At 35.6% G+C, this 139,507-nt stretch overlaps 17 protein-coding genes, 1 long non-coding RNA gene, 1 other non-coding gene and 1 pseudogene across 38 annotated transcripts; 9 read left to right on the top strand and 11 right to left on the bottom strand.

Moving 5' to 3' along the window:
- Positions 1–20,136: 20,136 nt before the first annotated feature.
- Positions 20,137–23,203, bottom strand: LOC105156153 (U-box domain-containing protein 35). 3 transcript variants are annotated; one of them, XM_011072212.3, is made up of 7 exons: positions 22,801–23,203; positions 22,611–22,693; positions 22,362–22,483; positions 21,803–22,289; positions 21,597–21,692; positions 21,045–21,476; positions 20,137–20,970 (listed from the first exon to the last, which is right to left on the bottom strand). In XM_011072212.3, the coding sequence occupies exons 1-7, from the start codon at positions 22,955–22,957 to the stop codon at positions 20,224–20,226; spliced, it is 2,124 nt and encodes a 707-aa protein (XP_011070514.2). In that variant the 5' UTR covers positions 22,958–23,203; the 3' UTR covers positions 20,137–20,223. The 3 variants fall into 3 exon arrangements, with proteins under 3 accessions (XP_011070514.2, XP_020547531.1, XP_020547536.1); XM_020691872.2 differs by having other exon boundaries at positions 21,597–21,689; positions 22,801–23,202; XM_020691877.2 differs by having other exon boundaries at positions 22,797–23,202.
- An 8,452-nt stretch (positions 23,204–31,655) lies between these two features.
- On the bottom strand, positions 31,656–34,745 carry LOC105178580 (RNA-binding protein 1). 4 transcript variants are annotated; one of them, XM_088879475.1, is made up of 7 exons: positions 34,509–34,742; positions 33,649–33,743; positions 33,518–33,562; positions 33,134–33,431; positions 32,909–32,970; positions 32,250–32,331; positions 31,656–32,061 (listed from the first exon to the last, which is right to left on the bottom strand). In XM_088879475.1, exons 1-7 carry the CDS (start codon positions 34,573–34,575, stop codon positions 31,946–31,948), a joined length of 765 nt encoding a protein of 254 aa, XP_088735601.1. In that variant the 5' UTR covers positions 34,576–34,742; the 3' UTR covers positions 31,656–31,945. The 4 variants fall into 4 exon arrangements, with proteins under 4 accessions (XP_088735601.1, XP_088735599.1, XP_088735605.1 ...); XM_088879473.1 differs by having other exon boundaries at positions 33,649–33,770; positions 34,509–34,739; XM_088879479.1 differs by lacking the exon at positions 33,518–33,562 and having other exon boundaries at positions 34,509–34,745.
- Positions 34,746–37,322: 2,577 nt separating this feature from the next.
- On the top strand, positions 37,323–46,397 carry LOC105178710 (uncharacterized). Of its 2 annotated transcripts, none has more exons than XM_011102276.3 (13): positions 37,323–37,581; positions 39,302–39,476; positions 39,747–39,830; positions 41,311–41,552; positions 41,658–41,901; positions 42,757–42,836; positions 43,206–43,290; positions 44,111–44,242; positions 44,315–44,428; positions 45,065–45,112; positions 45,313–45,397; positions 45,757–45,807; positions 45,883–46,397. In XM_011102276.3, exons 1-13 carry the CDS (start codon positions 37,442–37,444, stop codon positions 45,972–45,974), a joined length of 1,572 nt encoding a protein of 523 aa, XP_011100578.1. In that variant the 5' UTR covers positions 37,323–37,441; the 3' UTR covers positions 45,975–46,397. The 2 variants fall into 2 exon arrangements, with proteins under 2 accessions (XP_011100578.1, XP_088735595.1); XM_088879469.1 differs by lacking the exon at positions 37,323–37,581 and adding an exon at positions 37,670–37,819.
- Positions 46,398–48,635: 2,238 nt separating this feature from the next.
- On the bottom strand, positions 48,636–51,999 carry LOC105178787 (ran-binding protein 1 homolog b). The gene is made up of 4 exons (XM_011102350.3): positions 51,696–51,999; positions 51,009–51,160; positions 50,684–50,809; positions 48,636–49,139 (listed from the first exon to the last, which is right to left on the bottom strand). The coding sequence occupies exons 1-4, from the start codon at positions 51,863–51,865 to the stop codon at positions 48,937–48,939; spliced, it is 651 nt and encodes a 216-aa protein (XP_011100652.1). The 5' UTR covers positions 51,866–51,999; the 3' UTR covers positions 48,636–48,936.
- Positions 52,000–58,318: 6,319 nt separating this feature from the next.
- Positions 58,319–60,455, bottom strand: LOC105178856 (thioredoxin-like protein YLS8). Its single transcript, XM_011102455.3, has 2 exons — positions 60,171–60,455; positions 58,319–58,839 (listed from the first exon to the last, which is right to left on the bottom strand). Exons 1-2 carry the CDS (start codon positions 60,288–60,290, stop codon positions 58,531–58,533), a joined length of 429 nt encoding a protein of 142 aa, XP_011100757.1. The 5' UTR covers positions 60,291–60,455; the 3' UTR covers positions 58,319–58,530.
- On the bottom strand, positions 59,178–60,164 carry LOC148789311 (uncharacterized). Its single transcript, XR_016063942.1, has 2 exons — positions 59,658–60,164; positions 59,178–59,575 (listed from the first exon to the last, which is right to left on the bottom strand). It is a non-coding gene; the product is annotated as an uncharacterized LOC148789311 (long non-coding RNA).
- A 995-nt stretch (positions 60,456–61,450) lies between the features above and the next one.
- On the top strand, positions 61,451–65,244 carry LOC105178942 (protein phosphatase 2C 50). The gene is made up of 5 exons (XM_011102554.3): positions 61,451–61,667; positions 62,438–63,376; positions 63,487–63,804; positions 63,883–63,988; positions 64,600–65,244. Exons 2-5 carry the CDS (start codon positions 62,495–62,497, stop codon positions 64,932–64,934), a joined length of 1,641 nt encoding a protein of 546 aa, XP_011100856.1. The 5' UTR covers positions 61,451–61,667; positions 62,438–62,494; the 3' UTR covers positions 64,935–65,244.
- Positions 65,245–65,794: 550 nt separating this feature from the next.
- LOC105179099 (protein PLASTID MOVEMENT IMPAIRED 1-RELATED 1) lies at positions 65,795–71,432 on the top strand. 3 transcript variants are annotated; one of them, XM_011102774.3, is made up of 4 exons: positions 65,795–66,006; positions 66,674–69,023; positions 69,163–70,186; positions 71,252–71,432. In XM_011102774.3, exons 2-4 carry the CDS (start codon positions 66,757–66,759, stop codon positions 71,270–71,272), a joined length of 3,312 nt encoding a protein of 1,103 aa, XP_011101076.1. In that variant the 5' UTR covers positions 65,795–66,006; positions 66,674–66,756; the 3' UTR covers positions 71,273–71,432. The 3 variants fall into 3 exon arrangements, with proteins under 3 accessions (XP_011101076.1, XP_011101027.1, XP_020548075.1); XM_011102725.3 differs by having other exon boundaries at positions 69,163–71,432; XM_020692416.2 differs by lacking the exon at positions 65,795–66,006 and adding an exon at positions 66,051–66,191 and having other exon boundaries at positions 69,163–71,432.
- Positions 70,544–72,016, bottom strand: LOC105179013 (putative WRKY transcription factor 51). The gene is made up of 3 exons (XM_011102635.3): positions 71,731–72,016; positions 71,434–71,575; positions 70,544–70,861 (listed from the first exon to the last, which is right to left on the bottom strand). The coding sequence occupies exons 1-3, from the start codon at positions 72,014–72,016 to the stop codon at positions 70,735–70,737; spliced, it is 555 nt and encodes a 184-aa protein (XP_011100937.1). The 3' UTR covers positions 70,544–70,734.
- A 4,080-nt stretch (positions 72,017–76,096) lies between these two features.
- Positions 76,097–76,866, bottom strand: LOC105179237 (17.3 kDa class II heat shock protein). The gene has a single exon (XM_011102879.3). The coding sequence runs from the start codon at positions 76,775–76,777 to the stop codon at positions 76,310–76,312; it is 468 nt and encodes a 155-aa protein (XP_011101181.1). The 5' UTR covers positions 76,778–76,866; the 3' UTR covers positions 76,097–76,309.
- A 4,843-nt stretch (positions 76,867–81,709) lies between these two features.
- Positions 81,710–83,646, top strand: LOC105179315 (uncharacterized). 2 transcript variants are annotated; one of them, XM_088881384.1, is made up of 2 exons: positions 81,710–82,052; positions 82,475–83,646. In XM_088881384.1, exon 2 carries the CDS (start codon positions 82,483–82,485, stop codon positions 83,473–83,475), a length of 993 nt encoding a protein of 330 aa, XP_088737510.1. In that variant the 5' UTR covers positions 81,710–82,052; positions 82,475–82,482; the 3' UTR covers positions 83,476–83,646. The 2 variants fall into 2 exon arrangements, with proteins under 2 accessions (XP_088737510.1, XP_011101237.2); XM_011102935.3 differs by having other exon boundaries at positions 81,710–83,646.
- Positions 83,647–84,520: 874 nt separating this feature from the next.
- Positions 84,521–88,562, bottom strand: LOC105179439 (nuclear transcription factor Y subunit A-3). 2 transcript variants are annotated; one of them, XM_011103163.3, is made up of 7 exons: positions 88,403–88,562; positions 88,166–88,263; positions 86,481–86,861; positions 85,851–85,963; positions 85,631–85,702; positions 85,314–85,481; positions 84,521–85,224 (listed from the first exon to the last, which is right to left on the bottom strand). In XM_011103163.3, the coding sequence occupies exons 3-7, from the start codon at positions 86,770–86,772 to the stop codon at positions 84,829–84,831; spliced, it is 1,041 nt and encodes a 346-aa protein (XP_011101465.2). In that variant the 5' UTR covers positions 86,773–86,861; positions 88,166–88,263; positions 88,403–88,562; the 3' UTR covers positions 84,521–84,828. The 2 variants fall into 2 exon arrangements, with proteins under 2 accessions (XP_011101465.2, XP_011101386.2); XM_011103084.3 differs by having other exon boundaries at positions 88,166–88,557.
- Positions 88,563–90,551: 1,989 nt separating this feature from the next.
- On the top strand, positions 90,552–94,782 carry LOC105179571 (Nitrilase/cyanide hydratase and apolipoprotein N-acyltransferase family protein). 2 transcript variants are annotated; one of them, XM_011103231.3, is made up of 10 exons: positions 90,580–90,996; positions 91,307–91,423; positions 92,058–92,282; positions 92,561–92,654; positions 93,318–93,392; positions 93,602–93,680; positions 93,811–93,826; positions 93,991–94,071; positions 94,253–94,335; positions 94,424–94,782. In XM_011103231.3, the coding sequence occupies exons 1-10, from the start codon at positions 90,721–90,723 to the stop codon at positions 94,500–94,502; spliced, it is 1,125 nt and encodes a 374-aa protein (XP_011101533.1). In that variant the 5' UTR covers positions 90,580–90,720; the 3' UTR covers positions 94,503–94,782. The 2 variants fall into 2 exon arrangements, with proteins under 2 accessions (XP_088736301.1, XP_011101533.1); XM_088880175.1 differs by lacking the exon at positions 93,318–93,392 and having other exon boundaries at positions 90,552–90,996.
- Positions 94,783–99,093: 4,311 nt separating this feature from the next.
- LOC105179645 (protein BIG GRAIN 1-like B) lies at positions 99,094–100,529 on the top strand. The gene has a single exon (XM_011103319.3). The coding sequence runs from the start codon at positions 99,222–99,224 to the stop codon at positions 100,458–100,460; it is 1,239 nt and encodes a 412-aa protein (XP_011101621.2). The 5' UTR covers positions 99,094–99,221; the 3' UTR covers positions 100,461–100,529.
- A 2,692-nt stretch (positions 100,530–103,221) lies between these two features.
- On the top strand, positions 103,222–108,463 carry LOC105179728 (mechanosensitive ion channel protein 10). Of its 6 annotated transcripts, XM_088885295.1 has the most exons (7): positions 103,222–103,631; positions 103,737–103,780; positions 104,011–105,499; positions 105,590–105,710; positions 106,072–106,365; positions 106,445–106,647; positions 107,018–107,806. In XM_088885295.1, the coding sequence occupies exons 3-7, from the start codon at positions 104,022–104,024 to the stop codon at positions 107,280–107,282; spliced, it is 2,361 nt and encodes a 786-aa protein (XP_088741421.1). In that variant the 5' UTR covers positions 103,222–103,631; positions 103,737–103,780; positions 104,011–104,021; the 3' UTR covers positions 107,283–107,806. The 6 variants fall into 6 exon arrangements, with proteins under 6 accessions (XP_088741421.1, XP_011101699.2, XP_088741418.1 ...); XM_011103397.3 differs by lacking the exon at positions 103,737–103,780 and having other exon boundaries at positions 103,224–103,631; XM_088885292.1 differs by lacking the exons at positions 103,222–103,631; positions 103,737–103,780 and adding an exon at positions 108,194–108,463 and having other exon boundaries at positions 107,018–107,323.
- Positions 108,464–108,666: 203 nt separating this feature from the next.
- LOC110011752 (thermospermine synthase ACL5-like) lies at positions 108,667–109,961 on the bottom strand (annotated as a pseudogene).
- Positions 109,962–111,078: 1,117 nt separating this feature from the next.
- TRNAD-GUC (transfer RNA aspartic acid (anticodon GUC)) lies at positions 111,079–111,150 on the bottom strand. Its single transcript has one exon. It is a non-coding gene; the product is annotated as a tRNA-Asp (tRNA).
- A 2,862-nt stretch (positions 111,151–114,012) lies between these two features.
- LOC148789312 (uncharacterized) lies at positions 114,013–115,957 on the bottom strand. The gene is made up of 2 exons (XM_088878013.1): positions 115,325–115,957; positions 114,013–115,101 (listed from the first exon to the last, which is right to left on the bottom strand). Exons 1-2 carry the CDS (start codon positions 115,732–115,734, stop codon positions 114,513–114,515), a joined length of 999 nt encoding a protein of 332 aa, XP_088734139.1. The 5' UTR covers positions 115,735–115,957; the 3' UTR covers positions 114,013–114,512.
- Positions 115,958–125,513: 9,556 nt separating this feature from the next.
- LOC105180056 (cytokinin dehydrogenase 7) lies at positions 125,514–128,700 on the top strand. 3 transcript variants are annotated; one of them, XM_088877663.1, is made up of 5 exons: positions 125,514–126,355; positions 126,538–126,813; positions 127,687–127,949; positions 128,026–128,121; positions 128,234–128,375. In XM_088877663.1, exons 1-4 carry the CDS (start codon positions 125,663–125,665, stop codon positions 128,096–128,098), a joined length of 1,305 nt encoding a protein of 434 aa, XP_088733789.1. In that variant the 5' UTR covers positions 125,514–125,662; the 3' UTR covers positions 128,099–128,121; positions 128,234–128,375. The 3 variants fall into 3 exon arrangements, with proteins under 3 accessions (XP_088733789.1, XP_088733786.1, XP_011102038.2); XM_088877660.1 differs by lacking the exon at positions 128,026–128,121 and having other exon boundaries at positions 125,516–126,355; positions 127,687–127,953; positions 128,234–128,484; XM_011103736.3 differs by lacking the exon at positions 128,026–128,121 and having other exon boundaries at positions 125,522–126,355; positions 128,234–128,700.
- Positions 128,701–132,712: 4,012 nt separating this feature from the next.
- Positions 132,713–136,435, top strand: LOC105180135 (uncharacterized). Of its 2 annotated transcripts, none has more exons than XM_011103824.2 (3): positions 132,713–133,703; positions 135,147–135,506; positions 135,595–136,435. In XM_011103824.2, the coding sequence occupies exons 1-3, from the start codon at positions 133,557–133,559 to the stop codon at positions 136,366–136,368; spliced, it is 1,281 nt and encodes a 426-aa protein (XP_011102126.2). In that variant the 5' UTR covers positions 132,713–133,556; the 3' UTR covers positions 136,369–136,435. The 2 variants fall into 2 exon arrangements, with proteins under 2 accessions (XP_011102126.2, XP_011102179.2); XM_011103877.2 differs by having other exon boundaries at positions 132,713–133,036.
- Positions 136,436–139,507: the final 3,072 nt, after the last annotated feature.

Genomic DNA, 139,507 nt, shown 5'->3' on the forward strand with positions numbered 1-139,507 from the left:
CCACAAAATTCTGTTGGTGGAAAGACTCTAGATAACGAACAACAAAGCAGATTAACTGGTTCGGTGACAGACAGGTCCTTTCACCATCTTCCTATTCCTGCACCACCACAACGCCCAAAAAATGCACAAGAAAAATTCAAACTCACACCTAGCCAGACTGGACATCACAGCACTCATCCAGGATACAACTCCCCTAGCCAACTGAAAAAAATGATATCCGAGCTAAGATTTGGCATTCCCCAAACCTGCGTGCAAAGGAACAAAACACTAAGAGATGCATGATTTCTTCTCTATCTTCCAAACAAAAGGGGCAGGCAAAGCAAGAGCTCAGGAGGCGACGAGTGAGGTTTCAGCCTGTCGTTGAAGCATTCAAACATGCACGCCAAATAAACACCTTCACTTTCTTTGTGAGTTTGCCTGCCAAAGCCTCCGCCACCACCTATGTTCGGTCGAACAGGGTCTTTCCTCCAGAGAGCAAGCGAGGTGGTTAGCCGACCGTACGGAGAAGAGACCATTACTGGGGTAATGCCAAATTAAGAGATCCTCTATTCTTGTGTGAGAGAGCGGGATTGTAAGGATGTCTCACTGTCCTCAGGCAAGAAAATATTATGAATTACTGTCGTGTTCCAATCCCCAGTCTTCAGATTAATCAGGTCTGAGACCCGCAGCTCCTCCATGTTTTCTCCCGGAGGGTAATAGTTGGAAAACTATGGATTGGTCCACACATTGATCTTCTCGCTCGAGCTGATGCGCCAACGGTACCCTGTGCAGAAAAGTTTATGTGCAGTCATATTGCTTCGCCAAGTGACAGAGGGACGACACCCGATAGTCGCTGTAAAAACTTAGTATATATCATGTTTAATTTTTCTAAAATATTAATAGAAAACATAAAATTTTAATTTAATAATGCTTCCACTAAGTAATGTAATTGTTGATTCGTACACAATAATTAAACTTGCATGAAGAAAAAATAGTTTATTAATTAATCATAGCCATTTATTTATATTTTTTATGATAATAATGAATAATATAATTAGACAATATAGGAAATAAAATATAAAAAATATAAAGTATCTAATATGTGAAAGTGAAAATTTGATTATTGTTAAATTAGTTGAATTATCTAAAAATTTCAATATCAACTGTAAATATGAAAATTTTAAAATAAATAAAAAAAACAGTAAAGTTGAATTAAAATTATTATAATGAGGGTAAAATATAGTAAAAATTGAAGTTAAATTTATTTACAAAAAAAAAATAAATTAGCTAGAAATAAAAGTTGGCGCCTCAAAAGTACCTTTTTAGAGTTAGAAGCTGAAAATTGCTTTTTTGAAACTCGCGTAAATACTTTTTAAAAAAGTGTTGGTGAAAACTTCTACGTATAAAGAAATAGTTTTCTTTTTTTTTTTATAGAGAAATTTGAAAAAAAACTCTCATTTTTTTTTTCTAGTTTTTTTGTTGACTAGAAAAACTCAATGCTTAATGAAATAATACTCTCATTCAGTAATTTCATTGGCAAACAGTAAGTAATTTTGCATGATTGAAAAAACAAATCTCGTTAAAACTTAATTTATATATATGTAAATAATATCAGATAATGTAGCAAATAAAATATAAATTTTCTAAAATATTAAATATGTGAAAGCATAAATCTTAAAAGTGTTAAATCATTTTAATTATTTTAAAACTCAAACATCAACATAAAAGGTTCAAAATTTAAATTAAGATTATTACAATGCGAATAAAATAGTTTTAAATTAAATTTATTTATTTAAAAAAACAACTAAAATCAGCTAAAACTTAGCAACTCTCAAGTAAAAAATAGGGATAATTACAATTTATTCTCTGATAATTATATGTAAATTTTTTCTAGTTTAAAAAAATTATATTTACCTAATAAATAAATCCATCGGTTAGTTAAAATTTATTCAATTTGTTGATATTTAATAATAAGCTGAATGAAAATAAATTTTCACTTTCGATTGACTTATTACATACTTATGGGATGTTAAATAAATCTTTTGTGGTTAAACTATCTTATAACTGTACCAGCTTACACGCATTAACTTATGAAGATGTATGAGTAATTTGATCATAAAAAAGTCTATTTGATCCGTAATAAATCAATAATAAGTCAATTTGGGCTAAGTATGAATTTTTATCCATTTTTTTTATTAATATAATTAAATTTTATAAATTTTAACTAATGATAAACTTATTTATTGGAAAAAATGCATAACACCCCATGTGATATTCGAAATGAACAAATTTCCCCTATGAAAAAATAAATACCAGATTACCTCCATGTACCTCAAAATAAATACCAAATAAATACCAGATTACCTCAAAATTGAGCAAATTACCCCTTTAGAAGACGTGGTGTATTACACGCTCCTTTCGTGCGAGTTTGATTGATTTTCTATAAAATATTATTTCTATATAATAATATTATATTACTTATAAAAAATATATATTTTTATTTAAAAAGAAAACTTACCCTCGTTGTTGCCGCTTGAAACCCTCTCCTTCCCCATCATCGCAGCTTGAAACCCTCCCCCACCACCGCCGTCCACATTGCCTGAAACCCTCCCCCTCCCATCACCGTACCATCATCAAAGGTATTAAAAATAATTTTTAAAATGACAAAGAAAATTATGCATAATTACATAAAAAATATGTACTTATTCATAATAATAATAATATCTGAACAAATCAAAAGTAGTTGTAATCGGGCGTGGTAGGGAAGAGGAGGGCATTAGTTAAGGGTGTAGGGATGAACCTAATGTAAGTCAAAGTGGTGGAATACTTAATTGAGTGGCATATGATGAGGCAGGCAGAAGAAAGGATGGCATGGGACACACACACACACACAGAGACTAGTACTAAAATGGGTGCTGAGCAAAAAAGTTAAAGAAATGTATGGCGCCAGCCACGCTGTGAGTGATGTATGAGTGCGTCCACGTTCGGACAACCTTCCCAGTAGCCGAAAGTGCAAGAACTGCAGAGATCCATACCACATACCAAACCCTCTCAATTCTTTTTAACCAAATCACTACTACATTAATCTTATCAAAATCCCCAAAATTAAGAAAACAACTGCCTCTTTCTATTTTTAATTTTTTTTTTAAAAAAAAGAATAAGAATAGAAAGAAAAGAAAAATGGTATAGAAATTAGGGGGGAATAAGAAAAAGTAAAAGTGGTGGATGATAGTAGAAGAGGAAAGTGGTGGGGGGAGACAATGGCATGTCAACTAACTGTACAACTTCCATAATGGGAAAGTTGCGAATAATCCCATGCCATGTACCCTATTGGATCATCAGCAACCCAATTGGTCTTAATTTACAAGTACACCTATTTATTTATTGGGTAAATATAACTACTCTTCATCATGCCAACCACACTTCTTACACTCATTGGACAACCTTTGATGTGAGATCAATCTTCATCATACTCATCCTCCTCCTATTACACCCTACCTCACATGCATTTATTAATATTCATTTAACATATCTATTCTTAATTTTTTAATTTATGTTTCTCTTTTCTTTATGTCTACCAGATCTATTTGGATATATATAAACTCTTGTTATTTGAGAAATTATAAATAATTCCCTGATTTTAAAATCTATCTAATAACAAGGGGCCGTTCTGTGGGATTTTTATTCGATTTTTGTGATGGGCTGATTAAAATACTATTTCAAATTTTGAATTATAATTCTATATATTTTTTAAAATATTTTAACGGACTATATGTATGTATATATATGACATAATAACTAGGAATATAAATAAGGAATTATGGATAGAAAGATATCAGATAGTAGTGTGAATATGATGAGTGTGACAGTCCCGCAAACTACGGCGTTGCACCCATTACTTGGAACATTAATTAATTATGAATTGATTCTGGAGTAATTTTATATTAGTATATACATAAAGCGTGTATCCTTTATGCTGCTTTGGGCGGCGGGGGAGAGATGTGTGGTCGTCTACGCGTGGGCTCATCACTCCCCATTCTTCTGTTCACATTTCATTGGTTCCTCAATTCATCACATACAGCCGTACCTTTATCTTTTCGTAAAAGATACCCCCAACCCATCCCCACCCTTGGTTTATTGTTTATTTTAAAGGAATAATTACACTATTTTAGAGTTTAATATAATTATACATAATTTTTTTTATAATTTGGTTATATTTAATATTTTTAAAATTGATTTTTGTTTAATAAATAAATCACTTATTAATAAAGATTCACCAAAAAAAAAATTAAATAAAAATTTATATTTATCTCACTTGACTTGCAAGTCAAACAAAAATAAAAATTCCTGATAAAACTACCTTTATGCAACTTCACACATTAATGCATGTTAGGAGGAGTATTGTTTGGTTAGAAAAAATTTATTTGACCTGTAATAAAGTAGTAATAAGTTAATAAAAGGTGAATTTTGATTAAAGGATGTATCTGTATGTTAGATGGAAAACAGACATCATAAGTACTAGATGTAATTAATTTCTTAAACTATAAGACATTTATATGTAATTACACTCAATCTCAGGAAAAAAAAGGGTGTAATTATCGCTATTTTGACTCAACCCTTTGGATTAGTAAATTATTATTGTCTAATTTCTTTGTTTATGATGTACCCTAGCCCAGACGATGTTAAGGGTAGAATAGTCATCTAGTGATCCTTCGATGTCTTTGCATGAATTGAAATCAACCAAGCTCCTTGTTTTATTCCGGCTAAGAGGCACGTGATTTATTTCGATAACTTTTATAAAACTTGACATCCGAAGAATCAAACTTATTAAATATTAAAAAAATTATAGAATCAAAAGTATATTTAAGGCAGATATGGATATATGGTTGAATTAAGACAAATATATATATTTGTTGGAAACAATAATACATCAACGTTGCGTTTTGAAAATCGGAACCCTCCTCGATCAACAACTCAATCACCAGCTTTTGTGCAAAACAAAATCCTGAAACCAGTAAGAGACAGATTAAGAGTTAATTTCAAGTCTCACAGCTCACCTCTTTATATACTTTTCGAAGCTCGATTAATTCAATCCCTCAATCTTACGATGTGGGATAATAATATTTTATCATTTACCATCTAATCTATGCATTAATATCCAACTTATTAAATTAAAATTGTTTCGAATTGAATTGATATCTAATTATAACAACATATTCATTTTGTAATAAGTACCGCATTGCAATTATTCATATACTATCTGATTGTATTAATTTAATTAATTTTGATGGATGCCTTCATCATACAATGATGTGAGTTCATGTTAAATAAAAAATAAATAAAGAAAGAAAGAATCCAGCATTATTCAAATACTTTTAATAATTAGATAAATTATATATAGTGTCGAATAAATTAAAACAAATTATATAAATATATATTAATTGCCCCGTCGTCATTTTGTATGTAATCCATTTTGTAAATATATATATATATATATATATATATATTACTTTATTAAATAACTATAAATCATTATTATTAAATAATTTTCTAATATGGGTTCAATATGATTTTGTTTAAATAAATTAAAATAGGTTATGGGTCCTATATGGGTTCTAATGGGTCTTAAATTGGTTCTTTATGTTTAATTTTCTATTAGTTTACTAAAAGTAATTTTTGTAATATAATTGAATTGATGAAAGATACTAGTATAAATTATAATTATAAATTCATAATGAGTCCTATATGGATTGGTGATGGTATCTATATGAGTTGGTGATGATTTTTAAGTAGATTGGTGATGTGTATGGGTTGGTGATTGATTTTCAGTTTATTAAAATTGATTTAATTATATATACTATATATTATTAACTAACTTTCACATTTTTATGAGAAACAAAATTTTCAAAATTTATTTAGTAAAATATTATATTTTAAATTGATGAGAAACAAATTAAAGAAAAGTGAAGAATTTTATAATATAGTCAAAACTTACAATTCATATGTCACCATTTAATTTTTTTTAATAAACTGACAATATACAATTATATTATAAATTTCAATGCACATATACGATTATATTATAAATTTATAATGAACTAATATGTACTATTATATTGTGACTGAAAATTCACAATTCAATTTTAGAAAAAATCATGAAAAAATTGATTGCACAACTATTCATATCATGATTTATTTTAAAAATATGATATTTTTTAATACTTTACAAACTTTTTATTTTATATTTAACAAATAAATTTTTAACATAATCTCATCACTTTTCATAAACAACAAATAATACAAATTTAATCGTTTATATTATTTGAATTCTGTATTAAAAATATTGTCATTTTAAATTTGTCACCTTATTTTTATTATCTGAAATTTTAAATTTTATAAGTATTAAAAATAAAAAAATAGGTATCATTAACCCAATCCGACTCATTTTCGGCCCGTTAATTCAAATTCATTTCAAACCCAACCCGTTTGGACCCAATCCAAACTTGACCTAACACGTCCATTTGTCACCCCGACTTAAAACCTTCAAAACCTCCCCCTAACATTTACTTTTTAAGTTTGAAAAGTTCATTTTACCCTTACAAAAATTACTTTGTGAAAAAAAAAATAAAGAGATTTTTAAAATATCAAAATCATCATTTGTCTAATTTTAGTTTCACTTGTTCATCGAACTTTTTTTATTTTGTAATTCTAAAATACTTGTAGCTCATTTTATTTTAGTTTTACTTGTTTGCCAAACCAAGTTGAAAATAAATTTATACATGCATATATATTGATATTAAAGAAATTTCTAGAATGCCAAAATCACCCTTTGTCAAAGTTTCACTTATTCATCAAGCTCTTTTTACTTTCGTAATCCTAAAATACTTGGAGCTCATTTTTTTTAGTTACACTTGCTTGTAAAGCCAAATTAAAAATAAACCTATACATATATATATATATATATATATATTTAAATGATTAAATAATTAATAAAATCAAAATGGCTGATGAACCAATAAAAAATATAGAATTAATATATTTTGTAATTATATAAATGTGATTGATATTACACAATTTGTCATGATTTTATCTTTCTTTTCGAGTTAAAATATTTCTAATCATATGAATATATTGCATTTCCAGCTCAAAAGATTTGATAACGTATAAAGATGGTGAAATTTAGCTAAAAACGGAAATCGAAGGCACCCTAAGTTGACTCAACGTGCCCAAACTTAGTGCTCCAGTCAACGCTGAAGAAAAAAGGGAAAGATCAGATTTGCATGGACAAAGTCAAGTATTCATCCAAAAATTTTGCAAATAAAGTGAATAGATCATTCCTTTTAAACTCTACGACAGAAAAAGTACTGAGTTTGCAGAAAACTTATTTGAAAAGAAGAGGATATTGATTTGGAAAAATAAACTATTGGTGACCGAAGCAACAAGGATGAAGACGTGCAACATGCTGCATGTCGGGCAACGACATAACTATGTATGCCCTCGCTGCTAGAAATAAGAAAAGCCCCTGTTCAACTTCGGATCACCCAAAAGAAACCTGAACCTAATCAAGACAACTGTAAAAGAAAGATTTTTTTACAAAACGAAGTAAAAGTTTAAGAATGTAAAAATTCAAGAAGATGATTATTGGCAGAAAACAACAAAGGCCAGCAGTAAAAAAAAATTAGAAAAACCAGCTAGCAATTACATGGTCGAAAGGCCATCATGACCACCAGTTGGAAGGATGAAGGATGAGAATGCAATGACGTCATTAAGAAAGGAAAAAAATGATGACGACACAATGGCATCATAAAAAATAAGTTTGAAGTCTGGGTTTCAAGTCCGCGGACGGTTATAAATAAGTAAGCAGCGATGCTAATGGGGATCATTAGAAATTTTCTCCAACTCTTCAAAGTATTAGATTTAAAAGTTTTCAAAAGCTTTGTAGTTTTAAATTCTCAGTTTTTATGGGGCTTCCCAACAAGTATAGTTCTCTATATGAGAGGCTAAACAGTTGTCTCCTCCTATAAAGGAAGAAGTATCTATGTAATATTTCAAATTCTTAAATAAAGAGAGGCTTATGTTCCACTTGTTTATCCAAAATTTTATTAAATCTTTATTTTTGAGCATCTTCTACGCCCTAAGGTAGGAAACAAAATAAGGTTGTGTTGTTTTGTTGCTGAAGGAGCCAAGTACCTGCGAACCATCAACTGCGGTTGTGTGGTTGAAGAAAGTCCACAAAATTGAGGACTTGAAATACTTGGGAGCAAGACCGTCAAAACAAGGTATGAAGTTATGGAGACTTAATTTTATTTCGGAAGCATATTAAACGATTTTAGAGCATTAAGATAGATTATTAAGCTATTTCCTTTGAAAGGGCAAAACGATCATAAATTAAGTTGAAGGACCAAATTTACGCGAAATTAAAAGATAATGGACTAAAATATTAATTGCCAAAATTAGTAGAACAAAATTAAATCGAGACAAAGTTAGTGTACTAAAATATTCATTTACCCTTCCCCTTTTAATTACTTAATCAATTTGAGTATTTTTCACATCAAATTTTGCAATATATATCCCAATCTTTTGCAATAAAGATGACACACCCCATTAATTAATTAAGTTCCAAAAAATCAATTGAAATAAATATAGTTACATAGTAATTATACATATATATTCATTATTCAATTATCATCATAAAAACTCCAGCTAATTATCCATTGTTAAATATTTGTAAAAATATCAAACCAACGGTTATAGATATACCATCATATTATTATATTTATTTTTAAAATTTAATTCAAGTGACACAGAATCAAATATTATGAATCCAGAGATACTTGAGTATTAATTATTAATTTCTTCAAAGAGGCTCCATCAAAGTTTGCACTATTATGCTATCAAATCAATTTCAAACGAATTCAACCACGTCTCTTAAAAGATGCTCTGATTAAGTCAACCCTCTAATTAGAATCATAATTAGACTTCCTCAAAAAGCGAATTAACCACTTAATTTGAAACACAAAACCCTCACTAAGCATAAATTAATGATTGATATATTAATAAGCTCAAAAAATATGTCCCTAGCTGTCTGACCTGATGACTGACATTGCCCTTTCCCACTATATATGAATTCCTACTTTGAAAAGGTAAGCAAATTAAATTAATTAAAATTTAAAAAAATTAATAATTTGTCATAAAGCCCACAAAAACATTCAATGGGTTGACCATTAATGTCAGTACTGTATATATAATTTATAATAATAATGAGATATCATCATCTGAGTGTGATAATTCCGATAACAGAGAAACAATAGCCATTGGCTACAAAATAAAAGATTTAGAATTACAAGATGCATCGGTAGGTGTACTTGAATTTATGATTCTGATCGTCTTTTTCTTTTTCTTTTTCTTTAAAAAAGAAAATTATATCTGGATGTTGTAAACATGTTAATGTATGTTTGGGGAAGGGATGATGACATTCATGATCACAAGAAGATGACACACAAGGAATGTGTGTGTGTGAGTGAGATATATATATATATATATGTATATGTATATATTCTTGGGAGTTGTAATAAAATAAAATAAAGTGAGTGCAGTGGTTAGAGAGGCCATAAAGAGATAAACTCAAATTTATTCCACCGTTAAAACTTTTTTCCATTTCCAATTGCTATAAAAAGGGCACATCCAACCTCATTTCTCCTCGCACACTCACACACACACACACACACATCAAATCAAAAGCTGTACTGACTACTCTTCCTTTCCTAAGTAATGGAACAGTAGCCCTTCTCACCCACGAATTCACACTGTTTGAGGGGTTTAAGGTTTCTACCAGCTCCTTAGTTTGAGTGTGTGTAATATTGTACATACATTCACACATATGTGAATCTTCTCCATGATGAAAATGGGAAATCGCGTGGTCGTTTTCGATTGATGTGATCAGGGTAAGGGAGGTGACAGAAGAGAGTGAGCACACATGGTGTTTTCTTGCATCAACAATTCTACATGCTTGAAGCTATGGGTGCTCACTCTCTCTCTGTCACCTCGGCAGCCACTCTCTCTCTCTCTCACGCACACACACAAACACACAGATCTGTCTATCTGTTCGCAGTTTTTCTTATGATTTCCTGTTGTATTAATGGTGCTATGAATTGTTCATATATATATATATATATGTATATGTATCTGTATATATATTCAAACACGTATCTGCTGTAGACTTAATCTTTGAATCCCTTTTTCATTGTATTTTTTTGCAGCTTGGGTATGATTAATTATCTTGTCCTGTATCTATGTAATTCCAAGATTTTCATCGTCAAGATTGACAATATATATATATATATATATGTATATAATATATATATTCAATTAATTGTATATGAGTACAAGTCCCTTTCTTTTATAGTGGGGTGGGGCATCACTCATCAGTTGTTGCCAATTGGAGGAAAAAGTCAAAGTATTAGGGTTTCTGCAGGAGCACTCAGCAGAAGATTGAAGATCTCGATCTATAGCCCTATCCATTATATATATAAGTTGTGTTAAGGTTGTAATAGATCCAAAGATCCAACTCCCTTGTATTCAATTTTTTTTCTCTTGCTGATGACATATATTATAGTCTAGCCCACATCTAGATATTATCCAAATCAGACACCGAAGCTGAACAGGGTTTGCCATTTCTTGCAGCAGAAAATGTTGACTTAATTAGTGGCGTCGTGGGGGTTATCATTCTGTTGCTGTAATGGGGGCCTCTGGAGATTTCCTAGATCACATATATATAGTTTTCTACTCTAATTTCTCAACATAGAATTGAAGAGAAGTTGGGCAAGTAGCGAGCAGTGTAATTAATTTGGTTTACGAGGAAAGTGTTGGTATATATGATGATGAGGTTATGGAGCTAATTTTTGCTCTTTTTCTGTCTGAAAAATTACCATACACTAATATTAGTTAGTCATATGTTTTTTTTCAAGTTCTTGAAACTCATCATTTTGCTATTAATGCTGTATCATGATCTCTCTTTATCACTACTCTCCCTCCACTATTAGTGGAGATGAAGTGTTAGTGTTGTATGTATTTGATTGTCCATTTCATATATACTCTCTCTCTCTCTCTCTCTCTCTCTCTTTCTCTCTCTCTCACTCACTTTTTTTCAATTTTGTTTGAGTAATTTCTTAATAATTTGTGGTTTTCATTCATCCAATGGAAAAGATCAGAAATGTATTCCTTCAACATTAATTGATGTGTATGCTCTTATCTATTTCTTTTCTTCTTTTTAATAAACTATATATGCCTGATTAACTTAATTAATGAAGGTTACATGAGTATATGTTTCTTTGTTGTCATACCAATTAATGAGTCTGTTTACATGTAATTAATTTCGATATACGAGTAATGTGCGAAGGTATAGTGATGGAAAGCACACACATGCAAACAAGTGTTAATTTCATGGGTGCATGCTTGCATATTCTTCCTAATTAATAAATATTTCATTTACATGGATCTGTTGACTGCTGCAGTTTCTATCTTAGCCATATGGGTTGCATTACTTAAGAAATTATTAAGGACTATATATATGTATATGTCAACCTTATGATCATGATTATGAACTTATTATTAATGCAACTACTGCATGTACAATACAACTATATATATATATATATATATATGATGCGTGCAAAAAATGCATGTATTGGAATAAGTAATAGGACAAAAATATGGTGCTCGACTCATTTGGAACGGGAAGTGGTGGAACAAGCGCTAGATGATGAAAACATATAAACGAGTGAAGAAGAGAGTGTTATTGCTTGATTTATTGATAAGTGGTCAAGGCTCTAAGTACGAAACTACAATATTTTTTTAAACTAACATGGTAAAAAAGGGTAAAAAGTATAGTACGTGGATTCAGAGAGTGTAAAACATATGGAGGGATGTGTGTGTCCTTGGACCATGTCCTTCCGATGACGTCCTTCTCATCCTCCCCTGTCTCTCACTGAGGAGCTCTCTATTTATGTCCAACAACAAGGTTGATGGAGAAGGTCACGAATTTGGGGGATCATGGCTCAAAGTTGTTGAATGATGCTAATCCCCCTTGAATTTAGGGGTAGCTCGAGGATCTCTCCCAGATTTGGGGGAATGTTGAGTCTGCTGGGGATAAGGTTGTTGTCTTCTTGGATTTAAAGGGAGGTGGTTGAGGAATTTTCTCCCAATTGGACTTCAAGTCTATTAGAGTTTAGAATACTTCTCTCTGGGGGCATCGGGTGTTCTTAAGGCCTGGTCCTCTATTTTCAAGGGGACTTTTGTTTGGGCTTGCTTGTGGGACTGTGAGACCTTTTGGATTAGAGCCCTCTCAACTTGGACTGATTGGACTTATGTTTTCTAGGGGAAGTCTGCCTGGGCCTTGATCTCCCAAGCTAGACCCCTTAGGGTACCATGGATCTTGCATTTTTTGTTGCTGGATTGTTTGAGTTTCTTTGGGCTAACCAATTTTTATGTATTTCAATACATATTGCTGGCTAGTAATCAATTAATATAATAAGTTTAGTATGTGTTTGTGTCTGTGGAATAAGAACAGATCAAGAAGCCCTTTTAATATGGTGATGAGGATCATCAGTTAATTAATAGGGTTTGTTTTGAGGAGAAAAAAGGCGGTACAAATTAACATTAAATGACAGTGGTAATCATGTTGCAGTGATGAGTTGGACCACTTTTTATGCCTATGGTTTATTCTAGTTTTGAATTTGTGCGTCTCCATAATTAGCATGATCAAACTCTGAGTTGATTTAATAACGTGTTTTCCCAAAGATTTGGGTTCCTTGGAAACCAAGTTGTTTCTTGTTCAATCACCCAAAAACAAGAGACATCAATTGACAAAAGTTGGCGACCTTAATTAAGGCTTTGATTTGCTCCATGGAGATATATATATATATTTGTTATTCAATCTAAATTTTAGGGTTAGATCTGTAGATATGTAGCAAACGGTATGGTGTTAGTTGTAAGTAGGAACTAATGGTTTGTGAATTGCATGGCCCTGGAGACGAACGAATATTAATGTATCTGCTCAAGTTCAACTCATGATGATCATTAAGATAATACATTGGTAGCTAGTTTTATATCATCTCTTTTCTTTCTCTACATATATAGTGTCTCTCCTTTTTTGAAGAGAGAAATTATGAAAATGCTCATAGGTAAGATGTAACAGCAGAGAACAACAAGTTATATACTTGAAAAGAATGGAGAATATATATACCTGATTATAAGGCAATCGCGAAAAAAGAATATCATATATACTGTGTACGTATGTACTATTCAACTCCAGTTAAACACTACTGATTATGAAATCATCGACTCAAGAACATCTCCTCTTTCATCTGATATTAAACAATGAAACAAGGAATAAAAAGAACAAGTGTTTTTTGGCACTATTATTACAATATAGCTCTGGGACAACACAACAAGCAATCGGCATACTGATATGAAGCTAAAAACCAAAGGGAAAACTTGTATTACAGATGCATCTATTGTACTATGAAGATATTCAGTTAATCTCAGGCACATATGCACAAGCCATGTCAAAGAGTTTTTGGTGACAATTTACCATCCATTTCAAATATTCATAAGGATTTCTCTGGTCTAAGTCATCAAGTATTCCAGTAAGCCAGGCTTCATGGTATCTTAGAAACTGGAAACCAGATAAAGATCCTTGATCAGAAAGTTATCTAGACAGGGATAATGGAAATCCAAGACAATCATGATACCTGTAGACGCATGTCATACCCATTGAAAACTCCTATCGAGATAAATACTCAATCAACATCCTTCATTGAAATAAGAAATAGTACCTGAGTGTTGGATCTAAGTTTCTGGAGAAGCTGATGTAGAAGATACTAAGTGGTCTACCCAACTTCTGAAGCTAGAGCCTGAATCACAGGAATTCTTGTTCCTTGTCTAAGAAGAAAAGAAAATACTGCCTCGATATATCTGACAAAAGAAACAGACTTTTTGCTGCTGATAGCAGATTCTCACTTCAGATTCTGTATCAATATGATATCCAATCATTATTTGAAAATAAAAAATGATTTAACAGCAATATCATAGATAACCATAAGTCCACAAATAAGACAAGGAAATACGTGTCATGAGCTGAGGACTTTCAAGTAAATCAAGCAAAGTAGTATGATTTGCCAGCAATGTGTAATTCATCCCCCTTTTTGTCAAGATGTGTTCTGCTGAATCAACAAATTCAGAGCAGCCAGATGTTAGCTTGGGAATTTCTGCAAAACATTATGAATATCCCCTAAGTTTACATGTATGGTACCAATTTAAGATTCCGGCCTCAAATCTATACCTCATAATTCATCCAATTATTATATAGTCAGTTACCAAATCACCCAATATTTTTCACTTGAAGAATAAAAACGTATTTACCCCGCCTTCTTCTGTCTCTGTATTTCTATTTTACCCCACAAGAAAACAAAAGAAGATAAGATCCACCCTGAAGTATGTGCGCAGCTTTTTAAAAATGAATCTCTCCATCAACATGCAGCATGCAAAAGCTTTCATCTTTAGTGTTTAAATGTCCATAAGTATCTACGTTCGAAGCTTTCACCTCACTTAATTAATTAGATTGCAACACAAGAAATTTGCCTTGATATACTCCAAGACAATTGATTAGCAGTCAATGAAATCCACACATTCAAACCTCTTTAAGCGAAATGCTTAGTGATAAAGATAATTGTCACCTCCCAAACTTATTAACAACTCCAATTATTCTTTTGCGTCAAAAACAGAGCCAAATGAACTTCAGATTAACAATTATACATAATTTTCCGATCAATTCTTCTACCGGCACTACCTCCGAGGAGGTGGATGAGAGTTAATGGATGAGTGCTCAAGAGAGTTAGTGGGATCATTGGAAGCTCCAACAGTAACTATAGGAAGAGGGCAAGAAACAGATTCTGTGGAGTGATTTTGAGCAAAAGTAAATACTTCCTCTGGAAGATCACATCTCTTGAAGTAAAGAGTATGTGGTCTTCCATGTCATAAACTTTATAGCCTTTTTGGGTCATAGAGTAACCAAGAAAAATACACCTATGAGCTCGTTTGTGGAATTTGGACTTATGAGGATTGAGGTTAGTAGCGAAACAAAGACAACCAATTGTTTTGAGGTGGGAATATGTGGGTGGATGGCCATACAGTTTGTGGAATGGAGTACGCCATTCCAAGAATTTTGTAGGTGTTCTATTGATGATATAGGTAGCTGCAAGAATACAATCTCCCCAAAACTTCAAAGGTAGAGAGGCTTGAAATAAAAGGGCCCTTGCTACATCAAGGAGATGCCTATGCTTCCATTCTACCCGCCCATTTTGTTGAGGGGTGTAAACACAAGATGTTTGATGTAAAATTCCTAGTTTTTGGCAGAGTTTTTGACAATCCAGATTGATAAATTCAGAACCATTGTCAGAGCCAAGTGTTTTTATTTTGGTCTCAAACTGTGTTTCAACCATGGCTGAAAAGGTTTGTAAAATTGAAGGTACTTGGTCCTTGTGTTTGATAAGGTAAGTACACAAAGATCTGCTATAGTCATCAAGTATGGTCAAAACATAATTGCAACCTGAAATACTAGGAGTTTTGTATGGCCCCCAGAGGTCTAGATGGATCAAAGAAAAAGGTGAAACCGTGTGTGAATTACTAGGCTCAAAAGAAACTCTAGATTATTTAGCTTTAGGACATATGTCGCATTTTGTCTCAAAAGAGTCATCAACAAATTTACAATCTGGAATATGTTTAATAGCTATCATTGAGGCGTGCCCCATTCTTTTATGCCACAATGAGTTGTTACAGTCAGTAATAGCAGAACAGGAAATGGGAGTGGGTACAATGGAATGAGCATGAGCTTTACAAATAAGGGATTGCACAATGTAAAGATTTTTAGTTAGTATCTCCTTTGCCACGACCTCCTTAGAGACCTGGTCCTGCAAGATGCAGCTTGAGTAGGTGAAAGAAAAAGAGTAGGAACTATTTCTGCAAAGCTGGCTAACAGATATGAGATTAACCGAAAAATCTGGTATGTAAAGAACCGAACTAAGAACAAGCTTATCAGTAATTTTCACTATACCAATGTAAGTAACAGTCTTGATTGTGCCATCAGGTAGATGAATGACTTGTGTATGTGATGGAACAGAGTAGGAAACAAAGTAAGATAAATGAGCACACACATGATTCGTAGTTCCTGTGTCAATTATCCATTCACCCAAATTCAAAGCAGAAGAACAAGAAGCATTACCTGCGAACTGTTCTTCATAGTTAACATAGTTCGCGTAGTTCGAAATAGGATCTGAAGGTGGTTCCTTACTCCTCATTAGCTTCAATAATTCTGCTACCAAATCAGCAACTTTAGCTTTAGGTTCAGAATTTGATGTTGAAACCTCTCCAGTGCCTGCTCTCTTTGTTTCTATGTTTGCAACAAGGTTGTAATTTGTCCCATACTGCTTTTTCTTGTCATTCAACGCCTTGTACCATTCTGGCGTACCGTGGAGTTGAAAACACGTATCCCTCAAGTGCCCAGACTTGTGACAATGGGTACACATCATACTGCGCTTATCCAAAAAAGGCCTTCGCTTCTGCGACTGTTTGTTTGAGGAGTCTTTCTTATTTTCTTTCAAAGAAAACTGATACGCTGCATTATTCGTGCAATCAGCAAGTTGAACCTGCACGCTACATTGCTGTTCTACAGCAAAAAGCATAGAAAATGCCCTCTCGATATCAGGCAAAGGATCCATCATTAGAAGCTGACTCTTCTCTTTGTCAAAGTTCTCATGGAGACCCATGAGGAACTGCATCAGTTGCGTTGCTGTGTGCCTCTCACCAACAGCCTTGTTGATCCCACACGTACAGCCTCCACAAGTACATTTAGGTGAGGGAGCTAGACAAAATAGCTCGTTCCACAGCTTTTTCACCCTTGTTAGGTAGCAAGTTAATGTCATATCCCCCTGTGAGATTGTGGAGATTTCTCTCTGTATCTGATAAATCATAGGTTCGCTACTACGTCCGTATCTGGGTTCAATTTCAAGCCATAATTCTCGTGAAGAGGTCACATACATAAATCCTTCGACTATCTCCTTTGAAATCGAATTCCATAGCCACGAAGTGACCATAAGATCCGCTCGTCGCCACTGCTCAAACAAGGGAGAGCCTACTGTCGGTCGAGGAAATGATCCGTCTATGAAACAAAGTTTCATCTTGCATCCTAGAGCAACATATAGTGCTCTACTCCAAGTCAAATAATTAGATCCGTTCAGCGGTGAAGATGCCAGCACAAAGCTGGAATTATCTGAAGGATGCAAATAAAGCACCTCCTTCTCGTATTGATCCGCTTCCATCGAAGCCGAATCCGTCATGTTCAAGTGTTAGATTGCAGCGACAACGTAATTGATCAGGCGAAGATAAAGTATCCAGAGACCTTCAATATGAAGGCTCTGATACCATGTGAAGAATTGAGTCAAACATGGTGAAAATCGTGCAAATTGATCACAGAATTTGATAGAGAGTATATATGAAGAAGAAGGTTGTTGTTTTAAATAACAAACTCCCGCCTGACTCAACTAACTCAACCGCCTAGTCAGACCTTGTGGCCCAATCACAAGATGAATAATTGACGGGGACGCTGACTGTACAATGTAAACAACTAATGAGAAGAAAACGCTAAAGTAGAAGTAACGATTTCTCCAAACTCCATCTTTTATCCTGCATCCAGAAGATCAACTGCATCACCAGCACCTGTATCACTCTGAGTATGATTCATGGAAGCAAGATCTGTAGTGACGAGGCATACTCCAACAAGCTCTACTCCTAGTAAAGAAGCTTAAAATGACTTCTATCAATCAATTCAGAATCTTTGACTCATAAAGCAAATTCAATAATTCACAGAACACCTCTACAAGGACAATCCTACCTCCTGCATTCGCCGTATTCTCTCAACAATTTCGGCTCCTTAAACAACACAAACACAAACAACATTCAAACCACCAGAACGTGTAATTAAGCAATCTGAGAGTGTGCAAATACCCTGTGGAGGCGATCGAGAGTGTATGAGAGAATTCCGAGACATCCCTCCCGACACGTCATCATTTGCCGGAGTCTCTGGCAAAGCCATAGCCGTCATTTTCGATAGCTCAGAGTAGAATCGATCTTTGTTAGATATCTAATACCACTGGGATTTGAATAAGAATTTTCGTGATTTTCTACTTTTGCTTAATTAAATTCTGCATAAAATATTTTTTTTTGAATATATAAATAGAGAATACAATGTGTATTAAATAAAATATATGACATAATATTATTCTAAAGTAAAAAATTTCATACTGCATTCCAATATGTTAAGTTCATCAAACAATTCGCCTAGATTAGTACAAAACTTGTAAGAATATGAAGAGCATCAAAAGAATCAAACCCTGATCAAGAAGAGGAAGAGAAGAAACAGCTTTAGAAGCATAGAAATAATAGTAAGGATAGGAGTAATTCCGCTGCCCCATGCCTGGTGGCATTATGGTGCCGGGATTGTACACGTAAACTGAAGGAGGTGGAGGAGCGCCGCCGCCCTTCGTTGTGTTCGACGGTGGTGGAGGTGGAGGTGGAGGGTTGGCGCTGCCGCCCCATGAAACATACGAGGGTGGTGGAGGCAGAGGATGGGGCGGCGGAGGAGAGGATGGCGCGGGAGAATCAAAGTAGTATGGTAGCGGCGGGGAGGGGTGGTGCACCGGTGGTGTTGGGGGCGACTTTGGAGTAGGTGGTGGTGGAGGTGAGCATATGACGGGGCAGGTCTCGCAGTCGCTAATACAAAGCAAACCTGCTGGTGGGAGGCCTGTTTGTGTTTGGCCTTCAGATCTTGAAGATGCGAACAGGATAAAGAGGAATAGCATCCATGTTCTTGGCATGAGTGCAAGAATTCGTGAATTTTTCATTTGGTTTTCTTTAAAAAGTGCATGAAAATTTTGACTCATTGGGTAGTGATTGATGTTTATGTGCAGTATGTATTTATAGAGACTCATGCTAGAGTAGTAGGAACTAGGGAGGCTTTTATATGTATAGCATGTAACGACACGAAGCCTGGTAAATGGAGATACAAGTGTATTAGTTTTACAGTGAACTGGTTGCCCTTTTTGAATTATATATTTATCATATAATGTAATAAATGCGATTAGTCGAATTCAATCCTTTCAAGAATTTGTCTCGATTGTGATTTATTTTAAATAAGAGTTGGAATTCTTATGTTATGTGTCTGAAAAGCAGTATCCTTTTCTGTAGAAAATTGGGACACTTGGAAACCAGTCTTTGTCAGAAGGGGAAACAATAATTTTGCTTGGCCTACTATGAGAAAGTGTGTGTGTAAAGTCACACTCAGGAAATCAAGTGATTAGCATGTAGTCCTTGCCTTTTGACTTAAGTGCGTGCAACGACTGTTGTTTGTTGTGTGTTGAATGAAGAAGACAGTTTTCTATCTACTAACTGTTGTTATCCATTTGGGCATCCTAAGTAAAATGCAATTGGGACTTGCATTTCCCGTGCTTTTCTGCAGACAAAATCCATTTCCGAACTTTGGATTATGCTTTTCTCTTGACACAATCTACCTTTGCAGGCGGGCACCAATTACGCAAAGTTTGTTCTACACTGTGACACTTTGTGCTTTGCATAAGGTACCTTTCTTATGGGGGAGGGCTTTGGAATCCTCCCCTTCAGTCTCTAATCCCAAGCAAAGGATTTCATCTGTGCCACTGCTGATTCCGATTGAGAGGGAGCTCTTTTTCTTGAAGAGAAGTGGACATGATTCTTGAACATAATGATTCAACGGTACCGGATTGATAACAAGAAGTTGACATGTAGATACCAAATGAGCATATTGGAGTTCAGAAACATGTTACAATTGAGTTTCAAGATGTTATTTTTGTTTCATGGCCAACTTTTTCCAGTTTATTTTGAGGATATATATAGTTTCCGTCCACGTTTTTATTCTGCAATCACAAACTTCAGCCTCTGCATCTTCGGGGAATGCTGCTTTATTTTTGAAATTCACGTATTCATTGAGTCATTATGATATCCAAGAATCCTGGAATTTTTTGTAATGAAATGAAATTTCACGAGGAAAAAAGAGCAAAGCATGACTGATAAAGATGAAAACAAGGAACTAATTTAATTCAACTTCATGCTTTTGGGGCCAGCAAAGAAAAGATTGAAAAAGTAAAATTTCAACACCTAGCCGAAACTTGGATGAGGACTTGATCTACGAGAAGACTTCTTATGGCTTAATACATGTTCGGTACCGAGTTTTTTAAGCCTGTTAAGCTGTGGAAGTATGTCTTTAGCGAGATCCGGCCTGTCTTTCTTTCTCAACTCAGCACATTTCAGGGCCATGTTCGCGTAGCCAAGGGTCTCTTCAATGGGCCAATCGGGCACACTTGGATCAAGAAAATCCACAAACGTCCCTTTCTCTATGGCCTTCTCGACTTGGTGAGTAAGTCCCATTGGTGGCCTAGCTGTAATAATTTGTAGCAACATCACCCCCAACGAGTATATATCAGATTTAGTCCCTAACTTGCCCGTTTGCTGATACTCCGGATCTATGTAACAGAACGTGCCTGCAGCAGACGTCATGTGATACTGAGTGACACTATCTGCAACTGAGGGTGGAACTAATCGAGCTAAGCCAACATCACTTATCTTGCACGTGTAGTTACGGTCTAACAGGATGTTGGCAGGCTTTAGGTCCCGGTGCACAAGTGGTTCAGGCTTGGCCTGGTGGAGAAACAAGAGTCCCGTTGCTATATCAGCCGCAATCTTGAAACGGATGCTCCATGGGATTGGAGGGGTGTTCCCTTTTCGAAACAAACGATCTTCAAGGCTCCCGTTGTTCATGTATTCATAAACCAAGATCCCATACTCGGGACAGGCTCCCATGAGGAGGACCATGTTTGGATGTCTCATGAAGCTTAGGACTTCAACCTGCACATGTGCAAATGATCACGCACACATTGCAACACCAGTTACAAATCTTTCACAGCAAATGATCTAAATACCTCTTGTTGGAACTGTTTTCTCCCTTGTGTAGCATCAGGTCTGAGAACTTTTACAGCTACTCTTGTGTGATCAAGTTTTCCTTTGAAAACAGGGCCGTAACCACCTTCACCGATTTTGAAGGACCTCGAGAATTTATTCGTTGCAGCTTCAATCTCCTCAATAGTGTATCTCCTGTAACGGACATCGTTGTTTGACAAGATAGTAAGAGCTCGACTCTTTTCTTTGGCCTCGCGCTTGGCTCTCAGCTCTGCTTGCTTTCTTCTCTGTGTTTCCCTCTTTGCAAGTTCCTGTGCTTTCTCTGCTGCTTCAATGGCAGCCCTGCATTTCGCTTTCTCCACTTCTAAAAGTGCAAGGGCTGCCTCTTCAGCAGTCCGCGCCTGCTGTAATCCATGTATATCGTCCAGCTTATTCATCTCATGAAGTTCATCAGCCTATAAGTTCAGCAAAGACGACTTAATTAGAAAAGCTGCTAAATTCCTCTCTAAACTCTTATCTACATTAAAAGCATCAAATATGCAGTGTTGTAAAAACAGAGATCCTCAAATTCTTACCTGATGTTTTAATGAAACTGCTTCTTTGCAAGCTGTATTGTACATATTCATGGTTTGCCTCACCTCTAGCTTTAGCTTTTCAAGTTCATTAATCTGCTATTACCAGATATATAACAGAGTAGTAGTAGCAGTAAAATTCTCTTGTACTTGTAAAACTGCATCAAAAACAAAATTGAACCATATTTGCAATATTTGATCATACTTACTGGAGGCGATGAGTTCTCCTCATGATCAGCTGTTTCTCCCGTGGACTTACCTAACATCTGCCCATTTGCAATACCCGTTGATCCATGACTGATTTCATCAGGTTCTGCTACATCATTGTCCCTGGATTTCCAACTGGATGAATGCAGTATAGATCCTCTACTGGAAACCTCGAGACTAGATGAATTTCTTGATGACCACCAACTGGGATTAGCTGATGGTTTTTTAGACAAACTACTAGAAATCTCATGATGATGGCGCATCGATCCATTGCTTAAAGTCCTCTCGGGCTTGATCGCCTCAGAACTGCATTTGACAGGCGTCCTCGGGGACCCAAGTGGAGACTGCGGCCTAGGAGGAGTTGAACCTGCTGCTGGCTGGGCTGCCGGTCGCACAGATTGTGTCTTTCCCCTTGAAATTACATAAACGCTACAGAAATCGGGTGCGGCCTTGTTTATCATGGTTGGGACATCATGAGTCCAGAACATCCTGCAAGTTTAGGACATCATATTACGAGTTTAAGGCATCAAGAGGGAGAGACAGATAGTTCAGGTTACATACCGAGTAATGGGACTTCTTGATGAGGCTCCAAGAACTATATTACTGATATGGTGGCTGCTGATGTAGTCTATAAGTGTGCTATGAACATCTGTCCCTTCTAGGACAACAGGCTGCATTATTATCTGCATGATCATCAACATTTTGGCCAATCATTTGGAAATCTTTTCAAGATTAAAGCATCGTGATTAAAACAAAAAAAAAAAAACCCACAATGTTGAATATGTAATTACAAAGAACTCGACTTATTACCCCTTTACGTGCACCGTAAGCACGAAACTGCGTGAAAAGATCCTCAAACGATTCATTATTTGCCTCCGGGGCACCACCATTGTCTGCATCGAACATCATTATTGGAAATTAAACGAGAGACATTTCACATCGTACAGGCTACCACATGATGCAACGTAATTAGACAACAGAAAAAAGAGAGGGTACCTACGATTATGCAAGTTTCTGGTCTTGACATGGAGCAAATTGAGAGTCGTATTGGTCACAAGCAGATTATCGATCGCCCATCTAACGGCCGTTGCGCTGTGCTTGTCCCTATCGACAGCCACGGCTGTGGCGCTGCCTTCGTGTGGCATATGGGATTCCATAATATATATATATATATATATATATATATATAAATATATATATATATATGTTGCGTTATCGTCCCATGAAATTGATATGAATCGTTAGGAAGAGGTGGTGCAATGGGGTTGATGCCGGCGGTGTAGTAGCACCACGTCCGCCACCATTGCCACCGCGATCACCACCTTCTGTCCATAACCTTAATTTCCTATGGAAAGAGGAAAGGAGAAGGGACGAGGGACGTCCCCAAACTCCTGAATTTGGATTTGATTTAGAATTTTCTTTTCGAGTATTTAAGTAAATCGTAGAGCACGCCTTGAAATTTACTATTTATATCCTTCTCTTATCCATCCATTTCTTTTTCGCCTATTTTGATTCATTTGTGACACAAATTTCTCACTTTTTAAAATAACCTAAATTTTATGACATAGGAAATTTTAATTTGAGATTAAATGAATTATATTTCGCGAAAAATAAGTCCACGTACAATAAAGGTAGATGCTAATAGTAATTAAGTTGAGTCATATCCCGACAAATTTTGGCAAAAATTAGATAGGAATAATTGCACTTTTTTTCCCTAACATTTGGTATAATTACACGTAAATTTTTTGTGGTTTGATAAATTATATCTAATACCTCTGGAGTTTCTTTCCATTTAACAAATAAGTTCATTCTTTAGTCAAAATTTACCAAATTTGCTGATATTAACAAAAAAAAAAAAAAATTAATTGAACAATGAATATATAACTAACTTTTTATTGACAGGAGAGGAGACACTAAAATCAGGTGTGGGCACAAAATTGAAGTTGGATCCCACATTTGTTGACTTTTACCCCCACTGTTGCCCTAGTGATGATAGACATCGTCACTCAAATTACCCAACAAATTCAAAAATTTCCACATAATATTTGGGGACATATCTTCCTTGAAACTATAATGTAATAATGTCCAATATCTTATGTTTGATTTATATTACAAGATTTAAACAGTCAAGAAATAGGGGCAAATTCATTTGACATTTTCAATATTATTATATTACTTGGCAAAATACAATTTATTCTATTTTTAATTATTAATAATCAATATAAGAAAAAATGTGAGTAATTCCTTTGTGATATTATAAATGAGCAAATTATCTCATTATGAAAAAATAAATAGTGATTTACCTCCCTATATTTTTTGAAATACAATAATTTACCCTTTTTGGTGTTAGAAATACAAAATTTTGGATGAAGAATAAGTGATTATTAGAGAAAATTCGAGTTCACTTGTCATAAATCTTAAATAATTTTAATATATCAAATAAAAGAGAATAAAAGTTTTGGCATGAGCTATTATGTTAGTTTTCTTTAGATTTTCATTCAATTTTTGTGGTGAACTGATTAAAATACATTTTTGGAATATAAATTATAGTGTTATATATTTTTATAAATTATTATGTTACTCATCCTCAATTTTTTATATACCTTTTCAACTATTTTTTTTTTAAAGAAATAGTAATATTCTGCTCATTATTAAAAGACTTTTTTTACTTAAAAAATATTTATATTATATTTTAAATAATAAATAAGTATATGGAGGTAGGTAGTTGTAATTTAACGAAAAGAAAAAAGTATGAAAGGCGGTTACGAATATGTAAGGAGAAACGCGTAGTGAGTTGGTCTTATTCTCAGCTCGGTCGTCACCGTCTTCAACCAACCACCTTCTCTATCGTCTTCCCTCCAAACTTCCTCAATTCACACCCCTATCTCTCTCTCTCTCTATATATATATATATATGTATATATATATTTGTATGCAGAGGTAGCACAGTTTTCAAACTGCAATTGTACAGGTTGACATTCGCCATGCGTTCACACGTTCTATCAATCACTCACCTGGGTTTCATTTGTTTATGTATATGAGGCTTCCGTTTTCCACAGAAATTCCTGATTGCTCCTCTCTTTTTGGTGCTTTAGGCTTTTTTTCAGGAAGCCCGTTTGGAGATGAATGAGAACAAGCAGCAGCAGAGGAAGCGAATACGAAAAGAAAATACAATTGATAGTGTTAAAATGGATGAAAAGCAAGTGAAGGTTAAAGGGTTGAACGAGAGCATAACTACTTTAGTTTTGCTGGAGGATCAAGAAAAGAACGATCTTGAAGAGCTGGAGAAGGAGAATCAAGAAGAAATGATTCAATTTGAAGAAAATCACAGCAACAGAAAGCGCGAGATGATGGATTATTACTCCAAGCTTCAGGGTTTTCATAAAGATGGGGAAAGGGCTGAAGGCACTCGGAGAAGAAAAGCAAAGTCGAATGCTTTTGCTGCCACAGAAGCTGCTGCGATGGCCATTGGTGCTGCAACCGCGGAGGATTCTATTTCTGATGATAAAATCGCCGGTGGCATGAATGATAAAGCTCCGGCTGCAGCAGGGCCTCAAAGGCGACTGTGGGTTAAGAATAGGTCCAAAGATTGGTGGGATCAATGTAATAGTCCTGATTTTCCGGAGGAAGAATTCAAGAAGGCGTTTAGAATGGGGAAGGATACATTTGACTTGATTTGTATTGAGTTGAGCTCTGTTGTTGCTAAGGAAAATACTATGTTGAGGGATGCAGTCCCTGTTAGACAACGCGTTGCGGTGTGCATATGGCGGTTGGCCACCGGAGAGCCACTTAGGCTTGTATCGAAGAAGTTTGGTTTGGGAATATCAACATGTCATAAGCTCGTACTCGAGGTTTGCTCAGCAATAAGGAATGTTTTGATGCCAAAATATCTTAGATGGCCAGATGAGGAGTCTTTGAAAAGAATTAAGGATGAATTCAAGTCGATTTCTGGGATACCTAACGTGGTTGGATCAATGTACACGACGCATATACCGATCATCGCTCCAAAGAATAGTGTGGCAGCTTATTTTAATAGGCGGCATACTGAGAGGAATCAGAAGACGTCATATTCGATCACTGTTCAGGGTGTTGTTGATCCAAGGGGAGTTTTTACTGATGTATGCATTGGCTACCCTGGTTCAATGCCCGACGATCAGGTGTTGGAGAAGTCCACGCTTTTCCAACGGGCAAATGCAGGTTTCTACAACGGTGTTTGGATCGTTGGGAGTTCTGGATACCCTTTGATGGATTGGGTATTAGTCCCTTACACACACCAACATTTGACTTGGACTCAGCATGCTTTTAATGAGAAAATTGGGGAAATTCAGGGAGCTGCTAAAGAGTCATTTGCAAGATTGAAAACGAGGTGGGGTTGTTTGCAGAGAAGGACTGAAGTGAAGCTTCAAGATTTGCCTATGGTGCTCGGGGCTTGCTGTGTGTTGCATAACATATGTGAAACGAGGAATGAGGATTTGGATGCATCAATGAAGTTTGAGCTCATTGATGATGAAATGGTTCCTGAGGTTGGATTGAGGTCAGCTAACGCGATGAAGGCCAGAGATACAATCGCGCACAATCTTTTGCATCATAACCACGCCGGCACCTCATTTCTCACATAGGAGAAGAAGTAAGCCAGCCTCTTCACCTCTTGTAATTCCTGAAACATTGACTTTATACATTTGTGTCGTAGATTTGTACCATAAGCAGTCACAGCGTACTCAGGGGTCTCATTTCTCCATGGAAGGTGCGAAGTGATGATTGTTGGCGTGTAGGCCGAAGTCATAAACAGAAATCACAGACCCGTGTAGTTCAGTTTGCACTACTAGAAATAATTAGGTGAATTGCATTAGTTCATTCTGATTCTTTGATTTCATTGTTATACTTCCAAAAGAAGCATGATACAATATTTCTTGTTTATGTTAAATGAAAAGAGCGAAGTTGCACTTTTAGTCCTGTATGTTTAGAAGTTTTGCACATTTAGTCTTCTAGCTTTGCACGCAACACATTTGATCCTGTATTTTTTCCACTAACACATTCGGTCCTGTATCTTTCCGAACTCAACACTTTTGGTCCTGTAGAAAAAAAATAATGACCATTCTGCTCTTCTAATGTAAAAGCTTTATAGTTTCATCCCATGCTCACAATTGACCCAACATGCTTCAGAAATAAATTAAGTCCTCACAAATTCGTACCTTCTTCTGGGTATTTTCTTGATTTTTTGCCATCTTGTTCTTGGGTATTTCTCAATTTTTTACAGATTTCTCCAACCACACTACCGCAGCAGATGGTTTGCTGAACTTGGCTCTTTCAGCAACTAACAACACAGTCTTGTTTCGTTTTCTACCTTAGGGCGTAGAAGACACTCCAATATACGGACTTAATAGAATTTTAGATAACAAATTGAACAGAAGCCTTGCTTTTATAGAAGAAATATATGAAATATTACATAGATATGATTTTCTCCATTGGAGAAGACAACTGTTTAACCTCTCATAAAAGAGGACTTGACTAGTTGGGGAAACCCCCATAGAACTGAAAATTTAAAAATACAAGAAATTTGGAAAACCTATTGAAATACTATGCCTTGAAAAGTTGGAGAAAATTTCTGATGATCCTCATCTGCTTCATTGCTTCCTTATTTATAGGCGTCCGCAGACTTCAAATTCAAACTCTAAACTTGTTTTTTTATGACGTCACTGCATTCATCATCGCCTTGTCTTTTTTTAATGACGTCATTGCGTTCGCCATCTCTGCGTCCTTTCCAGCTGATGGTCATGATGGCTTGTCGGCTATGTGATTGCTAGCTAGATTTTCTCTTTCTGACTGTTGGCTTTTGTTCTCTTCCGCCGACAGTCTTAACTTCTGATTTTGACATTCTGTGTTTTTTACTTTGCTTTGTAAAAAGTCTTCTTTTTACCCTTGTCCTGTTTTAGTTTGAGTTTATTCTGGGTGACCTGAATTTTCGTCTCGAACAAGGGCTTTTCTTGTTTTTGCAACAAGGGCATATGTAGTTTTGCCATTGCCCAACATGCCTCATGTTTCATGTCTTTATCCTTGTAGTCCCATATAAGTATTCTCTTTTTCTCGAACATGCTTTCTGTGAACTTAGTACTTTTTCCTGTCATGAATTTTAACAGGAATGATCCATTCAACTTATGTGAAAATATTTTAAATGTTTACTTGACTTTGTCCATCTTAATGAGACAGACTCATGGACCCCAAACTCTCTTGGTGGAGATATCATCCTCACTCATGGTTGACACCAGCGGAGCTTCTCCCAAGACAGTTTTGATTTTGTTGAAAACTACCATATCTGGTTTCTATAGCTTGATAAAATTGAATGTTGGATAAAACCCCTTTCCTGCTGTTTTTGAAGCTGATGATGTGAACTTCAACTCCAAGATATCTCCTCTTTTTAAGTGAGGGTTATTTTGCCATGATTCGTAAACCACCACATTAATCTACTTCGAAAGCTTTGAGATTTTCGGAAAACTTGGAGATAATATGAACTGAAGTTGGTGCCCCAAAATCATACTATTCTCGGACCTCTTCTTATTTGGATCCTTCTAACATTCAGACTCTGTTATGTTTTCGAGATTTTTTTATTGCGGTCTTGCTTGGATTGACACCTTTGCAAAAAATTAATTTTTCCCACATTTGCTGGTAAACCTACCAAGCAGAGGAAGAAGGTATTAACTCGTTAATATTAACCTCAGAGGTGTCAGTCATCGGCCTAAGGCTAATCTCCCTCTTTAATCTCAGAGGTGCTAGGTTGACTCGAATCTTTAGAGGTTTGCACTCCCTGTAACTCGATTGTCACCGTTTCACTAGAGTCTGATGATGGCCTCGTGCAAGCAGTACTTGAATCTAACGCTACAGGTCTAGAGCCCTGTACTCTAAGGTTATATTTTGGGCCATGCTCCCGCAACTTGCGAGTCATCATTGAGGGTGATACCTTTCAAATTGGTTCTAATAGGTTGTTCCATAGCGCGGTTGAGGCCACTATAGTACTCTTCATTGCAACCTGAACTGTGTAAAGATCAGCTCTTTGGAGTTGGCCAGCTACTTGGGCTTTCACCTATAGTTGTTCAAACCTTTTATCAAGCTCCTCAAGGTTCTCCCTGAGATGCAAGAGCCTCAAAATAATGGAGTTTGCTTCAGATGCCCCGATCTCTTGTTAGGAATACAAGAATATTTTCGTGAGATTTTATAATGACAATATTATAACAATAATATTGGCATTCAGCCTGCCATTTGATAATACGAGCCTTCTCAATTTGATTCTAATTTATTTTTTAAGAAAGTTGTAACAATAGTATTATCAAATTTTATGGTAAATTCTTTAGCAAGTAACAATAAATACCATTTCTTAAAAGTCTTCCAAACTGCAAAGAACTCTTTCTCGTTGACATGCCAGACTTTGGCTTGTTTTCTGATAACAACCCTCCTGTGTTTCTACAAGGTTCTTTCCCTATAGTGGTCTTTTTCATGAGCACTGTTGCCCATTGATAGTCATTGGAGTTCGTCTAGACTACCAATTCGTTCTCGTCTTGCGGAATAGCAAGCTTGGATAGGTTACTGCAAACCTGTTTCAGCTCACGAACTCTTTGAATGTGGATTTCTTCCCACTTCCATTTTGAACTTTTCATTTCTTTCAAGAGAGGTTGAAAATCCTTTGTATATCTTGCAAGATCCTTAATTAAGATACCTGTAAAATTAACAACTCTCAAGAAGTTCTATAAATGCTTTTTGTCCTTGAGTACATCCGATCTTCACAGGACCCTCTAAACTTAGCTCCACTAATTTTATGAAATTTTCCTTGTCGAGTTCTAAGGTAGTTGATGCTATCTTTATTGCTGCAACCCATTCATCTATCAATTTCTCGGTATTCTAAAAATCGATATATCCAGGTTAAGTATAGCGTCTTATGAATGCAAGGGCTGGTGATTCTCGCGCAATATGTATTTTCAAGCATTCTTCTTGAATTTCTTCCTGAATTTTTCTTAGCCTAGTCCCTACAAACGTTGGGGGTGGCGTTGGTGTGGAAATCCGCACTCTCTCTTATTTGATGATCCTGTAGAGGATCATTGGAACATTTACTTCCCTCCTGTGGTGGTAGTGCTGGAGTGATTTCATTGGTTTGGATATTGACTAAATCCACAATCCCGAGTTGAGAAAAGAATTTTGCCAATTCTTGTAAATCTGATAGATCTGACTCTCGTCACCTCCATTACTTTATAAATCTAATGGATGCAATGATCAGATCTTCTCTGGTCTTCGGCTTTGGAATCTCCGTGGCCTTCCCCTTCTGACGTAGAAGAGGTACTATTCCAAAGGCGTCCTTGATCCGTTCATATCTGTATATTGATGTCTCAGGGCTCTCCTTTTGATTTCTCTTTAGATCTGCAATTTCTGACTTCAAATTTGTAAGTTCCTTATGTAGATCGGGAAGGATATTAAGATCTTGTCCACCTTCTGGCTTAAGGTTTCTTATTTCATAGGTATATGAATTAACCTATATCCATAGTCTTGAACTATGTTTTGTATTCCTCTCTGATCTTGGAGATCTTCGAGGCATCTGGCTCGAGTTCTTTCGAGTCAGTTGTTTAATCATAATTTTTAGAACTATAACTATGCAGGAATTTACTCGTTCCGCTTCTCTTGGCTGGGATTCTACCATGGACTTTAGTGAAGTGTAAACGTCTCACTACATTTCATGGTAGTATATGTCAAACTTGAAAATTCCTCAATCATTCTTCTTCTTCTGGCCCGAGAAGATTTGGGTCAATCCTCTTGGGACCATTGTAACATTTGTCAAGAATTTTCATGAGAAAGTATCTTCTTTTGTATTTCCAGAATTTGGAAATATTCCTTGTTTTCATCGTAATTGAAACTTTTGTTCGGTTTCATTTCTCTCAAAGAGTCTCATCCATTAGGAGATAAATAATATCTAAATGCAATATAAACAAATATTTATTCAATAAAATCTAAAGCTCTTATACCATTCTAAGCGAGCATTAACAAAAAAAATGTAAAGGGAGTGAATATGCTCTTTAATAGTTGCTTAGGAATAAAATTCGCCAAAATCTGTCAGAAGACTAAAAGTAAGCAATTTGAAGGTTACTGGACCTAAATAAATATTGACATAATTATCGGACTAAAATTAATATTAAACATACTTAGAAGACTAAAATAATAATTTTTCTGTAAAATTATCTTAAATTTGGTAGCAGGACTAAATCTGTCTCTTCTTGAATGTTATAGCACTAAATCTGTTAGCCCGAAAGTTAAAAGGACTAAACGGGCCAACAAACCAAATTTAGAGGAAATTTGTCATTTTCCCAATGAAAAAGATTTCCCCTTTGTATAGAGGTAAACTTCTTACATTTTGGTTGCCCAATCAAGAAAAAGCAAGAATCATCACTGCTTAATATACAAGATTATGCCCAAGTGAAGAGCAAGGCTGTCTGACTTGATCTTGATGGCATCTGAATTTGATTGCTGTTGCTGGAATATTCGTTAATGATATATTTGTGAATTAACAACAAAAGGTTTGATTAAGATTTTGAATTTGAATCTTACAATCCAAACAAAACCCAGCTACTAATCGAAATCTTTGAATTCATTTTATATACACCAAAAAGTTTATGTATGAAATTTCGCACTCTTATATCTCATTCCTGGATAGAAATAAACAAAAGGTAAGGAAGGTGGAGAGAATAACGCCGGTTGAGTTGTACCCTCTGTGATGTATCCTTACCCAGTTATTACATGCATTTGAATCGTTTCTTAACAATACCATGTAATCAAAATCCTTTTTTAAAGAAAAAAAAATGTAATGATGTCTATATGGATATTGAAGCGAATAATTTTGATGCTTTTCTATGACATCGAAGTCCAGAATTGATATAATCCCCAAACTTAATGAACCTGTACTTTACTCGCCTTATGAAGCCAAGCAAGTACACAACCTAACCTAAAATGTTAGGAGCATTCTAATGTTGCTCCTTGCACCGTACCCGGCAACACCATACACAACAAAATGGACTGTATAGGTTTTTCTTCAGGAAAAAGCTTTATGACTAGCATCTCCACGGAGTCCTTGGAATGCAGAATACTTGTCAGCACATGGGGTTTGCCTTGTGGTCATCGCGCACCTCCAAATCGTTGCTCATCTTGGTTAGATGGTAGGCGAAAAGGAAAATGAGCAAAATGGATCCTCAGGAGAGGGGAGTTCTGTTTCTTGTCATCAAACTTGTAACCTGCAGGTTCAGAGGCTAGATCAGAATGTGAGACTGAAAAGTAACTTTGTCAAGGATCGGAGCTGCAATAGATATTCTGTTAAGGATTTCTTCATCCCACATTAATCATCCAAGTCTCATGTGATCAAACATTTGAGGATAGTAGCATACTTCCATTTAACAATATAAACTGGAGATGGAGCTCCAACCTTGGAGGGCTTCCATAGCCGTGAGAGCACACTTTGCATCAGTAAACTCCACAAAGCACAGCACCATCGCCTTGTCTCCACGCTGCATACAGAATTTTCAGTTGAAGGAAGAAGAGAAAAAATAATAATAATAAAACAAGCAAGAGGTAATACTGATGTCAATTCAAAGTAAAGCACCACATTTGTGCGAGACACATCTTCAAGGCCTGTAATACACTCCCATATTTCCTTTTGCGTTTCTTTCAGGATGTAACTTATTCCGCATTTCACCATAGATAAATCAAATTTATGCTTCCAGGCTATAAATATTGTTATGCACAGATGGATGTTCTCAACCTAACACTCCATCTAATGATCAAGAAGCATATAGTGAAAAACTACGGAACAGGCAAAAAATCTATCCTGGGGGAGTTTCTCATCAAGATAACTACAGGAAATCATGCAAGTAGCAACTTGAAAATCCAGTAGAACATTCGGAAAAATTTAATGCTACTGTTGATGATCTCATAGTTAGCAATTGTATATCTGTAATATCGAGCCAAAGTTTGTGCAATGTGTACTAAAAACAGGTAGATGCCAATTTGATGTGTCTTACCAGGTGTAGCATAAAGTAGACTCATCATGAAAGAACAAGACTAAAAAATCAAAAGCAAACTTACACGTCTGGGCTCCTTATGAACAACTCTAATCTCTCTAAACCCAATAAATGGCCGAAAAAGATCTATTTGCAAGTTAAGGGCATTGTAAGTAAATGGCTGAAAAAGCAAATTTAGGGACAATGTAAGCATCTCAAAGACACCAATATTAGAGCAGACTAAATTTGAACTTTTAGGGAAAAAATTAAAGGAGTCAACGCATCAAGATTACTGAAGTAGGAAGGATACGTCCTATTTCTCTTCTCGTACAGTCAGTTGGAAGCCCATCAACAAACAAAATATTTGACTCTCCAGCTGGAACAGGAGGACCATCGGCCCTTCTCATTGAGTTTTCATAAGTCGCATCAGGGATGCCAGGGCTAGTGCCTGGAGCAACATCTCGCTGGCGGACTAGCAGGCTTGGATCCTCGAAAGAAGATGGGTAGCCTTTAAAGCTAGTTCCGGCAGTCAATCCACTAATACCAGGTTCAGAACGAATACCAGCAAAATCGTCGACGCCATAAGCCCCAGCACGTGATGGTAAGATCTAAACCACAAAACAAAAATGAAACCGTTTGTTCATCACATGCATCAAGACTTTCAAGCGTGCCTGAAAGATAGGAAAATACTCACATCTTTTTGTGGAAAATCTGAGGAAGCAGCACGTAATGGTAAGATCTAAACCACAAAACAAAAATGAAACCGTTTGTTCATCACATGCATCAAGACTTTCAAGCGTGCCTGAAAGATAGGAAAATACTCACATCTTTTTGTGGAAAATCTGAGGAAGCAGCACGTAAATCTCTGGAACTATAAGGATAATAATTGGTCAAGGTTGACACTTCAGATGGTAAATAACCTGGAAAGCTTGGTTTAGGTATGCTTCCTGGTATAACAGGACTATGTAACTATGAGTTCCCAATATATAAGGAGACACAGAAGAAAAACATGAAATTAGAACAAACTTCATGCAGTAAGAACAGAGCACATTAACACAGTTCAAAATTTTGTTGAATGACACAGAGACATTCTTTTAAGCAACATGACAGCAACTGATTGTTGGAACCAGTTCAAGTGCTGAAAAAAACGGTTATAACAGATGATGCACAAGTGAAAAATGCCAAATTTCTCTAACCCTCCTACTCTGAATTGTTTGTTTGCCTTCTGTAAATGAACAAAATGCAGTTGAAAAGTTTTCAATCTAATTTTCCTTCCATAATCCTTTTTTACTCCGAAGGTTCGTCTCCTGTTGAAAATTAAACTGAACATGACCAAACCCACTTCAGAATTATCAAATTCTAGTCGGAAACTGGTACGATATTAATGCCTCCTCATCCATTTTCATATTTCCTACATTAACAAAAGAAAAAACAAAGTAGTCAAAACTCTCACAACACCTACCACCTAATCAAACACGCCATCTTCTACAACTAAAATTAGTATCAGCAGGAGTTAAAACAATCAAATATGCGAACAGTTAAAGTTATAACACCGCATCAAATAACTGAAGTTTCAGGTAATGATATGCATATGTAAGAATTGTTGCATCTAATATAAGTTAATCAACAAATACAAAGTTACATATAATATAAGTTTCGGGCACAGACGAAAACGACAGACAAACCTCTGTCGGAGGACGACGGCGGAGCGGCGGGGGCAGCAGCGCTGTATCTCCAGTAAGGATCGCCCATGAAAACACAAAATTTGTGCTGGAGATGTATATTTCTTTTACAGATATAGGGTTTTTATTTTGCAAACATCATTGACTAGAAAACATAAAAAGGAAAAAGAAGCATATAATATGAAATCGCTTTCCGCTTTTGACATCTCACACGATTTTTCAAATTCATTGATTATTATGGTAAATGGTTATCGTAATTATATCTTTGCTTAAATTTGTGTTCTTATTGAATATTCAAAATTACAAATAATAAATATATACTTACGTTTTTTACTCTTATTTACATTCATTAAAAACGAAAGCCATTTTCCACTTAAAATATAATTATTTATTTCCTTTAAATAGTTTATCTCATCTTTTAACCGTCAGTATACTATCATATTTATATTTTAATTTCATTCGTATGTTAACCACTTTACTTTGTTTTTATCATATGTTAAGTTTTATTTTTAAAATTTTTATCGTAACTATATATCGTATTATATGTGTGCAAGTCTTTTATGCCACTACGAGTAATAATATTAAAAAAGTTACACACCACAAATGAACATTTATTTGTTATAATATTACACTCTATTTTTGTAATAATAATTCTTATAATAAGTTGATACATTTTTATAAGATGTTGTAAAAAAATGTTAGTGATAAATAATTTTATAATTAAAAATTTTTGTTAAAATCTTAAAAATAAGTTGGGAATATAATATTTTTTATTTAAAAAAAATTAAACGTTCATAATGTCTTGTTTTTAACGGTGAATTACATTTTGTCATTTAAACTATGGCACTTGTTTTTAACGGTGAATTACATTTAGAGTATGTGAGGCCTAAGTATTGAGGTGAGCAATTGTTGTGGATAAACCCCTCAAAATTCAAATTCAAGAAGAAAGGAATTTGAGTTGGATAAGGGTTCTGGTGAATAAACTCCCCATTTCCCTAGGGATCCATCTTATCTTCAAACATCATCATCAATTACGTGGCCGCTCCCTCTCTGTTGTGTACCAATATTTCCTGCCATTTTGTGGCTTAAAGGCTTGTCTCCTCATGGGCTCTACTGGGCTCTTAATCCCATCCACCATCCTTTAAACCTCTTTCGTTTATTGGGCTGACCCTTTATTTTTGGGCATTGTCCATCTTTACATTTCATTATTTTTTTTATTTTTTTTTATCAACTTATCATTTCAACTTCGTGAATTTTATAATGTCAAGTGGTTTATCTATATATTGCCACTAAATATCATATGTACAGTGTATGTGATACATTGATCAAAACAAATATGGCAAAGTGTAAAATTTATAAAGTTAAGATTGTACATTGATACAATTTTATATATATATATTTAAATAATAAAATATAAAAACGAATATAATTCAAATAACAAAATCTCATTTATCTTACGTTTTTTCATCTTATAAACCCCTCCTCTTAATTTTTTACTCAATATTTTCAAACACTCAGCCTAACATCCGAGAAAGTGTATAACTTAACTCCAGCATGCCAACCTGTGAATTATTATTATTATTATTATTTTTATATACATATACTTGACAGTGTCATTAGTTTTATTAAGATCCTAGGATTAATTAAATTAATTAGTATGGTGATGGTTGGTATTATTATATTTGTAAAAAGTGGGTCGGGTCTTTAGAATCCAACCCAGATTTTAAATTGTGAGTTGGCAATGCCATTCATACTTACTATTATGATGATTATTATTATAATTAAATACAAAAACTCAAGATTTTGTCATTACTCCAAGTGGATTTGGATTTTGGACCCACCATCTTATGTTGTCCAATTTTGTCCCATCACCCACCCAATTCACATCATGTTTCTTCATCTATAATTACAAAAGTTATATTTAAATTATAAAAAAAAATTAAAGTAATAGTAATAATTATTAATCTGTCATTTGCACCAGATCCATACCTTTATGAGCTGGTTTCAATTCCCTATAACCATTCTACCTGCACTCTCTCCTTTTTAACTTTCTACTTTTTCACATTTTTTTATTACGAAAAATGAAATTCATTGCTGATTCGAGTATTGAAAGATTATTTATTCAAAATTTTTAATACGTGTTGGTATTATTATTGAGGAGAAAGTGATTTTATTATTCTTGAAATTATTTATGGACTATTCAAATGGATTAATTTATATAAGATAAATAGTTATGTAAATAAATAAAAGAAATACACGTACGGGTTTGTAGTTTACTTTATAAATGCTTTTGCAAGTATTGAATAGTCGGGAAAATAACTCCCTTCACTAGAAATGGATGCACCAGTACGATTGAAACCTTCCTTTATTGTGTTACACCAGTACAACGATTAGAGCTAAAAGATGGTAGCAGAGCCAAATTCTGATCAGAATAATTTTCTTTCGATCAGATCGTCCCAATCAGAACGACTATATTTGTATAAAAAAAATTGTATATAATTAAGGGTATGATGAATAGAATAAAATAAAATGCAATATTTAGGTGATGGCACAACCAAATCAAAATTGTGATGGTTCATGCATTTGAAGGTTTTGCACAAAAATGGGGAAACATTCTCTAAGGAGGTGATATATCTTAAAATGGAGAGAGGAATTAAACAAGTGGTGATGTGCAGTGAGTTTGAGGAATGTGATGCACCAACTTACAGAAGAATGACAAGTAGGAGATCCGGTCCAAAAAGACGAGCAAATTAAGTGAAACGACGCCGGAAAGGGAGGAGTATATATAAGTACACTACACACAATGCACATTACTACATTACTAAAGACTCCACTCACTCACATATATAACGTATATTACTACACACACACACACACACGCGTTTAGAGAGAGGAAACAGAATTTTAGCGGAAATCTAGAGAGAGAGGAGGCAAGAATGGAGGGAGGGAACGATAACAACGGCGAAGACGAAATCCTAGGTTCGAGTTTGACGATGGAAAAAGTCGCCGCTGCCAAACAGTTCATCGAGAATCACTATAAGAATCAGATGAAAAGCATACAGGAACGAAAAGAAAGGTATATTTGGATGTATATAGATATATAAATGATAACCCATGTGCTTGTATTATTGGCAACCTTTTTTTTTTTTAAAAAAAAAAATAGAAATGTAGTATAGTAGTGGTGAATTAGTCTAGTTTGAGTAGCGATTTAGCTTCGTGGTTGACAAGATCTGGTGCTAACTGTGGTGTTTCGGTTGTTTTTTTGGCGTATTTACGCTCTGGGTTTTAGGTTTTCAAAGTCAATTTAGATTGTGGTATGTTGCTTAGAGTTAAAGTGTCAGATAGGTGTAGATGGTGATTTTGCATTCTGGTTTGTGATTATTTCTGTTTAATTGGAAGGATTTCAATTCTTGTGACGATGCACGCAACTCAACCAATTTGTAGAACTTTACATTTAATTGAGTTAATTTCAAATAAGATAATTGCGATAAAAAGACTTGGTTTGGCCGTGGTTTAAGAGTGCTGTAAACAAATCTAATCAATTTTCTGTGCATGAGTGTGCGTCCTTGAGTTGGACGTACGGAAATCTTGCCAGGCGAAACAAATCTAGTTTAATCTGTTCAAATTTCCTGTTAACTGAAAGTTGAATCTTCATGAATTGTTACAATGCTAGTATCATTTCGCATAGTTACAACATATGTGTATCTATATACGTCTGTGTTTGTGTATTTTGATGTATATGTATTTAAGGCTATATGTTGTGATTTATAATGTCAGCAAGCTAACTAAAGATGATCCGGTTAGTAGCTGTAGTTGCGATTTTTGCTGCAGCACGGGTCATGCAAGTTAACCTTTTTTCCTCCCCCTCCCCCCCCCCCCCACCCCCAAAAAAAAAAAAAAAAAAGAAAGAAACATGTTTACTTTAAATAATGAGTTACGTGGTTGAGGATGGTTTGCTCACTCCATCCAGGAGAGACTTATATTATAGGGAACTCATGGTTGTTTTTTCCCCTTTCTCCAACTCCTATTTTCTCTCTCATTCTTTTTGTATTTTCTTTCCAACTATTAACTATTTAATTATCTAGTATCTCATAAATATTTATCTTCCCTTCGAACTACTTATTTTAAACAATTCATTACTATATCTTAAAATCCTTGTCTTCATTTTATGAATAAAGATATTCATGAATACACAATGATTGGGCTACTCACCCTAGTTTTGATTAATTATAAGAAGCAACAGATTTTTGAGAGACGATTCATGTGTACAAAGATGAGGGTGTCGATCAGGACATTGTGTTTAGTCTCTCCATTTAATATATTATCTTTATAAATATTGTCTTTTAAGTCCTTACCAAGTTTGTGATATTTTGTCGTATCACATGACTGAACATATTTAAAAAGGAAAGCTTATTGATCTTAGTTACATAAATGCTACTAGAATAGACGTTGTTGGGTTGGCTGGCTGGGTGGTTCTTGTTTTATGATGCTTTTTGATTTGGAGAAGTATTCAAGTATTTGTTGATAGGTTAACTATGAAAAGAAGAAAACGAGAGTAATGGCAGTTCTAGGTCTTACAGCATCATGACCAAGAGACATCTATAAACACATTTAACACATCATGGGAAAGATACTCGTATATTCTCTTTTAAATGGTCATAAGTCGCATAATAAGTAATACTAATCCAACTTCATAATGACGCCTTCAAGCTAACACTTACTTCTGCCTGTCTAGATCTTCACTGATGTTGCAGACTTTTTAGCTCAAATCTGAAATTTCAATGTTTATTCTCCAGGCGATGGATACTCGAAAGAAAGTTAGCGTCTTCAGATGTGCCCAAAGAGGAACAGATGAATCTAATTAAAGATCTAGAACGAAAGGAGACCGAGTTTATGAGACTAAGAAGGAACAAGATATGTGTTGATGATTTTGAGCTTCTTACCATCATTGGGCGTGGAGCCTTTGGTGAGGTTGGTGGCACGCTTGCAAATCTTCCTCTTCCCTTGCAGTTAATATGGGTTGCTGTGTATTCTCAGTCGTGAAAATGCAGTTTTTCATGCCATATTCTAATATGAGAATACACATATCAAAGCACGAGTTAGCATCAATTAATTGTGGGCTCTTTTTAGTTTTTCCTCCCCCCAAAGCAGCACTTGTTCACAAAACCCAACAATTATCACAAATATGTGGTGATATTTTTCCATTGATTTCTCTGTTGCTGATTAAGTATGACACTGCAGGTCCGATTATGTCGAGAGAGAAAATCAGGGAATATTTATGCCATGAAGAAGTTAAAGAAATCTGAAATGCTTTCAAGAGGACAGGTAAGCATATTAATCAAGCATGCAGATTTTCCTCCAAGCTGCATTTTATTCTTAAAAGCTAAAAGCTGCCTATGTGTTGGGGCGGGGTTGGGCCCTCTAGCAGTTCGGTAAACCTGGATAATGAATACAAGTAGGAGCATGAGGTGCCTCGGTGTGACCTTCTGTCCGAAAATACCAGTAACCTGAGCATAGGTCATTAAGGAGTACTATCTGTGACAAATCTATGAAAACTGACGTAGAATACCGCCATGAAACTCATTTTAGTAGTCATGCACTTATCTATTTACTGATCTTCATATGCCTAGGTTTTCAATTTATGGTTGGGCATAAAATATATTTTCCTATCCATATAAGTCCTATTGAATGATCTTGTCGATAGTTGTCATATATTATGCCTGATACACTATATTTTCCTATCCATATAAGTCCTATTGAATGATCTTGTCGATAGTTGTCAATATATTATGTCTGATACACCTGATCAACGGACTCATTCTACTTCATTAATTACGTGTGTTTAGCTTATCATGGATGATATGATAGTATTGAGAGCATATCTACTTTTCCATTGTACACATTCTTTTCTGATTGTCTTTTGTTGGATCTACCTTATTCTTTACAAGTAGAGAATTTTTAAACCACCATTGTTGTTAAAGGCGCATGGTGCGTCATGGCCCACGGAGCGCGTCTTTTGAAGCAAGGCTCAGGTTTATGGAAATATTTGATAAAGTTGTATGGTTAGTATGTTTCTACCAAAAAGACCTAAGATTAGGAAGAAAGCAAATTATAATCAGAATTTTAGAAACATAAAAAAATTATTTATTTAGCAAATTATTTTATACCATAGCAAGAATATTGAGTTATGACATTAAATAATAACATAAATTATATCATAAATAAAGTAACCAACAATTTACTAAGTCTTGGGGAAAAAAACAAAAACCAGATAAAAATAAGAGGTAGAACAATAGCCTTTCAGAGAAAAGAAAAGAAAAAGAGGAAAGAAGATAGTACAAGAAAGAAGACAATAGAGGAAGAGAAGGCAGTAACATACTAACATCAGATAACAAAGGAGAGAAGAAAGAAAAACAACAAAGAAGACGTCATTATGAAAGAAAAACGATACTGCTGGAGAGAGAAAGTGGAGCAGATTAGGTTTTTGGGGCTGGGCTTCAGCGAGGTGCCCCAAGATAAAGGCCCTGGTACTCCCCATGGCTGCACTAGGTAAAAGCCCAGCGCCGTTTCAGGAAAAATGGCGGTGGGCTCTTGCCTTCTGAGCCACGTGCCATGGCCTGTGCCATGATTTCCTATGTATACGACTTCTCTCAAGGGTCCAGTACTTGCATAAGTTGGAACTTTTTATTTTTCCCTTCTAAGCGATTTATTGTAAGCTGTAATCCACATATTATAAAATTTTCGGAAGTGCTTCTGTGTTACTGTTAGCTGCTCTGTATGTCTAACGAAATGTTCTGCTGTATAGGTGGAACACGTAAGGGCTGAGAGGAATCTATTGGCAGAAGTGGGCAGCCACTGCATAGTCAAATTGTACTACTCTTTTCAGGATGCTGAGTATTTATATCTTATCATGGAATATCTCCCTGGTGGTGACATGATGACTTTGCTGATGAGAGAAGACACACTCTCTGAAAATGTGGCTAAATTTTACATTGCTCAAAGCGTGCTGGCAATTGAGTCAATTCACAAACACAATTATATTCACAGGTACATATGATCTATCATTTAAACAATTGTTGCATCTGTTACCAAATTTTCTGGAGATGAGGTTTGTTTCATGTATAAGTGTTATCCACCCAAATTTCCCTATAGGGATATCAAGCCAGACAACCTTCTCCTGGATAAGAATGGCCACATGAAGCTCTCAGACTTTGGTCTTTGCAAGCCACTTGATTGTAGAACTTTATCCACAGTGAATGAAAACGAGGCTTTGGATGATGAAAATATAAGGGAACCAATGGACATTGATGGCCGCTTTCCTGATGCTGCGAATGGTAGTAATTGGAGAAGTCCTCAGGAACAACTTCAGCACTGGCAGATGAATAGGAGAAAATTGGTAAGCATCTAGTATAATTTTGGCTTTTTTCCGTTTTCCCACAACCACTGGATTGGGATCTTGCCTGTTAGGCATGTGATTTACAACTAAGAAGAAAAATTACACTGCCTCAAATATGAGGCTTTCTATCTTAATGGTTTAGCATTAATATCTGTTCTAATGTGTTCATTTAACTGACATTTTTCTCTCTAAAACAAATATGGTTCAGATAGTGAATATCATCTTTTGGCCAAGAGAGGAATCTCTCATTGAAAAAGGATGCTGTATTTCTTGTTCTAATATTGTTAACTTGGTTGCCTCAGTAATATGCATATAGCAAATGTCTAGCTTACTTGGCTTTTGATGATGTAGGTTTAGAGGAAACTACTTAACAAAATATACCTTATACTCCTCACCTTCTCATTTCTGTGAAAGGGAGATGTTGAGGATAGACTGGACTTTGTGGTGATTGGGGGAATGGAAAATACAGATAAAAGGCAATTGTGGAAATATATGGTGGAAATATTTGATGAAATCAATGAATTATTGGTTATTGGTTATTAGATGGAGTATCTGGATTAGGCCACATGCACGTGCGCACGCGCGCGCACACACACACACAGAGATTTTTGGCGTTGGAACCGCAAGGGTGGGGGAAGAGGGCAATGCTGAAGCAGTTGCAGCTGGCTGACAATGGAAAAAATATGAGATTGGTTCCATTTGGATTCTATAGTAATAAATTTTGAGAATTGCTGTATCATCATTTCATAAAGAAAAGACAATAACACATCTATGAAGGCATAAAGATGAATGTTCTGCATGGATGAATTGCTCTCGAGTTTGCATGATTGATCTTTGACTTCTCTGCTTTTTAAGGCATTTTCAACTGTGGGTACGCCTGACTATATTGCTCCAGAAGTGCTGTTGAAGAAGGGATATGGCGTGGAGTGTGACTGGTCAGTTCATGTCCTAACAACTCGCCCCGCCCCCTCAGTTACTTGTTATAATTTCAATATTCATGTGGTTACTTACATAAAAATGATTCATCGAAGATTCAAATTAGAAAGACATACCACTAAAAATTGGTGTATTCTCTGATTTGCTTGAATCTGTTGGCACCTATTTTAAGTTCTAACTTTCTGGGATGACTTACTCTGAATGCTCAAATGTCATGAAATAAGCCGTTTCGAGATGTGCACATGACTGTTATCCTGACTACATTCATTTGCTGTTCTTCATTAATAAGAGAAATAGATCTCAGATAAAACGAGATCCGTTCTAGCTTGTGTATCGCTGGCCTCCTCAATTGCCACATATGCATGCAGGTGGTCGCTGGGTGCAATCATGTATGAGATGCTTGTTGGCTACCCCCCTTTTTACTCTGATGACCCAATGACCACGTGCAGGAAGGTACATGCTATGAATATAGCACAACGTAATTTATTCCTCCTGTTTCTTGCTTCTAGTACTACACATCTAGTAAGTGCTATTTGTGGCTATGACCAATGTCATCTTTTGGGTGACTGCTTTTCATTTCTATATCTTGGAGTGTGATTACTGGATCATATTGACTTATGGCAAACTGAGTGCCGAACTGAAAAGTGCATTTCACGAATTTCATTAGCTTCTGCACCCATCAGATCACCATACTTTTCTAATGTGTAACTTACAGCAAAATCCACAAAAAAGGCTTAGGTAAATAACACACCCAGCGTTGTCGTGACCCTGGGAGCAGCTAAGGTCTCCAACTCCCCCCTGAACTATGTCATATACAGGGAGATTGCTCGCCAATTGGATCACATTGTCAGGGAGTAAATTAAAAAAATATCTGCCTATTGCAGCAACTCATGTTTGTATGTGTTTACTTATGTTCTTGGAAAGGATGTAGATTATCATTATAAGGATGAAACAATAGCAACCAACTGAATGTAAGAATGTGCTGATGCTCTCTTGAGTTCAGAGTGTAACATGAATGCGCTCTCTTCAGAAAGTATTTTCCTTAGGTATACACAAGCAGTTCCCAGAGTGAGAACAATAATTGTTTTAGCCACTTTAACTGTTATAAATCGAGAGTGTTTCTGCTAAGCAGCCACTAAGCATTTAGTGAGAGAATAAAATAATAAAGATGAATTATATTCCTCTACAAACTACAGATTTCTGTTGAAGGATATGTATTCCCCAGAAAGTAGGAAAGCAATTATCTTCTGATAGAGTTTTCTAATGATTGCAGATTGTTCACTGGCGAAATCACCTGAGATTTCCTGAAGATACCAAACTCAGTCCTGAGGCAAAAGATCTCATATGTAGGTTACTATGCGATGTGGAACATAGGCTTGGAACTAGGGGAGCAGCCGAGATAAAGGTATGACTTGGCAAAAAATGTGGGTCTCAGTCCCGCCTCTTTCTGTATCTATTCATATATGAATTTGTGCAGGTTCACCCTTGGTTCATGGATATTGAATGGGAGAAACTGTATGAAATGGATGCAGCCTTTAAACCAGAGGTTAACGGAGAGCTGGATACCCGGAACTTTATGAAGTTTGATGAAGTATAGTCTGATCTCTTTACTTTTATTATATTTCATACTGCCTATGCTACTTTTTGGTGACAATTAATAATTGTATAGTATGTCTATTGCCAATTGTTATATCATTAAGTTCGGGGAACAGCTTAAGACATATGCTGTAACTGCAATGTTTTTCTCTGTTTCATGCTATACAGATGTAACATCTCATAGTTTATCTAAGCATTCCATGAATCTGGGTCTGTTTGCATGAGCTTATCTTACAAATAGATTAAGGTGTGTTTTGAAACCTCAATCGACAAACCCTCTAAAGCGCAAATCTCTCATTCTTTTCTCCTTTTCTGTATCCTCCATTTTGCACCAGGGTCCTGTATTGTAATTTGTTTTTAAGTGACCACTTATTGGTCACATGCTTGGACTTTGTGTCCGAGGGCCTGCCTAAAGTTTTCAAGATGGCATCTTTATACAACACGATGTGTTGTCTCAGCGTCCGTTAACTATGTGGTGAACTTATATCTTCCATATTAGTTGAATACATTAATGCATAATTTTCATCTTCCAGTGTCTTTGATATTTTTATGCTAAGTGATGTTTTTGGTCTCTTTTCTCTTTGCTGCTTTGATAAATCCTTATTAATTCACTTCTTCATTGGTTACGCAGTTGGATCCTCCAACATCATCAAAGTCTGGCTCGGGATCATCTCGGAAGGTTTTCTTTTTTCTATTTGCATATTCAACTTATTGGACTAGTTCCCCAAGAATGCTCAATGATGTAGAATAATTTAGTCGTTTGGTTTGCTTCTGTCAATTGACTGATAAAGCTTGATAGCTTGTTTATGGAGTTCTTTAGTTCTCATATGTTTAAGCGAGATGGCAGTAAGGTAACAACTTGGCCCTTGTATCTGACAGATGCATCTTACTCCAAAAGACTTGAATTTTGTGGGCTATACTTACAAGAACTTTGATGCTGTCAAGGCACTACGCAATTCATCGGGTAAGTGAGTTAATACCAAATAGTTGCACTCATGTCTCTCACTTCCTGTGTAAGTATGTATATTTGCTTGATCTTATTCACATGTATGATGTACACCTCCAGACGACGTTTATGTTCTCATTCTCATTTCTCTTACTTGCAACGGAAACTTGCTTGTATATGATAACAAACCTAAGAACCAGCTGAAAGCTATACGCATCACCGAATGTACGTCAAGGGTACCTCACGAGTATCATTGAATGTTCATGAAAATACTTCATATTATTTCTCGAAGAAGTTGGTGGAGAATTTTCGTGGTTCTTTTACAATTGTAATATTGTTAACAATTGCTTGGGCTTGTTCAACTGTAAACGGCGCAGATCATACGAGGGGCACATCAGCGGGCGTGCCATCAGGTGACTCCATGTCAGGTAAGCACATGTTCAGCACAGAATCTGGCTGCTATACTTGGTTTGTCAACTAATAAAATAAAATATATCTGCTAGGTGATCCTGGGGCACGACAAATGAGCATGGGAACTCCCGATGAAACAGATGTACAAATGATCGCATCAACAGATGATGCAATGTCTCCATAGTAGCAATACACCAAAATGGTTTGGCAATTTGGAAATACTAAGCATGGTGGCGTACGCCTGTATATTTGTAGGTTTCTCGCCCCTATTAAGTATTTGATGTAAGTTTTGGTGGTGCATTGTGTTCTTCTGCAGAACCATCATTCAAGTGTACAGTGTGATGGCGCCAAAAGCGTTTCAATTTTTAGGCCATTCTGTTATCATCCTGTTACTAGAGAAGTGTGTAATTGGAAATTAGACTAGTTTGTATGGGTACTGGTCCTGGCTGCCCAGGTTGGCAGGGGAACTTGCCTTCTCTTGTGGCAGTTTCTGATCAGACATTAACCTGGACTTTCATCACTGCTTCGAGGAACTAACTCTTGTGTTTTCTGCAAGAGAAGTGTTTTCAGGGTGGCTGGCTATATTATTTTCAGGTGTTGGAACTTATTTTTGTTGCACACAATTGTTTGCATTCATTATCTTTAGCACAAGGCTTCGACTTTTTATCAGGTCTAAACATATAGCATACCTGCCTTGTTTTGTCTACCAGGTCGGTTTTCCCTAAGCCCGACCTGGATCCTAATCGACAATTTCTACTCATGGACCCTCTGTATTATCCACAAATTCGAAATGAGAAAAGCTTGAGAACCTCCGGAGAATCAAATCTAAAAGAACTACTTTGAAAAATAGCTCCATATGTAACCAAAGGTTTTAAAGCACATTCCAAATAACTAAAATAGTTTTTGTACATGTGTACCATACATATTTTGCTATATCACACACATATATGTGGAAGACAAACCTGCACTCATTTATATGTGATAGGCCAATTAAATCAGCGTAGTAATTTATTGCTTAAATGAAGATTTTTATTAAATGTTCATGTACTTTAAAAAATCAGTTGAAAATCCCTCCATATTTTAAAAATAGAGAAGACCCTCTTTGTTTTCTAGATATAGCTTGATTTGTGTTCCTCTCCGTTGAATATAACTAATGATGTTAATTTTTTCATTAAAATGGTTGTTATGCCTTTATTTGTATATATTATTGTTTATTTTAACAACCATTGAAACTGCATTGATTACATAAGAACCCTAAGACCTAATTGATTAATTTTAATTATCGAATATTAAATTTATTTAAAAATTAAAAGTGTTACATTAACTAATTTTGAATATATATATAAATAAATTATTGGTTAAAAAATTAATTAAGTAAATCAAAGAAGCCCCTCGCAAAAAAACCTCCCTCATCCCCTATCACCATGGCCCGCACCCGAGGCCCCCTTAGTCGTCGGGCGACTAATTAAGAGGGGACAGCCCACCAACCCCACTTGCGGCTCTCAAAGAGCCATTGTCTTGGAATCTACGTGACATCAGGTACCCAAAACAATAGTCATCACCCCCGAAAAAACCACCTGAAATAAATTAAAAATACCCAAACTATTAAATAAACACCACAAGGATATTCTAGTAAAGAAAACTTTAAAAAATAAAATCAAATGCAACAAAAAAAAAAAAAACACTACAAAAAGTACATCCAATTCTCCTTCCGTTAACTGAAGGTGTTTTTTCTTTTTTTTTTTTGGTAAGTTTTACAAAACACAATGAATTTTAACTTAACACACCACAGATATTTCAACAAACAACTGGTGCGGGTGGAAGGGTTGGGGGAATGTATTTTAGGCTAATTTATTCCGCAACGGATTTGGATATGAAATTGTCTGTGATATCCATAGGCAAGGACGCATTTTTCTTGGGATTTGGATATGAAATTGTCTGTGATATCCATAGGCAAGGACGCATTTTTCTTGGCATTCCCATGTGCCCAGCTTCTCGCGAGAACAGAGACATCAACATAATGTTTGGATTCGTTTTCTGAGTGTTTTGTTGTATTTTGTGAAAATAAAGAGAGAAAAACAAAGATAAATAAGTATGTATTAGAGATAATATGTATATTTGAATTTATTTTTGGAGATAATTTAAAATAAGTATTATATATTTAATGTTGTGTTTTGGGAGACAAAAATTACTATTCATTGTCAAATTCATGTCTTTTGAGATAATTTAAAATAAGTATTATATGTTTAATGTTGTATTCTGAGAGACAAAAATTACTATTCATTGTCAAATCATGCATTTTTTATATATATGTATGTATATATATATATATGCTTTTATGCTAAAACAGTTAAAAACACCTAAATAAGGTGTTTTTGAATGATGGCAAACATTGGGTATGTTTTGACTTATCTCAGAAATAAGTTGAAAATAAAAACAAACATAGTGCAAATTTCTGTGGACGGCTTATATCATCCGGCTATTGCTAGGCAATGTTGTACACAACTAAGAAAACAATTTAAGCAAAATGGACAACTTGGCAGAAATAAAGCAATAATAAGAGAAATGAATCTTTCGGCAGCCGAGAATATTTTTGTTACCTTACGGTTTGGCCACCGAGCACTCTCAACTCAAGGCCCACCCATCCTGAAAGGACACACACAAGATGCTCAAAAGTACAACACATCACAACAGAGGTCCAGTTCAGGTGGAACCAGAGTTCGAACCCATCACTCTTCTCTTGCCAACTCAAAGCCGTACCGACTCAACTTGGTTCAGGAAAAGAAAAAATCAATGTCCATGACTCATCACCAGCCAAAAAGAAAAAATGAAAAAAAAGGGCCCATGAAACAAAGACCTTGTAATGATAAAAGATCAAATATATGCTAGGGCAATTCACCCAGTTTAAAAATTTAGCAATACATATGGACTGATTAAAACAAAGCAACAAATATCAAGGTAAACCGCCACCCCGAGCCTCCAAGCACACCAAGAACAATCCACCAGGAGACCAGTAAACAAACCAAATCACATAGCACACCATGTTTCACAAACGCAATATTCAACACTAGGTTAATTCACCTGAATAATCCATGCTTCAACCCTTGTCAACCAAAAAGCCAGACAAGAATGGCAAAACCCTTCTTCTAATTGGTAGATTTTTCCAGTTTCTCATTGTCATCCCTTTTCTCTTCCGAGGACAAAGGTGCCTCTTTGGCCTCTGGTTTATCTCCCACTACACTCAACTTCTCAATAAGATTGGCAGCAGCGGTGGCTTCTTGGTTCTCCCCACTGTCCTCTCCCTGAGATTCGGTGATCTCTTCAATCTTATCCTTGAAAGCTTTGCAATCTGAAACAAACAGGAAAAGATTAAGAAACCATAAGTACAGATATATGTAGCACCCAACAAGAGAAAAAAATAGTAACAAACTAATTTAAGCTAACAGGCAATGCATAATTCCAATTAGCAGGAGCCAAATGGCATAATAACTAAAGTTACGTAACAGGACGAATAATATGGAACCATCATCTACATTATTCCTTTTGCATGCATGGTGGTAAATAACAAGACAACAGTGAGGAAAGATTGGCAGGCATGATTGGAGGGGGGGAATTGAGAGGATAGGCTATAAGATACGCACACCCCTCTAGCTCTATTTTGTACGAAGGTACGAAAAATTGGGCTGGGGCTCAACAAAGGTGCGCCTCTGCGCCATAGCGTCACCAAATTATCTCAGCGCCATTTAAAAAGAAGGGCGTGCGTGCAATTTACAACTATGCTACAAACCTTTCTCCTGTCTACATGAGTGTCATAGTTGTTATAGGCTTATGTCACACCAGAGCTCAAAGACACCCTACAGCCATGACACTGTAGCTCGAGCATAATTCGTCAATGAATTTATGTACTTTTAGTATTAGTAGCTTTCAACAAAATAGTATAAAAATAAACACATCAAGAGCTTACAAGAAGAGAATTCAGCTCACACAAATATTAATAAATTATTTAATCAAATTCACCACTTATTTCAATAAATTAAGCAATATTTTAATAATTTCAGCAGTTATGTAACCAACTTGATGATCTACCTGAGCAAAATAACATTTTTGCAGCAAGCTCAGCAATATCCTCACATATTTAGCAATAATTTCAATGAGTTAAGCAACTAAAAAACATAAAACTAAATCAATAATTACAATGTTAAAAGAAAAGAAAAAGGGAAAGGACTAGTAGAGACTGGTAAAGAAAAAAACAGAAGGGAAAAAGGAGAAAGCAAATAAAAGAAATAAGATGCCAGCAGTAAGAAACCAAGCAAAGGAAAGAAAGACATGAAAGGCATATGTGCTGAGAGAGAATCCTTGAGTGGCTGTTGAGACAGACGAGGGCTTTCCCCCACACCCAGAAGGAACAAAAAGGAATCAAAAGATTTGACTGATTCATCTCCCTACTGCAAGGCCAGTGTTATACTGAAGAACGCTGCTGGCCTTGAGCCATGGCACACCATGATAAATAGAGCTTGTTAGGAATTTATAAATTATCACTACAATGACCAACTTGCATTTCTTCATGAGCTTTAACTGTTAGGACCGCAGACAATTCAAATACCCACCCAAGGACATTAATCCTTCCAAATGAAGGAGTTCTTTAACTAACAGTATAGAGATTTAAACCCACGAGGAAGAGTTGTGAAGGATAAACCACAAAAACTATTTAGATCTTACCCAAAAACAATTAACCCATCATGTGATGTACATACTGCTTCAAATATCTAATCACATAAAAAAGAACACACATACAATAGCATATAGGTTCACCATTTCAATTGGTTGCAAGGGTGACCAATAATGTATATATTGCAGATTAGAAGCAAGTAAATAAATTAGAGTTTAACTCACTCTCCACAGAAGCAAATCGAATGCAAAAAGTTTCCTCCTTCAACTCTCCATCTGCAAAATCAGCAGCATGCCACACACACGACTTGTCATTTCCTTGATGCTCTTGCACCGTCATTGTGGACAGCACTATAAATACAAAACAATACTCAATTCAGCCAAAGACATATCATCAGAGGTAATGACGTTTGAACAAAAGATTACACAAACATAGTTCATATCAATATTTTCGCCTAAACTCCCACAAACAGCAGCAAAACTACAGGTATGACATACAAACAACAAAGAAAAACATATAAATGTACAAAAATGTATACGAATTCCTAACCGAGATGATTGGCACAGATTTTAAGGGTCTTGTTCTGCCTCATGACAAGCCTAACTTTGCCACTTTCCTTGTGCTTTAGTAGCTTCACAGTCCCAACTCCCCTCTCCTTCCATTGGTTACCTTCCTTGTCAAATCTGTACAACTTTGATTTCCTACCAAAGACAAGAACTGAACATTAGTGATACTGATATAGGAAGAAGAACCATAGCGACATTCACAGAGCACAAAATTAGGCAATCCATGTATGCTGCAGTCAGTTCATCCATTATCCTTTAAGAAAAACGGCCTCCCAAAAATAAAAAAAATGAAAATCCCAACAGATATTTATTGATAATTTACTGCAGGAAACATATGTAATAACTTCACCTTCCAATCACGAAAATATGCAGCAACAATGACTACAATACACAAACAAAATCACGAAAGCACCGGGCATGACAACCAGCCTTCATCTATTGCATCAATTCATTTAAAATCCTAACGCAATATCCACTTATAATTAACAAAAGTTACTTCAGATTAATACTTACAGAGTCAATTCCATGTATTCATTCAAGATGCCACATGCATTACATCAATTGCATGAGAATAAACCCGCCTTAATCTATTGTCTCCATCCATTCCAAACCCTAAAAAAGCAACAATAAGCATCCTACTCCAATCTAAAGAGAGGATTGAAACACTCACAAATCAAGAAGAACATCTTCGTTTTCCTCCCCGGTGGTAACGGCAACTTCTTGGAGTTTGACGATCGGGGCTACCTGAGCACCGGTATCCTCGTCTTCAGCCGATGGCTTCGAGTCCTCATCCTCTTCCTCCTCTCTTCTAAGGGTTGTGGGTTCAGTTGTGGTTGCCATAACTTCACGGGGAAGAAATTGGGGATAAAAGTGCAGAGATTGAGATCTGGAGTGGCTTTAGGGTTTTAAGTTTTAGCAGTGACCAGAGAGAGAGAGAGAGCGTTGCGGGGTGGGATGTGGGGAGCGGGTGGAGTCTGCGCTGGCATCTCATTAAAGACGATTTCAGTTCTTTGGATTGGGCCCATCAGTTTTGGATTCTGGAATAGACGTCATTGGGCTTTGGCAGGTGAATGGTCCAACTACCCATTTCATAAGTTATTCTAAAATCTATACTATTAATTAAAAAGAAAAAGAAAAAAAATTGTGGTATTAACTTCTAAATACACAAATTTATTTTTTAAATCAATTCTTTCTTTTAATTTTTTTAATCAGAATATTATTTTTAATATTTTTTAATAATATCACAGTTATATTTTTTTCCCCCACAACTCACTACATTACGTTTCTCTTTCACCGTATCCACATTTATTATAAGTTATAAGTACATTCTCTCACGCCTTATTTTTTTCAAGTTTATTATAATTACTTTTTTATAAAAAAAATTTCATCATTTCAGGTCATAATTCTTTTTTTTAATATGTTTACATGGACCGCGCGGACCAGTTAGTTTAAAAGTGTAGCATTTCACCCTAATTTCTTTTCTTATTTGTTGGTCAAAAAGTATAAAATACATTTACTTATATATTTGTATGTTTTCAAGTTATGCTTTTGGGATAATTATGCTTCCTTCATGAAGTTTGGTTAATTACATGTATATTTTATGTAATTTAAAGAATTAAACTAGTAATTATGAGATTTAATTCAATTTAATAAATAAAGTCATCTGTTAGTTAAAATTTACTGAATTTATTGATATTAATAAAATAAAATAAAATTATATGTACCCTCGATTGATTTATTGTCGACTTATTGTGGATAAAAAAAATTCTGACTAAACAATTTTGTGAAGATATATATCTTTACATGCATTAACGAGTGAATATGTATAAGATAATTTGGTCAGAAAAAAATTAATTAACCTGCATTAAATTAATAATAAATCAATTAGTATCAAAATAATTTCTATCTAATTATTTTTTGTTAATATCAGTAAAAAATGATATATTTTAACTAACGGCAAAATCTCACTTTTGCTCCCATTAAATAGGGTCATTCTTACTTTTGGTCTCGAACTTTACAGGCTCAACACTTTTGGTCCCAAAACTCTAAATTTTTAACAGAATAGTCCTATTCTCTTAAATATTAACAGAAACGGCACGTGACTTGGTCTATTGTTAGCTTTCGGGGAAAAGAAAAACACCCTTCAGGAGTGTGTTCAGTTTTTTGGAGGGAAAAAAGGCGTCAAAAATAGTTTTGTGCTATTTGTATATGTAAATAACCCACAAACACTACACAATATTTTTATCTTTTTTTCATCACTTTATCTTGAGATCAATAGGCCAAAAGATGTCACAAACATCTCAAAATAATTCAAATATTGAATGCTATTGTTACAAAGCTACTCATTTGAAGAACACATGGACAAGTGACAATCCAGGTAGAAGGTTTTATGGTTGTTCTTTGAAGAGAGGTAGAGGTGGATGTGGATTTTTTTATGTGGTTTGATCCACCAATTTGTGCAAGAGCTACCATAATAATTTCTGATTTGTTGCGCCGACTCAATTTGCAAGAAGAAGAAATTCAAAAATTGCTTCGAAGAAATCAAATTTCGGTTTCTGTAACTGTCGGGGGTTTTTTTTTTTGCTATCGTTATGTATGTTGGTAGTTTGAACCATTTGGCTATTATGTATTATTTGATGTTCTTATATATTACTAAACGACCTTTTAGTAGTGGTCAATTATGTGTAAAAAGACTAATGAATATGCCTTTTTTGCAAGTAAATTTAGTTTATGTTGTGTTTAGATGAGCAAGCATAAGTTATGAAAATGGCATAGAAATGCACTGGAATTGCACAAGAACAAGAAGTAGTAAAACAAAAACTAAAATTGAAACTGAACAATTGAAATTGCACAAGCACTGAAATTGCAAAAAAACAGAAATTATATTGAAATGCACTGATCATAATTCATTAATAAAATGTGTTGTAAAGTTCCATTTACATACTGAAAATTTGTCATACTCTACCACTTTACAGACCCAAAATGTGCTAAAATATCCTCCAAAAGTCTACCAACAAGTGCAGTATTTTGTTCGTAAAAACATCCCAAAAATCCCTTGCCAATACAAGCCAAAAATCTGCGGCCAATACAATCCAAAAATCTGTTGCTAAACATTTCATTTACCTTCTTATCTACTTTTTTTTTCTTTTTAGTTGCAGCCACTATTGCACTTAAGTTTGTTATTGTGGCGAACTTCTTTCCTCTTTTTGTGAGACAAGGGACTCCACTAACAGAGGATTGGTTCACGGTTGAGCATTGTGTAAACTTGTGGAGTATTTGTTGACTTGTTCATAAAAAATGAGATTAATATTATTAACATGGATTAAGAAAACTAAATATATGTTGCATCAAACAATTTTTACCATTTCACTGGTATTTGACTGAGAAGATGCAAAATTTGGTTAAGAGGATGAGTCAATGAACTTTGATTTTGTAGTCCTCCTTGACTATATACAAAGTAATGTTAGTTTCAAGTTTATAATTAACGTCAATATATTAGACCCTGCTGCATGAATTTTCTAGTGATTTCCTTGTCTATACATAAGATTAAATTAAAGTTAGTAATATCAATAATAAATTAAATAATTTTTTAAAAGACTTACAGTTTTTTGTGGGCTCTTTTTAACAATAACTATTGACTGCATGGTTGTAGAAGTCTTTTCCTTGCCTGCATAGAATAAATGCCAACATCAATTAATTGAGTAGAAGTAAATGAAACTTTAAAAGTTCCCAGACTTACTATCATCTTCCTCGGTTGTTCTACAACACTTAGTTCAATAGGATGGTTCATTTTCTTCCTTGCACATTATTTTTTATTGTGGCCTGTCTTTCTACAATAATGACACATCACCTTATATGGTTGTCTCTTCAATTTGGTGGTCTGATTCTTTTGGTCTTTTGTCCTCTTTTTCCCTTGTTGGATGGCTCATCAAGCTCTAATCTTCTAGCTCTTGCAGGCTTTCCTGCACCCCTTCCAAAGTTGGGTGGAAGAAGTGGGATAAGTCCAGTTTTTTTCCAAAGCTTAGGGCCATTAACAAGTAAGATGTCATGCTTGTATACCTCAATGGAAGTTGCCACACTATAGCAAGGATTAACAACGTCCTCTGGCTCTAGGGATTGACTGCATATGGCACTCATTTCATGATTTCATGGAATGCCTGTCAGATCCCATTTTCAGCATGTGCAAGTGTGGTTTCGTAAATTGACAACATACCTAGCACCATCATAACATGACACATCAAAATGTCAATCATCTGACTTGATTGATATGCAATCAGCAACTTCATCAATGTTTTTTTCAACAATTTTTCTGATTTTAGGGCAGATTTCTTTGTTTGGCCATTTTTTCCTGGCCCTAACTCTCAATTCTAATAGTCTTATCATTATCCATTCCTTGATCCATTCAAGCATGGTCATGATTGGTTTCTCTATGGCCTCAAAGAATGTTACTGTTAAATGTCTCACAAATATTTTTTAACAGCATATCATACTTTTAAAAACAATTAAAATGTGACCTGTTCCAATGTGCTGGAGGCTTGCCACTCAACCACTTTGGGATCTAGTTGAGCAAATTTCTCTATTCAAAAATTAAATAATTCACTCATTGTTATTGCCTTTGAAGCATTCCACAACCTTTTTTTGAAAGTTAACCCTCTAAATCCAGCATTTTTCATGTTGTCATGTAAGTGCCTCACACAAAATCTATTATCTGCCCCAGGGAACACACACTCAAAATGCAGGAATCATCCCCTTTTGCTTGTCACTAATAAAAGTATATGTGTCATCCCTCCCAATATACAAATCAACCTTTAACAATTCCAAAGACCACTGTCATGCTTCCCTAGTTTCTCCAAAAACTACAACATAAGCCAAAGGATACAAATTATTGTTTGGGTCAATAGAAACTGCAATTAGCATAACACTTCCATAGGGACCCTTTAGATGACACTCATCCACCTGTATCACAGGTCTACAATCAAATAAAAATTCTTGCCTCAAAGCATCAAAGCACACATAAAATTTGGAAAATTTTCTTTACCATCATCCCCATTAGTTATTACCATCATCATTGTGGACCCAGGATTATTGCTTCTTAATTCTGATGCATAGTCCCACAAACTATCAAATTGATTTTCAGCTTTGCTTCAATTGCTTCTTATGTTTTTTTCTTTGCTCTATATGCTTGGTTTCTTGATACGTGACACCTAAGTTCTTTAATTACGTCTTTTCTAAACCCCTTCACATTCCTTTTAGGATTTGTTCTGAAGACATCTTGATATTTGGCTGATAATCATTTGCTATTCACATTAAATGATCTAGCACATTTATGTTCTAATTTATATTATCTAATTTGGGATGTACTCTCTTCCATTAAGTGCATGCATTATCCATTGACACCCATCCCCTAGACACTTAACATAAACTCTTCTTTTATCATTCTTGAATATTTTCAAACTCCTCTTTGTACTGATAGCATGACTGTGGATTGCCTCTCTTAGTTTAATTTTGTTACTAATATCATCCCAATTTCAAAGTGAGAATCATATTTGTTTCTAGGATTGAAGACAAGATGAGGTTCTTTCTCCTCCTCATCAAAACCAACGATAGGATCAAAATCATCTTGACTCAAGCATACATCGTCATTTGATGTTGTATCGTCAGAGTCAGATGATTCAACCTCTTCCCGACCACTATCCTCACCCCCACAACCATCTATATTACTGTCTGTCAATCTCTGAATCATCACCCTCCCAATCATACTCAGAGTCCTCTAATCCAAAGTCAAATAACCTATCAATCTCATCATCCCCTTCCCCTTCACTTACCCCATCATCATCATCACCACTTGCCCATTACCCTTTGCCTCATTACCCTCTGCATGACTATCCACTATTTTGTGAACACCATCCCATTATATTTCATTCAAGTCAGGATCATTCCCATCATCCACTACACACTCCAAATACAAAGTAAAAATTCTATTTTGGGGACTATATGCTTTAGTAAATTTAACAATCTCAATTTGATAGTTGAGTTGTGTAAAATTGTTCAAATATCTATAAAATTATTTAGGCCCCATGTAGCCCAATTTCTCACCAAGTTTGTTTAAGTACTCCACAATAATATTAAATACATTCACAAAGTCAAACTTACTTTTAATTCCACCCACATATTCAGGCTTAGGGTTATGAATAATTGAACCCCCATGATATAGAATAATAGTGACAAAAGGGTCATTCCCTAAAAATATATATATAAAAAAAAAACGAGCAGGAATAAATTAATATCTAATCAAAAAGCAATAATACACAAACTAAGATTAATCTATTTAGAGACAGAACAAAAGAATCATATGTTTGTAAACAGAAGATGTCTCATATAATAAAAAACCAAAAAAAAATCATAGACAAACAGAGTGTTTGAAGGGGCCACATGCCTTGGAAAAAAAGAACATGTCTCATAAACTATTTTTTTTTTTAACAAAAGGGACCACACAACAACATAAAATTTCAAAAACAACCTTTTTTTTTTTTTTTTACAGAAACCACATCACAAACAATCATTCATTTATTTACAAGTTTGTCAAAGCATTAACACAATTTAATGAGAAAGATCGAAATACTAACCGTATTTCTCGTACTTAGAGTCTGGGAAGTCACAAGCACTTGGTGCCTCAAGCTCATCTTTCTTAAGCGCTCTTTGCTCCAAAATCTATTGCTCTTCAAAATATCTTCAAAAAGATCTTGATTTTGTTTTAGGTGCTTTGTGGATTTAGGGATTTGATTTCTGGATTTAGAATTTAGGGTTTTGATTTAGGGAAAACGAAAATGAATGATATTTTTTTGGTCTGAAATGAAGTGAGAATGGCCCCATGCGACCCTACCGCGTTCACTTAGCCATTGACTAATGACACGTGACAAGTCACGTGCCATTTCTGTTAGTACTTAATGGAACTGGAGTAACTCTATTAAAAAATTAGAATTTTGAAATCAAAAGTGTTAAGTCCGTAAAGCTCAGGACCAAAAGTGAGAATAACCCTATCTAATTGGACCAAAAGTGAGAATTTTCCTTTTGACTAATAGAAGCAAATCTCATGAATACTAGATGTAATTTTTTTAAATCATAAGAATTCCATGTATAATTAAACTAAATCTCAAGAAGAGAGTGTAATTATTAAATCGCCCAAGTCATCTCCCATTTGTCATTTAAAGAAAAGGCTTTTGTGTTGAAAATGCAACTATACATGAAATAGACATTGTCAATCAATCCCAGAAAGACAGTTCCAGCTGAAGATTAATTAAAAGGGATTTCGTTCTCGAGTTCCAATAAGTATGCTCAACGGACGGTTGAGACAAACAATTATGTCATACATCATCGCCAAGCAACACCAATGGTAAAACCTCATGGCATTTAAGCCCATGGTAGACGTTCTTGCAAGCCCTTTAAAGCCAATCAATTTGCCAAGTCAATACATTCACAGAATTGGTGAAGGCCATACATAACACTCAATAGCGATATTTGGTGGAGTAATCTTTCGGAGCGATAACTAGACCACGCCCCTTCCTCGCACCACGATACACAGTCTCAACAATGTCAATAAATTCTTGCTTATCCTTCAAGGCCCAGTTGATTTTGTTGTTGTTTCCGGTGCCAAGATCAATCATTATGTGCTTGTTTCTGAAAAAGAACATAATTGTGGAAGGGTCATACAACTCATACATTGTGTTGAAATCAGGCACCTCTGTGATATCCACCAGGTATATGACAGCAAAATTCTTTATTGTTTCGGCAACTGAAGCCAGCACCTCATCCATCTGAAAATTAGAATGGAAAAACAAACCAGTGTGAGGTGCAAAATATGAGTTATAAATAATGTGAAAAGTCGTAAAGCCAATGAACTTAGACATATGACGTGCGGAAAAGCATCAGAATGAAACAATAGGAGATGTGAGGAAACATCAGAACCAAACAAACCTAATCAACTGTCAATAGTTACAGCAAGGTCTAAGCAAAAGTTCAGACAGATGTTTCTGAAGAATTGATGTCATGGGGGAGGAACAAGATCCTGCTATATGGAGAATATGCCTACCATGCCACACAGCATCTCACGTGATGTTGTCTGTGAGTGTGGGCGGGTGGGTGGGGGGGGGGGTGTCTACTGCTGATCACACTAAATGAGCACTAATTGAATTTAGATGACAGGTGTTAAAGGAAAGAGCAAGATTCTGGTTACCTTATGTTGAAAGTTTCAGCATTATTTAATGGCACCAACGAGACTTGCATAATCTTTTGTAATGGTTGGACATTGGTTCATACAAACAAACAAGCACAGCAAATGGAATTATTAACACGCTATTTCCATAAATAGTAAATATTTCCACAGATCTATGGACTTGATGTTGGAAGATTTATGTTTTTTCTCCAAACATGAATGTGAAGCTTCAGATTACAGGGAGATAAATCAGCTCATTCTACAGGGAGCCTGACGATATTGCATATCCAGTGTGTTGGGCAATTATAAATTCGTACAGAATTGTTAATGTGAAACTCCTGCAAGTAACTTCAACTGATTACAACTTGAAAGTAATCAATCCACAAACAAACTTGGTAATAGGTATGAATATTACTAAACCTTGAACCATCATTGACGTCTGAGACAGAAAATGAAGAGCTGAGCAAAGGCTCTAGTTGCTATATAGTATTAGATATTTGCCATCTGCCATGATTCCCTATCTATAACATGCAGTAGAAACAGGGTAAAACACACTCTAAATTAATTCAGGCCATGCCTAATACAAATGACTGAAAGTCTGATACTTCCACTGTAATCCTATGCTCACAGAACAGCTGAAATCATAGTTTTAAGTGATCAGTTGAGCACCACAACCACATGAAATCGAAACTACCCAAAAAGAAAAAACCTGAAAAATCAGAACCAATACATAGAATTCTACCATAATTATAACCTGTAAGAGCCCTAACTGATGCAATTGCGCAGCTAAAATTCCCCCCATCAACAACCAAAAAAAATTGAATAGTTAAACCACCTTGTCCAGAAGTTCCAATTAACTATAAAAATTCACCAGAAAATTGAAACGAACTCATTATCGAGTAATTAATGTGGCCAAATAACAAGAAAATTGACCTGCATGCAGGTTTCGTCCCAGTCGTGGCCGAAACGGATGATGACGAGGCGCTCCTCCTCAGCGAGGATTGCCTGATCGACGGCCCAACCAGAGTGAAGGTGCGGCAGCAAATACGACATCGTGTTGTGAATCTTTCTTCAGAAAGAATAAATTCCCCCTTCTACTGAGAAAAGCGCTTTTGGTTCCTTTTGATTACGAATGCTCTAGTCGGGAAGATTCACGCCTCCAGTTACCCTCCTGCTATTTTCTGCATTTTGTACCAAAATCGCGAATAGATAGAAATACCACTTATTGATTTTAGGTGTTGAGCTTTGCCTCTCTCTCTCTCTCTCTCTCTCTCTCTCTCTCTCTCTCTCTCCCCCTTAATGTCCCCCAAAAAAATAAATAAAAAGGTAAACATTAGACAATATTGATATTGAAGTATTATAATAATGTATGTATCAAATCAGGGCGGGTTTGACTATAAAATAAAAACCTACCATACATTAATCATCTTAGCTGATTTTTGTGTGCTTCACACTTTAATTGAGACTAAGTTATTTGTACCTATAATCTAACTTAACATTATATTTAAGTCCCTGGATCCAAATTTAATTTTGTGCTAAGTTAGCTAAGGATGAAAGGGTGTATTCGAAAATAGCTTTTGTGCTGAATAAAATTATAATTTTACAATATCATTTTAAGTGTTTCGCTATAAATAATTGATGGATGGAATTTTATTAAAAACAATAAAAAAAATTGATTTTGAGCTACGGTTCATGTAGAAATATTTCGGCAAACATAAATTTTTTGTTATAAAACTTTTCTTTTCCTTTTTAATACATTTATTTTTACACTTGCATAATATGATTAAAACCAATTCTTAATATATAACATAAAGATACAAAGATTATCATCATATCAGCATGCAAAAATGCGTGTTCATTTTGTTAAGATATAGTTCAATTGACGAAACTGATATCCTATAACTATAAGGTTACCTCATCAATGTGTGGGATCTTATTATACTTTAATAATAGTTGTTGATTTACTTAAATAGTATGTGTTGATTGGATATAATTATCTAATATTTGATGATGTACATTAATACAATCAACTGTACCTTCTTAAAGCAAATTTTAACAAATTTAACCCTAGTTTTTCATGTTATATTTAGGTATTTACTGCTCAATTTCCTTTTGAGGGTAGTAATTTTGAGAAGGGAAAGGAAGGGGTAGTTCTCTTCCAGTTTCTGATAACAGTAGCTATATATAGATAATATAATAATTAGCACATTATTAGCTTCTTTCTTTCTTTAGTCTTTCCAATCAATTCCAAGCATTGGGCAAAAACTGCTTGACTAAGAAAGCAACCCCCCAAAAAAGATCTTCTTTTAGCATCCCATTAGTGTTTGGGTTCTTGATTTCTCAACACTTTTTCCTCTGTTTTCCGCAGATGTTCAACTAAGTGAGGGGAAAGTGAATTACTCTACAGTTTCTTGGAAGCAACCTGAAAGAGTAAGAATTTAGGCAGTGCTTTTGTTTATTTATTTTTTCCTTTTTTCAACTGATTGAGCTTTCATTCATTATTTATTACTGTCAGTTTCTTGATATTATACTGATGCAAGTAAGTTAAAGAATTATTGGTTGAAAGAGAGAGTTATACTAAGAAAACCAGTCTCAAGATTTGAGTAAGGGTTGACATGCGTTGCCTCAGATCCAGGGTACTCAAAGCTTTTTGTGGGGGAAAAAAAGCTGCCCTTTTTTGTTTCAGGATTTCCATGTGATTCTTGAAACTTTTGTTCTCGGCCGTTCCTAGGTTCTTTCACATGAACCCTTTTGTTGTTACTTTATTTTCTTCTTGTGTCTGTGTGTTAAAGGGCTGAGCTTGATTTCCTTCTTCTGATTCTTGGAGATTTTCTGAGTTGATCAGCTGAACTTCTTGGATCTTTCTTGAAGTTATTTTCTTCCTCCATGTTTGCTGTATATGATGAAGGTAGAGGTAATCTAGTCCCAAGAATAACACCTTGAGATGAGGTCCAGACAAGTTAGTTTCACCTTTCTATATCTGATGATACTTTTTCACGGAGGGTAGTTGGTGTTTTATTTTTGATCACCAGATCTGAAAAGTCAATTTCTATTTTTAGTTGAGTGGGATGTCACAGAGTGAATTAAAGCGTTTATGTGTTTGCTATATGTTTTCTGAGATGGGGATTGGTTTATGAACTTCTACTTCTAGATTTATCTTGATTTTAGAGGAAGGTAATGAATTAGTTTAACAATGACAGGTCATGTAACTTTAGATGGCTGGCAGGGTACCTTTTGCTATTTAGATAGTGATTTTGATGGAGGAGATATATCAGGCGGTTGCAGTGCCTTTTAGATTAGGTAATTCGGTATTGGACAATCTGATTGTAGAAACTCGTATGAACTTTACGAACTTCAACTTGATGGCCGATCCAGCAAGCTTGTTTCCGCATTCTCAGATTAAGGTGGCTAACTCTGTAGACGGTGACAATGAGGATTGCAGTTTTTGTGATTCAGGAAGTGAAATCAGTTCCACAATGCTGTTGGGATCTGAAGAGAATAGGAGAGGAGTTTCTTCCGTGCTGGCTTTGACTTTCGAGGATGAAAACAACTGGTTAGCTACTGACGTAGTTCGCGAGAGTGAAGAAGATGGGTTATCGTCATTGGAGGGCGATGCAATACTTGATAACTCTTGCTGCTTGTCTGTGGTGAGTGACACTAGTAGTTTATGTGGGGATGATTTGTTAGGTTTTGAAATCAATTCTGAAATTGGGACAACCATTTTAGAGGTTGTGAACAGCGTATGTGATGTTGAACTTATTCCCAAGACCAGAGATTTGGGAGATCCAAAAATTGGCACTGGTTTTGGTGACTCTCTATCCATGGGTGTTGGCTTAGACGAAGAGATTGCAGATGGTCCCAGCTCAAAATCATCTCAAGTTGTTATGCAATTGGATAAAGGGCCGAATGTAAGAGCCAACCGCAGTGTTTTTAAGGTAGATTATGTGCCTCTGTGGGGGTTTACATCTGTGTGCGGTAGGAGACCAGAAATGGAAGATGCCGTGGCAACAATGCCTCGGTTTATGAAAATTCCTCTCCAGATGCTTATGGGTGATCACGAATTTGATGGTGTGACATCCCCCTTGAGCCATTTGACAGGCCATTTCTTTGGAGTCTATGATGGCCACGGGGGCTCTCAGGTATCTCACTCTTTCTCTCATCTCAGCAAAAAAATCAACCACCACACAAGAACTTACACGCTTGGGTTGGCCTTTTTTGCTTGAGACATTATCTGAAATCATATTTTCAGGTTGCAAATTATTGTCGAGACCGTATTCATTCTGCTTTGGCTGAAGAATTGGAAATTATCATGACCACCTTGAATGGAGGAAGTAGTAAGGAAAATTGTGAAGAGCAGTGGAAAAAGGCACTTTCAAAATGTTTTATCAAGGTGGATGATGAAGTTGGAGGGAAAGCCAGTCTTGAACCTATTGCTCCTGAAACTGTGGGTTCTACTGCCGTTGTTGCCATAGTTTGTTCATCGCATATAATAGTGGCTAACTGTGGTGATTCAAGGGCTGTGCTCTGCCGTGGCAAAGAACCCATGGCGCTGTCTGTGGATCACAAGGTAAGTATGTCACTTCATTCTGAAACTTTTGATGAATCTTTTTATCATAACCTAACATTATTTTCTCCTATCTTGTAGCCAAATCGTGAAGATGAATATGCAAGAATTGAAGCATCTGGAGGCAAGGTAATACAGTGGAATGGACATCGTGTCTTTGGAGTCCTTGCGATGTCTAGGTCAATCGGTATGCCGTTGTTAGCTTTCACCTTTTCATTCATTTGCATTTCATTTTACTTTCCATCTGATCAGTCGCTGCTCATATTCTGGATAAAATCCTTCTCTTTCTTGGTTGTTTGCATAAGTTTAGGTTCTTCTTGTTTAAACTTCTCTTATCGACAGCTTCCATGTTGATCCAAAATTAACTTAACAGCCTAGACACTGTCATAGCATGATATCACTGGCAAAAAGTTGCTCTTTTGACATACATGCTAGTTTAATGCAATATTTTCGTCGACATTTTGGGCAGGCTTAGAAATGTTACAGAAATGTATCAGGGACACACTAATGCATGGATGGTTTAGTATCCTGCTTAGTCTCTAATTGTAAGGGAATAATATCCAAATACGGAAAAATCTTGTCGGAAACCAATTTGTTCTTGTTTCTTCCCTCTTCCCCTTGGGTTCCCCCTAGGGGTACCTGATACTTTACAAATATATACTAGACAAGAATGTCTAAAGGTCTTATAATCAGTCTGTCCTACATTTAAAAGAGGCATTTTGACTATGTGCATGTTAAAGAAAACCTTATTGCTAAGCATGAAAATTTGTCCACTGTACTTTCTCTTTGGTGCTGCAGGAGATCGGTATTTAAAGCCCTGGATTATTCCGGATCCTGAAGTAATGATAGTCCCCCGAACCAGGGAGGACGACTGCCTCATTCTGGCCAGCGACGGTTTGTGGGACGTGCTGACAAACGAAGAGGTCTGTGATATCGCTCGTAAAAGGATACTACTCTGGCATAAAAAGAATGCAGCCACAGTTCCACTGCAACGCGGTGAAGGAATAGATCCTGCGGCTCAAGCAGCGGCAGAGTACCTCTCGAATCGTGCCCTGCAAAAGGGCAGCAAGGATAACATCAGTGTCGTCGTCTTAGACTTGAAAGCCCAAAGAAAGATCAAGAACAGAAGTTAGCATTCAACTCTTTGGTCGCCCCTCGATCTTTCTTGGTTGTCGTGGAATGTAATCCTCCATTTCTTTCAATTTAATGCCCTTACTGTTTTCATCAAAGGGCAGTAGCTATTTGAATTAGGAATGTGGAGTAGTGGGAGCCCCTGAGAAGCTCACAGTGATCTGGGAAAAAAACATAAACGTTTGACTTGCTTATCTTCTTACCTCTCCGAGCTAAAGGCTCTGTGAGGGGCATATAACTTCATTGTAATGTTGACAATGATGTCTTGCAAATCAATGAACTGTAAATATAATATCAAACTTGTGTTGCTTATGATTGTTATTTTATTTTATTTTTAGATAAAAAGTAAATTTTTACCAAGATGGAGTGTTCTTTTCTTTGTATATTTTTCAATTAGAAAAATGAGCTCCGATTCTTTTGAGATTTGATGCGATTAGATATGATAACAATTAACTCATTCTGTTGACATTTTTAAGAATTTCATTCAATTTTTTATTGGATAGCTCATAATGTATTTGTGGACTTTGAATTTTAATATCTTAAAAATTTTATATATTTTATTTTTTTTAATAACATCCATCCAAAATTAAATAATAACTTCCATTAACATTAGTTGTTCTGAAACACTAAAATTTCAACAAAAATAAAATTAATATTTTCAATTAAAAATCTTAAATTATCTTCTTACCCTTTTAAGTAATTTTTCAATTTCCATCAACAGATGCTCAATTCTTGATGATTTTCTTTCTTTTCTTTAAAAAGAAAATCATTATTAAAAGAAAAAAAGAGAACAGAGCAGTATGAGTGATGGGGAAGGGGGTGGGGGTGGGGGCCCACTTGGCAGAGTACGAGACAAAAAATTGATGGTTTCTTTTCTTCATTATTTCAACAGCTCCGGAGAGAGTACACATTCCCCAAGAAGTGGATATACCGGCGAAGCTACAAATCAGCGCCAACGAATTTTCATACCTCCAAACCCAAATTAATAGGAAAAATAAAGAAGTAAAAACCATTCAGCTCAGCAGCCAAGAGGATTGATAGTCAACACGGCCTCCTTTCTTGATTTGAATTTATGTAAGTTTCATGAAATCTTGTCTTTGCTTTGCCTGTTGATTGTATGTCTGCCTGCCTGTCTGGCTATTTTTTTTTTTTTATTTTATGATTTTTGTGCATCTGGGATTTTGATTAAAGGTTTTGAGCTCTATGATTCACTGAATTATGAAGTAGTGTATAAATCACAAGTTTCTCTTGAGTATGAAGTAAGTGTTTTTTTTTTTTTTTTTTTTGGCTTTCCGTGATTTATTGAACTTTTACTTTCTTCAATGGAAGTGTGTTTTCTCTATCTTGATGGGTTTGTCTTTGTTTCATGTTTCTTGTTTTCTGATTCTGTTTTTAGAGAAATCTATTTCTTGATTGAACTGTTATGCTTATTGCAAGAATCCTGAACGAAGTATTGTTCTGAGATTTCCTCTTGGATTTGTCAATTTGAGGATTAAGAATCAACCTGGGTAATATGATGTAAACAAGATGCATAGAGGAAATAAATCATGTAAAGGCAAGTACTTTGTTTATTTTCATTGAAGAAGTAATTGTCATAACCAATAGATGAATTTTTTAGGCTACTATAATCTAACAAAAAGAATAGAGTGAGTGCAACACTGCTAGTTTAGCTACAACCTACACTTCCATTGCTAAATCATTTTAAATTTCCTTCTCTGATTGTTGCTTTTTTCCTTTACAGGGATCAGTTATAAGGGGCAGTTCCAACTTCTGGTAGGAGTGTGTATTGGTATACTCAGATATTCTGATCTGGGCGTGAGGGGCATGTCATTCGAAGTTGAATTCACGAAAGGTGACGATGAAGATGCTAGTTGTGGGCTTTTATTGCGTGATATCGAAGAGATCAGCAAAGCCCTTTATTTGCACAAAAGCCCGCTTAAGGCATTTAATGCATCTTACGATGACTGCAAGCACGTGGTTGCTAAAACTGGCACTTCAGAATCCAAGTCTAATGTCGTTATTCGAGATTCGTTGCATAAGGACAAGAAATCATCAATATGGAATTGGAAGCCTTTAAAGGCTTTGACCCACAGTCGAAATCATCGATTCAACTGTTGTTTCTTTCTGCACGTCCATACTATTGAAGGCTTGCCGTCGAATTTTGACAACCTTAACTTGTGTGTGACTTGGAAACGGAAGGCTGACATGTTAAGAACTCGCCCTGCTGGGGTCTATTTGGGAACAGCTGAGTTTGAAGAGACTCTCATGCACCGATGTACTATTTATGGTAGAACTGGGCCCCACAATTCAGTAAAATACGAGCCCAAGCTCTTCTCGCTTCATGCCTCTGTAATAGGGGCACCAACAGATATTGGGAATCACTTGGTTGATCTGAGCAGGTTGCTCCCACTTACACTGGAGGAGTTAGAGGGGGGTAGGAGGAGCTCAGGAAAGTGGACCACCAGCTTTAAGCTCACAGGCAATTCTAAAGGCGCAATACTAAATGTTAGTTTTGGGTTTTCCGTATTGGACAGTAACTCATTTGAGCCGGGTTCTTTTGTGAAAGTTCCTCATATTGTGCAGGAAGGTAATATGAATCATTTTGCTGATTTTGATTGGAGGAGTAGAACCAGCCAGCTTGACAATCACAATCTTGATGCTGTCACAAGGATTTCAGCTGAAGGGTCATATCATCATTCACAATCTCTAGCTGTAAAATTTCTTGAGGAAATAATGCCAAAGCAAGGGTCGGAGCTGTCACACTCTGTTAGTTTACTGTATAGGAAACTTGATGAAGGAAAGATGGGTAGCGAAGTGGAGTTTGATTTATCTCATGAGCACTTAAGGTTCCTGAAACCAAAGTCTGAAGCCTCGCCTGAGTCTGCAAGTGGAAACACTGGACTTGAGCTTACTGACACCGAGTTCGATGTAATTGAGCAGGGTGTAGAAGTATCATTGAAGGATCAGATGGGAGTAGAGAAGTGTGGTAGTCAGAGGTTTGACAGTTCTGTGATTGAAACCATTGATGTTGCTGAGATATTCAAGGGAGAGGATGCCACTTTTGATGAGCATGTGGGTGGGAACTCAAAACTTGATAGAAACAATCGTGATGAGTATGGATGTCCTGCAGATGATCCTGAACATAGAGATAATAGCATGTGCATTATTGAACCAGCTTTGGAAGAACTTGATTCAGCTTTCCATGATGTGTTGACTTCTAAACCATCAGAGTTGGATTCATTTCTAGATATTGTTAAGTATTATGTTCCCGAAAATTACATCAAATCCAAGTCTATTCACAAAGCAGAAAGATTGACTAAATCACTTAGCTTGGATGATGTTGCAGAATCAATAGAAAATGATTTTCTCAACATGTTGAGCATTGACCTGAGTCAAGAGGACATGGTTTGTGGTTCTGGCCCTGATCTGCCTGGAATTCCCCTAAGGGGGTTTGAAGAGGATGCCCTAGCTGGGGAAAACCCTACTCTCAATACTGATTTCATGGCAGAGCAAGAGGACTTTACTTCCAGCAGCTTTACGAAGGTGACCTTTGCAGATGATTTTGATTTGTCATTTGCTATTCAAGCAGTTGAAAGGAAACAAGGTAGTGTAACCCAACCATTGAGAAGCAAAAGAAATGCTAAAATTCTTGAAAATTTGGAAACAGAAGCTCTGATGAATGAATGGGGTCTGAATGAGAAGGCCTTTCAGTATTCTCCACATGCTAGCTCTGGTGGATTTGGGAGTCCAGTTTATCTTCCTGCAGAAGAACCTTTAAGATTACCTTCTCTTGAAGAAGGCGTAGGTCCAATTATTAGGACAAAGGATGGCGGATTCTTCAGATCAATGAATCCATTGCATTTTAGAAATGCGAACAATGGAGCCAGATTAATTGTGCAAGTTTCTGCTCCGGTTGTGTTGCCTTCAGCGATGGGATTTACGGTCATGGAAATACTACAATGTTGGGCATCTGGAGGAGTTGAGAAGATGTGTATTCAGGCAAATGAACTGATGCCTTTGGAAGATGTCACGGGGAAGACAATGCAGCAAGTTTTGTCTGAATCTGAATCTAGAACAGATGCTCGTAAGAGGTTAGTGAATTCTAGAATTTATAGTTGGCACGGAGTTTTCAGTTAATTTGATTTCTATATGTATTGTAGATTACATCTATTCTCTCTCTGTCTCTTATTCTTTTTCCCCCTGCTCTTCCTTCTTTCAAACAATTTACAGATGGGCTTTGCAGCGGAAATCTGAGTTTGGCCTTGAGTCGTTTGTGGAGAAAAAACCAGCTGAAAATCGGCTGGATGCTTGCTCTAATTGTGAGCTGATGGAGTCAGATTACGTATCTTTTGAAGATCTAATTCCTATGGCAATAACAAACATTGAAGGCCTTTTAGTTGAAGGGCTAAAAATTCAGTCTGGCATGCCAGGTCAAGAGGCACCTTCAAGCATTAGGATCCAGCTACCTAGGAACTCAGCCTCCTTAGGCAAGGTGGCTGAGTTTCCTAGTAACTTAGGTTCTGAAGGAGCTTCAGGCTTGCAGAATCGGGATCTTGATGATATAATTAAATACTCTATGTCGTTAGAGGAATGGATAAGGCTGGATTCTGGAGAATTCTATGTTGAAGATGAGAATGAAGAAATTGTCTCTGAGCTTTTTGCAGCATATTGTGCCAAGTCCGTAGAATTGGGTAGTGGGCAGCATATAAGGGAAGACAAAAGTGGTGTTTTTGGTAACAATTTCAGAATGGGTTTAAAAGTGCAGCTTAGAGATCCCTTGCGTAATTACGAGATGGTGGGCTCCTCAATGCTTGCTCTGTTTCAAGTAGATAGGGTTTGTTCAGCTCGGCAACCTGAACAGCTCGCCTTATCATCGGAAGAACTTTGCATTGGAGAAAAGGATGGCCTCAATGAACATATATTTCCAGAAGGAACTGACTCTGAACAGAATCGCAAGAAACTTTATGACCCGTTGTTTAAAGTCTCAGAAGTCCACCTTGCTGGACTGAATAGTTTACATGGTAATAAACTGCTTTGGGGCACTAGCAGACAGCAGCAATCAGGATACCGATGGTTGCATTCCAGTGGTATGGCTAGGTCCAACAAGAATCTTATTTTTGGCACAAATGCAGTTCCAAAATCTTCTTCTGGATTAATGAAAAAGTCATTGCCTGGTCATGTTTTATGGAGCATATCCATTCCTATTCAAGGTGAAGCGGCTACATGGAACGAGCATGTTGCATTAAATGTTCATGTAAGAAATCCTGATATTGTTTTTCCAACTAAATTTGTCAAGTGATCATGAGTTACAGAACACACATATCCATTGACCAAGTTGGAGCTACCCATTCTATTAGATATTTATTCTTTTAAAATGTGTGTAGAGTTTCTAAAAGCCGTTGCAGCACTAGCTGTATCTGTGCTGAGCCTCTGGATATTGCTAGTTTTTTGCTGAACTGTCTTGAACAGGAAATGTACAAATTGGCTGAACGGGGCATCATTGTACAGAATTCTTAGTAAATCTTGGATACATTATCTTTTGGTGTTCGATGATAATGGACTTGCTGAAAGTCATACTTTCATCAAATCAAGTCCATGTCAGATTTGCCCATCATAAAAAGTTAACAACGTAAATATATGAATTTTCTTGATCTTACATCATCTGAGCATCCCATGATAAGCTCTGGATTCCATCTACTCTAAAGAGCCCTGATCAAGCCCTCAAGGTAACTGAAACTGTCTACATTGAGAAGCATAGTTACATAATACTGCTAGCATTTTTGTGAGATTTCTATGATGAAATCAGAGCTGTGGACCTTGGTGGTTGTGGATACCCTCATAGGTTGTTACCACATAACGTGGATCCTCTTTGTACCGTTCAACTCTCTTTTTCACCGGGCACCCTTCAACTGAGCACCTGTAATAGTTCCTGTTGAATAAATCATATGTTTGTAAGTATAATTTTCACTATACTACACAGAGAAAGCACGTTGAGAATGCATAATCCATAGTTCTTTAGTTTGTAGACATTTTATAATTTTATCAGCTCTTGTTAAAATAACGCAAATTAGAATTATGGTGTCGAAAACTTAGACACCACAGGTGCCTGATGGAGACTGGACTTTCTTCTTTATTTTGGCTTATGCAACACTAGTTGAGGCTAAAAGACAGTTGCTATCCCTATTACTCAGTATTCGCCATGTCTTTTACATTCTCTGCTTTGTTGTTATCTCACACTTCTTTATACATTAAAGGGTAATTAAAGTGTTAAAGTTCTGATCTCTATGTTCTGAGACTTTGACTTGTATCCTGAATGCAGAACCAGGTTCTTGATGGATAAACTTGGAGCCAAGCATCTGGAATCTTCTTTGCTTATATGGCCATGGAGTAAAATACAGAGAAACGCTTTAATTGCATATTAATTCTTATACTTATGCTGTTATGTCAAATTCTGTAGCACGTTGATCCTAGATCGATTACTGAAACTTAAACCACACGCACCTTGGATTTGGGCTATTCTTGACCATCTTTTTCCCATACTTCCTCCACTTGAAGCCGTCATCCAGTACCTCAACCTCAGACTTTGTTTTGAAAGCAACCTTGTCTTTGATTTCCTTCTTCTCCCTCCCACTCCCACTGTCTCCTGATAGCAAAAACGAAACAAAATACGTTAGTTACTTCACTGCTTTCTACGATAACGCTAAACCAATCTTTGCATCATATCACATCATTTAAGCGTATGCTAACTTCAGCAATGGGCATTTAGATGCATTTAAACTCATAGACACGCTTACTTACTGTTGATGGTCCCCTCACTGAAGCTGCTGCTGCTGCTGCTAATTCCAGTGGAGTTGGCCACTATTACATGAGGCGTATAGTTTGGATTTTGAGAATTATAACCTGCAGGGATGGAGGAAAACGCTGGATTCTCCTCAATCCAGTCACTGAACTCAAAGAAGTCAGAAACCTGAAAGTTGATGTCATGGGGAGCGGCCACCGGTGCATCGTGCTCTGACCCGAAACCGTCACCGGGCATGTTTGTATTGGGATCATAATCAGCCATGATCATCAACTGAGTGTGCATTGGTATATACTAGGTAAGATTTGTCTTACAACTTAGTGGAGGGTGTTTCTTGGTAAGCTTCCTAGGATGTAATATAAGAAGCTTCATTGTTGCTGCCCTTATATTGTTTTGTAAGTGGTGGCTAAGCATTTGAGTTGGGCCCCAACAAATGCCAAACATCATCTCTTGATTCAAAGTGCCAAAAAAAAAAAAAGAAAGAAAGACAAGAAGGGTGGGGCCTACCATGGATGACTTGGTGCGTAGACTTTCTGATTCTTGCTTTTTCTCTGTATGAAGTCTGCCAACAGTCTCGTGCTTAGACTAACCCCTTCCCAACGGGGGAGGAACGTATGTCAGTCAATATTGGGAAACATCTGTGTTGCGAAATCTGTGATTTACTTAGATTTTGGAATCATTAAATTCAATTCTCGCCGAAAATCATAAAACCAACGTAATGTTTACCTGCCCGAAAGTAGCACGAGAAGGGAATTCTGAGCTGTCAGATGGTGCGTAGCCAACATGCTTCAGCGTACTCTAACAACAACTATTGATGCATATAGTACAATTAGTTTAGAATCTTGTAAGAAGAAAATCCGGTGCTGAAATTATGTTTAGATTTCTAGAGTTGATTGAATTTTGTCTTAAGGGTTCCCCTTTGCCTTTGTTCGAAATAGATAATTAATTTAATTTAGACAAACAAGAATCACGTGCCCTCACTCTTGTTTCTTACATATATTTTTTTTATAAAGGAGTTCGATTACGTCATATGTGTTGCTTTCTATATCCTTTCTGTGCACGAAAAGGCATTCATCCCCATGGAAATAAAATATCCAAAGTTACAACTTGAATTGTACCTCGTCCACATTTACTGTCATAAATAATTAACTCATCAAATAAAAGAATGATTTAATTTGAGTTCGCTCCAATTGTTTGGATTGAATAATTTGAGACGTGAGACGAAAAAAGATCGTTAGGTTTTTAAAGTGGTATCCAACGAAAATCTTTATTGAAATCAGAAGTGAAATAATAAATGTTTTTATTAGCAATAAATAACATACCAATAATTAGGACTGGAGAATGTATTTATAGATCCAGGTGTTTGTATAAATACAGATTTACATGGCTTGATCTAAAACCTTCGGTAATAGGATAATCCAACAATCCTCATTCTAGGTCTTCAGATCAAAGTGGATAAGAAAAGACATGACTCGAATACGAGTACGCGGATCCTCCGACTATTTGAAATATTTTGTCTTTGCCAATGTATTCCCATCAAATTTTGACTTGTAACTTCATATATTAATATTGCTTCACTGCGTGATTGATATATGTTGTTTTTAAAAATTAAAAAATAAAATAAAATAAAACTATTATTTAAAAATAAAGATATATACGATGTACACATTGATATAATACTTACTAAATTGAAATAAGAAAAATCCTTTGTCATTTTTGTCGGGCTTATGTTGGACCATGTTGATTGTTGCGATCATGGCACACTAAAATTAAAGTAATTTTTTAGATTCTCACGATATGCCTAAGGAATATATATCTATATAGGCTTATTTTCTTTGGCTTTCTTGACCAATTCATTGAAAAAATAATATATGTTTTAAATTATTTTGAAAAATACTAAGATTATCTATAATGAGTTATCACTGAGGGGTATTAATTTTAGAGAGTATTTGTGATTTTCTAAATAACAAAAAAATATTAACAATTATAACAAATTTTAAAAGAACTTGTTGTAATAAATTCACCCTTTAAAATAATATAAATTATTGAAGAATGAAAATGTTCAACCCATAATCTTTAAAAATTTTAATATATATATATATATATATATATATATCAAGAAATTAAAGAATTATGGCCACTAGTTTCCATGACCACAAGCATGCCCATCTTTATGGCTTCTAATAAAATCAAATTATTTATATAGATGCAAACATATATAGTCGAGAAAATAAATTTAAAGAATAAAATATGATATTTAAATATTAAAATTAAAAAAGTAAAATATATAGAATTTATCTGTGATTGATCCTAATTAGAGACTTTTGAGTCTTGGTCTCCATTGATGATGAGGTCAATTTGTTATTTGGTGCATTGATGCCTTGCTTGAATAGTAGTTGATCAAAGTCTTCTCATCAATTTTCATTTATATATACAAGTCTTTCTTCATATTTCATTCTTGTAAATATTTCCAATTATCTTAATATAATCGAATAATATATGTAAAATATACAAAATATTTAATGCATGTTTTTTCAAAAGAAAAAGAAAAGAATAAATTATTATCAGTCATGATTCTCGACAATCAATCTTAACCCTACTGAATGAACTTTCGGACAAGATGTTCGATGAAGACCACTTTTCTAGAATAACTAAGTAACCAAACTATTTATTCATTTTGGGTTATTTATTTTGTGTTGCATGTGAACTTAAAATAGTCTAAATAAATAAAAGAGATTAATATTTAGCTTTATGATATTTGTAGGGAAAAATTGCGAATTTAATCCCATATGATTGCACAATTGATTTTATTCATTACTTGTCATTAAAACATAATTATGAGAATTTGCAATTTGAGATTTTAAATAAAATCTCATATTAAAAGATTGAGTTTGAGGTAGGAAGGGAACGTGGCGTAGGGTGTGAGAGACTAGGTAGCCTGGTTTTGGGTGTTGGGTCAGAGATAATGATGATGTTAGAGTGTTGAGTGTTGGAATGGAGAAGAGTGTGCGTCAATTGTGTATCAGTCAGTCAATTGATAGGTCAATTCATTTATTAGCTCACTCCACCAATTACCAATTACCAATCACCTATCCATTATCCATCCATTCCTGTTGTGTTGTGTGATTGTGTTCAATTAGCATTTAGCACAGCCCCTTCCACTTGCCTTTCGTTCTTTTTTCTTTTTAATATCAATAAATTTGATAAATTATGATTATTGAAACAATTTATTTATTAAATAAAAATAAATTTTATAAATACTATATATAATTATTCATTTTAAAAAGAATTTATGTTTAATTATACAAAATCTTAGAAGATGAGAGTGTAATTATTCCATTAAAAAGCCCATAATGGTCTAATCCCAAATAAAAAAATTGTAATATCACTTATAAAGTAAGAAACCGTAAGAACCACAATGAGAAGATCTAAGGCTGAAAAAATAATCAAACAATTCGATATTCAATTGAAATCGATCAATAAAAATTCTTTTGAGCTCGATTCCATAATAGTAAAATATGCTTAAAAGTATCAAATTACTCGAGCCTATGATCCAATTTAAGCTCGCTTGAACTCGACTAGAATAATAATCAAACATAATTATTGAAGCTCGATTATAATTCAAACAAGTTTGAACAATAATGTGTTCGACTCGACTCGAATCATTTACACCCTTAAGAAGATCTTCAATATAGCTAGCACTTTGATATCGATATTTAAGACAGTAAAATTATAAGAATATAAAGGTGAAAATCGTCAAGATATTCAATGTGGAGGACCATTATTTATAATGGATAATCACACCACATTCCACTGAGGTTTTGTGAGATTATATATAAATTCTTGTGGTTTGAAAAATTACACCCAATACCTCGGATGCTTATTGCTGTTTAACTAAACCAAATTAACTAACTATTATTATCAACTACAGGACGTGTTTTTGGTGATGCATAATTATGAACGTGGACTTTTGTTTGCCCCCGGCCCCCCCATCTTCCACATATTTTTTCAATTATGTGCTAGGGTTATTCGACCATCAAATTCTGTTTGATGCATATCTCACGCAAATATATACACTTGAATAAATTCAATACTAAATAAATAATTCAATAACTAATTTTGGCATTCCATATGAAATTTATTTAAATATATATATGTACACTCCTAATATTTAAAAAATAAATAAATCAAACCAAATTTTGTTCAAGAACCATTCAATTCCATTATCGAACGAATACCAAATATTTCATATATTAATTCATTTTCATCCCTTGGCAATATTGTAAAAGAGCAAAGTATAGTGTATACTTAGTTAAATTTTGTATTTTATATTTATTTATTTTAATATATGTATATATAACAATATTTAAAAAAGAAAATAGAATATTATTTAATTATAGCGTACAGACAGTCGGCAGCATATGTTTAATTTGTAACAGGTAGCAGACTGGAAAACATGAAATAACATATTATACATCACCTCCGAAAACAAACAAAAATAAACAGCTGCAGCACTCACAAGTCTGCTTCTTCTGCCAACATTTGGCATTCCAAACACTACTTACAATCTAACATTTCTCAACCAACTTTAACCTCAATTGTCTTCGGTTTCTTCGGCTCCGGCGGCGGCACTTTTTCCACTGTAACTGTCAGAACTCCGTCCTCACAAACCGCCGTTATCTTATCCGTGTTTGCGTTCTCCGGCAACGCGAATTTCCGCATGAACTTCCCCACCCTCCGCTCCATTCTCACGTACTTCGCCCCCTCCCTCTCCTCCTCCCTCTTGCGCTCGCCGCTGATGAGAAGCACATTCTCGTCCTCCACCTGTACTTTGATGTCGCCGGGCTTCAGCCCCGGCATGTCCACCACAAACACGTAGGAGTTGGGGTATTCTTTGACGTCGGCGGGGGTCGCTGCCATGGCCTTGGCATCGCGGACGTAAGTTCTGGTGGGGGCGCCCGCTGATTTGTGGGCGTCGGATTCCAGCATGTCGTGGAGGCCGGTGTGGAGAAGCGGGGAATCTAATCCCAGGAATCTCAAGTCCATTGTTTCTGGTGGTTTAAGGATGATTTTCGATGGATTCTTTAGCTGAAATTCTTGGAATCTGATAGGGCAAGAAGATGGTTGGTAGGTATTTAAAGAGCCAACAGTCCCTGATGGAAGAAGCAGGATAAAGAACTTTCGAGAGGGAAGTGGAAGGAGCGAAAGCAGTGATTGGAAAGTTCTAGATGATTCCAGTAATTTTACTCGTTAAAATTATTTGAAAGGCTCAAATGCATATAATTCCTCTATGTTTAAAAAGGTACTTCAAAAACCCATTTTTTTTTTAAAAAAAAAGGCAAAAAAAAGAACTTCTATACATTAAATTTATTAAAAAAATCAAAGGTTCAGATTTTACTAATTTTAAATCGATATGAGTGCATTCTAATATAATTTCAAGTGGTATTTTGCGACTACAAATACTCTTAATTAAGGGTCATGTTGCAGCATTAATCCATAATGATTTAATGGTGTGAAAAAAAAAAGAGAAAGAAGTCAAAAATCAGATTAGAAGGATGAGTTAGACGTATCCAAACCTAAACCTGCAAGAATGCGATTCAAAAGAAAAGTTCAAGAAACGAAATTTGAAAAGATTTGAGGCGAATTTGGACACCTTTGGCTGATTGAAAACTAGCTTGGCTGAAAGAATTTGTTTAGGATGTTAGTTTTAATTCCTTAGAACTTTTAGTTTTATTATAAATCTACCTTTTTTAGTTTTAATAGGATTAGGTAACTAGTTACTATATATATGTGGTGTAAGTCACCATATAAACAACTTTAGATCTTTGAATCTTTTATTTGCAAGGTTTTTTTATATAGAGTTCTCTCATTAGCATGCTAAGCTAGTCCTTTTAATTCTGGTTAAAAAAACTTGGTGAATGCTTAATTCCAATAAGTTGTGAGATCTAATTTATTCTTTATACCTTCATTCATATTGGTGTTTGTGTTATTCTTTGTGCTTTTATTACAAATAATCTGATTTATGAATGATAGGCCCATTGTTCATTGTCAAGAATATTTATCTGGCCAATTGAACTTGCAAATTTGTAATTGTTTGTTTAGTCCAATAATTAGTAGTAACACAACATAATTGATTATGCCGTAGTTTTTCATTATATTGTGGGAAATACACAATCTAACTTAAATAAATTCTCGTATGAATTTACTGGTTAGAATTGAGCCTTTCTAGTTCTTAATGTTGGTAAATTAAATCTTAAGAACGTTCTTAAAGTTGTTTGCTGATTAGGAATTTAGTTAATAAACGTTCCTTGACTATTAACAAGGTAAGAAAAAGTGAGGTTGTTAGGTCGTACCAATGATCATAACCAATTTATATCATGAATGATTGTCATTTTTGTATTTATGATCAACCATGAAATTGAGCACGGTCCTGTCTTTAGCTGGAATGTTTTTCTCAAATTTACTCCTCCTTTTAATACTCTTTTCTTCTCTTTAATTTTAGATTTAGATTTTATATTAAACTTCCCCCATTTTTATTACTTCTACTTTTGAAGGCATTAATTTAAAATTAATTTTTGTGAATTCGACCCAACTCAACAACTTTATAAGTTTTTAGTGGATAATATTTTTTGTGGATTCGACACACATCATAAATGGACAAAATGCATAAAACCTCCCTGTGTTTTAAAAAGTATGCAAAAAGCACCACCCTGTTTTCAGAATAGGCTAAAACCCCCCTCATGTTTTGTTTTAGTCAGCAAAAACCCCCCATTCTGTTAGCAACTAACGGGAAGTGGAGAAGACGCGCGTCTGCTGCGTTTGGTAGTCTTTTTCTGCGATTTAGGTTGATATTTAATGATTTTTTGAACCAAAATACCCCTCTATGGGTTTATATAACACACAAAGGGGTTTTTTGCTTGTTTTGTGTATTCTTGTTGTCATTTCTCACCTTAAAAAATAAATTAAATTTTGGCATATTAAATTTAATTGAAATATTAAATTAAATTATATTTAAATTCAAATAATTTTGTAATTGTTAATTATTAAATCTAACTATTACTTTTAATTAATTAAAATATATATTTAATTACAATAATTATTATTATAATTATTATTAATTAGCCAAAATATTTAATTATTATAATTATCTAAAATATTCTTAATTTACTAAAATATATTTTAACTAATATAATTAAAATTAATTAAAAAATTAAAAAAAAAAAAGAAAATCTAGTATTTCGCCCACTTTCGCCGGAAACTTCGAAACAATTTTTCGACGCCGTCCGGACGAATTTCCGACGCCCAATGGTACCATTAGAATCCTCTCTTCAAGACGAACATTTCCATACCTTCAATTTGAGTTTTCGTCGATCATAGAGAGTGGCCTCAAGCAACGGTCGTCGAACATATTTTTCGTAGATTCGTCTCCGTCCGATCGAATCTCGGTCTCAAACTAGCACCATCAGACTCGTCTCTTTAAGACAATTCTAACGAGACCAGCCTCACTCAATTTGGTAAAGAATTTATTGAAATATGATGATTTAATCGAAATCTCGTTGCCGGCGACGAGATGTGGTGGGATGGAAGCCGGGGTAAAGGGGGTGGGGGGGGGGGAGGGGGTGGGTGGGGTAGTTAGTTATTTTTTTTAATATATAATAATAATATATTTTTAAAATTTTAAATTATTTATATATAATATAAATTAAATAATATTTTGAATCTAGACCTTTTATTTTTTCAAAATCTAACGGTTGAGATTAATTGATTAGATTTAACGATCAATATTTGATCAAAAAAATCCAACGGTCATTAGAATAAGAAATAATATATATTACGTAAGGGTATAACGGTCATTTTCTAAAAAATTAATACCGTTAGTTGGATTTAACGGAGAGGGGGCGATTGAGCTGAGTTTACAAAACACATGGGAGCTTTTAGCCTATTCTGAAAATAGGGAGGTGCTTTTTGCAGACTTTTTAAAACACAGGAGGGTTTTATGCATTTTGTCCCATCATAAATTTATATTATTATTTTAAAAAATAAATTTAACAAAATTAACCCCCATATAGAAGGGGGCACCGGCGCGTGAATCTGGATTAGGGGTATTAACTAGTCGAGCTAATTTTTTTTTATTATTATTAGATTAAATCATGAGAATCACTAAATTTTTACATAAATTTATAAGTAATAAAATATTTGAATAATGCATACTATGTTATAAATATACCAAAATATAGTATTGTATTTTAATTTATTGTTATAAATAAAACTACTAATTAGTTTAGTAGTATATAATACCAAAAAAAAAAAACCTCATACTGAACAATTTAAAATTGTAGAAAAAAATTATCCATTATCTGGAATAATGCAATTGAAATACATAAAAATATTTTATAGTTGAAATTAATATATATTCACAATCTGCAATAAATTTATATATTTATAAATGTTAGTATTATATTGATGTAACTATCATCTTACATTGTTAAACAACATGGGTTAATCGGGCCACCAAAATTCAGATCAAACTTATAAAAAAATATATTTGGTAAAATTTTAGACTTATTGGATATACGAATGTCGAGATATCGTACTCGAAATATAAAAGTAATCATTCAAGACGTTATATCGTTATATCAGGCCATGCGATTTTAAATCATACCGTCTGATATGATTTAATGGACACAGTCTTAGTGTACATGCACCTTGGAGTTGTACCGTTTGATATGATCTAATGGACACAAGCCATGTATAACATGTCCGCCTATGATGACATATCCGATTGGAATGTGCTTAATTTTTGGGTCAACAGTTTAGTGGGACAAGTCCTTGGTACTTACCTCCCCATTGATGGTTCAGTCGGCTGAACACCAATTGGGCTGGTGGATGGTGTTCTTTGAGTTTTTAGTTCATGAAAAATTTTAGGAGGCATTATAACTTACTTCAAAATCTTAATAAATTATTACAAATAGCAATCTCGTACTAAAAGATCTATTGTGTCATCAACTACTTTGGGGTCGGTAGAAGTCTTCTTATCATTGACTGATCGGGCACAATCATCCTATCCGAAGCGGAACATTCCAGGTTTGTCACCTAAACTAAAGACGTCGTGACATACAATGGATCATAGGTTGCTCCGAAGAAGGTGAATTCCCTCTTTTGGAGAGTAACAACATCATCTCGACTATGCCAGCTCCTCTCACGCTTTTTGGGCTTCTGAGTAACTGGCTAGGGTTCGATGCTCCTTTGTTATAGCGCGCTCCTGCTTTCCAATTAGGAAATCAGTCGTTGCAGCCACTGCCTTATTCTTTCTGTCCTTCCTGCCTGCCAATAATTACAAGTTCATCATTACTAAAATGTTAAAAATTCTATAATTTTATTTTATTTAAATAATTTAAAATAAAATCTAACACTTTATTAAATATAGGAGCTTGTGCTTGAAAAAGTTGCATACGGCCCAACTAATAGAAAAGGCAGTCCGGGCCCGATTATAAAAAATAGAGAAATGTTTATTATATCCTAAGCCTGATTACGTTTGTAGGTGTGCAACAATTTATTTCTGTAATAAATATTCAGTTTCTTCTTTTTTCAACTAAATCTCTATTTATGATCTCTCAACATTAATAATTATCAAGAAAGTCTACCTAAACATTTTAAATAAATTTATTTTACAAAAAATCAAAATAATGTGACCCATTTTATTGAAATATTCAATCTTAAAAAATAAATTTTATTTAAATTAATTTGTTACAAAAAAGATTGATTGAGTATAATTAAAAAAGGGCACAAAGACCAAAAGTACCTAAAATGAGAAAAAAAACAAATGGGTGATAAGTTCATCCAAAATCATAGGATGGATGGTTAAATAAATAAAGAACGCTTTTGGCAAAAATAGTAAGCGAGTATAGAAAAGCGTGTAAGTGGCAGGGCACGCTATCTATATCTCTCTTATCAGCATCTCCAGCCCCCACTGCCCATCATCAGTACATGAAATGAAACCCACAGTTTTGTGGCAAATCAATCAGCGAGCCCATCGCAACCTCGGTACCCTTCGCCACACTGAATCCCGAGAAGAAAAGTTCTCGAAACACCGACCGACACGTGTCCACCTCCATCTGATCCGCAAAACCCTCGAACAGACTCACCCAAATCCATTAACCCTTCCTCCCTTTGGCATACAAAGACACGGAGTTGCGCCACCCTTTTTTCAGTTACTTGTCTACTTTTCTTCATCCCCTCTTTATTCCTCACCTCCTCCATCGCGTTCATCTATGATGCAGATCTTCTTCTCTATTTGCAAATGATCAGCTTGCAGTTTCTGGTGAGGAAATGCTGGATCTTTTTGTGCTTACCCACTTCCGCTCTCTAATCTGTTTGCGCAAACGCAAAAAATTTTCACGTATTTATATTTGATTTTTGTGTTGTTTGAGCAGACCCATTTGAATACTGCGAAAATTACGATACGGGTTTGTTTTAGTTTAGTGTTTTTGCTAAGAGTTGGAAGATTTTTTTTCATGTATTTTTTCATTTTATGTATATAGATAGATTGTCAGATTTCCGGTTTTATTATTCAAGGAGGTAGAGGGATTTAGTTTCTTAGGAAGATTAGAGGTTCTCGTTGTTTTTTTCTTTTTTTTGGATTATAAGTGGTTTGTTAATTAAAGAAATTGAAACTGGCGAAGATGAGCTTAAGTGCTGCAGAGGATGATTCAGCATCTGAAATTCATCTTCCTGCTGATGTAGATTGGGAGATGCTTGATAAATCCAAGTTTTTCTTCCTTGGGGCTGCGCTGTTTTCAGGTGTTTCTGGGGTTCTGTATCCGATTGTTGTGTTGAAAACACGGCAGCAAGTGATGTTGAATGATGCCTCATGTTTCAAAATGGCCGCTTCCATCTTTAGGACCGAGGGATGCAGGGGATTCTACCGTGGTTTTGGGACTTCCCTTATGGGAACCATACCAGCCCGTGCCCTTTACATGGGCGCTCTTGAAGTTACCAAGAGTAATGTAGGAAATGTTGCTAGTAGTAAGCTAGGATTTTCAGAGGCTTCAGCTTCAGCAGTTGCTAATGCCGCTGCCGGAGTAAGTGCTGCCATGGCTGCTCAAATGGTTTGGACGCCAATTGATGTCGTCAGCCAGAGACTAATGGTTCAAGGAGGGGTTTGTGATTCAAGTTCTTGCGCTGTTGGCTTGAAGAAGTACAATGGTGGTATAGATGCTTTTAGGAAGATCATACATGCAGATGGAGTAAGGGGATTGTACAGAGGGTTTGGGATATCTATACTGACTTATGCACCTTCCAATGCTGTGTGGTGGGCTTCTTACTCTATTGCACATAGAGTGATATGGAGCTGCATCGGCTGTTATCTCTGTAAGAAGAATGAGAATGGCAATGGAAATGGCAACGGTGGGAGCGGTTATAGGCCGGACGGGAAGGCTGTGATGGCAGTCCAGGGGTTGAGTGCGGCGATGGCCAGTGGAGCATCTGCTCTGGTGACAATGCCACTTGATACAATTAAGACGAGGTTACAGGTTTTGGATGGAGAAGGAAGCGTGCGCGGCAGATCACCCACCATCCTGCAAACGGTGAGAGACTTGGTGAAGGAAGGTGGTTTGGGGGCTTGCTACAGAGGGCTGGGACCGAGATGGGCTTCAATGGCAATGTCTGCGACAACCATGATCACTACCTATGAGTTTCTCAAGCGGCTGTCTACTAAGAATCAAGAGTCCTATGCTTTGAGTTAAGTTATCATGAAATTTTGAGCAGAGGAAGAGTAGAAGGGGTAAAAGAAATGTTTTGTGTCCTTTCGACCCCTGTTTACTTAGTCTACCCTCAGCTGGCCTTCTCGACCGGCCTAATATGATACTGGTGTAAATACTGTAAAAATGTAGAAAAATGCATGTTAACTTTTCTCAGTCTCTGGTTATGCACTAGGTTCCATGGCAATCTTAGAGAACCACAGCAGAACACTTCTGGGGCAGAGATGTTTGATTATCATCATTGAGTCTCAAAAGTTCATGAATTCCTATGCATTCCAGGATGTCAAAATCAATAATGAGATGTTATCGATGGCTTTGGTAGATGTTTCTTTGGCTTATGAATCACAAAGAAATCTGAAAATGTGGTTTACTATGGAATTTAACTATTATATGCATTTGGTAGTTTCAAATCCTGATCAATTGTCTTAAAATTTTAATGGAGCTTATTCCAAGTTAAAAAGTGAAAGAATTCTTTAACATTCTTAATATTATGAAAGAATTTCGACATGATTTGTTCTATTTTGCCGTTAAACTGGAATATCCAACGTTCAACCTGAAAGGTGACAGGAAAACACCACGAATTTTAATGTGATTATGAGATTATCAATTCGACCATTTTCTGATTCCTACGCCACCGAAGACCAAAATATCAATTTAATTCCTGGGGCCCCTCTTCCCAACGCATTAACGCTTGTGGGCAAAATCTTGTAATAGCCAGTGCACAGAGCTAGACTTGTCAATGTCATCACTCACCGTTGATCCTGTGGAGTTCAGGATATCATCATCATAATATGTTTGAATTGGAAGTAGAAACATTGGGATGATTTTCATCTGTTTCATCACACGTCTCTTTTATGAGCTATGATTTTCATAGATCTATATATAGAGCAAAACTAACTTCCAAGTGATTCTTGAATATTCTCTCTCTTGTAAGCTTTCACCAAGATTCTTGATATGGTTTAGTGAAATTCACTTTTTGCAGTAGCATTAGGCTAGAACAACAATGTTAGCAATGTAAGATAAGCTGAACTGATGAAACAGAGGAGCAGAGAATATATAATATTACACATGCCTAATGAAATTGTTTTCCACATGGATTGCAGGGGGAAGAAAACCTTAAATAGTTGTTCAACATCAGAAAATAAAGTAAGAAACCATAATCCAAAAATCTTATACAATGGTCCATTTTCAGATTTTGTGTTCATTTTGCAAGCCCACATCATAATAGTCTGCCAAAGTAACAAAGCAAGGGATGATACTCTGTATCAAGTTTCAATACCGCGGAAGCAGTAAGAGATAGCCAAGGATGAACTGCCGGTTAACCATAGAAGAGCACAGTCATGTCGCAGTGCTGATCCGTGCACATCTGTCCATGGATAACAGAAGTTTGTCATCGGGTGCTATTACATGTGGATGCGCCCCAATCTGCGCAGTGGCACCCATGGTTAAAGTAGAGAATGAGACTCTTAAGTCGGGTTGCTGAAAACCATCATCATTGTTGAAGATGCAAGAGACATCAGAGCCAGATGTCGGGGAGTTTCCCCAGCTGGTGCTCTCAGAGTGCTGAATCTCTGGTTCAGATGCATGTCCACTTTTCTGCTTTGAAGAGAGGTTCTTATCATATGTTTGGTTTGGAGGATTCTGTTGTTGCATTTTTTTGGTGTTCAAGAAGCGGCCTCCGGAACCCCTGGCTCTTCTCAATGCATGAAGATGCCGAGACTCGTGTAGGTATGGCTACAGCATGGAAGATGTGCATCTATTAGTAAGAGTAGGATCAGAATCTCTAATGCTTCACGTAAAGGTGCCGGAGGCTAAAAGCATACCTTTTTTGATTTGGCCAGCTTATTCTGAGCCTCAAGTTTTGCTCGGGTTTGTCGGCGCCTGAGAATGGCATTGTATTGTTTTGCATTAACATAAATGGGCATGCCTTCTGTGTAGTCAAGAGGAAGCACAACTCTTGCTGGTGCAATTCCCATCATTTGAGGATAAACCTGATTAGATTTAAAAAATTATTGCCATGTATGGGAAATGCTACCTCAAGAAATCATAACTTGAAGCCCAACCAAGCTTTAAAATGTGCATGATATAAAGGGAAAAAGCATTCGGCCGGTCATGTATAAACAAAATGGTTAGTACTTACAACCCCAGTTGGCTCATATGCAGCTGCTGTCGTGCCAAAATAAGATCCAGCCAGAGGGTAGGACATGCAAGCCTGCAAGGAAAATGTCAAGCATAGATTTTTCAGCAGTTGAGGATCTGCTTTCTTGTAGTCATATGGCATTCCACATGAGCGGTAAGGAGTCATAACATCATTGTGCAGTATGAAATAGACACTCTTTTACAAGAAAGATATAACTAACCGATGATTGATTAGGCTCCATTTGGCCTTGATTGATAACCTGATCACCATTTCCACCTATCAAAGATGGCGCCCCACAATCATCCCCTCTCTTCTTATAAGTTTCAAAGAGACCTACAAAGAATTTGATATGATTCAACAGAAAGGACAAGCCTTGTACAATCACAATTTTACCATCATCCCAACACAAGACGTTTTATGATATTTGAGCCTAAGTACGAGGGGTCCATTATCAATTATGGACAGTTATCCATTTGCTCGCTGAGGCATAAATTTGTCAATGAAGAGGACAACTGAGACAGACAGTGCTACAAATCATCTATATTGAAAAAGAAGTAAACACTTCCAAGCTTCTATCAATTGCACAAGCAGAAAAAAACAGGTTATAATTCAACTGATTCGTATGACTAAGGAAAGTGGAAAGAGGTGACAGGGACATATCAATTCTTCCTCCATAATAAGGCGAGGATTTGCCATATTCAGGATCACGGGTAAACTCTGCTCTTTCTTTTCACTGTTGATACACCACAGTTTTAACTCTTGAAAGTTATGGGATTTACATGTTATTTTGATCTAGGAACCACTAACGATTTAGGGGTGGGGAGGGAAATCCAGGATACTCAACCATTACCAGGCTGAAATGAAATATTTTGCATGTGGGAGTCGCTTTTAGCCAAATTCACTGCTTCATGATGAGATTGTTTGCTTGATAGAGACGAGGGGTCCTGTTCTTGATACTGAGACTCTGATAACTTTACATGATAATGGTGTTCTCCTGTGGTTTCCAGCTCAGTAACGCCACTCTTGGAAAGAGAAATCTTTGGATGCTTGGTTGAGAACCACAGAGATGACCGACCACCAAACAAGGTCGCCAACAAATCAGCAGTGGTTTGATCAGTGTCTTTGTGGGATAAGCTTTGCATCCTATGAATGTTTCCTACTCTTTTAGCTACCAAGTAAAGCTGAAGGCTTTTGGTCTCCAACAACAAATGAGAGAACTATACATATGTACCTGGTTTGGTAGAAGCCATAATGATCAATACAACATAAATAAATATAGCTTGTTTAAATCTGAGATACTACCTGTCTATCAACTATAATGTTAAAAGTCATTAATTAGTTACAGAGTTTCACACGAGATAAAGGAAAAGGGTTAAAATATCCTAATCCAACTCCTTTTAAGGAAACCTAAAAAGTACATTTCCAAGCAGAAGAAGCTTTTTCAGCAAAGAGTGCAGAAATATGGTTTCAACTGTAACACAAATAAATTCTAAGTAATTATGGATTTCGAGTAGTGCAACAGAGCAAAAAACCTTGATGATCTTCAGAATATTCGAATCCTAAGTACTTCAATCCTCCAAACAAGTCAACTACTTGGGTCAATTTTTGTCATTTTTCTTTCTTCTTTCTTTTGTCCAGCTGAAGTCCTAGAATTCCTACGCTAATCTCATAAAACCCTGATCTTTATATATCATTACGCAGCATTTACACTGCAAGCATATGTTATCTGGGGCAAAAGCCCACAGTGTCAACGGTGGCCATTAGAAATACTGAAGTTTTTCTGTAGTAGGGTATGCCCAAGATTATCTCTCTAAGGAAAAAAAATCATATAGGTTCGTACCAACAGAACTTGGTCAGACACTGCAACTCTTACTCCTTCTAAGATCATAATAAGAATGCAAAGTTAATTCTACCGTGTAATAATCCTAAGAATCCATTCCTTAACCTCCTAGGGTATCTTGGTCTACTCAGACATTTCACTCTTGCAAAACAATGACATGAGTTCAGACACAGTCTATCCAGATATATGCAAGCATTCATACCTGAACCACTCACTGTTCTGAATCATTGCACACAACAAGAGAATTACAAAGCAGAGATGGGAAGTTTTCCAACTTCTAATGTGTAACTGCAGCAGCGTATCAAAAGCAAAGAAATAATTTTCGATAATCGAATTACCAGGATCCATAATACAGAATCAAACAAATCATTAACAAGGCGGGCAGCATCAAATGAAATAACTACAAGAATTCTTGAAATTTTCACAACTGAGGAAGTCAGTGGAAGTAAAACTACATTACTGCTCCATAAAACTCCAAGACAAAGACAGCTAAAGAAACAGCTGCTTATAATTCAAGAAAAACATGAACACATAGCAAAATTAGTACTTTGCAGAAACTACTACACCCAAATATAAAGGCAGATAAGAATACCAATAACACCTGAGGAAACCAAGAAAAGAAATACAAAAGGAAAGAGAAAAAAGGAAGCCCTCTGCCCTCATCTGGACATCTCAGAAAGAGGAAAAAAAGAGACCTTTAGAGGGACGACGTGGTTGGTAAGACAGATTCAGACATCCTCTTTTGTCTTCGACAAGAACCCATGATTAGTTCTTGGCTTCTGATGCAAAGAAACTGAAAGATAGCAAACCATTCCTTAAGTCCTCAAAACTCATGGATAAGACCAGAAAAAAGAAACCACCCCACTGATTACTTGTTTATTATCTACAAAAAAAACCATAAAAAATTAGCCAATCAGCCAAGATTCATTTACTTAATTTCCTCGGCACCACAGAAGCAACACCACCACTACCACCAGCACCACGAGGTCCCCCACAGTCTTTTCTCTTTCGGGTTCTTGAAATGGGTTAATCATAAAAAAAATGAGAGAAATGATTCTTGAAATGGGCAATCTTTACTTTGGATAAATGAGCCATGACCTAATAATTAACTCAACTTTATTTCCATACCAACCCTATAATCCTATTCTTTGAAAAAAAGGTTGATTTTTTATTTTAAAATTTAGTATATAAATAATGTAATAGAACTTGAAATAATAAGTTTTGGACGGCTAAAATAAAGAATTCTTTTATTTTGAAAATGGGAGGTGTTAGAATGAAAAAGACTTGCCTCTTTATATTAAATTTTGAAAAATAGTTGACACCAACACATACATTAAGGCCACCCAATTCAAAAATAAAGATTATTCTTACATTATAGGACAAAACATTTAAAAAGAAGAGGAAGAAATATAAAATAGATATGTTGATGAGCAGTTTGTCGCCTTGAGCAGAAGAAGATGCGCTTCAAGATTCAGACACTGATATATTGACATCATGTGTGACACAATTTAGCAAAAACAAATGATTTAGAGTCATGCACTTACCACTTGATTTATATTTTGTTACATCAAGTATTATTCGTTCGAATTTCATATGAGTTTTATAAATTTGTTATGAAAAAATGCTAAGATGAAATTTTATGATTTATAAGTCACTCAAACTAAGATTTTGAAACTTATATACCGTTCAAATTTCTCGTTGCAATTACCTTAGAAAGCCTACATGATAAAATAAATTTATAAGTTTGATTTCTATTATGAATTTTAGAGTTTGCAAATGTTCATTTTCGTCTCCCATAATCTTTACATCTACTCATAAATTATAACTCACTGTGATTTACCTTTCCTCATCACGATGACATGAGTCATTATCCTGTATTTAGGGAATGAAACTTTTAATTGCAAATTTTAAAAATTTATAGATAAGCCACTTCATTTTGTATTGAGACAAGAGAGAAGTGAAGTATGTATCCTTTCTTTCTTTTTTTTTTCCCCTCTCCCTACTAATTCTTATATTGACATAATTTTTATATGAGTTCATAATAATTTGCATATATGTTTCTTATCATTTCAGTATCATCCTTTTTGTGTCAACCATTTTGTTTTATTTCTTGCCAATTTGATGACAGAGGAATCTTTAGGTGAATGAATTAATGTTTTTGTAATACTACACCTTAACCGCCGGCCTTTTAAGATAATGTTCCGACCAAAGAAAATCTTTTCTTAGCAAATAAGTCTTATCCATATTTAGCAAAATGCAAACCCCAAAAGAAGTAAAAAGTTGAAAATAAGATTTATCCATTGCTCTTTTAAGACAATTTAAAGCTTTCTTATTTAGAACAGAAGAGCATCACAATTCAAATCAACTGAAACCCCAAATTTGTGTACTTATTTAATTCCTCTTGACTTCAAAAGTTTAGACAAGTTTTCTTGGATTTAATATTTCAATAACTCGATTCGAATTCTATATATGTTTATTATTTTACTATTTTTTTTATATTTATTAGTTAATGTATATATAATTCTTGATTAATATGTTGATATATTGAAAAATATAATCCATCGTTTTTAAAAAGAGACCCTGCACTCATTCTCTACATACAGCCAGATCAAACCAGGTAATTATTGACTGGCATTCACCTGATTGCTACGAGATAAACTAATTATTTTTAATTAGCAGGTGATTAGTGGGGTTTAAGTGGTAATCATGGATGCAATTTTCAATTAGAAATGCTGTAATAATTGGTAAGTAACGTGGCATTAAGGACAAACTATAGTTTAAACGTCAGACCTTCAACTTTAATCATCTTTTAATATTAGAATCCAGCTAATCTAGATTAAAACAGTCATCCAAACCCTTTTTGTTTTTTCTAAGTTTAGTTTTTGGGCTCTGCCTCTGATCTGCTGTTAATGGCTTCTGCTTCGTTGTCTCTTACTTTTTAGTTATTTGATTTTATTTTGCAAGTTCAATTATTTTCATTCACATTCAGTATGAAAAATTTAATTCGAGTCGAGTTTGGTAAGATCAGACTCAATTATATGACAAATTTAATATATTTAATTTAAGAAAAAAAGTAATCAATCAACAATTCCTATGCAATTAGCTTAATTCCACCAAATATGATTTGAATAAAAGATTTTCAGCGTTACACCACAATTTTGAATCAATTTAGGACAATATTATTGATTTTCTCAAAAGAATTTTTGTTTTAAAAATAGTAGTTGCAGAAAATGAAAAGGTAAGTTAACAAATGAGCCCAAGACTGATGTTCTTGTCTTCTTCAACTTTTCAATCGTCGGTTGCTCGCTCTGTCCTGCGCCCTGCACCTTCGTTTCTTTCCAATTCCCACCACCACCATCACTTCCTCACCAAACGTACTTCCATTCTAAGCAACACTCTCCTCGTTAAGTCAACCCGTACTACACTTACAGCGTCGGCTTCAGTTTCATCCATGGCTTCCTCTTTCTACCCAGAAAAAGCTCGAGTGCCTCCGGCCGCACAGCCTCCGGCTCCTCCAATCACCAAGGTAATCCTTCCTTTTGTTTTACCTTTAGGATTTTGACAATAGGTATTTTATTCTTCCCGCATCCCTGCCCAAATTCCGAGCTCGATCGTGGATTTATATGCTCTTGCGCAGGGATTTGGGTTTTTTGATATGTGAAAAGCGTGGTATAAAGTTGAATTTTTGGTAAAAAATTTAATCTTGGTCATTGTCCCTGCTGTTTCTGTGTAATTGGAAATGCGGGTTTTTCTTGCATTTTCGATTACGGTTAAAGGTTGATTTTTTTTTTTTTTTTTTTCCTGATTTTTTGGGTTTTGAATTCGTGTTTGGGTAGTTTAAGATTGGGTTGTGCCAATTGAAAGTGACTGCTGACAAGGAAAGAAACATTCTGCATGCTCGCACTGCAGTGGAGGAGGCTGCAGAGAAGGGGGCGAAGCTTGTAGTATTGCCTGTAAGTTGATTTTATTCGTTTATCAGCACATGTGTTCGTGAATGTCTATGTACTATTTGTTGCAAGAACGAAGTAGGCATTCGGTTTTGTGAAATTCGTACGGTATGGAACCTTGTTTATCTGCACGAAACTGATTGTACAATAAACATATGCAAAGTAATTAAAAGCTTCGACTCATTCAGTTTTGGCATGTAATTCGGTGGTTGCAACAGATTGTATGAAGGGAGAACTTTGTATTTCTGATGCGAAGTTCTCTTTAGTGAATCTAATTATCTAAACAATGGAGAAGAAACATTTATGAAATATCTAGTTACTTCTTTCAGCTTGTTATTTTTCGCTGGGGCTAATTCAATTAACATCTTTCTTGTGGAAGAAAAGAATATGAATGTGCTTCAAGCAACTGAAATCTAGGTACCCTCCTAAACTAGAAACATACTCATCGGCCAATTTTTAACTTTAGGATCATCAATTTCTATAGTTTTACAGATACTTGTACAGTTTACAGCATTGTTAATGCAAAACCGGTGTTGGTATGATACTAGAGATGATCCTTAATATTGAGTGCTTCATATCCCATGTACTGTGTAAGACTAGTAGTAATTTGAGATGTTCTTTATGCGCTCTTTTTCATCAGGAAATATGGAACAGCCCATATTCAAATGACAGCTTTTCGGTATACGCTGAGGATATTGATGCTGGTTTTGATGCGTCTCCATCGACAGCAATGTTGTCTGAAGTTGCTCGTCTTCTGAACATCACAATAGTTGGAGGATCAATACCTGAACGAAGTGGGGATAAGCTGTACAATACCTGTTGTGTGTTTGGACCTGATGGAAAGCTGAAAGCTAAACACCGTAAGGTGATTTCAGATCGTTACATTACTATTATTTAGATGAATATACCATTCAAATGAAGGGAGACAGTTAAATCAGTGTTATATCCACTCCACGAGGGAGGACTGAGCGCATGTATAGTAACAGTATATAGTACATATGTTGAAAATTTCAACTAGCCTGGTTAAAAGAGCTTTGTATCTTTTTGTTAGTGATTCTGCAAGAATCTGGGCTTATCATGAAATACGCAAAGATCATCTATTTGCTTCACAATTAATTCTGCAATGAGTACATTTGACAACAGATACACCTTTTTGATATCGACATTCCTGGGAAAATTACCTTCAAGGAATCTAAGACTCTTACAGCTGGGGAGACTCCCACGACAGTAGATACAGGTACTCATTATTGGTGAACTAAATATTTGAAACTACTGACTTTTGTGAAAGTTTTACTTATCCCATTCCCAACTTGATCAAGCATCTAAATTTGAAATGTAAATGAGCTTGGTTTGGCATCACAATATGCAGTGTTATTCTCTCTCTGATGGAATCAAAGATGTCTTGGTAGTTGGTGCATGAATTGAGTTTCATTATGAGATCTATCTAATATATAAAAAGTGGATGAGATTATTGTTCATTTCTTTATCATATTGTATTTTTGTTTTGTAATGGGTTTCTCTATAATTTCTTCAATTTATATCTTAAATGCATATTTAAGTATCAAATTTGTGACCAAAGGCACCATTTTGATGGATAATAATATAGTAATCCAGTTACAATAAATTCGTTTGAAAATTCAAATTGGCGTTTAGGGCCTGAAGTGTGTCATGTGATTTTAGAAGACGAGGTAGGCAAGGGTGTATGGTGGATTTGTGGGAAGCAATTGAAAGAAAATATATTAAAGAATGGATACCTTTGAAGGAGACAATATTTTCTTTTTTCTTCCCCCCAACCCAAAAGTTGTATATAATTGTATTTTGTGCATAATACTCATCAAATTATCCATTATAATCTACACCATCCATTTCTCTCATAAGGAATAGTATTTGTTATGTGCAGAGGTTGGCCGAATTGGAATAGGTATCTGCTATGACATTAGATTTCAGGAACTGGCAATGCTTTACGCAGCAAGAGGTTTATCACTGATTTTGCTATGTTTCTTTGGTTATCTTTCCATGTTTCTTGATAGTAATATTGATTACTTTTTTCACTCATAGATCGTACTATGAAACATGGCAGGCCCAAAATTCAGCTCTCAAGAACATAGCTTAGTGGTTGCCGTAAATTCTCTTTCCTGGTATTCATTCGTATTTCTTGCTTATGAGGTGAAATTTCATTTGTAGGTGCTCAATTGATTTGCTATCCTGGAGCATTCAACATGACTACAGGACCTTTGCACTGGGAGTTACTGCAAAGGGCAAGGTAGTTGTGATGAAATTACCCCAATAGATCCTGTTCATTTTAGCATATGTGTTGCTTTGAATATCTAATCTTCTCTTGTTGCTTTGTTACTTGCTGATGCATCCCTAATTTACCTTACTGTCATATGCAGGGCTGTGGACAATCAGGTAAGAACCCAATTATACTATCTGTCTTTTTGCTTTACTGGTTCCCAAAAATTGCCTCATATCTGCCAATGTCAATTTGGAATCTGTATTTCCATTGGTTCGCTGAATGGAGAAGAAACAAATTCTTTTGTCTGTTTGGTTCTTGACAACAATGAATTTGACAGCTATATGTAGCAACTTGTTCACCTGCTCGAGACACTACTGCTGGATACATTGCTTGGGGTCATTCCACACTTGTCGGTCCTGTAAGTCAACGCATGAAGAGAGTGTAACGATTAGAACATATATAACTAGAAAAAAAACAGGAACATGTAGATGGGAGGATAAAATGAAAAAAGGAAATAATTGAAGAACATAAAGTTGTTTGAAACTAGTTCATAATTCCCATATTGTATTAATGACTGAATCTAGTATGATTTTTGACAGTTTGGAGAAGTGCTGGCGACCTCTGAACACGATGAGGCAATAATCATCTCAGAGATTGACTATTCACAGATTGAGCTAAGGAGGTGAAGCTAAAAAACTCAAGACATCATTAAGCAATTTCTGTTCACTGTTTTCTATGATCTGACTGAACTGCTTTACAACTACGTCCAGAACAAACCTCCCACTAGAGAAGCAGAGGCGAGGGGATGTCTACCAGTTGGTAGATGTCCAGAGGCTGGATTCTGAATGAATGCACTGAAGGAGAAGTGGAAGATACCAAACGATGGATGCAATTTAGTGTCGCCGTTAGAGTATTGCTGCTAAGAATACAGTTTAAGGCACATCCTGCACTGAAAGACAATTCTTGATCTAATGTCAAAATCCATATTGTAGCATAAATAAGTTTTCGTCTTATTACCATTGTGAGTTGAAGAAACAAAGGAGTAGAAAACATTAGACATGTAATTTTCGAACATCCAAGCCATTCATGGTTTGCATTTCTGTCGTAGCAGCAGCCATATGGCAGTTAATCTCTTTTGCACATTAAAGAAGATGGTGACCCCAATAGGTAACATGCATGGAATGCAAGCAACATGGATGAGCGAGGGGGAAGGAAGTGGAGGTTGCAGTGTGGTGCACGTGATGACGACATAGGCAAGAAAGTGAGGTTGCACGTGCAGCAAAAGTGGGCAAGGCAACCGACCGACGAAGAAAACACAAGACATTTGAATGGGTGTCAGTGTCAGAATCCAAGAGCACGAAATCAAGTGATTTTGCTCTGCTTTTTCAGTGACTACGACTTTACGTTCTCACACTCCCCTCGAAAATTACACGCACCGCACCCGTGCTCTTGAAGGAAATTTCCAGATTTCCTCTCGTTTTCCTTGCCTGCCAAATTTCAAATGTTTGATGCTCTTTAAATACTCCATCACATAATAATTCATGTTTGTAAAAAAGGTTTCGTATCTAATGACCTCTACATTACTGTTGGACTAAAAAATATATAGATTGAGGTTCAATGATACAGAACAAGACAAGGATATATTTTGAGAATGCATCCGTCTCTCCGTCCTTGGAATTGTAACAGAGCTGAGGAAAAAGCGTAAAGAGCGGGTGTGTGAGTGTGAGTGTGATGTGTGATGCGTGTGCTTTAGTTTTGTTTCACTCTTCAATGCAACAGCTATAGCTAATGCAGCTGCTGTAAAGAGAAACACACAAACCTCTCCTCCTCCACTGCTGCTGCTGCGCCTTTTCCTTTCCACTTACTTACCCTACTACTCATCCTCCAATCAAAAATATACCAAAAATTTTCATTTTCAAATTACTTTCGGATGAGTCAAAATATTTGTCATCATTCAAAAATATCTTATCTGAGTGTTTTTAATTGTTTTAGCATAAATACATATTCATATATACATAAATATATACCGAAAAGACATGATTTGATAATAAATAGTAATTTTTATTTTTCAAAACACAATATTAATATACAATGCTTATTTTAAATTATCTCCAAAAACAAATCCAAACATACATATTATCTCTAACACACACTTATTTATCTTTATTTTTCTTTCTCTATCTCCACAAAATACAACAAAACACTCCGAAAATGAATCCAAACACTATGCTAAGATTTTGATACCCACATCATGTAGACAGACATCTCATATTAATTTGTATATTTATAAATTCCAAGACCGTTTTCTCTCAAGTAGATGCTTTTCAAAATAAAGTTATATAAAATTTATCCCAAATTAAAAAAATATTAGGAATGTATATGTAAGTCGATTGCAGTGATCTGATGTGTGGTTTGAAGGACGAAAAGAGCAGAGGTATATATAGAGAAAGTAGGCCAAAGCTGCCCTCTTCCACCTGTTGTCTGACGTACCACATGCATGGGATGGGATGGGATGGGACCACGTCTCTCTCAACAGGAGTTGCTGATGTAGCCGCCTACTGGGACCCACTCCATTTCGATGTCTTGTCCACGTGCCACCCACTCGGATAATGGGCTACGTGCCACGTCGGAAGTAGATCTGCAACATGTTTTTAGGCTATTATTTTGATCCTCTTTATTATATAACTTGCTTCTTTTTTTAGGCCTACATAAATAGTGGAGGAGTATAAGAAGATGCACAGGTTGTAGGACAGACGCATCAAATCCTCATCAACAAAACCCCATTACAGAGACAGGCCACTATATTAATTCATGATCAGACAATTATTAATATATAGAGACAAGGATTATGGGGGGACATCAAAATTAATCATCAGGTTAAGACCAAGATTTGGGTGACTCATGTTAATGATGATGTTCGGAACCTATGTACCACTTTGAAAAATTCTTATCCGGACTAAATTTAGCTGAATCAAACAAATTGCAGAGCATTGACCATTTTCTCTAAACTATACATCAATCATAGAGCAAATATATATTACACTTGCTACATAATTAGAATTTCCCACCAACTTTAATTTCATCCATTATTATATATTATTTCCAACTTAGGAGCTGGGCTGAAAACGTAAAATATATAGTGTGGTACATATTAGCACGTGGGTGTTGATTAATGAATGTCGTGTTTTAAGGTATAGTAAGTACAGTGGAAAATCATTATTCCTATTGCATATATATATATATATATATAGTGTTTGATTTATAATAATTAATGAAGCCGTATAAATGAACTAAACAAAAACAAAAGTAGAAGCGTGACAGCAAAATCTTCAGTTTGATTTGGTAGTTAGAAATAAATAGAGAATGTGAGTGAAGAAATTGATGTGCAACAAAAGTTAGTAGTAAAATAAGTTGGTATGTGTTAATGCATGTGCTTCTACCTTGTAATGTTTGTTGTTAGTACCTACAAACTTGTTTGCTTTACCTTATTTTTATATATTCCACCAAACTTTTTCCAGGTTCGGTTTTTTGATCCCACTTCACCAATCTAAAAATTTGAATTATTGATTTTCTTGATAGTTCATGGCTTGGAATGTATCTTGAGTTGACTTAGGTATTGGAGGATCTTAGATGAGGACCTCCCAACTAACTTAACGAGCTTTTCTTTTTTCAACGACCATATATCAATTAAGTAACAATAGATATCTAGCTCGAGTCACTAAACCTCAGCCCACGATCATCACTTTCGACACAGATCAACGTGCATACAATTTAAAAACATACTAATAAGTATTTTCTACTTGAAAATATAAAAGTCCTATATAAACAACATAATTTTTTTAACAGCAGCGATATTGGTATTTAGTATTGGTATGGAAAGATAATACAAGATTTTAATTAATTTAGGTCAACTTATCTCATGGCCTCAAATTATAATTTCCCAATTCTCAACTTCCGAAAGTCAATTAATTTCTAAAATTAAAAAGAGAAAAATAATTAATTAGTAGTCTAAACAGAGTTGATTTTGTAATTGCCCCCCCACTAATTTGGCACTTTGAATGTCGACAGAGGAGCATGCATTTGGGCCCATTCTCCAATCAATTCCCAGACCGCACCATTATTGCTATCTACATTCCACCAATGTCGTCTCAACTCAACTACTTCCGACCACATTAACATCTTAGCTTCTCTTAATTAGGCCAACCTTCGTGGCTATGGATTCAAGTCCATATATTAATATATGAATATCAATTTATTTTAATTATAATTGTTGCAATTTACTGTAATAGAGTAATTATTAATTATATATATATATATACTAGAATTGATGTGTGTATATAAACTATTGATGAATGAAATTCGTGACGGAATTGTAATTAATTCATTAAAAAAAGTTTTTTTAATTAGGATAGCCCGCAATTGATTTATTTCATGAATGTTTTTCATGTGTATGTGATTTTCTTATCTAGCTTTCCAATTTTTTTTCTGATATAAGTAATATCATAACATAATCAGTAATATCAAATAGAGTAGATTTAAATAACACCTAATGTGTTAGTAGAAACAACATATCCTAAATATATGACGTGATTCGATCCCGACGTCAATTTCATCAATTAAGTCAGGCCTCATTGTCCATCTTGCTTCTAACTTGTACATGTTACAATTAATACATGCATGATGAAATGTTGTAGAACCATTAATTAATAGTGAAGTAGCTAGCATATATGTATGTTGCAAAACATTTGAAAATAAGGATTGGGAATTATGGGTACAACTTTTGTTAATTAATATTGTATTTTTCATTTTTTGTTGTCTTGTTACAGGGGAAATGAATATTCATGCCCATAATAACCAAATACTCCCACTAATACACTAAAATTAAGTTTCAATTTTGTCTGAATCAATTATTGTAAACTAATCATTGTTACTTTATTATGCAAGAACATATGCCCGCAGGCTCGACTCGATTAATAATGTACCTGCATAAAATATCAATGATTTAACTATCTTAATAAGAAAAGAAAATTGAAAAGGGTTTGCAGGTTTGGAAATTGATTTATGACCAAATTACAACGAAGTTGGCTACGATGATAAATATTTTTTTGTTATTTAAAAAATTGTTATTATTTTTTTTTATATTTGATGAACTTATGTAATTTTTGAATTAAAGTTTTATATCATAGTTTATGAGAGGAATTTTGTTCAGTTTACCTAAAAAAATAGATAAAAATCTAATCGAACTAGTTATTGAACGATCGTTAAAATCAAGGAGATATTTATACTTTTCAAATAATAGAAAAAATATTTATAATTATATCAAATATGAATAAATGTGGGTAAAATTTAATGCGAGTTTGATTGGCTCAAATTTGGGGCCCCAAACACGCTCCAGCTGAGTCCTTTATATCCCACTCTCTCTTTCCTATTCCCTGTAACTTGTTTTCTCACTTTCTTCTCTTCAATAGTATCTTCCCCTCTTCACATACTTTGTTTCCTCTCGCTCCCCATTTCTTTCTTACAACAGTTGCCCACAACTTGCACTCTTATCTGTCCAAATTTCAGAATATGTATTGTAGGGAGAAGCCAAATTTCAGGGAGGAAAATCACAAAGCACGACAAAGCCACAGAAATACGCCGTCGTTTTCCTCCTCCCTTCTTGATGAAATCTACCGTTCCATCGACGGGAATGCCGAAACAGCACAAGAGTTCAAGGCGGAAAAACCAGCGTCAAGAGCCCAGAGCTGCAGCAAAGGAGATGAAGAAGAAATGGGAAGATTCACAAGGGCTTGTTTGGTTGACAAATGGATGGAGAAGGAAGTTCACGAGAAAGCTAATAATTTGGCCAGAAGAAGGCCGGATTCATTTCAGGACTATGATGTCTGGTTCTTCAGTTCAACTTCGACTTCTTCCGACAGTTCTGGCGCGCTCTCATCATCAGACACCGAACTCTTCTGTTCCACCAGAAAGCCCAAGCAGGTTTCTTGTTTCTCCACAAGGCCTAAACCTGTCCGGACCACCCGCGAAAGCAATCGGCAAGACGAGTTTTTCGTGTCTGATGATGATGATGATGATGATCGACAAAACCAACAGAAGAACAAAAAGGGAGATGATTTGATGAAGTCGAAATCGAGGGCCTTAAAGATTTACGCCAATTTGAAGAAACTGAAGCAGCCCATCTCACCAGGGGGGAGGCTGACAAGTTTTATCAACTCACTCTTTACCAATGCCAACTCCAAGAAATCAAGAAATCCTGATACAAGTAAAGGGTTTCAACATTTGAAGTCTACTAAAACAACAGCAGCATCATCATCATCATCATCATCATCAGCTTGTTCTTCCGCTGCTTCGTTTTCGAGGTCGTCGTGTATGAGCAAGAACTCATCCTCACCTGATGAATCAAGGGACGTCGTCAAAACGAGAAATGGGAATCAAAGAACGGTCAGATTTCATCCTGTGAGTGTGATTGTTGATCAAGACTCCAAGGCTTGTGGGCACAAGAGCATATACGATGAGGATTGTGATTATAAGCATAGAAGGCCTCCACTGCCGCCACACGCGTTGAAAATGGCGGAGAAAAACAGGAAAGTTGAAGACGCTGCACATCGTGTTTCAAAGGGCTATCGAAATCATAAGAAATACGATTTTCCCATGTTTAGGAAAATTCGGGACAAGGATGAAGACGAGGACGATGCCGTGAGTGAATCGAGCTCGGACTTATTCGAGCTCGATCACTTGACAGTGTTTGGAAAAAATAGATTTTGTGAAGAACTTCCTGTGTATGAATCTACTTATTTTTTCGCATAGGAATGAAAAATTTGTTTTGTATATTTATGCTTTTTGACGGCAATGTTATGAGTAAGTTTAGTTCGGATATTTATCGTGTAATTGATGTACAATTTAAGAAAAATGATAAGTACAATATAATTTGTGTGTAATTGATTTGATTGGATCAAATTTGTTTGGAGTTAGTATTTTGCATGATTGTTATATAGTTTGGTAATTAAGATTTGAGGGTTTCCAGCAGGTATTGGAAACTGTTATGATATGGAATATGGTGTGTGGGATTTAGTGGAAAAACAAAAAAGAGAGCACAGAGCTGAGAGCAGGAATTTGGAATAGAGACAGACACTGAAAAAAGAAGGGAATGAGGACTGATCCCAAGTAGGTAAGAAACCCGACAGATTTTGATAGAACAGAGAAAAAAAGGGGGAAAATTTAACAGAAAAAAGAAAAAGTGAGCATGACAAGCAAAATATTTCCAATGGGAATAGGGAAAGTGATTCTCTCTCTCTTTTTTCTTTGTCTATCACTTTGTATTAATGAAAAAAAAAATATAGTTGAAAAAAGAGGATGATTGAAATATATGAATTAAATAGTTTTGAAATTTCAAGAAAAACGTATAAATTTTTAATGAGGATCACAGGTATAGGTGTGAAGTTAGTATCATTTCGTGTGTGATGGTATAAAAACACAATATGATAAGAGATATAACAGTAATTATTTACGAGCAAACATACTTTAGTATAAATTTATATTTTTAACAATAACGAATTTTTCTCTTTATATATATATATATATATTTTTAAAAAAAAGAATAAATACAAAGGGCAAAAAGGTGGGGCAACAAAGTCATAATGGTTTAATTAGAATAAATGTATAGTATATATTACAGTAATTGGGGTACGTGAGAAGCATGCAACATATCAACAACTTACAAAAAAATCATAAAAAGGAATCTTAATAGTCAAAAGGCAACATGATGAAATGATTAGCAAGGAATTATAATTATTTAAGGATAATGTTATAACATATTAAGGATTGGACCATTAGGTGATGAAATAAGAATAATTGAATGAATAGTTGAGCAGTAATGTTGGGGTGAAGGAGTAGTATTGGGCTTTTGTGTTACGAACAGTCCAAACCACTTCAAGAAATGAGGAACCTTTACATTCCTCAGATCATGTAGCAGAAGAAGGCAGATATGTACCATAATTTGGTTGTACAGAATGTACTCTTTTCTATACTTTTATGAAATTTACCATTTACCCAAAATTATTCAATTACTCTACATAAAAATGTTATCAACTAATATTAATTTCTTTTGAAAACAATATGACAATAGAACAATATATTATACTAATAACTAATTATTATTGTGACGTCCGTAAATTTTTTTTACGTAAGTGGGAGACTAATTGATAATTATTAAAAATTTAGATTTAATTAGTAAATAAATTATAGACTGAATTTGGGATATGATAAAACTTGAACGGATTAAATTGAAGTTCGTTATATTATTTGGGAGCAAATTATATTAATTAAGAAATTTAGGAAGGACGTAATGGTATTTGAGAAAAGTTTAATTAAATAAATAAAATAATAATAATATTATATATATATATGTAAATAATATATTTATAAGTAATAATATATATATGTTAGTAGTAATATAATATTATATACATATATATATGCATTAGAGCGAGGGGCCCACCAGCCCACCGCCTCACCCCTCCTCTTTCGTTTTCTTGTTGTACACACACATAATACATTACACGCATAAAACATAATTAAGAAAAAAGTTGCACTCCTCCCTGTCACAGAAAAACTAAAAAAACAGAGGTACGCAAATTTTTATTTTAATTCATATTAATTAGTATAATTGTATTATTTAATTACTCCGTTTATTAAATATTATTTATATTAAATGATGTACTATTTAACCGGAGTATTTTATGATTTTGGCTATTTAAATTAGTGTAGGGTACCAAAGTATTCCGGGCAGCGGGGAATATCCTGTGCTATTAGCTACACATTGGGGTGGTGTGGGAATACCATATTTGTTGTGATGTCCTGTGTTGTATATGATATGATGATGACCGGCGAAACTATTGACTGATGTACTCCAATTAGAGTAAGTGGGGCCCTTAACTAATAAACGATAATGTCGAATATTGTGTCGTGGATTGATTTACAGTTGTGAGTATATATTATTGCTTATATATGATATTTCTATATAACGAATAACCGTTAGTCGTGTGACTGCTTGTACGTGAATTGTTGCATGTATATATATAGACTGATTGGCTGTACTTATTGAATAGGCAGCTCATTCCTTGCCACATACTTTTCAGGAGATAAATCACATTGACTAGCCACATTGGACTTTGAGCGGTGCCGTCATCTTTATTAGGTGGATCAGCCGTGATATTTGAAGTCAGAGTTTTGGGCGGTTTGGTTGTTAAATATTCTAGTCTCTTATCGGGTTGTAGTTAAAATTGTGATACTATTTTTCTTGAGGTTATGTACATGAACACATCTAGTGTGAATAATATAAACTTTTGGTGATATATATATATATATTATATTGATAAAATAGAAATTATTTTACGGGTTGAAAGGGAATTACTTATAAAATAAGTTCTAATTAAAAAAAAGGGTGAAATAGTGATAATTAGATGTAGCAAGTCGGGATGCCACACTTATTCCTAAATAAACCAATTGTAACAATATCATAAATTTAAATAATCAACTATAGAAAGTAGTCACTCAATAATTATTAAGATGTAGATGAAGTGGGTTTTATAGGATAAAAAAGCGGGTTTTGATATCAGGAGAGTTTGTGGTGCTCTACCTGTATTATTATTAGTAGCAGTAGTGAGTGAATGAGAATAATATCCGAGTAAAACAGCAGCATATCTTCAGTTTATTTGCTTAATAATAAAAGGATTTATAAAAATAAAGACATGGTTTTGAGCAGCAGCAGCAGCAGCAGCAGCGTTTTCAAATATTTCATCTACGCTTCTCTCTGTCCGTCACCTTCTCTCTCTCTCTCTCAGCTTGTTACCTTTATGATTGACTTCTTACCAACATTCGTCCTTGGTTTACTTTTGTTATACCGCTACTCCCAACGGCTGTAGAGCTTGCAAGCTACCAGATCTTTATTTTTCTCAGCTGACGGCGACTGTTTCTCCGGTAACCAAGCAAACTCCTGACCTCTTTACTAGTCTTAATATCAGAAATAAAATTCATCTCTTTTGGCTCGAAAAGCTTGTGTCTTTTGACTTTATGGTTGTGTAGGTATTGAGAGTGGTTTATCGGTGCATAATGCACTAGCACCTTAGGTATGGATTTTCTTCAAGTACAACTGACAGTGAGATGTATTCTTCAAGAAAATAGAAAAATGCAACTAGGTCTAGTTTGTTATCTTCATTTATTTATTGTTTCGTGAGTATCATTTATGTTTAAAAGGGGTTATTTCTTTGCCGCGATTTTCCTCATTTTCCTTTTTCAGATTTGTATTACATTCTGAGGAAAATATAAATCTTGTGCTTCTTTTGTTTGATTCGGGCAGGTTTTTACAGGATGGATGCAAATGGTAAAGCACCAAAGATTAGCGGAGAAATAAGTATGACGGAGAATCAGAAAAGAGCTACTGATGTCATCATTAACGTTCCTGGGGATGGAAAAGATTCAAAATTTCCAACCCCAGATGTTGCAAAGGATCAAAGACATAGACTTTCAGCTGATTCACCTCATAAAGCGTCAAGTGATTCAGCATTTAGTGCCCAAAAGTCAGTGTCCATTAGTTGTCCTTCTCCTGAAATTGTAAGAATTGGTCCTAGCTCCAATAGGCCTCCCAAAATCCCCACTAGCGAGACTCTCACTCGGAGGAAATCTTTATCAAGGTCAGTTTACTCAAAGCCAAAATCTAGATTTGGTGAACAGTCTGTGATGATTGATGGTAAGATGTTTGAGGAAAATGGACCCTCAGCGGAAGAAAATGTCATATCTACTCGCAATTCACCTAATACGAAACTGGATGTTAATAGTGCTAGCATGAAAGAAATTAGTAGGTCGGTGCCGATTACTCCAAAAACACCATTGATGTCATCTCCTGGTGGTTTTAGAGGAGTGGATGAGGACGAGGAAATATATAAAAGAGTCAGCAGTAGGAAAAAGCTTAAGTATAGGAAAGTGAAAGCCAAGGTTTTGGTTGAGTGGTTGCTGTTTCTATGCATTCTTGGGTGTTTGGTTGCAAGCTTGACTGTACATTGGTTGCAAAAGTTGACACTCTGGGGATTGCCTATTTGGAAGTGGTGTGTGCTTGTTTTGGTGACTTTTAGTGGCTTGTTGGTTACTGAATGGTTGATGCATTTTGTTGTTTTGTTGATCGAGCTAAACTTTTTGCTGAAAAAGAAGGTATTATATTTTGTTTATGGTCTGAAGAAGAGCGTTCAGACCTGTATTTGGTTGGGTTTAGTGCTCGTCACTTGGGTTCTGCTATTCCAGGAAGCGGTGAAGGGGTCCCGTCTGACTACCCGAATTTTGGATTTCATAACTTGGACTATTGGTGCGATGCTTATTGGTGCGTTTTTATGGCTCTTGAAGACTTTGCTGCTGAAGATTTTGGCATCTTCTTTCCACGTAAATACATTCTTTGATAGGATTCAGGAGTCAATCTTCCATCAGTACATATTACTCACACTGTCTGGCCCGCCAGTTCTGGAGTCGGCAGAAATGTTGGGGAAAACAAACAGTAATGTGAGTCAGTTCAGTTTTCGTGTGACAAAGAAGGGGAAGGAAGGCAAGGAAAAGAAGGAGAAAGAGGTGATTGATATAAATAAACTCCATCAGATGAAGCAAGAAAAGGTCTCCGCCTGGACCATGAAGATGTTGGTTGATGTAATATCTAATTCAGGTCTCACGACGCTTTCAAATGCAATTGATGAAAGTGTCTATGATGGAGGTAATGAACAAGCAGATAAGGAGATAACAAATGAGGAGGAGGCAATTGCAGCAGCATATCACATCTTCAGGAATGTAGCTCAGCCTGGTTGCAAGTGAGAAAAGCCATCTATTAGGATTGTGCTTACAGTTGCTCCAGCAACGTCCATTTCTCTCACTGTTGCATTGTAATCTTGAATGTACAGGTATATTGATGAATATGACCTAAGGAGATTCATGCTGAAAGAAGAGGTTGAGCTTGTAATGCCAATGATTGATGTGGCTGAGACTGGGCAGATTGACAGAAAAGCTTTGACAGACTGGGTGGTATGTCCTTTATTTTCATTCTCGTTAACTTGAAAGCTCAGTGGATTTCACATCGCCTTTTTGCAGTTGTAGTCCTAATATGGAAAAATTCTGAAAATTGTTTAAAGATCTGTGTAATACTTTGTGGAGATAACTAGAAATAAGAATTTACAAGAAGGAAGAGTTCTTCAAGATTTCTCCATTGGAATTGACTTTTGCTAAAATTCAGAGATACTAAATAAAAATTAAAACTAAAAAACGTAATCTATTTGCCACTCTCCATAACATCTCATGAGAAATATAATATGTTTGTCTGCCTGGTAACTTTTTGTATAGCTATGTTATAGTTCCACAGGAAAAATTTCTCTACATTGTTATGCAGGTGAAGGTTTACAATGGTCGCAAAGCACTAGCTCATGCTTTGAATGACACCAAAACAGCTGTAAAGCAACTGAACAAGCTCGTGACAGTGATTTTGATTATTATCATCATAGTAGTGTGGCTTCTCTTGACGGGAATAGCAACCACCAAAGTGCTTGTTTTTCTCTCATCACAGCTTGTTTTGGCTGTTTTTATGTTCGGAAACACTTGCAAGACTATATTCGAAGCTATTATCTTTGTGTTTGTGATGCATCCGTTCGATGTTGGCGACCGTTGTGTCGTCGATGGTGTCCAGGTAACTGGTGGAAGTTGCTCATGCCTCAGTTTGTTGAGTCCTTTTTTTATTAAATACATTTCTCTTTGCATAATTACAGGTGGTCGTGGAAGAGATGAATATCTTAACGACTGTCTTTTTGAAGTCTGATAATGAGAAAGTATATTATCCCAATGCTGTTTTGGCTACCAAACCCATCAGCAATTTCTATAGAAGCCCAGATATGGGTGATTCACTTGATTTCTGCATTGATTTCAAGACGCCAATGGAGAAAATCGGCGCTTTAAAAGAGAAAATAAAGAAGTAAGTTACATTTAGCTTGCTTTCTTGTGGTAATAATAAAATTTGTTGTCAATATAGATTTTATCATCAATGAAGGAATTAAATATCTGATTTACCTAACTTGGGAATCAACTTCATATTTCTGTTTTCGTGGCTGTGATTACAGATAGAAGCTTGTTCTGTACTTTAGTTCTGAATGTAATTTGATTCTACAATAGATTTTCACAAGAACTACCTGTTTCCTTTCGAACGCAAAATTGGAGGAATAGGTTCCCATTTTAGGGAGAAACCCCACAACATAAATTGACGTGATAGTCGATTATATACAAGTAAATTAGATATATATGCTCTTTACATTTGTTCATCTTGTAATTGCATTCTGAACTGTCAGGTACTTGGAGCAAAACCCGCAGCATTGGCATCCTAATCACAACTTAGTCGTGAAGGAGATTGAAAACGTGAACAAGATAAAGATGACTCTCTTTTTCAATCACACAATGAACTTCCAAGACTATCCAGAGAAGAGCAGACGCAAAACGGATCTGGTCCTGGAGATGAAAAAGATTTTTGAAGAGCTGAATATCAGATACGATCTTCTTCCTCAAGAAGTTCACCTTATGGATTCACAAACAACAGCAGCGGAAACCAGCAAATGATTGTGATCCATCTCAAAAACTCACCAGCATTTTCCACTCTAGTAAGTCTTCTTTTGTCCTCAGAAAATTAGTGTTCTTTAGACCAATTTCATTTTCTGGTGCAGACGAAGAGCATGGGGCGATTTTCTTGTTTGCATGTGGAAAATCAATTGCTTGTCAAGAGATTTACACATGTGCTGCCTGTTCTTTACGGGTAATGCTGCTGACAGTAGTTTTTGTTGGTTGTGAGTGCTGAAGGATTCGTTAAGAAAGAAAATGGCCATGGAGGTTGGTTAAAGCAGACTAATAATAAGCAGCAGCAGTTTTGTAATGTGTACATATGTAGTCCAGAACTACAAGATGAGGATGGATTGGAGGACTTAGCATTCATGCTTCAGCTTTGCCTTTGCATTTCTTAGAATTTTGCTTGTGTTACATTGAATTTTGGATTTCTAGGTTTCGAAGTTGAAAACTATTACAAAATCCACGAGGTTTTGTCAAAATCAAGAAATTCTGAATTCAAATTTCACTAATTTTAGTATTTACTTGTGTAATAATTGAAACTTATTAACTGCAGATTGAAGTCTTTTGATGTAATGGTCCATATTGGCTCCAACATTCCCCTGGAGAAATTATATTTTGCAACAAGATACATTTCAAATCTGCTGCCGGATTATATTATAAGGTTTCGACTTGTTGAAAAACCATGGAATGGGAATCGGTTACCCCCATCAATCCTGTCTTCTCTTCCAACAGATTTTCTACTATGAACAATTTATGTTAAACAAGGGTCACATTTAAAATGTTAAATTGTCATGTAAGAGAATGGTTTAATATTGATATCTTACAGCACCCTCCTTGTTTGGAAGGAGAATGATGTCAATTCAATCAAGTGTTTCCTTGTTTTCGACATTTGAAACATTGATATTTAGGAAATCCGACGAATCTTGATAAGCTTATCCCTGCCATGAATCCGCCACGTAAAAACCCATTCGGATGCCACCTCATCAAAGTATCTCAAATTTCCTGCTGAGCAGTGTGGCTGGTGGAGTGGTGCTTGGGGTCATTGCTGCTGCTGTTGTTGCTGAATCTAACTTGGATCCAGTTAAGAGGACTTAAAAACAGTTCCAGATTAGATTTTGTAATGAGAATTAATTTTATTGTAAAAGAGATTTTTATTATGAGAGTTCCATCATTAATTCCGTCTCTCGCATTTCCAGTTGGTGTAATAATATATATATTAGTAACGTATTATAATATTGTGTCTATATATCTCTGATTTGAATAAAATATTTTCTACATAAATCAAAATAATATATAGACTTTTTGTTGTTGAACAAAAATTAGGGCAAATGCGCTGTGATGTGCAATTAATTAAAGCAAGTGAGCTAGTATGAAATGCCTAAAGAATTTTCAGCATTACACTCAAACAAACATTACATCAACTTAGGTGTGGATGGGACGTGAGCGGTGTATGCACGAACATCTGCATATATAAGCACGTAACATTTTATTTTAGCTGGAATGTGGGAGGCTCACGAGCCCACACCCATCCTTAAGAGACTTACATTTGAAGACCTGTCTAATTGTGTTGTATATAGATGAGAAGACCTCTTTATGAGTGAACACCCCAGCTGGTCCGGCCTATGCACAATGCATGCAATCAAGAACCAAATCTCAGAATCCTATCTATTACAACATCAACTGTATAATATTATGTGGTCTTGGAATATTATTAAAGAAGGAAAAGCAAAAGAGGGATATATATAATTGGAGCTGAGTGACAAAGATGCATGCCATTGGGGTTGAGGATGTTTTGATAGAAAGAAGTTGGTAGCAAGGTCCTCCTTCAACAGGATCAGCCAAGTCTCCCACTATAATATCAAACTTCTCCTCTCTCCTCTCCACTTCAGCTCTTCATATTGTATAGAGGAAAACCAAATATATATATATGGGGTTGAGAAGTGACATGTGAATTACATTCTCAAGATTTGCTTACTTGGCGTCATTTATGACTAAATGAAGCTTGGTGTTGCGAAAAGCGTCGTGGTTTGCTGTGAGATGCTTTCTACAAAAAATCAACAACCTCCTGCATTCATTCGTCACACGTACAACATGTAATTCTATGTATCCTTTTCGCAATATATATTCATGTAAGGGTACGTACGTGATCGATATCACACATGACCACTTTGTGTATTCAAGTGCTTCCCTTGCCGCAGATCCTTCACCTCCTCCCATTATAAACACAGTCTTGGGGCTATATATCACTTACATTAATTAAGAATAAAAATTGATACAAGGGAAGGTCCGGGTAGAGTGATACTTGGGGTGAGATAAGAGAGCAGGATGCATTAAGCATTCATGATATATAAACTCATCAACTTCTGCACTCTGCATCTTCCCATCAATCACCAGAACCTTCCCGAAGCGTTTGGTGTCCAGAAGAGCTATACTTGTTCCTTTGTGCACCACTCTCTCCACATCAACATCATTAATTAATGCTTTTAATAAACAACAAACACACCCACACCCACCTGTTCAAAGCAAAAGACCATTTCAGATCAACATCAATCTCTTCTTCGAACCAATTACAATCATCATCTGCCCCTTATTCCTTTCATCATAGTACTCTTTATCATCTACTTTTGATGACAAACCATTCTTGCAACCAAACAACTCCACTCCTTCTGACCCCATTTCCAGATCTCTACTATTTAGTATTACCTTTACGTTGTTTACCTACAAACACACACACACTCTCTTATAAATAAATAAATGTGTACATATGTATAGTGATGGATAAATAAATGAGTGGATGAGAGGCAGGCGTGCAGGTGCAGCATATATAGGGTGGGAGGTGGAGCAGACAAGTAGCATGTGGGGCTCACAAAGATGGAGATGGAGATGGAGGTAGTGATTCTCTCAAGCGTGCCCCCATTCCACTATCACGTCCAACAACTCAATCGGTATTTAATACAATTATGTAATCCTTAAATAAAAGTTTTGAATTGTTATTTTAATGTTGATAAAAAAATAAATAAAATTATAATCCATAATCTACAAGGCATTTGACTAATTTGCTACAAAAAATGGATGAGAATGTAATGGAGATTAACCGACTTAACTAGTTGTTGGATGATTAAAATTATAAATTAGATAATATATAGTAGCCAAACTTTGAAAATAAAATTTGGGAGTGAACAAAAATTAATATTTATAATTTTACTAATAAATTAATAAGGAGTTGTTTATAATATTTAGCTTCAATTAATTTTATATAAACTTAATCGATAAACATAGATTTTAAGGCGTTGTTAAAACAAGTACATGTCTGAGACCAACTTTGAAATATGGTATTCAAATATTATTAAGTATCCAACACTAACAATTATGGCATCTATTGCATTATGATGTGGAATAAAAATAAGAATAAGGAATCCTATTCTTTTTATACTTGAACAACAATTCTAGCCAATATTATTTGTTTCTTTTTTTATTTATATAGTCTCTAGAGCACTAAGTTTTATGACATTTTTTTAAGAGATTTAATATTTCTTCTCTACTCATATTAACAATATACACACAATCTGTATATATAAATATTTAATATCATTTAAAATAAAAATTCAAATCCTATATAAAAAAGGTGCGGCCACGGCCACGGACAGGCAATCCTTTCCCGCCGCCCTCAGCATTTCAGGTTGCGGTTGCACCAAAATCCTTGATGCTTGATGTGGCGCTGCACCACAATCCTTTTTGTCGCCGCTTGGAGTTGGAGGGGATGAAAAGAAGGAGTGGGGGAAAATTAAAATAACGCCGTTGCCGGGGATCGAACCCGGGTCGCCCGCGTGACAGGCGGGAATACTCTCCACTATACTACAACGACATTTGAGATACGTCCACAAATTGTTTTTATTTCTTGGTCAGAATCTTTGGACTATGTTAAATCTTGTGCAGTCCAGTGACAAACTTGGCCATTAAATTAAAGGCCCAACACATGATTCCAATAAATGAGGAACATACATACACACACACACACACAGGAAAAGTTGTTCAAAACTAATTTCATTCAATCCAACAACAAGAAGAATTTGCAATACAAAACTAGCAAGAACCGGAAAAAATGGGTTAAATTTATTTTGACCTCCTGTGATATATCAAAATATAAAAAATCTCTCTATAAAATTTTTAATATAAAAAATTATTCTTGTGTTACGAATAAATAATCACACCGTCCCCTTGGTTAATTTGAACCTATTTTTTTAGAAACAATGACTAAAATACTCTTTCTAGTTAACGATCAAACTAAGTCTATTTATATATAATTATTTTAATTTATAATATATATAAGTTATAACTATTAAATATATTTATAATATATGTAATTATTATTTTTTATAAAAAAATTCAAAATAAAAATTATAACCCCCCACCCCCCATCGTCTTCCCCGACCAACCCAAATATATTACACTTATCATATGATTAGTTCAGATGCGGCAGCTTAGTGTACAATTAAGAGAAAATGACTAATTACATGGTAAGGTATTATACTTACTTTGTTAATTTAGTTGGATCAAACCTATTTTGTGTAAGAATTTTCGGCAAGGCATGGAATATATGATCCCTACGTAGGTGCATCAATTAGCCAGCATTAATAAGCAATGTCTGGTTCCCCTCCCAGTCCCCATCCCCCAACCTGGACCTCATCAATTGCAAACGAGCATGCAGCTTTTCTTGAAAGCTCAATGGCTTTTTTATCGTATGTGAAGAGGGGTCCGGCGGCCACCCATATCAAACTCTGATTAAGATGGGAAATCTGAACCCCTTTATATTTTGACATTGACAAATTAAATGCAGATGGGTGTAGGCAGCAGTGTCTGAAATTGGTTGGCTTTCCGGTTTGGTGCAACATCACCTTTTACAATCGAGGGACTGAAATCATAGCCAATATTGTACTATGTTTCTTTTTGCTACGTACATTGAAATTGTCGGCAGCGATTACCATGTTTTATGATCTCTGCTGTCTATGTTTATAATTTATCAACATGTTACCTACCTAGCTACGTACGTACTACATATTTATGAATTAACTAATACCTCTATCTATTTTAACAATAATTATATTTGGAGAAGTATATATATATACTTTAACAAACCTTATTTTCGCTTTCTTTGGTCCAAATACTCATCACTAGACTTTTATTAGGATTAAACACATTTTTTATTTCATAACTTAGTATTTAGTTTTGTATTTTTTTTTTATTTTTGAGGGTTTCAATTTTTTTGTTCATCGAAATTCAATCACATTGACAAGAAGGGTGAACTCCAACAAAAAAGAACTAAAATCGTGATATTAAAAAGATGTATGACCCAAATATTACTCTGAAAATTTATACAAAATGCTTGTAGAAAAGAGCTACTAGGAAAAAGTCCAATTTTAGAATGTCACATGCATTTTCTGGTGAAAATGGTGAATTCTAGGGGGAAAAAAAAACTAAAATCACAAAAATTGCAAATATACAAAATCAAAATACTATTCTACAAAGTTCAAGGAGTACAAAAACGCAAGATAACATATATTAAGGGACAAAAAATGGATTTAAACCGTTTTATTATATACGTATCAATATGTAATGAAATTCAGTCTAATACATACTTACATTATAACAACTAATATATAATTAAGGAAAAAAAATTATAATTTTAGTCCTGTAACTTATATGGTGTAGTATTTTCATAACTACATAAATTGATTTTCGTAATTTCATCCTGTAACTTTAAAATTTTTAGCAATTTTCATCTTTTTGCAGGAGAATTGTATGTGACTTGCACATGGCCAATTAATTAGTTATTGCTTTAGTCTTGTAACTTACGGAATGTTGACATTTTCAGTCCTTTGGAGAGTTGTCATTTTTTGTGCTGCACGAATTAATTTACAGGACTAAAATAATGATTTAAAGTCATATACAAGTCACGTGTAATTTTCTTGCCAAAAAAACTGAATTAGCAAAATTACAAAATTAATAACTAAATTACAAAAATTAATTCGGGCGGGACCAAAAGTTCCACCCCTTTAACTTACTGGACCAAAATTTCAATGTTCACTATAATTAATAATTGGAAAGGGTGAAAATGAATTGATTAAGAATAAGAGAGCAAAAGAAAATCAATTTTTTATATGGCCATTTTTAATTACTATAATCTTATTATATACAATAACCTTCAAAATTGAATAAAGGAATAAATTATCATCAATAAAAAGTATATATAGCTGTTTATAAGGTTGATGAAATCAAGGGCATATCATTTCTTCATAATTCATATAATATTTTGTGTAAAAGAAGTATCGATGGTCTGCAAATTCTAAGCAGTAGCAGTGTACGTATAAAAACGTATACGATCGCAGATGGATGTATAGTTAATAATCATGCATGTGCATACGTACACAAAACAGAAAATGCTGCTACTTTATTATTAATTTACTCTACAAATTAAATGATCCCATATATATATATATAAACATGCAGCTGGGAATTCAATGTACCTGTCCAAAATTATATATCGATCTTCACATGGTTTTGTAAGAAGAAATCCCGCAACATGATGTTATGTACACTAACTAGCTAGAAACAAAAAATGACATGCAAGAAAACTAAGAAAAATGAGATATTGATCATTATATATATGTGTCGAGGAGAGGTGTAGGTACTTGTACATAAATAACAAAATAAATTTGTGCAAGCCATATATAGGAAAACAATCAATTATTTATCTTAAAATGACTCTGTTAGATAAACAAAGGAATTAATAAATAGAAACCCTAGCTAGCTAGCTCATTACGAGGATCTCATCATCATGCTATCCAATTATGTTCCAGGTCGTCAAAATTGATCATACAAGAAATGTTGTTATACTTTGTAATTCTCGTCCTTAGACCTAGCTAGCTACAATTATCCTTCAAATCTTGATGATGATGATGATGATGATGATGATGATGATGATGTTCACGGACCTTCTTCAAACTATATAATCTTAATTAATTTACCACATCAATCAAGATTGATGAAGCCTTTCACGGTTCTGATTTATATATATCTTCACTTCCCTTTTCACCCTATTGATCAATACCCCTTGTCTTATTTTCTCCAGACCAACATTCTGAAAAACATATATAATCAAGATCGCAACTTTGAATCGGCCCTTCAGTTTTCTCTCATTTCTTCCTCCACCTATAATATTTTAAGTAATTAATCATCAAGCTTCATTTCTTCGAGATTATTGGAAAGACTGATTCTTTGGCCTGTGATCTTCTCCAAGTAGGAAACAATGGCGGCTTCTCTACTCGCTGCTGAGGCCTTCTCCCGGGCTCTCGCTTCGGCTTCCTGCTCGAAACGGGCCAGTTCATGGCTCCTCCACGCCTCCTCTCTTTCCCTTCTCTCTTCATCCAGTCTCTCAATCAGTTGTGCGCACTTCTTCTCTAGATTATCTTGATGATCCATCACTTGCTTCACCAATCCTTCAAAAAACTCAGCCATTGGATTCATCATCACTTTTTCACTACCCCTTCCTTTTCTCTTCTTCCTTTTACCCTTTTTCATGGATTCTGATGCTCCTAACTCTCCGATGGAGGCCCCTGAGGAGCCGACGGGCAAGATCTCGGGAGGACTTGTTTGGCTATTCTCTGCAGCGTCGGGGCGTTGGTATATTGCTTCTAGCTCGCCATAGAGTACTCTATTTCTGCTCTCCAAACAGTTCGTTACAGCTTCTTTCTGGCTCATTTCTCTGTATTCTTGTCCGTCAACCATGTCAGTGTTCTCATTGGATACTCGTGCCTCCCTGCGAACGTTAATTAATGCCAGAAACTCTGACCTCAACGTACAGTACCATGAAATTTAAATTAACTTAACCAGAAAATGGATCGATGACCAGATCCATCAACATCAATGACTTCCAATCTATACTTACCAAGGATGGAACTATTAATCATTCATAAATCAAGAGTAAATCTATACTAATGCTGTGATTTCGTCCAAATTAAGCTGCACAAGTGAAAATTTACCAGAATGGGGGTTGTTTAATAGCAGAATCTTGTTGGTTTTGCCAAGAATGCGGCATCCCGATGAAAGAAGAGTGGTGTCGGGCCTCGGGGACTTGATATCGCTCGCTCCCACGACTGACAGCACCGTCAACATGGTTACTTGTGCAAGTTCCATTAAAATCTAGCTTGAATTTCACCGGAAAAAAGGGTGAAGAAGCAGCGGCGCCGGCGGCGTTCAGGTGGGGTGGAAGAAAAACGGGCTGGTCGAGGAACAGTTGCTGGGTTGTGGGTAGGGTAGCATGGGTTTGTTCAAGATTATGGGTTTGGTTCATGGATAATAAAAGCGCGGTGCAACTAGTTTCGGGTGGTACGATATGGTGGTGGTGGCAGCGGCGGTGCTCGATTTCGGGGATCTGAAAACCCGAATGCATCCTTGTAGAGGTAGTTATGAAGAAAAACTGATATGATGGGAGGATGATTAACTATTGTGTGTGTGTTTCTGTATTAGAAGAAACCCTAATAATGAGGAGTGTTGAGGGGAAGAAGGGAAGTCGAAAAGGGCTACGGAGCTGATAGGTTGAAGAGAGAGAGAGAGAGAGAGAGAGCAGAAGGAAGAAAAATGGCCGGGTACGAGGGGTAGGTTCATATGCTACCTTAAATTCATCCAATCTAATATATACCTTAAATTATTTGATCAAATGCTTAATTACATTAAATGAAACATGATTATTTTATAAATTCAGAAGAATCAAGTGATTAGACATGGCCTTGATTCATTAACTATGATATGATTAGAAAACGATTGAGCAAATAATCAAATTAGCCTCCTATAATTCAATTGTTAATAGTTATAAAATTTCATAATTAAATCAATTCACTATATTATAATTTTAAAAAATCATAATTGTTGGTTTTGTATGAAAAATATTTGAAGCAATTATAATATAAATCTTGAAAATTGATCTTTTTTCCACCACCGATGCGATGATTTGTATTAATATCAAACTTTTGTTCTAATTTGGATTAACATGAAGAATAATTGTACTCATCACCTCTACCATAATTTTGAATATCTGCCCCCAAAAGCAAGGCAATCTTTTCAATCATCAACCTAATTTGGGAAGAGAGAGAAAGAGAGATAGAAAAGGTTTACGTACATAAAAAATTTAATATTTATTTAAAAAAAGAAAAAGAATAGAGACAGAGCAAGACAAATAACACGTGTGGTGTGTGCAGAGGCAAGGGTAAGGGGTGAAGAGAGAGAGAGAAGAGAGACATCCGGAATAGGAATAGGAAGCTGCTATAATTGATGGTTGCGCACGTGAACGTCTTTTCCTCCTTGTCTTCATTCATTTCCCTCTCCCACATCATCCAACGCCTTTGCACCACTCATTTTATTATTATTATTATAAAAAGACAATATTCCATTATTCAATATAACAAGTCAAAAACACTTGCGAGATTTATATTTGAAAAGATATTTTACATCCCTAAGACTAGGGGGCCATGGACAGTTGAGCATCTTCGGGCAAATAACTCTTCTTTGGTATTTTTGGCAGAAACCAAATATTGATCTAGCCTCATAGAATTAGTGAAAAAGAGTTTTGATATGAAGGTTATTTGTGTGCCAGCTTGGGGAAAAGGTGAGGGATTGGCATTGTTGTGGCCCAAGATAGTTAGCGTGCTTCCTCCAAAACTACTCTCATAATCACATTGATGAATCTGTTGAGTTGGACAATAATCTGGACTGGCGGCGATTCACCGAAATTTATGGCGAACTTGATACAGTAAACTTGGAATCTCCTATCTTGCCTTCACCATCAGTCCAATCGAGCCTGGCTCTACGTGGGGGATTTTAACGAAATTCTAGATCACATAGAAAATGGAAGGCCCACTGTTAGGAAATGGATCGGGTTAAGATGGATAACAGGTGGAATATGAAGGCGATAAAAGACACACGAATTTGTTAACCCAGTTTGGATATAAATCCTACGTCTGGGGGCGATACCAAGCCAGGAGAAAACACTCAAAGAGGAGGAAAATTGAGGAGTACAACACACACACACTTGTATGCAAGTCTTCACCACACGTGAAAAACAACACTCACCCTCGTCTCAACTCTTTCTTTTCTCTCTACTCTATTCTACTTTGCTCTATAAAACAATGCTAATAAGAGTAGTATATATAGCCATGACTTATCCTTTTTCCAACTCAACTTGGGATTTCTAAGTTGAATGAGGTTATCCTTCTCCAACTCAACTTTGAATCGGGTTATCCTTCTCCAACTCAACTTGGGAATTCTAAGTTGAATCAGGTTATCCTTTTCTTCTTCAAATCAATCTTCACAACTTAACAATCTCCCACTTGAAGATTGATTAGCTTTTCTCCACTTCTTTCTTGGTACCGCCGGGTTTGTCCACTCTAGTCATCAAGGCCAGTCGAAGCCGTACACAGCTTCAACTTCGCCATCGCAACCGCCTTGGTCAGCATGTCCGCAGGATTCTTTTCTCCTTGGATCTTCTCCAGCTGCAGTGCCTTCTTCTCCAGAAGTTGTCGGATGAAATGGTACTTGATCTCGATGTGCTTTGTCCGCGAATGGAACGCGGGATTCTTTGCCAGATGGATCGCACTCTGGCTATCGCTATGAAGAATCACATCTGCCTGAGGTTTCCCTAATTCACCCAACAAGTGTTGCAGCCAAATGAGCTCCTTAGCTGCCTCAGTAACTGCCACGTACTCAGCTTCCGTCGTGGACAGTGTGACAACCTTTTGCAACTTTGAGACCCAGGATACGGCTGTACCGCCATATGTGAACACGTACCCTGTAGTGCTCCTCCTTTTGTCATAGTCACTCCCTGCAAAATCAGCGTCAACAAACCCAAACAAGGTAAGCTTGCCCTTACCAAACACCAATGCTCGGTCCTTAGTACCCCTCAGGTACCTAAGAATCCATTTCACAGCTTCCCAGTGCATCACTCCTGGATTGCTCATAAAACGGCTAACTACTCCCACTGCATGTGCTATATCCGGTCGAGTACAGATCATAGCATACATCAGGCTCCCAATTGCTGAGGCATACGGTGTGACTCTCATCTTTGCACGTTCGGAGTCAGTCTGGGGCGAATCACTGTTGGATAGTTTGAACTGATTTCCCAATGGCGTTCCAACCGGTTTTGCATTTTCCATCTTGAATCTGCATAATACCTTCTCAATATAATCAGATTGAGATAACCATAATTTACCAATACCTTTGTCCCTTGTGATTTTCATGCCCAATATCTGTCTTGCTTCGCCAAGATCTTTCATGTCAAACTTCCTCGATAACTGATCCTTGAGCCTATTGATCTCCTTGACATTTGATCCTGCTATCAACATGTCATCAACATACAGGAGTAGAATGATAAAAAACTCATCGAACCTCTTCACGTAGCAGCAATGATCAGCATTGCATCTAGAGAAACCTATCTCTAGCATGAAGTTGTCAAACTTCCTGTACCACTGCCGCGGAGCCTGTTTCAATCCATACAGGCTTTTCTTCAGGCGACACACCTGCTGATCATCTCCATTATACCCCTCTGGTTGTACCATGTATATCTCCTCCTCAAGATCCCCGTGTAGGAAGGCTGTCTTTACATCCATCTGTTGTAACTCCAAGTTCTCTGCCGCTACCATGCTCAACACAAGACGAATAGTAGTTAACTTGACAACAGGTGTAAAAACATCAGTAAAGTCAATACCGTATCTTTGTTGGAATCCCTTTACTACGAGTCTTGCCTTGTACCGCTTCTTCCCGTCTGATTCTTCCTTAACCCGATAGACCCATCTGTTCTGTAGGGCCTTCTTTCCTTTTGGGAGCTGACACAATTCCCATGTGTTGTTTTTCTTCAACGAGTTCATCTCGTCGTTCATCGCAAGCTCCCACTTGCTCTTGTGGACATCATTGACTGCCTCTGCGTAACATTCGGGTTCTCCACAATCAGACAAAAGCAAGTAATAAAGAGAGGGGGAGTACCTATCTGGGGCCCTTCTCAGCCTCGGTTCTCGACCTAGTGCCAAGGGTGTGCTGCTTTCAGTAATCGGTTCCTCCGATACTGGTTCTGGCTCTATCTCCGTTTGTTCGGTTTCGTCCGTCTGAACTCCCACTGAATCCGTATCTGCTGGTCTCATGATCCCGGAATTTGAAATATCGAGATCAACAAATTCCCTTTCCTTCTTGTCATCGTCCGGGCTTACCTTCCTGTCGTTGTACATTACATCCTCATTGAATATAACATTCCTGCTACGAATTATTTTCCGGTTTTGATCATCCCAGAATCTATACCCAAATTCGTCAGTCCCATACCCAATGAATGTACATTTAATCGACTTAGCATCCAGCTTAGTCCGATCATCGTTCAAAATATAGGCTGAACAACCAAACGTACGTAAGAAAGAAAGATCCACTTTCTTACCACTCCATACCTCTTCTGGTATCCTGTTGTTCAACGGGACAGAAGGCCCTCGATTGATCAAGAAAGCAGCCGTGTTGACTGCATCTGCCCAAAACATCTTTGGTAGTCCGCTCTTCAATCGCATGCATCTCGCACGCTCATTCAGTGTTCTGTTCATCCTCTCAGCAACGCCATTTTGCTGAGGTGTCCCCGGGATTGTTTTCTGCATTCGGATTCCATGGTCGGCGCAGTAATTCTTGATACCTTCACTGTTGTACTCGCCACCGTTATCCGATCTGAGACATTTCACTTGTAGACCTGTCTCATTTTCCACTAGTGCCCTCCATCTCCTGAATGTATCAAAGGCATCAGATTTTCTTTTTAAGAAATACACCCATACCTTTCTAGTGGAATCATCGACGAATGTCATGTAGTACGTTGATCCACCAAGAGATGACACTGGTGCTGGCCCCCACAAATCGGTGTGAACAAGCTCCAACTTTTCTTTCCTCGGAGTTCTTCCTGTGGTCAAGAAGCTCACCCGCTTCTGCTTTCCGAACACGCAGTGTTCACAATGACCCACCTCCACCGATTTTAACTCGGGCAACCGTCCTTTCGACTTCAGCACGTTCATTCCTTTCTCGCTCATGTGGCCCAAGCGATTGTGCCACAGGTTAGCCTGCGATACAGTTCCTGCAAAGGGAATGTTTGAACTAGATCCTCCCGCCATGTAGAGCGTTCCCGACTTTAGTCCTCGAGCCAAAGTCATTGCTCCCCGACTGATCTTCCACTTCGCGTCTCCAAACGTCGTGTGGAATCCATCACTATCCAGCTGTCCGACTGAGATCAAGTTCCTTTTCAGTCCTGGTATGTGTCTCACATCATGTAGGGTCCAGCATGACCCATTCGTTGATTTGATCCGCACATCTCCCTTTCCTACAATCTTGAGGGGTTTGTTATCTGCAAGATAAACTAAGCCAAAATCACCTGAGGTGTATGGCTCCATGATGTCTTTGTTACTGCATGAGTGGAATGAGGCCCCTGAATCCACAACCCAATCATCGGAAGAACTGCTCACACTCAACAAGAGTGCATCCGTGATCTCCTCCGTCGCGGCATTCGCTGTTCGGCCCTCCTTTTCCTTCTTTGGCGCCCGACATTCGCTTTTCATGTGTCCGGGCTTCTCGCAGTTCCAGCACACCATCTCCTTCTTGCCCTTGTTCTTCCCCCTGGACCTTGACCTTGACCTTCCACGGTATTTACCCCGTGTGTCAGGTCTCCCTCTGGACTCTGTATGTAGCGCAGAGCCAGATGATCCACCCGTTTGCTTTCTACGGGTTTCCTCGTTCAACATCATGTCTCTGATGTTGTCGAACTTCATCTTCTCCTTCCCAGACGAAGTGCTCACTGAAGTAACAACCACATCCCAACTGTCAGGTAAAGATGAAAGCAAAATTAACGCTTTTACCTCATCGTCAAACACGATATCCACAGACGCCAGCTGTGTCGTGAGTTGGTTGAAGTCATTGAGGTGATCGGCCACCGACTTCCTCTCCTCCATCTGCAACCTGAATAGTTTTTTCATCAGCATAACCTTGTTCATTGCTGAGGGTTTCTCGTACATATCGGCAAGAGTCTGTAGAACTTCCTTCGTGCTCTTTGCTCCCTTCACATGATAGGCGACATTCCGAGAGAGCGACAGGATTATTGCGCTCATCGCCTTTCGATCGAGCACCTTCCATTCTTCATCACTCGTCTTCTCGGACTTCTCTGCAAGTGGTTCGTACAGGTCCTTCCCGTACAGGTAGGCCTCCATCTGCATACGCCAAAACCCAAAGTCGGAACCATTGAACCGTTCGACTGGAAACTTTCCCTCCATCTTAACTCCTTGAACCAGGCTCTGATACCAGTTGTTAGGAAATGGATCGGGTTAAGATGGATAACAGGTGGAATATGAAGGCGATAAAAGACACACGAATTTGTTAACCCAGTTTGGATATAAATCCTACGTCTGGGGGCGATACCAAGCCAGGAGAAAACACTCAAAGAGGAGGAAAATTGAGGAGTACAACACACACACACTTGTATGCAAGTCTTCACCACACGTGAAAAACAACACTCACCCTCGTCTCAACTCTTTCTTTTCTCTCTACTCTATTCTACTTTGCTCTATAAAACAATGCTAATAAGAGTAGTATATATAGCCATGACTTATCCTTTTTCCAACTCAACTTGGGATTTCTAAGTTGAATGAGGTTATCCTTCTCCAACTCAACTTTGAATCGGGTTATCCTTCTCCAACTCAACTTGGGAATTCTAAGTTGAATCAGGTTATCCTTTTCTTCTTCAAATCAATCTTCACAACTTAACACCCACCTCGCCCAAGTTGGCAAATCCGGAGTTTTTGCTCGGCTTTGGCCAGATGTGCCCTCTCAGATTTAGGCTTCACGAGGCTGCCCTTCACATGGTGTAATGGAAATACTTGTTCTTCTTCTTCTGTGAGGGAGCGGCTTGACAGAAGATGTGCAAATATGGAATGGACTCATCTTTCCCCGGATGTCTCTGTCAAAGATGAACCTAAGAACTGCTCTGATCATGCGGATTGACTGATACACCAGAGTATGGTTCCTGTGCTTCTCGACCGTAGTAGTTTGAGGCGGCTTGACTGCGATGAAGCCAGTGTGAAACAGTGGTAGCAAATAGTTGGATGTCGAACTTGGATAATATTCGGGAGACGGGAAATTCACAACACAGTGGTGTGGCATGGGCATCCGAGTGGATAAGCAAGGGCTTAAGTTGTTAGAGGATAAGATGAGGCGGATTCTACAGGGGCCCATCACTTCAGAGCATCAACAGGATATTGAAGCTATTTGGAGTGAGTTGGAAAGCATAGCAGCACACTAAGAAAAAGTATTGTGGCTTCGAGAGGGGGATTGGGATACGGGTTTTTTCCACCGAAAAGTGACCCACGATTTTCGAACAAACTCTATTTCGAGAATTCTCAATTCAAGGGGTTCTTGGGTGTAGACGGAGGACGAAATCTCCGCCTATTTCAGTACTGTCCATGCTTCCAATCGACCTCGCTCGAGGACATAGCCAAAGGAACCAAACATTCAGAGATGCTAGCATGCGAGACAACTTACTACAACCTTTCACATCGTCTCAAGTCATAAAAGCTTTCAGATGGGTCTATTGTGAAGAATGAGGTTGTTAATTGTGTGCTGAAAAAAAAGAAAGAAAAGAAAACCAATTTATCAGTTAATATTAAAATTTGAAAAGTTAAATTAATTAATAAATATCTGTTTGTGATTAGTAGACTGACCACTGGAATATTTCCTGAATTGGGCCTTGGGCCGCTAAATTGGGCTAACTCCCCCATATATGTATATATTTTTGTGTCCTTTATTCATCGTTTGATATTATATTAATTTTTTTTTGCTTAAAGATTTGGGAGGAAAAAATGCACTTTTGGTTCAAACACGTAATTAATTGAGTGTCCTACTTTTAGTTTCATAATTTATGAATTTAGTATATATGGTCACATAGATAAAAAAATCATAGCACCTTTGATATCATAAAATAAAAAATTATAAATTTTTTTGGTCTCATAGAATAAAAAATTATAATTTTTTAGTTTATGGGATCAAATATGTCAAGCCCATAAACTGTGCTATCTATGATATCAACTAAAATATTAATGGTTCACTAAATCTTACGTATAACTATTTAATTAATGTGTTTTTCAAGCTTGAATAATAAATAAAAAATAACTGAAACCCTCCAAAATTTATGGTAAATAATTGTCTATCAATGTTTATATTTTTGCAATGATTAATTATCTCTTAGATTTTTTCCCTTTTTATTACGATAACATATATATGCATTTGCACTTGATACAATGTATCCAAATGAATAATATATATTTTTGTATTCTTAATTTATTAAAAGAAAGGGTGAGTTGATCAGGCAACAGAAGAAGATGTTTCATGGTACAATTAACGTGGATAATTAAATAATTATTATTCTATATAGAATCATCTGTTAATCAATTTTGATTAAGGATCGATCTGCATGTCCCGGTGATTAATTAGCCCGAAGCTAACATCTTGAGGAGAGCGGCTGAAGACCCGGCTGTAAGTCTGTCTGTAAGCGCCAAAAGATGCGGTCAATACTGCCAGAACCACACCTGTGACCCAAGTCAATTCGTGAGGTTTTTTAAATCCACCGGTGAGATACACACGAAAGACATGTAGAATCATCATTAGGACCATCATACTTGTCGACCATCGATGAACTGATCGGATTAACCAACCAAAGTTAGCTTCCGTCATTATGTATTGAACAGAGGCAAAAGCTTCAGTAACGATTGGACGATAGTAAAAAGTCATAGCAAACCCCGTAGCTACTTGTACTAAAAAATAAGTAAGCGTAATTCCCCCTAAACAATAAAATATATTACATAATCAATCAAGCATCAGTTCATTTGGCAGCCTCCAAATCTAAAATGATATATTTATTAGAACAAATCATGAACTGAATCTTTGTAAGAGAAGTCTACGTACGTCGGATATCTTGATGAGACAACTACTCTCAATTAGTACGCTGAATAATAATAATAATAATAATAATCTCAGGGGAAAATTTTAGTGTAAATTGATAATAAATTTATTTCGGATTATCATATGATTAATTAGGTAGGTGCAATATATAATGTTAATTTCAATATTAATTAATAGGGTTTTCACATTTCGGATGTATCTTAAAAGACAAATGAAATTCAAAATTAACTTCAATAATTATGTCTCAAGAATTATTACAGCATCATTAGTTTTATTATAAGTGGGCATAATTAGGCCCACCCAAAGCCAACACTAATAGTATATCACAATCATAAATTATCATTAGCATTTGCCATTAGTTTATCGTAACTTTGCCAAAAAAAATTTATTAAATATATCAATAATTTCAAATTAATATTGTATTCAAAAGTTTAAATAATGAATGGCATAAATTATTATAAAATATCTCATAACTACATTTGTTGGAATCAAATTCTCAACCTTAAAAATATGTGCACATAACCACATTGGTTGAAAGCAGAAGGGCTCATTTAAAACTGCATTTTGATGCAACTAAAATGAGTGAAATAATGACAAGTTGCAAGGGAAAAGAGAGAGGAATTGAAGAAGAGGACAGGAGAGTGTGTAGTCCATTGATGTAAAATAATGATGATGAGTAAAGCACACAGACAACACTTAGTTTAGTTTAATGAAAGGATACAAATATATACAATGATTAATGTTCAAACAGTGAAAGTGGAAATTAAACAGTTGTACACATTATGGACGTTTTTGTCAAACTCCCAATTATCATCCTTAATTTTCTAACATCCCCCTTTTTTTATTTTTTCAAATCATACTCATCTATTCCATTCAATCTCATGTACATGCAATATATACAAAAATTACGTTATTTATTTTTTTTTAAGAAGAGAACTTTATATATATTAATTAAATAAAATTAAAAATATAAAACCCAATTCGTCTTCCCCCAACCATATTCTCTTTCTGGTCCGAGTAGGTGAATAAAATGAGAAAATTAACAATTTGCATGCATTAATTATGTCTTGGGATACTAATACTTTATATTTTGTTCTAGTGTCAATATTATCATCATAAGGAAATTAATAATTTTTTTTTATTTGGGTAGTACATAAAAGAATAATTAAATAAATAAGCATTATGTGAATTTATGTGAAGAAGTGGCAGACAGATACAGATGATTGGATGCACAGCGTCAACAAGATATTGAAAGCCTTGTGTTTTCCTTTAATTTCCCTCTTCCCTTCAATTCAATTCCTTCATCCAACTATTTAACTCCAATAATTTCTCCTACTCAGTGCTCCATCGACTCCTGTTTGCCTTCAACAATGATAGCATACATAGAGCGGTTTCTTGATCACGACAACGACCTCGAATCATCATCCTCCGCCGATGTGCTGCCTCTTCTCACAGGGATCGATCTCCTCGGCACCGTGGAATTCGGTGGCGGATCCCTCAAAGCTTCCGCTAAAGACTTCGGGGCCGTTCAGTCTTCCAAGCCCTTAGCAGTCATTAAGCCTTTAACCAGCGACGACGTGGCGAAGGTGATAAGGGTGGCGTTACTTTCACAGCACCTCACAGTGGCTGCTCGCGGCAACGGCCACTCCGTCAACGGGCAAGCCATGGCCCACCGGGGGCTCGTCCTCGACATCAAAACAATCGAACACAAAATCGATGTCGACCCCGCCGCAGCATACGCTGACGTAAGCGGCGGCGCATTATGGGCGGACGTGCTCAAACGGTGCGTGTTGGGCTACGGCCTCGCCCCCCGCTCGTGGACGGATTATTTGGATTTAACTGTGGGCGGCACGCTGTCGAACGGCGGCGTTAGTGGTCAGGCTTTCCTTTATGGGCCCCAAACGGAGAATGTAACAGAATTGGAGGTGGTCACTGGAAATGGCGACGTACTAGTTTGTTCGAATAATCAAAATTCTGAACTTTTCTTTAGTGTCCTTGGTGGACTCGGGCAGTTCGGAATTATTACTCGAGCTAGGGTTTTGCTTCAACCTGCACCAGATATGGTATTTACATGCAAATACATACATATATGTATAATTAATGTTAATATTAACTCAACCAATTATATGTTATCGTGTAAATAAGTGCATTATAGTTATTTTGTGATTGGTTTGATTCAGACATGGTTGATTTAGATAAGACTTTTTCTTATTCAACAAATAATATTGTGCATTGTGGTGAGCAGGTAAGGTGGATAAGGGTGGTTTACAGTGAGTTCAGCGAGTTCACTCGTGATGCTGAGTTGCTAGTGACTCGGGGAGATGGCAACTCATTCGATTACGTGGAAGGTTTCGTCTTCGTCAACAGCGATGATCCAGTCAACGGATGGCCGTCGGTGCCATTGAATCCGGATCAACCATTTGATCCGACCCGTATGACCCCTAACGCCGGCCCGGTTCTTTACTGCCTTGAAGTAGCATTGCATTACAAAAATGAGGATGGACCGTCCGCAATTGACGAGGTTCTTTGCTTATTTCTTGGTTCAATGTCTAATTTAATGCAACGCGTTGTTAACGTTGTTGTTTTTTTTTTTTTTCAAATCTTGAAAATTTTAAGAAAATGTGTAGCAAAAGTCAAGTAATTCAATATCGATTCGATTATGACTTGCAATTTACGTAAGAACAAATTAAGGATATTGGTAATCTGTATGAAATATAATATATATATATGTATATCGTGTTGCACACATACTTAGAAGAATTTATTTTTTTCCAAGAATTATTATATTATTAATTGTAAATAAATGTGTAATATACTTAATGTGCGTAATTCCACTCGAAGATATTTGTTTCTCTAGCTATATATATTTTTGTTAGGAGAATGAGCAGAATTACTTGTAAATTCTTTAAAGAAAATGAAATAACTTTTACTATATATATATATATATATATATATTCTCATTTGGTCTTTTCTTGTAGCAATGGTGGTTTTAGATTTTAGAATTGGTAACTTGGGAAGACCGGAAGTGGACTTAGTTTTGAGCTAGGTACAGTTTGATGCTGACAACAACGTCATAAAATGGCCTGTCTGAAAGTGGTAGAGATGGATGAACCACCGGTCACGGCGGTGGAAATGGCGGGGTTGGGTTCAGCGCCGCCATGCCCTCTGAGCCCATTATGGTAATGTGTTCCATGAACAGCTACCAGCCACAAAATGTGATCCCTTTATTGAGACATCGACACGTAATTTAAGCACTTTCGCTCTCATAATGCCACGTCAGCGTCAATTGTGGTGATCATTGTCCGGATTAATTACTCATTCTTTGTATTCCCCATTACAGCAGGGCACTACACTAGTTTTTCATCTTACCATGGGTGATTTTAATTTGTTGTAGAGGGTGGAGAGGTTGGTGGGAGGGCTAAAGTTCTTGGAGGGACTGAGGTTGGAGGTAGATGTGGGGTACATTGATTTCCTAGTACGTGTGAAACGAGCTGAGGAAGGAGCCAAGGCAAGCGGTATATGGGACGCCCCACACCCATGGCTCAACCTCTTTGTCTCTCAGAAAAACATTGCAGATTTTGATCGTCTTATCTTCAAGAGTATTCTAAAGCACGGGATTGGTGGACCCATCTTGATCTATCCTCTCCTACGTTCCAAGTACGTACGTACCTACTATTCTTAATTAAATTATATATATATATATATGAATTATTATTTTTTTCTCATTAACAAGACGGCACGTGGAAGTACTTGAACAAGATGTGCACCCTGCAATCGACACGCTAGTGGATCCAGACATGGACTAGTAATAGAACGGACCACCCCCTTTGTAACCCTGACAAAACTTTCAACTTGTGTCTTAAACCCCTCGGCCCTACATCTTTTCTTGAGAATTATGTCCGTATTTATTTATTTTTACGCTTCTTCCGTCGCAAAAATAGGTGGGACAGTCGCAAATCCGTTGCTTTGCCAGAAGGGGATGTATTTTACTTGGTGGCTTTGCTACGCTTCTCCTTTCCCTACCCAAAAGGGCTATCAGTTGAGGAAATGATGGCACAAAATCAAGAGATTGTTCGAACTTGCACCACAAATGCCTTTGACTTCAAACTCTACCTTCCCCACTACAACTCCATGGAGGCTTGGAAGCAACACTTTGGAGATCAATGGCCAAGATTCCAGGAAAGGAAGGTCCGTTTTGATCCAATGGCCATCCTCGCTCCGGGACAGAAAATTTTCCCTAGAAATTGGCAGCCCTCGTGATACACAATTTAGGGTTATTACATTTACACTTGTTTTTTCAGTTAAGATGTCGTTTGTCTTCGCTTTTAATGTTGGTCAAGAAGGAGCTCTGCAATGTAAATGAATAACTTGTTGGCAATTTTATTTTCTCCCAAGTGTAATTCTCTTATTTCCGAAGCCCATAGATTTTATTTATTTATTTATTTGGGTTAAATTTTGAAATGATGAGGGGAGAAAAGAATAGTTACTGCCAAGTTAATACCATAGGAAAGAGAAATAATTTGTTTTGTACCAAAAACCTTCCTCTTTGGCAGCAATTGATGATATTTTTGGCTTGTTTCCTGTTGTCTCTTCTCACTTTTTGGATCTTAATTTTTATTCATGGGTTGCAAGAAACTTTCTCAAGTGTATTGCTTTAGTGTCAGTTTTTAGATGGTTGATGAAGTAGTCTCTTTTTCGTTTTTGTTTTTTCCCCTTTTGGTTACATTACTTAGGTGTGAAATGACCAACACTACACTTTAATACTACTATTGGGCCGAAAGGTTACTCCAATTTCTTTTCTTAATCTTATGGAAATCATCTGCTTTAACTAAAAATTCTTGTCCGAATCAATTACAGAGTAAATATATCACATTTATTATATAATTAGTCATTTTTTAGAACTGTGCATCAATCATAATGTACTTACCATATGATCAATTCTAGTTCGACTGAGTCAGGTCCGGACTACAATTTCTCTTATTTTGAACTATTTAAAGTTATATCTAAAAATAAATCCAATAAAACGTAGAAACTTATAAGATGTTTTAGAAAATCTCAATTAAACACCTTCAATGTCGTACGTTTGGTTTTATTTTTTTAAGGAACAAAATTCACTATTTATTGTCTAGTTATGTCCCCTTTATATGTACGTATTTATATTTGTATATAAGTGGGTTTTATTGTATGTATATTATTATCACTATATTTGTGAGGCAATCATTTACTAAATTTTGTTCTTATGTTTCTAAAATAATAATTATGTATTCAATACATAATTAATTATTTATAACTAAAACATTGAGATTACGATTTTTTATCAGGAAAAATCAATTTTGTGTAGTATAAAATTAAGGAATAATTCCACTCTCCTTTTCAGATGTTTAAAATAATTACACGTAGATCCCCTATAGTTTGAAAATTTACATCTAGTATTTCTGAGGTTTACTTCCGTCTAACAAATTAATAAGTCTTTATATTAGTCAAAATTCACTGTATGTGTTGATATTAACAAAAAAAATCGGAAGAAAGTTCATATTTATCCAAAATTAACTTATATTTACTCCCCTCTTTTGATGTTTGAAATAATTACACATAGATCCCCTGTGGTTTGAAAAATTGCATATAATATCCCTGAGGTTTGCTTCTGTCTAACAAATTAATAAGTCTTTCCGTAAGTCAAATTTCACCGTATGTGTTGATATTATAGAAAAAAAATCGAAAAAAATTTACATTTACCCACGATTGACTTATTGCATGTCACATAAATTTTTTATAACCAAATTACCCTATACGTCTTCACGCGTTAATGCAGGTGAGGAGGTATATGTTCACCGTTATAAAGATAGTTTAGTCTCCAAAAAATTATTTGACCTGTAATAAGTTAGAAATAAGTCAATCGAGGGTAAATATCAATTTTTATTCAGTTTATTCTATTAATATCGTCAAATTCAGTTAATTTTGACTGACATGATTATTTATTTGTTAGACGAAAATAAATTTCAAAAATATTGATTATAATTTCTCAAATCATAAGAGATTTATATATAATTATACTAAATGTAAAGAGATGGAAGTATAGTTATCCCAGAAAGTAAATATAATTTATGTGATACCTCTTTTTGTCTTTCCCTCGACTCTTCTCACATTACACTTTCTTCATACTCTATAGGGGCAATCAATTTCTTTTTTTATTAATTAATCATAATAATTTATTTATATTTTTCTTTGTATAGGAATAATTTATCAATAGTGACCACTTTATATGCTATTCTTGTCCCTAATTATCATATAGTGTCAAGATCAAAATTATTTTCGCTTAATATATAATTTTGTGACAATTTTAGAATTGTTATTTGATATCTTTTCATTAATATTATATTTTTTTTGTTGTGTGTTTTTTCCCAAGCACTATCTAATTAGTTTTTATCGATTCACTTTTTTATAAACACTATCCACTTTTGATTCTACGTATCTCAACTTCCACAATAATATTTATAACCTATTTTAACAACTAAAAATATTAGTATTAAAATTATATATAAGTATTAATAAATTATTTAAAATTAATTAAATATTAAGTAATAAATTATTAATAAATAATGATTAATAAACAAATAAAAACAGAAAAATAAAATAAAAAATTGGTGTCGTTGTCCGACTTCGGAAAATTCTACAAAAAAATAAAAATGGTGAGTATGACGACTCACATTACTTTTATAAAATTTTATTATTTTATAGTTATTGTGCAATTTATATTTTTCTTTAGAATATTTGTTTAAATAAACCAAAAGGAATGGTGGAAAAACAATTGAAAATTGAGCACAAAATAGATGAATAGTGTTTTTTCCGATTTCTAATAATAAAAAAATAAGTCAAAATAAAGAAAAACATTTTGACGCAAACATCAGGTCTATTTTGGGCCATGTGAAAAAATGAACCCACATATGGGTTATTTCTTGACATAAAATGTTCCAAGTTGATGAGAGACAGGGCATTTACCATAATTCCTTAAAGACTTGCACTAAGTGATGCGTTCATATGATGATTGTCGCATTTCATAGATAATGATGTATGACGTCTGCGCACTTTTGTGGTGTTTGATAAATATTTATCAAGTTCACTGAACTGACTCGTAGGAGTTGTCTTATGGAAGCCAATGGGTATAATCGATATGACTAGAACTAGTTGACTGCGATAGTACATGAATTAGTCCTTCGACTTGAGGAGCCACAGTAGCTTTGTGTACGGGGCCACTGTATCTTGGTCATAGCTGACGTGGCTACGTAAATACGTGGTTACCAAAAAGCCATGTATCAATGCAGTCAGAACGTCTATGGAGGTTCGTGTTCGAAGAAAGAATGATGGTGATCTCCTATGTCTTCTATGTTGTGTATTTTTCAGAAGTTCATGGGAACAGTTGTCGATCAAACAGGAAAAGTGTTTCCAATATTGATTGAGGAGACACCCAAACAGAAATACATAGATATCGAAGTCCAAGATGGGAACCGATTACGAATTCCATGCTCTTAACTTCGATCAGGAGATTGCTTGATGGAGGAACCGTATCTATATAGTACGCTCAGCTTACAGGTTCACGAAGATTGACCTATTCCCTAGTGCCATGGAGTACTGCTAGATGGCCACCCACGTTAATGGGTACCATATAATTAATGAGTTAATTGAGGGTAATTAATTAAATATAATTTAATTAATCTGAGCAAGTTAATTTCCAATTAAATTGTATATGATACAAGCCCAAGTCTAGCTGAGTAGTGAACCGACAGGGTCACACACAAATCCATGATAAAATTCTCGAAAATAATTCGTTTTGATTAATTGTGGAGAAGAAAAAGCAAAGTTGACCTTGTCTTCTTATGAAGAAGCAAAGTCGAACTTGTCCTCTTGAGAAGAAGAAGTAAAATTGAACTTCTCTTCGTAATGTGACAATATAATTTTTTCTCTTTTCAAAAAGAAGATTTGCAAAGTCGGATTTTTCTTCTTGAGAAAAAGAAGTAAAATTGAACTTCTCTTCGTAATATGACAAAATAGTTATATCTCTTTTCAAGAAGAAGAAGCAAAGTCGGATCTGTCTTCTTGAGAAAAAGAAGTAAAATCAAACTTCTCTTCATAATATGACAAAATGGTTTTGTCTCATTTCAAGAAGAAAAAGCAAAATTGGATTTGTCTTCTTGAGATGAAGAAGTAAAATTGAACTCTTCGTAATGTAACAAAATGATTTTATCTCATTTAAAGAAGAAGTAAAATGGAACTTCTCTTAATAATATGACGAAATAGTTTAGTCCCTTTTCAAGAAGGAGAATCCAACTTGTCTTCCTCTTTTGAAGAAGAGGAAGACAATTTGAATTTGGCCTCATTTGAGATCTATAAATAGGAGAGCTTATTGTTGAAAATTATATACATAAGTTATCCTCTCTTGATCTCTTTACTAGTTTTGCTCTCTTGTTCTTGTTCTCTCAAATGAGAAACGAGCTCTCTTGTCTTCTCCATCGATCAATTGTTGATCTACTATAATCCTTTAACACCTACTAGCATAGGGTTAAAGAGATTCCGTCATAGGTGGCGTGGACTATTTTTAGAGGGAAGACACTTGTGTTCCTACCGTGACGATAACCGAACACCGTTCACTTTGTCAAGCAATTAGTAGCCGTTTCCACTGTTGGTTTGGAACGGGGTTCGTTCTTGAGAACGTTCAATCACCTACATTAAACAGAGTGCACCAAAAGGTTGATATCCTAAACAATTCAATTTACTCTTTTTTGCATGAGATCTGCGTCGTAGCAGCAACTAGACGGGCGATTTGATCGCTAATTACAGTATTATATTGTAATTTAAACTCTAATTTCAGCTGCGTTTTACGTCTCAAGGGCTATAGAAAACTAATACGTCTAAGGTAAGCTTTAGTAGTGAAACAGACCACTAGAAGAAAGATTGAGCAAAATTAAAAAATAAAGGCAAATTTGATCATTGAAAGGCCATCGAAGAATCAAATATAGTTGAATATGATGAAAACTCAGGGATGGTTTGGTTGTGTTTTCAATGGGATTTTTCTCACTTTTTACTGTTTGAGAATGTGGGAATGTGTTTGTTTTGTACCTTTTTTAGTGAGAATGCATTCCCAATTCATTTCTCAATTTCAAATTTAATAGGTCAAATAGGCTTGTCATAGTTGTCTTTTCTTGTCAGCCACTATTTGCTTCTTTCCCATCAATTAAAATTGGTTTTCTCTCTCAACCATTCCTTTCAATGGACTTCTCAAATAAAACCAGCTCTCCTCCTCCTTCTTCTTCCCCTGAAACTCACCCACGGATCCATCCGTTTTTTACGAACGTCGAGTCGTGTGGTTCGAACAACATAACTTGCCGGAAGAGAAAGCGCGGCACTCGAACGAAGGTTAGCTCTGTACCACGTACCGTCTGTTTATGTTGTTTTCTTCAGTGCAGAAACAGAAATATGAAATTTGTAGTAGTGATCGAGATGCTGATAGGAATTTTCTTCTCCATTAGTATAGTGTTCAGCTGCGAGAAACTTCATGTAGTAGTTAGTGCTTGTTTTCGGCTGCGATTAAGCATACTTGTAATTTTTTTTTTGTTGGTAAATAAATGCAATTTCTTAATCCATTCGCCCCTTTTGTCGTGATTATTTTGTGAATTAAGTTATACCAAAATCACATTTAGATTACATTAAGACAATAGATTAACCGCATATTCTCCATAAGTAAATAATTAGGAAGGAAGAGAGAGGATGATTAACAGCATATTCTCTTTTATACTACAGCATTCTAATTCATATCTTACATCTCAAATCTTGAATGAGGTTGATGAAGGCTGTAGCTATGCTTTTGATTTGATACGTTTTCAGTTCCCATAAACTAACAGAGGAAAGATCAAATCTGAGTAATTTTCTTGTTCGATAAAGTTTAGTGCTGAATTGAAGTTTGCTCATTACTTTGAAAATTGTCAAAATATTTTTACTTGTTACTTGAGTTCGAATTGTGTCTATTTGGATTGAAGCTCATTCACTTCTCAAGTACTAACAGCTATATGGTACTGTACATAATTTGAAAAATCATAGATAAAAGAACTTTATACAACCTCAGAAACTATTGGGAAAAATCCAGGAAGAACCTTAGAAGAAAGGTATAATGCATTCAACATATATAGATTAATGTTGTGACTTTTGAATTTAGAGATGGATGAGGCAACAGTCATACATATTTCACTTGTAAGATCTATAACAATAAAAAGAATTTAAAGATGGATGAAGCAAAAGTCAGTAATGAAATCATCTTGCTTTTTATTACAATAAAAAGAATAACCAATATTAAGGACTTGAATGTTCTCTTATATCGCCAATTTCAAGTTAAAGAATACATTTCGTATGACTCATATTTACATTGTTCGAAGGAGTAACTCCTTTCAATTTGAACTTCCATAAGAACATTCATAACACTCATCAAATTCACAAGTTCGATTTATTCTTCTCACTTGACTAAGACTGTTTAATGGCATTTCTCTATTAACTAATGTCCTATTTTTTACGTTTCTATACATATAATGAGATGGTATCCATATTTAGATCATGTTCTAATGAAACAATACAATAATATTTATTATACACATGTTATATGCTAATGAAATAATACAATAATATTTAGTGGATTGTACTTACTACCAATAATAAATAAAATAATTACAAAAATTTATAATAATGATTAATTACAGTAAATTACAAATAGTGAAGAAATATTGTTTATACTTACAAATGTGAAGTTATGAGTTATGATTAATACTTTAGATTTTTTCACTTACGTCGTGACTTTAACTTACATGGTAGATGAGTCGAAAGGGGAAGGAGGCATGTAATACGTCTTCGGATCCAAAGTCACGGACTGACGATGCTTGGTGGGATATGCCACAGGTGTCATTGCTCATCGAATTAATGTATGAGCATTTCAAGAAAGGACACCTTCTGTCATCAACATTTAGTGAGCAAATTTGGCGTGAGATCGGGAATGAATTGTCCCAACGTAATAAAACACAATACACAGTTGCGCAGCTTAAAGGTAAGGCTAACAGGTTTCGAATGCTTTGGCGTAAGTTTTACGATTTGGTGTACAAACGGACTGGTTTTGGTTGGGACCCAACAACGTGCACCGTGACTGCATCAGAGGATCGTTGGGCTGAATGGATCGCGGTAATTGTATTACATTTCTCCTATTTATTTGATAAATCTATTCATCATTTATTGACATACGTCAACTAAAGTGTGACTGGTTATGTAGGCTAATCCGAGAGAATCTGGCTTGAAAAAGAAGGGTCTTCCTCATTTCGATTTATGTACTGAGATGTTCTCATCTTCTGTGGCCACTGGTAGCCATGCCCGTTCTTCTGCCATGCCTCCTGTATCCAACAATGACAATGATGACGTTGATGTAAGCTACCCTACAATGGCTACTGGTAATCCACTTGAATCCGGGCCCGAGCAAATTCCAACAGCAAGAAGAGGTCGGCAGCGAAAAGGGGAGCAAAGTGATCGGTTGAAGCGAGTTGATAAATGCATTGATGCCATAACCGCTTGCAGTGAAGTCAAAACTCAGAAGCTGACAAATGTTATGAACGATAATATTGGAGAATGTCATCGAGCGGGCGTAATGTCAACGTCACTCAACAATCGGCAAGCCCATTCACCAAAAGAGTTATTTAATCAACGTCACTCACAGTTGCGTAATGTCATCGAGCGGGCGTTTGATGTGCTAAAGAACAGATTCCCAATTCTGAAAGGACCTATGCCGCCATACAGCTTAGATCGTCAACGAGATCTTGTCATCGCATGTTGTGTGATCCACAACTTCATACGGAAGTTTGGCATAGATGACCAATTTTTTGAACATGGGGAACGGGGAGAGTTTGACGATCTCGACAATGAAGCAAATGACCAGTATCGTCGTTTGCCTCAACAATCGCAACAAGACATTGATACGCAAGCGGCATTCCGCGATGCAATGGCCGGTCATTTGTGGTCTGATCGAGATACCGGTAACGACAATACTGATTAAATTTTTGTATTTGCAAATGGGGTTGAGGATTAATGGCCAATTATATTTTTATATGTCTTTACATATATATATATATGTCTCCACCTATATCTATCTATCTATGTACATATATATATATTCAATATGCCGGGTGAAATATAATTTCAAAATATATAAATAACAATAATCAACATATAATCAATATAAATGTAATCAACACGGTATAAAATTAATGTATTGTTTGTATTAAATATATTTAATCGAAAAATGAGTTTCAAATTATTATAAAACCTGGATTTTATATAAATTAATAGACATCAAATCAAATGTCAAATGACTTTGCTTGTGGAAGGAAGCAATGGCTTGTGGAAGAAAACGAGTTTTCCAAGAAAATTTGCAGCAAAATGTTTATGCTCATCAATGATCTATTTGCATCAATTTTAATAAAATATACAGCACTTCTTTTTATATAATTAAAACGGTCCAAAATAATATGTAAATTGATTATTAAAATATATACATATAAAAATAATGTTGATACTTAAAAATAATATTGATACATATTAAAATATATACATATAAAAATAATTTATTTATATTAAAATATATAAATGAAAGAATGATATAGATTATTACAAAGAATTATAATTTTATATAAATTAAATACACATCAAATCAAATAACAATTGCTTGTGGAAGGAAGCAATGAGAGTTTTTCAAGAAATTTGCAACAAAATTGTTTATATAATGATGTATTTTGCATCAAATTTTACTAATATGTCCATATTTTTTAGTGTAATTTCCATGCAATCTTCCAATTTAACACCATATATATATAATCACATCAAACTTTTTATTTGTGCACCAATTGAACTACATTCTTCGGCAGAAACTTGCAGCAAATTATCTCTACTTCTTTGAGCAAAAGTTCATCTAAAATTTTGTTCTCCTTCAATATGGTGATATCCGGATACATATTTCAAGATGTGGTTTTCTATCGTGAATGGTGGACAAGGGAGATGGAGGACGTATTCGTCCAATCTCTCATATACTGCAAATGGCTCGGTATATGGCGCGCAAACGAACGCACCATGCAAGCCATCAATTCCGCCATACTCGACGTAAATAGAGATTTCAACACGCAACTAAGCTACGTTTCGGCGCAGAATAGAGTTTTCCAATTGCGACAACGCTTTTATACGCTCCAATAGGTGGAAAATCACCCGGGCGTTACATGGAACCACGATGAAAGGAAACTAACGGCCGACGACCAAGTATGGAATGCCATTGCCCGGGTACGTTTCAAAATTTTTTATGTTTGGATATTGCAAATTTCGTTTATTTTTTAGTAATACAAATTTATAAAATTGTTCGGTACGCTAATGAATAGGAGAATCTAATGCCTCGTTGCTACCAAAATGCGTACGAGCCAAAATGGGAAGAGTTGTGTGAGCTCTTCGATGTCGATGAGAACATTGACATTCCGGTACCGGACGAGGAGGAAGAAGATGACGATGATGTTCTTTTCTCGGAGCCTCCTATCGTCATTTTTGATCCAATCCGCATTGATCCGTCGTCGAGCTCGGACAACGAAAATGGCACGTCCAATGCGGCGCCGCCGGAGGAACCCCCTACTACACCAAAATGATTGTAATTTTTTTTTTAATTTGAAGATTTTATTTTTATGTAAGGCATTGATGCTTAATATAGTCCCATTTCACGTCTTCTTTTATGCTTAATAATAAAATTTGTTTGTCTTTTACATGAATCTTGTAATTATGAAAAATATATTTAGTCCCATTCACGTCTTTTTTTTCTATTAATATATAGAACAGTAATTCATATGACCGAAATAGATATTTTTTTATTACATTTATATAAAATGACATCACAACAAATTAAATTGAATTATCATTTGATCATTTTTTTTGTTCGATCGAAATTGATATTATTCTTTAATGTAAATAAATTACATGAATTACTAAAAATAAAAGAAACAAAACAAAAGATCCAATCACAGGTGATGTGTATACCAGAAGTTAGTAAACTTTATAAATTGGTGCATTGTTGAGGCCATTTTCCCTTTGATTTCATCTTACAGAACTTAGTAGATATATATATATATATATATTCCGAAATTACTGGGTTATGGTGATGGCCTGGACTTGAGCGAGTCCGGTCACGTGTAGCGGCAATTATCATAAGTTGCACCATAAACAATTAAACCGTTTCAATTAAAATAAAATTAGAGAATTTTGCAATAATGAAATGTCTCCATAGTAATTTGCAACAATAAAAAGTGTCAATTTATTTGCATTTATTTTTCGCCTCATTTCCAAACGGATGGTCTATGATTTATTGAACTAAATAAATTATAATATAAGTCATCTTGACACGGAACAATACTTTCAATTCTCTAAAGTTTGTCATATTGTAATTACATGCCTTTCAATTTTTTTCGTTTCACAGTTAATCACTCATATGATTTAAATATCTAATAAAATATTTTTACAATTTTTGATTTCTTTTTTGTTCAATTCATTCTTTTGTTTTTCATCCACATTTTTTGGATTTATTTGCACCAATGAAATTGGGTTTTTCTTACTGGACTATTAATTTATTTTAATTTATTATATAATGATTCAGTTAATTATTCATGACAATTAATTTAGATAAATTTAAATTAATATAAATAGAATTAAAATAATATAAAAAGGAGACAAACATTCAATCAATTAGGTCAACCCTCATAACTAATTTCTGTTACATCAAAAGTACATATACCTATATTCAACATTCTCACACCTATATACATACATTTGGAAACAACTAAACCAAACATATTCTCAATTTTCGCACAAAAACCAATAAAGCATTTCCATCCCATTTTCAAAAGTTGGAAATTGAAAATGAAAATGAAAACACAACCAAACCAGCCCTCATATTCTCACTAGCTATTTTGTCAATTGATGCTTCCAAGTATTAGGTGTTGGATTCGATATTTAATAATCATATGTTTTCTTATCCGAGCTGGTTTTTTAGATTTAAAGAACTAAATGATGGTGTTGGTTACACAACAAATAATATTTATTTTATTACAAATGAAATTAGTTCAATCTGTTTGAAGAATCAGGATGGATCAATTACAACTTTTAATAAA

The sequence above is a fragment of the Sesamum indicum genome, linkage group LG1, assembly GCF_026168435.1.
Source record: "Sesamum indicum cultivar Baizhima isolate 11 linkage group LG1, ASM2616843v1, whole genome shotgun sequence".
NCBI lineage: Eukaryota > Viridiplantae > Streptophyta > Magnoliopsida > Lamiales > Pedaliaceae > Sesamum > Sesamum indicum.

What these genes read in the sequence shown, in the direction of transcription:
- LOC105179439 (XM_011103163.3), bottom strand. Translation starts at nt 86,772, where the DNA reads ATGCAAAGCTTATCCCACAAAGACACTGATCAAACCACTGCTGATTTG. An exon ending in CATATGAGCCAACTGGGGTT is followed by an intron (nt 85,482 to 85,630) that starts GTAAGTACTAAC and finishes AAATCTAATCAG; the next exon opens with GTTTATCCTCAAATGATGGG. An exon ending in AGCTGGCCAAATCAAAAAAG is followed by an intron (nt 85,225 to 85,313) that starts GTATGCTTTTAG and finishes TCCATGCTGTAG; the next exon opens with CCATACCTACACGAGTCTCG.
- LOC105179099 (XM_011102725.3), top strand. Translation starts at nt 66,757, where the DNA reads ATGTCATTCGAAGTTGAATTCACGAAAGGTGACGATGAAGATGCTAGT. An exon ending in AGAACAGATGCTCGTAAGAG is followed by an intron (nt 69,024 to 69,162) that starts GTTAGTGAATTC and finishes AACAATTTACAG; the next exon opens with ATGGGCTTTGCAGCGGAAAT.
- LOC105179728 (XM_088885295.1), top strand. Translation starts at nt 104,022, where the DNA reads ATGGATGCAAATGGTAAAGCACCAAAGATTAGCGGAGAAATAAGTATG. An exon ending in GTAGCTCAGCCTGGTTGCAA is followed by an intron (nt 105,500 to 105,589) that starts GTGAGAAAAGCC and finishes TTGAATGTACAG; the next exon opens with GTATATTGATGAATATGACC. An exon ending in GTGTCGTCGATGGTGTCCAG is followed by an intron (nt 106,366 to 106,444) that starts GTAACTGGTGGA and finishes GCATAATTACAG; the next exon opens with GTGGTCGTGGAAGAGATGAA.
- LOC105178710 (XM_011102276.3), top strand. Translation starts at nt 37,442, where the DNA reads ATGGAGGGAGGGAACGATAACAACGGCGAAGACGAAATCCTAGGTTCG. An exon ending in AAATGCTTTCAAGAGGACAG is followed by an intron (nt 39,831 to 41,310) that starts GTAAGCATATTA and finishes TCTGCTGTATAG; the next exon opens with GTGGAACACGTAAGGGCTGA. An exon ending in ACTTTATGAAGTTTGATGAA is followed by an intron (nt 44,429 to 45,064) that starts GTATAGTCTGAT and finishes TTGGTTACGCAG; the next exon opens with TTGGATCCTCCAACATCATC.
- LOC105180056 (XM_011103736.3), top strand. Translation starts at nt 125,663, where the DNA reads ATGATAGCATACATAGAGCGGTTTCTTGATCACGACAACGACCTCGAA. An exon ending in GACCGTCCGCAATTGACGAG is followed by an intron (nt 126,814 to 127,686) that starts GTTCTTTGCTTA and finishes AATTTGTTGTAG; the next exon opens with AGGGTGGAGAGGTTGGTGGG. An exon ending in TATCCTCTCCTACGTTCCAA is followed by an intron (nt 127,950 to 128,233) that starts GTACGTACGTAC and finishes TCGCAAAAATAG; the next exon opens with GTGGGACAGTCGCAAATCCG.
- LOC105180135 (XM_011103824.2), top strand. Translation starts at nt 133,557, where the DNA reads ATGGACTTCTCAAATAAAACCAGCTCTCCTCCTCCTTCTTCTTCCCCT. An exon ending in AGCGCGGCACTCGAACGAAG is followed by an intron (nt 133,704 to 135,146) that starts GTTAGCTCTGTA and finishes CTTACATGGTAG; the next exon opens with ATGAGTCGAAAGGGGAAGGA. An exon ending in GTTGGGCTGAATGGATCGCG is followed by an intron (nt 135,507 to 135,594) that starts GTAATTGTATTA and finishes CTGGTTATGTAG; the next exon opens with GCTAATCCGAGAGAATCTGG.
- LOC105179013 (XM_011102635.3), bottom strand. Translation starts at nt 72,016, where the DNA reads ATGCACACTCAGTTGATGATCATGGCTGATTATGATCCCAATACAAAC. An exon ending in CAGTGAGGGGACCATCAACA is followed by an intron (nt 71,576 to 71,730) that starts GTAAGTAAGCGT and finishes TTTTGCTATCAG; the next exon opens with GAGACAGTGGGAGTGGGAGG. An exon ending in AAGAATAGCCCAAATCCAAG is followed by an intron (nt 70,862 to 71,433) that starts GTGCGTGTGGTT and finishes TTTATTCAACAG; the next exon opens with GAACTATTACAGGTGCTCAG.
- LOC105179237 (XM_011102879.3), bottom strand. Translation starts at nt 76,777, where the DNA reads ATGGACTTGAGATTCCTGGGATTAGATTCCCCGCTTCTCCACACCGGC.
- LOC105179571 (XM_011103231.3), top strand. Translation starts at nt 90,721, where the DNA reads ATGAGCCCAAGACTGATGTTCTTGTCTTCTTCAACTTTTCAATCGTCG. An exon ending in TCCCACGACAGTAGATACAG is followed by an intron (nt 92,655 to 93,317) that starts GTACTCATTATT and finishes TGTTATGTGCAG; the next exon opens with AGGTTGGCCGAATTGGAATA. An exon ending in AATGCTTTACGCAGCAAGAG is followed by an intron (nt 93,393 to 93,601) that starts GTTTATCACTGA and finishes TTTCATTTGTAG; the next exon opens with GTGCTCAATTGATTTGCTAT.
- LOC105178856 (XM_011102455.3), bottom strand. Translation starts at nt 60,290, where the DNA reads ATGTCGTATTTGCTGCCGCACCTTCACTCTGGTTGGGCCGTCGATCAG. An exon ending in GGGACGAAACCTGCATGCAG is followed by an intron (nt 58,840 to 60,170) that starts GTCAATTTTCTT and finishes TCTAATTTTCAG; the next exon opens with ATGGATGAGGTGCTGGCTTC.
- LOC105179645 (XM_011103319.3), top strand. Translation starts at nt 99,222, where the DNA reads ATGTATTGTAGGGAGAAGCCAAATTTCAGGGAGGAAAATCACAAAGCA.
- LOC105179315 (XM_011102935.3), top strand. Translation starts at nt 82,414, where the DNA reads ATGAGCTTAAGTGCTGCAGAGGATGATTCAGCATCTGAAATTCATCTT.
- LOC105156153 (XM_011072212.3), bottom strand. Translation starts at nt 22,957, where the DNA reads ATGGAATCCCATATGCCACACGAAGGCAGCGCCACAGCCGTGGCTGTC. An exon ending in GACCAGAAACTTGCATAATC is followed by an intron (nt 22,694 to 22,800) that starts GTAGGTACCCTC and finishes TGTTCGATGCAG; the next exon opens with ACAATGGTGGTGCCCCGGAG. An exon ending in CAGTTTCATTAAAACATCAG is followed by an intron (nt 21,477 to 21,596) that starts GTAAGAATTTGA and finishes CTGAACTTATAG; the next exon opens with GCTGATGAACTTCATGAGAT.
- LOC105178942 (XM_011102554.3), top strand. Translation starts at nt 62,495, where the DNA reads ATGGAGGAGATATATCAGGCGGTTGCAGTGCCTTTTAGATTAGGTAAT. An exon ending in ATGGCCACGGGGGCTCTCAG is followed by an intron (nt 63,377 to 63,486) that starts GTATCTCACTCT and finishes TCATATTTTCAG; the next exon opens with GTTGCAAATTATTGTCGAGA. An exon ending in CGCTGTCTGTGGATCACAAG is followed by an intron (nt 63,805 to 63,882) that starts GTAAGTATGTCA and finishes CCTATCTTGTAG; the next exon opens with CCAAATCGTGAAGATGAATA.
- LOC148789312 (XM_088878013.1), bottom strand. Translation starts at nt 115,734, where the DNA reads ATGCATTCGGGTTTTCAGATCCCCGAAATCGAGCACCGCCGCTGCCAC. An exon ending in ATTAAACAACCCCCATTCTG is followed by an intron (nt 115,102 to 115,324) that starts GTAAATTTTCAC and finishes TAACGTTCGCAG; the next exon opens with GGAGGCACGAGTATCCAATG.
- LOC105178787 (XM_011102350.3), bottom strand. Translation starts at nt 51,865, where the DNA reads ATGGCAACCACAACTGAACCCACAACCCTTAGAAGAGAGGAGGAAGAG. An exon ending in AATCTGTGCCAATCATCTCG is followed by an intron (nt 50,810 to 51,008) that starts GTTAGGAATTCG and finishes TTGTATTTATAG; the next exon opens with TGCTGTCCACAATGACGGTG. An exon ending in TCGATTTGCTTCTGTGGAGA is followed by an intron (nt 49,140 to 50,683) that starts GTGAGTTAAACT and finishes TGTTTGTTTCAG; the next exon opens with ATTGCAAAGCTTTCAAGGAT.
- LOC105178580 (XM_088879473.1), bottom strand. Translation starts at nt 34,575, where the DNA reads ATGGGCGATCCTTACTGGAGATACAGCGCTGCTGCCCCCGCCGCTCCG. An exon ending in CAGATTTTCCACAAAAAGAT is followed by an intron (nt 33,563 to 33,648) that starts GTGAGTATTTTC and finishes TTTGTGGTTTAG; the next exon opens with ATCTTACCATTACGTGCTGC. An exon ending in CAGATTTTCCACAAAAAGAT is followed by an intron (nt 33,432 to 33,517) that starts GTGAGTATTTTC and finishes TTTGTGGTTTAG; the next exon opens with ATCTTACCATCACGTGCTGG.